Source organism: Eurytemora carolleeae, unplaced genomic scaffold (genome assembly GCF_000591075.1).
Source record: "Eurytemora carolleeae unplaced genomic scaffold, Eaff_2.0 scaffold35, whole genome shotgun sequence".
Classification (NCBI taxonomy): Eukaryota; Metazoa; Arthropoda; class Copepoda; order Calanoida; family Temoridae; genus Eurytemora; species Eurytemora carolleeae.
In genome coordinates this window covers 159,151-303,329 of record NW_019396166.1, presented here as the reverse complement: position 1 = coordinate 303,329, position 144,179 = coordinate 159,151, and the positions used below count along the sequence as shown (strand labels likewise).

Below are 144,179 nucleotides of genomic sequence, written 5' to 3'. Positions count from 1 at the left end.
AATTTCTAATCTCTAAATCTTTGCTACCTGATGATGTAAACCTTTGTTATTTCAGACTTAAAGTATTTAATCAAACAGAATTCATAGTTTGAAATATCCAAGGTCTAGGACAGTGGGTTGCAAAGATATAGGGTTTAGAAAATCAGTTCTTTTCTTATAAAGGATATTTTTTAAGTAGTTAACTGTTTACATTTTCAGAGGGGGGGGGGCAAGGAAATGATAAAAGCGCAAAAATATTTATTTCGGAAAAAATTATTCACTTGTTATTCATTATTAAAATCTATTGTTGCATCCAGGACCTGAGCTGGAAAAAATTGATAATTGGATCGAAGAAAACAAGAAAAGGACCGGGATACAGCTTCCAGAATAGATATATTCTATTAAATCTAAATACATAGATGTATGGAATATTCTATAGAATGTAAATATACTAGAAATAAGATTTAATTTAGGAAGATGGTTTAATTGCATTAAACTGGATTTCATTTTTCTGTTTTGGTCATTTTTATAATATTGTATAAAGTTCCTCGTTAGATTTCGAAATATTTTATTAGTTTTTATAGTTTAATGTGACAAAACTACAAAATTAACTATTCTTATTTGACAAAATGTTAAAAACTACTTGTGTGCAAAAGTTTATTTTTTGATTATGAATATTCATTCATTTTGCAAATTGAAGAAAAAAAGCAAATATATTTTGTATTTCTGAAACCATCAATGTTGTCTAAAGGAAACTTAAGATTTCTTTTTTAATCATTAATTAAAAATAAATAATCCATTTCGAAACAAATTAAAACATTTTTCTGTGAAAAGAAGCATACAGCTATTCCACAATAAAGATCATTTGTTAATCTATAATTGATAGATTATTTTTGAATATATATTTTCAATAAAATTTGACAAATTATCCTTCTTGATTTTTTGCGAGATTCTTTTTCCTCAGCTCCCTGAAAAGAGATTAGATAAATACATAAATATGTAGATTGCGGGATCATTATCTAATCAACACCTTTTTCTGCATGTATAAATCACTAATTGTTCTCCGCTTTTTGAGATCAAATTTAAAACTATTGTCACTTACAGTATTAAAACATGTGATGTCATCTCGGAAAGTGTTCTTTATCATCTCAAAGATAATCTGGTGCATGATATCTTTTGTTTGTATCAATGAAGAACCTGTTTATATATATCTTCAAGTGATGTCATTTCCAAGGGAATCAAATTCCTTCAGCTGTTCCCAAGAGAACCCTGTTTTATCTTCAAAATGAACCTTTGTCATCGGGACTTTTCCAAGAGGATTCGTCCAATGAAATCTCTGTCATGACCAAGAGAATCCAGTTTAGCTTCTAGCGGATCCTAAATTTGTCATCTCCAAGAAGAACCTGTGGACAGTGGAATCTTTAAGAGGTTCCGGTGTCATCTCAACCTTGGGGCAGGTTCCTCATGGAGATGACATAGGTTCCTCTTGGAGATAACACATGTTTCTCTAGGAGATAACGCAGGTTCCTTATGGAGGTGAAGCAGGTTATAATTGGAGATAACACAAGTTTCTCTTGGAGATGACGCAGGTTCCTCTTGGAGATAACACAGGTTCCTCGGGGTGATGACACAGGTTCCTTGGGGAGATGACACTGGTTCCTCATGGAGATGATTCAGGCTCCTCATGAAGATAACACAGGTTCCTCGGGGTGATGACACAGGTTCCTCATGGAGTTGACACATGTTCCTCAGGGAGATGACACAGGTTCCTCTTGAAGATAACACAGGTTCCTCGGGGTGATGACACAGGTTCCTTGGGAAGATGACACAGGTTCCTCGGGGTGATGCCACAGGTTCCTCATGAAGATGACACAGGTTCCTCTTGCAGATTAAAAAGGTTTCTCGTGGAGGTAACACACGTTCCAAATAAATATTGACACAGGTTCCTCATGGAGATGACACAGGTTCCTCATGGAGATGACACAGGTTCCTCATGGAGATGACACAGGTTCCTCTTGCAGGCTAAAAAGGTTTCTCGTGGAGGTAACACAGGTTCCTCATAAATATTGACACAGGTTCCATGGGGTGATGACACAGGTTCCTTGGGGAGATGACACAGGTTCCTCATGGAGATGACACAGGTTCCTCATGGAGATGATACAGGTTTCTCATGGAGATGACACAGGTTCCTCATGGAGATGACAAATGTTCCATGGGGTGATGACACAGGTTCCTTGGGGAGATGACACAGGTTCCTCATGGAGATGACACAGGTTCCTCATGGAGATGATACAGGTTCCTCGGGGTGATGACACAGGTTCCTCATGGAGATGATACAGGTTCCTAATGGAGATAGCACAGACTTTTCATGGAGATGACACAGATTTCTCTTGGATGGAGATGAAACAGATTTCTCTTGGAAATCACTTAAGTTCCTTTGGAAATAAAACAGGTTTTCTCTGATTCTCTGAGAGATGGCACATGTGGTAACGATGATTTTACCTCTGATCTCAAATAGCTGAGAAAAAAGAAATTTGTTCAAAAAATATTTTCCAAATAACAATTTAAGCTAAAGTTTTTTTTTTAACTTTTACAATTTATAACAGTTTTACCCTAATGGACGCTACAATCGTTCTAAACTAAATATACAAAAATTCCGTTTAGGCAATTTATTTTGGGGGCCTTTTCTTATGAAATCCTAAATTACCTAAAGCGGCATTGGGTCCGCAAAAGTGTCATACGAGTTTGCTCTTAAACTGTAGTCCCCAACTCCTGGGGTGTTATTAGCTGAAAAATGATAATATGAAGTAGAATTATCAAAATATTTTTAATCATTTGTTTCCATTAACTGGACAAAAAGGAAGAAATAATTCGCACTAAATTAAATTGTTTAAAAATTTTTCAGGCGATATTAATTCCACATATGCAGCAAGTACAATCATTATTTTAACATTTGTTAGTATTTCAGCACTTACAACCAATTAAACAAGTAAATCAGTAAACCTTGAGAACGAATTTAAAGAATTTAAGCCGCGTTTAAAATATTAGATGCTGCTCAAACATGGTTGGTTCCACTTGAAATCAATGTTTTGAGATTTGAGCTGGCGCTCAATTGGGTTTTGGCGGTTCAGCGAAGTGGCGGTTTAAATTCTTAAAATTCAGCTTTTAGTTTGTTAGTTTTCCGTTAGTTTTCCTTTAAAACTTAAAAGCTGAGGAAGATATTGAGAGAGGAAAGAACAGGAAAAAAGATGTTGTATAATATTTATCTAAACAGGAAATCACTAACATATCGACTCTATAAAACTATGAAAATTATGAAAGTTATTCATAGTTTTTAGACCGTCTCTCGACTTTGAAGTGTCGAAACACCTTGGCCTTTGGTTTTACCTCACCAACTCACATATACTTTTTTGTGGCCCTATATATAGACATTCTAAATTTGTTTTTACTAGCTTAAATTGAAATCGAGTAATTGGCAAAATACTTGCTTGAGATCGTGCGCATCTTGGTTTGCATTAAAATGTATTCTCACCGTTTGGCGAGGGTAGTTTTCCCAGAGTTCCTTGTAAACTAAATATTTAATGGTTAGAGCATGAATTGAGTATTAAAAGTACATCCTTTATTCATATATGGCATCTTAAGCTCAAAACAAACATAAACATTCTGTATCTAAAATAAATAATTTGTTTTTATCCAATACCCATCAAAACGGCTGAACCGAAAGGGCCCAGAATTGTTTTGTGGCAATTCACACGACCTCAGTGAAGGTTTATGGATGGTAAAAAATAAAAAAATACCGGAAAAATGTTCACATTTCTTATTTTTTAAAATAAGCAAAAATAAAAGCTTGAAGTAAAACGGTTAGCAGCAATAATTGTTATTATCTATGGTTATTGGTTATTATAGATAAATGTCCGTAAATGAATAATTTGTCCAAACAAAGAAGATATTATGACAAAACAATTAATTTTATTTCACACCTTCTCTCATGTATTTTGTAGTCATCATATTTGGAATATTATCATGACAGATATTTGAAGCGATTTCTATTTCTTCTTTTTAATTAATATTATTATTATTTTTACCTAGGATCAACTGCATCATCAGTCTCTAGCAGGAAGTCTCCATCCTGCAAAATAAATTATTTTGATTTTAAAAACTTGAAATTCTCGGTTTTGGGCCTGAAAAAATATCAATCGCTCTAATTTCATTAATAGAAACTTTAATTGAAAGTATAGAATGAAAATTGAAAAAAAGTTTGTACAGTATTATACCTTTTTTGTGTGAATTATAAAAGCCAAAAAATTCCCCAAACCATTATGACAAATTCTATGTTCTCTTAGCTCATATTCTGTCCTTGCTCTTATTCTTATACTTACGGCGCCACAAAATGCATAATTGTTAATGTGGGTTATAGCTTGAAATTATTCTATTTGAAAGTTTATGAAAAGGCAGTATTGAGAAGAGTCGAGAGTCTAAGTGGAACTTAAATTCTGATTTTTGTACTTTCCCTTGAGCCAGACCTTTGTGTGAGCTAGGAAATGTTTGGTTTGGATGCAGGAGAGGATGGTTGAAAGGAGGAGGATCCAGGACACAAGGTGAAATCTCAACATTCTCTACACAACTGAGTTTATTCAATAACTCAGCACTCTGGCAAATTAACATCGTAAATATTAATTGTAACGTGATCTTCTCATTATTTTTACTGGGAACATTTTTCTCCATAACACGCTTGTCCGAGTTCTGTAATCACTGGTTTAAAAAATATGGTTTAATTTTAATTACTAAGTGTATACTTTAGGTGCATGAAAAACTCATTTTAACTTATGTTTAAATTTAATATTATTTTATAATTTTTCCTTATTTCAAAAATGATCGTCTTGGCCACATATCGTATTTAGTCTGCAGATTAAAAACTGTCAAATTTGCAACAATTTTAATCTAACACAATAGCACAAGGTATGTTTATATATTTCCTAATATGCTTTTTTGTCAAAATTATGGTTTGAATATTGTTTATCAATTGAGCGATTGTTTATGAATGCTGATAAACTGTAATACAAGGAACAATATAAGAATATTTTCTTTTTTTTCAATAACTCATTAAGAATGAATATTTATTTGGTTCTCAAACATGGTATTTCCAGGTAAATTTTTGAAATTTTATACCTTCCCTTAAATGAATTTTTAAGGGATGGAAAAAGAACTCAATTTTGTGGTTGTACACTGGTAACAAGCGGACAATATATTTTACAACAAAAAAATATAAATGTTAAGTGAGGAATGAAAAAAACCAATTTCTAATTTTGCAGCCATTCATAATACACAAATAAAAAGGAATTGATATATTTTGAAATGTAAGAACCAGTAAATCTATAATAAAGATATATCAACAGAAGTTTTTTATCAACGAAAGTTGTTATTATCATAAAGATGTTGTTTTTAATCATTAATTAGACTTATTGAATTTTAGAAGTATTTTTTTTTTCTTTTAATAAGAAAAGTAAAAGTTTTTGATACAAATTTTAATTGAATGTTTTGAAAACATTTCTATTCTTTTAGACTTTAAACATATTATTCATTGCTTAAAAACATGAAACAGAGTTGTAACATTTTATTTGTTACTTGGGTTTTCAGTTTTAAAGAGATTCTTTTTATTTCTTTATCAGATCGACTACAGTACAGTACAGTACAGTACAGTACAGTACAGTACAGTACAGTACAGTACAGTACAGTACAGTACAGTACAGTACAGTACAGTACAGAACAGAACAGAACAGTACAGTATAGTACAATACAGTACTGTACAGTACAGTACAGTACAGTACAGTACAGTACAGTACAGTACAGTACAGTACAGTACAGTACAGTACAGTACAGTACAGTACAGTACATTACAGTACAGTACAGTACAATACAGTAGAGTATAGTACAGTACAGTACAGTACAGTACAGTACAGTACAGTACAGTACAGTACAGTACAGTACAGTACAGTACAGTACGGTACAGTACAGTACGGTACAGTACAGTACGGTACAGTACAGTACGGTACAGTACAGTACGGTACAGTACAGTACGGTACAGTACAGTACAGTACAGTACAGTACAGTATAGTACAGTACAGTACACTACACTACAGTACAGTACAGTAGATAAACATCGACTAAACATTAACCTTCCTGTCTCAGGAAGAACTTGAAATTCTCTGGTGGCAAGATGTCAGTTTTAAGAACATAGACCTATCAGAAAATCAGTTGACTTATTTAAGCATCGGTCCAACAAGGATATCAGAACCATATTCTCCTAATTATATTTATCCACCACCTCTGAAACCTGATCCATTAAATTCTTCTCTTTAAAATGGTGAAATATGGGCAGTTTTTATGGCAGTTGACAAAATAATCCGGGCACGTGCACTAAATTCCACTCTACTTTTTTTCTTTACTTTGTTTTGTTCTTCAACAAAATTGGATAGTTCACTTAATGCACATAGAAACCTAATTTACGAATTTAGGGTCATAGCTTAGTCTAATTTAACAATACAAGATGTCTCCGAGATCAAAAATACCAATACGCTCGTTAAAAAATGAAACAGTTTTAAAGTAAAGTAAATATCACGCTATTATCGGTAAAAACGCTCAATTTTACAAACATCCAATGCAACAAAACTCCCACTTACAATACAATGACAATACGTTCAGGTTTTTTATGAAAAAAATTATGTTCATTTTTTTAATCGCGACTTTCTATTTACATTTCTAAAGGTATTAGTTTTCTAAAATCTCAAAAATTAAATCAAATCAATATATATATATACGTTATATTTAAAGTTTTGAAAGCTTTTAACTCCACAATTTTGAATTTAATGTTCTTTTTGAGAATTTTATGTTTTTTTTCGATTTTCGTCGGATTTTGGTCCTTTTTGTTGTATTGGGCGTGTTGTTACATTGGGTGTTTCGTTGCAATAGGCGTTTTGTTGTTGGCTATTTTGCTTTTGAGCGTTTTATTATTGGGGGTTTTGACCCCATTCTTTACTTTCAGGGAGTGTAAATTGGAAAACAAATAAAAATTCTTTCCTAATTTTCAAGAAAATTAAATGAAGGAACAAACGAACACAAAATTTTAATTATGCCTTAAGGTATATATATTTGAATAAACCTTAATTTTGATTAGATTTAAGCTTTTGTTTTGGGCGTCAGTCATTGTGAACATCTTCTTGCAAATCTGTCAGTGAAAAATAAAAACGACGTACAGGGTTACTCACAAATGAAGAGAATTTACAACCTTCTGATTTCGCATGGACGCTACGTTCTTCGTTGTGAGTCGATTTAACAATTTTCTCTTTATGGACGCAACAGATCGAAGTAAGATTAATAGCAATCACCATCGAATATTTTTAGAACTAAGCCTATACCCCTTTTCATTTTTTGAGAACACTCCCTTTAAATTATTATTTTCTAATTTAGAGTCACGTCATGATGTTTATAATGGTTTGAAATATTTAATCCATTTTTCAAAGAATAACATCTTATTAGATTACAGTAATTACAGTCTGGAAGATCACAGTTACTGAGAAATCTTCAACGGGCCTCCCAGTCTAACAAGACTACAACTCTCAGACTAACAAGACTACAACTCTCAGATTAACAAGACTACAACTCTCAGATTGACAAGACTACAACTCTCAGATTAAAAAGACTACAACTCTCAGTCTAACAAGACTACAACTCTCAGATTAACAAGACTACAACTCTCAGATTAATCTCAGACTAGCAAGACTACAACTCTCAGATTAACAAGACTACAACTCTAAGATTAACAAGACTACAACTCTCAGATTAACAAGCCTACAACTCTCAGTCTAACAAGACTACAACTCCCAGTTTAACAAGACTACAACTCTCAGATTAACAAGACTACAACTCTCAGATTAAAAAGACTACAACTCTCAGACTAGCAAGACTACAACTCTCAGTCTAACAAGACTACAACTCTAAGATTAACAAGACTACAACTCTCAGACTAACAAGACTACAACTCTCAGATTAACAAGACTACAACTCTCAGATAACAAGACTACAACTCTCAGATACTCTCAGACTAGCAAGACTACAACTCTCAGATTAACAAGACTACAACTCTAAGATTAACAAGACTACAACTCTCAGATTAACAAGCCTACAACTCTCAGATTAACAAGACTACAACTCTCAGATTAACAAGACTACAACTCTCAGATTAACAAGACTACAACTCTCAGATTAACAAGCCTACAACTCAAATACTTCTAAGACCCTCAAAACCAGAGATGGTAAAAATCATGAATATGGTGTAATGTGTAAGGGTTAAGTAAAGGAATTAAGCCTTTGCCACAAAAATGATTTTCTAATCCCTAGACCTTTGCTACCAATATGTCTTAGACTTTAGATGTTAAAACTATGAGTTCTGTTGGATCCAATAATTTAAGTTTGAAATGGTCCACTAAGATATAGGGATAAGAAAATTTGAGATCGATGTCTCGAAAAAAAAAATTATTTCTTGTCACTTTCATTCAAGCATTAACTTTTATATCCAGTATCGATTTTTTGCAGTTGTACTCATAAACAGGAAATACTGCAATCTTTTTCTTTCATGCATTTTTTAATTCATTTAGTTTCCTGGTTTTTTTTTCTGTCTGATCCTTCCATTTATATCATTTTATAGAATTTTCCAATTGGAGACCCTAGCATTGACGAAAACCAAAGATAAGAAATTTATGAACTCAAATAAACTAAGGTAGCAAACTTCAAACTGTCATAACCTGTCAGAACTCTTATTGTGCCTTTCGATTAGTTTCATGGATTTCCAAAAATAAAAAAATTCAAACCATGATGAGAGCCGTACTAACTAAAAGAGCGTTTTTCGGAACTCCCTGTGCAGCGTCTATTTAAAAGAAAAGAGCACATGGAAATCTGAACAAATTTTATTTGGACATCCTTCTAAACCTATACCTCAAAAAATTTCCATAAAACGTAATAAAATGAATCCTTTAGTGGCCTATACAGAAGAATCAGCCCAAATCGTATTTTATTTCTAACTTTTCATCGCTATAAATTTACGATTTTTGACATTGTCTTCACTAGTTTAATTTATGAAATAAATAATTAAACCTCATATTCTAATTTAGTACATTGATTTATTTACATAGAGGATGACTAGAAATTACTCTTGAATTTCCTTTAAATAGCATTATTAAATATTATGTTAAATCAAGTTCTCTTAACATGTTACAGGGTTTATATTTATTTTTAAATCGATAAAAACATTAATTCTGTAAAGATTTTACTCATCATCTCAACATATTTATTCCTGAAACATGTATAAATACTATAGTGCATACAAATACAAAATGATTAAGAAAATCTATTTTCATAGCAATTATTAAGTTTTTAAAACTGAAACCAAATTGTCGTTTACTTTGAGAATTCAAATAAGCAATCAATATCGCCGAAATGTTTTAGCCTCGGTTATTTTGCAAATCTTCACGCTTAATCCATCAATTATTCATACTCTAACAATGTTCAATAGTAACCAAGGATTTAGGTCAAATTTAAGGGACATTACTGGAACTTTTCAATAAGAGTAGTCAGGAACATTTGAGATTTCATCTTTACTTACAATTTAGTTTAGTTTAGTTTATCGTGGCCAAAAGCAAAGACCTATATTTTATCGTGAAAAATGTCGCCATTAAAATTGCATCTTTTCCTGGTACGCTTAATTTTTTATTGGAAATGTATATTCATTTATCTATCGACAATTTAGAGTGAATAATCTTTCATAAATACTATTTACACATGACAAATTCAGATTTTAGGCTTCATTAAAATTACCCGTATTTTTTTCGGAAATGGAAAATATAGGGTTTACTGAGATGAGATTTTAAAAGCTTAAACCCGACTAAAACCCAAACTCGGGCTTATATAGAACCCAAGTCAGGATTCGTTCTGATTCGACCAATGGGAGACTGTGTTGCAAGCTTTCTCTCTAGCAGACAGAATGCTGTGAGATCAGCTGTGACAAGAAGATGTAAATTTCGAAAATTCAAACTTTATGTTGATACATTATTTTCATAGTATGCTTATTTTATTTATTCAATAAAATTTGACACTACAAATAATTCCCGAGATTTTAAATGTACAAATATAAAAGATTTTACGAAATTTACGATCATGAGCTGTTGAAGACTCGAGCCTTAAAGAGAGTAAAACCCAAGAGGGTTGGTTCTTACTAAACTCAAGGCCATCCAAAACCCGGGTCTTGACTTGAGCTTTACTTAGGTCTAAGCAGATGCAAGGACCGGGTTTTACTCGGGTTTAAGCTTTTAAAATCTCATCTCAGATTTCAAAACAGGTTTCAATGAAATCTGATGAGTAACCGTGTTTGAGAAAATGGGGGTTGAAATATTGACCAAAAGGATCAGCTAAATAGTTTGTCAGGACGGAAACCTGCAAAAATAAAGAAAATAGACCAAATATTTTTTTCTTCTAAATGGAGTTGGTTATCTTACATATATTTAGTGAAATACATAATAAAATAAACTACTTAATATTTAGATTGAAAAATTAATTTTCACATAAAATTTTTTAGTGCTAAAGTACTCAGCAATTATCTTGCTCAAATCCCCAGGGTTAATCTCTAAGATGATGCACTAAGATGATACTAGGAAGGAAAAAGAAATTGTTATGTTTGAAAAATAAAATTTTGTGATTGAAACTGGAATGAAAATGAAACCAACAAGAAGTAAGTCAAGAATGTACTTGTGAAAATGGAATCTAAATCTGGGTTACGAGAGGGGAAAATGAAAATGCTAGGATAGGAAATGAGATCTACAACAAAATGTAAGAAAATCTTAAATGTGTACTTGGTTTTTGAGACGGAAAATGGGCTTTTGGGGAGGAAAATAAATTTATTTGTGAGAGAAAATAAGTTATTAATAAAATAAGATATTAATTATTGGAAAATAGAAAATGAAATCAACAATCAGAATTTAAAATATTTTGCAAGGTTTTTGGCTGAAGTTGAACTTTTCGAGTTTTTGCCTCAATAACCACCTCTTTATTTTAAGTAAGCTAATCAGTAATCTACCAGGGACGGAATTTGAAGGGGTATTTGTTTCCCAAACTAAAGATCCCGATTACTACGGTTTCTACACATTCAGAACATAAACCGTCTCCAAAAAATCGATAATAATGAAATCTCTTTATTTCCTGAAAAATTAAATTTAATTAGTATGATTACATATTGTGAAAATAATGTTTATAATGAAAAAAATTCTTAACGATCTAGCAACTTGAATGCGGGCACAAATTGGGTATAAAAAGTACTAAAATGACGTTTTTGACTTCTGCAATAAAATGGCAATTGATTATCAATGTAAATCACTATTTTTTATGAATATTATTCTTTTGTTTAACTTTTTGAAACTGTATTGCTACACGTGAAGTTGTTTATACTATCTGGGAGGCAAGGTTTGGTTTGGTGGTCTCCGAGAGAAAATTTAAGTCAAAGACGACTTTACAACGGAGTATTCATTGTTTAGGGTTAACAATGTTATTTTTCATGCTGGTCATTTCATTTTCCGTCCCAAATTTTCATTTTTGGTCCCCAAACTCTTTTTCCTTCCCATAAATCATATATTTCTTTAAATTTGAGTAGTTCTCTAATCAAATAGTGCCATTTTCCACCAGCATAAGTCTAAATTTTATTATTTGTAAGACAATTTAATTTTCTGTTCCAATAAGCCATTTACTACATTCCTATTGGGAGTGTATTTGGAATCATATTGACTCTTGTCTAAGAGCAGCACCAGAAGCTACTCATCCTAGCATAAGACCTTTAAACAACAGATTTAATGCTTCATCCAAGTGCTCAAAACACAGGGTTATTAGCAAGAGATATTCTATAATCTTTAACTCTAAAAATCTGTCAACTCGTAGCTTAATTTCATTAATAGTATATAGATTACCAACTCCCTTTAGAATAAAAAGATATTTTGGTTCTATTTTCTTTCTGTTTGCTCTGAAACGAATAAATTAGCTGTTTATTACCTTTTCGCAGGTTTACGTCCTGAAAAACTAGGATCTATTTAGCCGATATTTCAAACCCCATTTCCTAAAAAACGTCTTCTCATCAGATTTCCTTGAAACCTGCTTCAAAATTGGGGGTAATTTTCAATGACACCTAATACCTAAATTTGTCATCCGTGTGTTTGTCGTTGACGTTCCATAAATGGGATGGTCTCTTAAATATCTGAAGATTACATGCTAATCTAAAGATGTAACACTCTAAAAAGTATTTTTTAATTCCCAATCGCCATATTTCGACAGCTCTTTTGTTCGTTTTAAAAATTTTATTTGATTTTAAAAACAAAAAGCCAACACGAAAAATTGGTTAAATCATTTGGAAAAATCGTCTGGTTTAACATTTCTTTCAGAGTAAACTTTTTGAACTATAAAAGTTTAGCAAAAGTAAAGCATTACATGCAAAAAATCAGCTGCATTCATAGAGCCTAGAATAACAGAGCTCTGCTAAAATTCTCTCTGCACTATTTGCAGTGGACGCTGAGAAAGGTGTCTGCACATATGGAGGGAGGGAAGGCAAAGCGGCCCTGAACCCCAAGCTCAATTAGCTAGCCTCCTTCTTAGCTACAGTACCCAAGGCTGGGGTACTAAGAAATAGGAATAACAAAGAGCTACTATGTCTAATACTAATCCGGTGTTATATTCACTCCAATTAGCGATCGGAGCCCTTTCTGAAAAGGCCCTTTCCCTGCTCCCTGAGCAGAGCTAATGAAAGGGGACAACTCTGCATTGTGCATGCAGCGGTGAACACTAAATGGGATACTTCCTAAGGAATTCCACTGGACTGGAAAACAGTAAAGCATGTGGAAAAATGGAATGATTTTAACGAAACATTTCTAATACGCCACTCCTACAAACCCTCATCCTCATCTCCAACTCTCCTCTACGTACCATCGAACATTCTCACAAACAGCGAAATGAGAAGCGAGGACATTTCTCTGTTGGCTCGTACAACAAAATTACCTAAGTGCAGGTCACTTGATTATCCTTTGTTGAGTGGCAACCCTCCTTGTATAGGAAAGTAAAAATGTGCGGTGCAATGCAGGGAAGCTATTGCTCCCTCGCTGGAAATAGAAATTAACTTAAAATGCTAGAAGTGGTGACCTAGCCAATGCAAGTAGACAGAATATTCAGTGCTGTGGCTGCAATTATAATTAAGGAAAACAAAAAAAACGGAGAGGGGTACATCTATACAATGAAAGGGTGATCCTCCACTGTCTTCTAATGGCGCAAAAACAGCGCCATAAATGGACGGGCAAAGGGAGGCAAGAAAAAAAGAAACTGCGGACGTGCAGATGGAAAAAGGAGAAAAAAAGATTATAGATGAACATTTGAAATTATTAACTATTCCTCGTGCAATTTTATTTTACAAAAATTAAAAAAACATTGTTAAAAACATGCAAACGATAGTTTGAGCATTTTTTAGCCTCTTTTCGTTACTTTGAAAAAAACATACTATACCTGAAGCTGCACACTTGTACACCTTGTACACTGTACTTCTACCCTTTGTTTACTTTGTATGATTCATCATATACAACATTCTCTTGATTAATAATATAAGATTAGGAATAAATAAGATGAATATAAGATTATATATAAACTAGAATTAATATTAGATTAAGTATTACAGGATGAAAATCAGATTATAAAGGACGTGTTTTTTCTTACATTTTTTTTCTTTATTTCGTTAGGAGATAGATTAACCCCTAACAAAATTACTTCTTCAAAACTATACATTTGAGAAACTATTTCAAAATTAAGGATAATCCTACAAAAGACATTTTTAAAAACGCACAAACCAAGAAATCAAGTTCAGGAGAAATGTCCGGATATTTTCTGTTTGGGTGTCTGTCTATTTGTTTGGATGTCCGATCATAACTCATGTACCCCTGGACCGATTTGCCTCAAATTTTGATTAGGGAACTCGGTAGAACCAGGTTCTTAGTGTGGTTTAAAAATTTTAATTTAAGTTCGTTGACTTTTAAAGGAAAAAATTAAACTTAAAAGAATTAAGTCTTTGCCACAAACTCTGATTCTCTTATCCCTATATCTTTGCAACCCAATATTGTAGACGTTAGATATTTCAAACTGTGACTTATGTTGAATCAAGTAAACTAAAATGGTAATATTAAAGGTCTGCAATATTGGATTGCTCAGATAAAGGGATTAAAAAATCAGATTTTGTTACAAAAAATCAATTCCTTTCCGGAAGTTCCTCCTGACCTTGTTTTTTGGCTTTGAGAGGAGATTCTTTTCATATTATGTATACACAAGGATGAATATCAGATTATGTATATACTAGGATGAATATCAGATTATGTATACACTAGGATGAATATCAGATTATGTATACACAAGGATGAATATCAGATTATGTATACACTAGGATGAATATCAGATTATGTATACACTAGGATGAATATCAGATTATGTATACACTAGGATGAATATCAGAATATGTATACACTAGGATAAATAGCAAATTATGTATACACTAGGATGAATATCAAATCATGTATAAACTAGGATGAATATCAGATTATGTATACACTAGGATGAATATCAGATTATGTATACACTGGGATGAATATCAGATTATATATACACTAGGATGAATATCAGAATATGTATATACTAGGATGAATATCAGATTATATATACACTAGGATAAATATCAGATTTTGTATACACTGGGATGAATATGTATACACTAGGATGAATATCACATTATGTATACACTGGGATGAATATCAGATTATATATACACTAGGTTCAATATCACATTATGTATGCACTAGGATGAATATCAGATTATGTATACACTGGGATGAATATTAGATTATGTATACACTGGGATGAATATGAGATTATATAAACACTAGGATGAATATCACATTATGTATACACTAGGATGAATATCAGATTATGTATACACTGGGATGAATATCAGATTATGTATGCACTAGGATGAATATCAGATTATGTATACACTAGGATGAATATCAGATTATGTATACACTGGGATGAATATCAGATTATGTATACACTGGGATGAATATCAGATTATGTATACACTGGGATGAATATCAGATTATGTATATACTAGGATGAATATATTTCTAAGGTAAAACAAATCAAGAAAAAATTTATTTACCAGGAAGAATTAGGTAATCGTCTCCCTGGGTAGCATAACCTAAACATTTTATTTAATTATCATTTAATGGTTATGTTAAAAGATTTGTGATCAAGGAAATAAACGGATTAAAACCATAAAAAAATAATTCTATTTTTCGATTTGACTCTGGTGGAGTCGTTTTTATCGATCTGACAGAGGCAGATCATCTAATGATTCGATTATTTCATTTATTTTGTTAATTTTACAAATGATTAAAAAACAATATGTCAAAGATAATATCCTAAATGAAATTAGGCTCAATCGCACTGGATGTAATGGTGTTCTTTACTTAAAACAAAATAGCCATTAAATGATTCATGGTTATAAAGAAGTAAAACCGGTTTTCTAAACGAAGATTGCACCACAATAAAAATAAGGTTATGGTCAAAATAATCTTTTTAATCTTAAAGAATTAAAATTTACAGCTACTTTAAAGAATTAAAGTTGGGATAAAAAAGCGGAGAGTTTCTGTTCAATTCTCTATCAGGACATAATTTTCAATTTCTTTGACAATTTTGGATTCACAAATAAATCAGGAAAAGCTGTTCAAAAAGAGTAAAATATTCACCATTCCCTTCTGGTTCCTGTTTTAACGGTTCCTGATTTAAAGATTTCTGATTAAATGCTTTCAGCGACAATCTGAAAAATATACTATGTAACCTTGAATAGATGATGTAAATAAGATTATAACCCATTTTCAGAGCATAAAAAAAACATGTTTTTTGATACGATTTAATTAGATTTTATAGCGTCAGGTTTAGAAGAAAATAATAAACAAAAAATAGTGTTTTGAATTAAGTTTATTATACTTAGCATTGTCAGGAACCTCCAATAAAAACTCACCAGCCTAAAGTAAGACTTTTTTTTTTAAGTTTAATGAATGAGAGATTTTTTTCCCAAAAATATATCTTTGTAATCCATAGAACAAACTTTTTATATTTCAAAATACGAATTCTGTTGAAATATCAACAGGCCATCAGGTCGCAAAGATAAAACTGAGGCCTTTTCTGAAATTCTGTTATTAGTTTAGATAGTAAAAACTCTAATCCATTCTGCGCATTATTGCTAGAGGGTCGGTAGATTTTGGTTAAACATAGCTTATTTTCCGTTCGAAAATAGATCCAGTATTTAAACGTTATTTCGTAAAAACTTTCTTTTAAAGAGCACCATCGACGATTCTCTACGGTTCCCCTCAAACCTTAATCAAAGCACCGTTGAAACATGCTACACAAACAAGATATAAATCCGTATTTAATAGAAAGTGTGTCGCAAATCATAGAAAATATAATATCCAAACCAAACAATCTCTCACATTATTACTCAGATAAAAATTTAAAATCGTTTATCAAGGATATGACTCTTTACAGGAGGTACGTAAAATTACTTAGAAGAAAAATTACAAGTTTGACCATAGATAAAGACTAATCACATTACGGTTGAAGGGTTTTAAAGGAAATGGTTAGATGGTTAATTGGCATATACATAAATAATTGGCAAAATTGGACCATTGTTATCTTTTGTGGTATATAAAATTAACAGACAGATTTATTTTTTCACAATTCACAAGTATTTGGAATCCAGCAAAGTGATGAAAAATAAACTTTTTCTCTCAGGGTTGTTTGGAATATTTCGACCATTGTACATTGTACAACATAATTGACATATCTTGCTTCTGTCCAAGTTTCTTAATTTCCGACACGTAGAGCTCTGTAAATTAAGTATTAAAATGAATCAGTCAGGGTATCTCCTTATACATTATACAATTCACTGAATTGACCGTATTTTATCCAATATACTTCCTTATACATTATACAATTCACTGAATTAACCGTATTTTATCCAATATACTTCCTTATACATTATATACAATTCACTGAATTAACCGTATTATATCCAATATACTTCCTTATACATTATACAATTCACAGAATTAACCGTATTTTATCCAATATACTTCCTTATACATTATATACAATTCACTGAATTAACCGTATTATATCCAATTTTTAAAACCCTGGGGTAACCTTCAAAGGAATTGAGTTTTGCCACAAATCCTGATTTTCTAATCCCTGGATCCTAATGTTGTAGACCTTAGATATTTCAAACTATGAATTCTGTTCAAATAGACTAAGTTTGAAATATCTAAGGTTTACACCATTATAGGTTGCAAAAAGAAAGGAATTAGAAAATTTGAGTTTGTGACAAAGACTCAATTTCTTTGCCACCTTAAAAATAGCAATTGCTTAAAAATAATGTAATCTTCAGAATTGTTTTGTTTGGTAAATGAAAATAAAATAAATTTAAAGATTCGGCCTAGCTTGGCAATATCCAATATCCATCACTCACTCTGATATTAACGCTTTATCACTGGTGGAGATCAATCATTGCTTTTTTCTTTTATAAACTCTTAAAAGAACTGAACACTAGTCACAAGTTCTAATTTTCTAATCTCAATATATCTCCAGCTCGATGATTAAGTTTAAACCATAAGGTTATACAGATATGGGGATACAGTTTGGGGCGAATACTCACTTACTTTGAAAATAATTTGGCCTGCCTTCGTTTGCATGGCTTCCCAGTTTAAAGTGATGGTTTCTAAATTACCTCTGAATGAACAAGTAAAAATCTAGCATGGTAATTATGTGGAGCGGTGAGAATAACACAGAAAACTATAAGGATTGGCGGAAACATAATGACAACTAGGTCTTTAAATGTAAGGTCTAACCATCATGTAATTTGATATTCTCATAATTCTGTCCAAAATATTCAAAATTAAACTTAATATATATTGTTTCTCAGGCATAATTGATTAAACTAATGTATTTTTTTTGGTTTGGATTTCAGCTGCCGATTACTTGTAAAAGGATTGTAAAAGAGACCTTCTGATTTAATTCGATTCTCTTTAAACCTTTCAAGGACAAAGAACTAAGTGCGTATTTTAAATCTGGAGTAACACTAGCGTATACTCTGTGAACTCAACGCACTTGACGTCAATTGTATTCCCGGAAATCTGGAAGATCTCCAACGCGGATTAAAAACATTAAATGTGTAACTGTAAACTAGATTCTAAGACCTCTAGAAATTAAACATTATTATTTCTTAAATAAAACCTCGTATACCTTTGCGATGCTTTTTTTAAATGGAAGGTCCTTGAAAATACGCTTACCTTCTTCTTTAATGGGAATATAATTTCTGTTAGTTTAGAAATATACAGGGGGTAAATAAATGTAATCCAATAAAACGTGAACTGGAACTGGAAAACTAAAATGGAACATTTTTTTGAAATTTAGGCGATAGAAAGCCTAAAAGTATTGGTCATTTCATTGGAAAAATTAAACCAAGAAATTGAATCTTTGCCACAAACTCAAATTTTCTAACCCCTATATCTTTCCGACTTGACTGTGTAGACTTTTGATTTAAAATTCGGCGATGTTGATGGACCAAACCTCTGTAGAGTAAATCAAGTATAGATGCTAGTTCCACATTTTTAAAAAATATATTTCGGTCTGTTCTTGAGATGGTTTCTGTCGTGAAGATTAAAAACAAACAGAATTTATAGTTTTAACACAGTGCTGCGACAAAGATATAGAGAGAAGAAAATCAGAGTTTGTGGCAACGACTAAATTCCTTTCTCCCGGAACCCGCTGTCGGAACATAGTAAGGGGAAATTAGATTAAAGGATCAAGCACGTATTCCTCTCATTCATAAGTTGCCACAATGAATATTTCCCAGAAAAGATTACAATACATAATAACTCCATGGAATTTAATGATTTTCCAACGCATGAATCGTCACGTAGAAATGTTAAAAATGCTTATAGATCCTACCAATATAAAAAATGTTCAGATAAAACATATTTTTCACAAATCTTATTTAATTTTGAATACAGTGTTAAAACAATATACGGAATTCATTTGATAATGTAACAATTCAGATATTCTTCCTAAAGTTTCGATGGTTTTAATTTCTTTCATTGATGTACGATCAAAGAGTGGAAGTAAATCGAATAAAGTTTTGTTGTACTGTTTTCATACTCCACTGCAGGTGTACTGCACACATTTATGCTATGTAACCTTTTGGGTCTTATTTTTGTAAAAAGTTTTCTTGAAAATTATTTTATTTTCTCTAAATCAATTCTCTGACAACCTGTCAAGCTTTACCCAGTTTGTTTCAGCATAAGCTACCACGCCCCACCGGTATACACTTGAATATCCGAGCAGGGCCAACCTTTGCAGTCCTACGTTGGACTGTACCGCAAATTTACAATTACTGAAGTGGCACAGAAGTGTACGTCTATAGACCATTTACATGCATTGTACACATTGAACTCCTTTTCAGGCTCAAAGTGACTAAAAAATCATGCCGAGGGATGTGTACGATTTGTTAATATTTAGACGATTTTAATATTTGTTACAGAAATGATAACGATCATTTTTAAATCTAACGTTTGAATTCTGTTAATCAAAATTAAGGTTATATGTATTTTCATTGCAATTTCTAGACTCTGAAATTGATCAGATGTTCCGTTTTCAGTAAACAATCAGATAAATTGTCAACAAGTTCATTTCAAGCTAGTTGACCCAATGTTGACGAATTGTGAAGAATAATAAAGAATAGTAATTCTATCTGTTTAAAAATGCATAAGTACAGTGTTTATATTTGGGTTGGCTGCTAGGCTGGTTATCAACAGAAAGCAGTTCGTATATTACCTTCAGTACATTTAGTAGATAGTATACATAAACATTATATATTATACAGTATACATTATACAGGAAACAGACATACATACATTACCTTCAGTACATTTAGTAAATAATATACATAAACAATATATATTATACAGTATACAGGAAACAGACATACATACATTACCTTCAGTGCATTTAGTAAATAATATACATAAACATTATATATTATACATTATAAAGGAAACAGACATACATACATTACCTTCAGTACATTTAGTAAATAATATACATAAACAATATTTATTGTACAGTATACAGGAAACAGACATACATACATTACCTTCAGTGCATTTGGTAAATAATATACATAAACATTATATATTATACAGTAAATAGGAAACAGACAGACATACATTGCCTTCAGTACATTTAGTAAATAATATACATAAACAATATATATTATACAGCATACAAGACACAGATGTACATATATTTCCTTCAGTACATTTAGTAGATAATATACTGGTTATAATGGTCTCAACCTAATTTTAAATTTTAAAAGAATTTTTTCTTTATTTTATAAACTAAAATGTCAAAATACATTATCATTATTATAATTATTTTTTCTATACATTTTATTCAGTGATGTTTAAAACGCTTTCCCATTGAATTTCTATTCCTTGCACAACAAATCATTTAGAACCAACGAAATTGTGGAATTGGAAGACGACATTAGAGCAATAGTTTTTCTAGCAATTTATTAGATCACTTCTTGAGAAAAAATTGGTCTGTTTGTACTGCAAAATTGGTCTGTTTGTACTGCAAAATTGGTCTGTTTGTACTGCAAAATTGGTCTGTTTGTACTGCAAAATTGCTATCTCTCATTTTTAAAGCCATGTCTTCTTATTTCAGGGTTTTCTGGTTCTAACTGTACTAAACTCTGTACTTTCCTACATATATCAAGTTTAATATATCTATTTTACAGAAATAAGGGTCAGTGTGACAGTTTACACTACTACGCTACTGCAAACTCTGTACTTTCCTTTATATATCAAGTTTAATATGTCTTTTTTACAGAAATAAGGGTCAGTGTTCAAAGAATTGTCATGATAGACGTGAAACATTATGTTTAGTATAATTCTTTTTCAATAAAAATGTGAAGTTAAAAACTGAAATATATCAAGTTTAATATATCTATTTTACAGAAATAAGGGTTATGATATATGCAATACATTTCTTCATGTTTGTATGTGTAAAAATAATTTTTCATTCATTTTTAAATACAGACAAAAGAAATGAATTCTTTTTCTATGGAAAAATTATCAAAAAATCTAAATAACAATTAAATTAGTAAAGATTCCAAAATTAGAATAATTTTATAAAATTAAATTGAAATAAAAATCGTTCAGGAAAATGCCTCATATCGGGTGTGGGGCTGATGTTCTTAGGTAAAAAGCTGAGTAAAGAATGAAAAAAATTACGAAAAATAAACGAAAGTTACATAAATGTGAGTTTGATGAAGAAGCAATGAGGAAAAGCAAAAACTTAGAAATTTTTTTTATGGATTTAACTGTTATCAGTAGATTGCCATTGAACTGAACACTCTCCACAAATTCTAATATTCCCATCCCCATATCTTTTCATCCTGCTGTTGTAAGTTTGTGTCAGTATTCAGATCCTTTTTCTGGAAGGTTTGTTACCAAATTTTTCTCCTGCAAGATTAAAAACGATTTTACAATTTTTAAAAACAACCTTTTAATGTTGATTTAAAGCATAACAAGGATAAAAAGAAAAGAAGAGAAAGTAAAACAGTACTAGGAAACTAAAACTATAAATGATTTAGATGGAGAAGAGAGAAGGCTGAGGAAAGGAAAAGACTGGAAGATTTAGGAATTATACCAAGGACTGAAGAGTTCAAACCAGCAAAAAACTCTAAGGAATAAATCCAATGATTAATTGTAACTTATGTTTTGTTTTTGTTTGTAAAAACAGGATTACAGCAAGACAATATAAAAACAGGTTTACAGCAAGACAATATAAATACAGGTTTACAGAAAGACAATATAAAAACAGGTTTACAGCAAGACAAGACAATATAAAAACAGCTTTACAGCAAGACAATAGAAAGCAGGTTTACACCAAGACAATATAAAAACAGGTTTACAACAAGACAATAGAAAACAGGTTTACAGAAAGACAATATAGAAACAGGTTTAGAGCAAGACAAGATAAAAACAGGTTTACAGCAAGACAATATAAAAACAGGTTTACAGCAAGACAACATAAAAACAGGAAATGTTTTGATTTATCTTATGTGCGTGTATCTTCTGCTTTTAACATTATTTAAAATAATTTACTTCAGTTTAAAAATCATCATTGTTGACTTTAAAAGTCACCATAGTAAAATAAAGAGATCTAAAATGGATATTTCTAACATTTATTTTAAAAAAACGAAAGTTTTGAAATATTTGCATATAAGACGGAGTTAAAATTGGTTGATTTAGAAATTAACAAAGGAATTAATGATGAATATTCGATGGTACTTAATGGGAGTGTTGTAGAGCTTCATGTTGGTGGAGCAGATCAACAGGAACTGGGACAACAGGGAGTAAAACAAATTCGAAACTTTAACATCCAACCAACCAAGATATAACCCGCCTAGATTTCCATATTTCAAAATCTTGACTTTAAAAGTCACTATAGTAAAATAAAGAGATCTAAAATGGATATTTCTAACATTTATTTAAAAAAACGAAAGTTTTGAAATATTTGCATATAAGTTGGAGTTAAAATTGGTTGATTTAGAAATTAACAAAGGAATTAATGATGAATATTTGATGCCACTTCATGGGAGTGTTGTAGAGCTTCATGTTGGTGGAGCAGATCAACAGGAACTGGGACAACAGGGCTTATCAAAATCAGTTGGAAGAGATCGCGGCTTGTCATGCTGACTATGAGCGATTATGTTGTCTCTGGAATGCATGATGAACTGGGAACCCTCAGGTATAAGCACGCCTGCTGTTAGCTGGAAATCTGTTTCATCATCATGAAGGAGTCAAGAGGCTCCCTGTGTCGGAGCTGTTACTAGCTCAACTCTCCTAACCTGACTGAGGGCTGGGATGTGTAGAGGGGTGAGGAGCGAGGGGGACATGTGGGTGCTTCATAGCGGAAATGGATACACACATCTTGAGAATAGACCACGGCATCTGAGTCGATAAAATCGTCTTCCTTATATTTAGAATTTGTGTTAACAATCATGCATGCATGCATCAAATGCATATTAAGAACTAGCTTGAGAACCCAGCGTTGCCTAGGAGACTCATGTTACTCCAGCTGCGCCTTTGCGCTCTAGTTGTAAATTACGATTTTAGCTATTTTCCCTATAAGCACATTCCTGTGGGCCTTCTGACTTCCCCAATCAAAGCTTGAGGCAAATCGGTCAAGGGGTTCCTGTGTTATGATCGGACATCCAAACAAACAAACAAATAGTGGTTACAACTTTATATATGTAGATCACTGAACTTACTAACAAAAGAACTGGGACGGACCTTGAAAAATAATATTAAATATCATTGTTTATACGCAGTATCCGTTCCAAACTGCTGCCAGAGATCCTCAAGTGTTTAATTCTAAACCTAAATACAGACAGGTTAATCTATCTAAATAAAATTTGTCAAAACACAATGTTTCAGGTTGTAGGAAATCTTCATTTTATCAGAATTTTTGAAACTTTTATCAATTTCTGTTTTATTTAGTTGTCCCAAGAAATAATTGCCACGAATGAAAAAAATACTGAGAAAACAAGGTAAAATATCTTTAGCAATCTTTTTAACATATCTAAGATTTTTTTACCTCTGTAAATTGAAAAAAAAAAACTAAAACATTGATTTCTTTAAACAATCTTTGGATAGTAGTTAGTAGTTACTATTAGTACTTACCCAATTTTTTTCTCCAGAAAGACCTCCGCTCCGGCATACCCAGGTTCTGCAATGGGTTCAGTAATGGCATCATTTGCATTTGCTCCTGCATCAATAATCACTCTAGGAATCTCAAACAAACAAAACCAACCTGATCCAGCAGTATATTCTTGTGCTATATCCCCACACTCCTTCACAGGGCCATTTTATTCCTCGTCTGATATACATTCTTCTGAATCTGAATCTAGTTCAGTTGAAACTGTCAGAGAATCCGCCTCGTTTAAGAAAGATCCAGACACAGTTGAAAATGAATCCACGCTGATTTCTGATAAACTCAATATTGTGGAAACAATTCAACAATCGGCTGTTTCCTCAAATACCGGCACTGATGATGCATTAATACCACAAAACACATGTAAAAAGTTAACCAAATTGAACTCTGACAGTTTGATATCTACAATTTATGAAAGGCAAAAAGGTATTCAGCAATCATCATCGTGTTCGGCTTTAAAGATACCTTTGGCTAAACTTGACAACATCTTATCTCCAGTACTTCAAAAAAATACAAGAAAAGAACGAAAAAAGAAACTGTTACATCAATCTTCAGACGGTAAATAATAAATATATTTTATTGCATTGTAATCAAAACAAAATGCATTTCATGATTTTTTGTGGGGCGATCGTTTTGTTTATCAGAATTGATTAAAAGAAGCAAGCATTTATTTTATATTATAAATTTAATTAGTTTTATCTGGTTAATATAGTTTTTGCTTTAATTACATTTGTTCAAGTTGGTCGGAAAAGTTTCGAGTGTAAAGAATTATCAAGAAAAACCCGAACTGAAGAATCTCATAACACTTTTCTTCATGGTATGCTTTCTACTTCAATTTTTCATTTTACGGTATTTTTTGTTTTTAATGTGCATTTCCTATTTTTAAGGAAAAAAGTTCTATTATTTTATTTATAAATAAGTTCTGCTTTGTTGTAACATTAAACCTGAACAAATTAAATTACAAATTTAGAGTTTATGAGATTTAAATTAGGAATTAACTTTATTGTAGATTAATCTTTGTAGTTGTGTCAGAAAATATCTCTCTGTATTTTTAGATAATTTAGAAAAATCACAACAAGTGCAGAAAATATCTCTCTGTATTTTTAGATAATTTAGAAAAATCACAACAAGTGCAGAAAATATCTCTCTGTATTTTTAGATAATTTANGATAGATAGATAGATAGATAGATAGATAGATAGATAGATAGATAGATAGATAGATAGATAGATAGATAGATAGATAGATAGATAGATAGATAGATAGATAGATATATAGATAGATAGATAGACATATAGATAGATAGATAGATAGATAGATAGATAGATAGATAGATAGATAGATAGATAGATAATTTCTACATCTAAGAAAACATTTAATTATCTTACAGAAAGCAGTTGAAGAGATCTAATGCTATATATGAATCAAGTACAAATTCAATCAATCCTTTCAGGAAAAACAGGGTTTATAAAAAACAAACTTTAAAGAAATTAATTTCATAAATGTTACTTTGCTTGAGGCTTTAAAATAAAATATTATATTTTCTCTGTTTAAAGTTTAAAAGTTGGTAAGTCTGATGATCCATCAGATTTTAGAGCTAATCATGAGGTATTCATTCATTCTCTTCTTATTCCTATTCTATGCAATAAAATCTTGAAAATCTTTTTCTTTCAAAATGTATTTTACTACCGCAGAATGGAAGGTTGCTGAGATCTAGAAGTGTTGGTGAATCTCCGCTCCTTTCAAGGTATTTCTTTTTAAAGGGAGTGTTCGCGAAAAATGAAAGGGGGTATAGGCTTAATGCGATAAAAACGCGCTTTTGATCGCTACTAATCGCTACTAATCGCTACTAATTGTTAAAAACGACTCATACCGAAGAACGTAGTGTCCATACAAATTCAGAAAGATGCAACATTCAACTCGGATCGTAAACAAATCAATTTAATTCCAAACAAATCATTCAGATATTACAAACAGTAGTCATCGGTTATTTTTCGACGCATTCGTAAATAGTTGATATTTCATAATATTTTGTATTTTTCATGATCTGAGAGTTACTTTTGAAAACATTTATTCCTGTTTCGAGGATTTTTGATAATGAAGACGACATTTTCATATTTTCCAGGAATGTTCGAAAATCCAGCGCCAGCGAAAATTATTTTTAAAAATCTAAATCTTATTGTTTAATGTTTTGTGACATTTATCAAATATTGAATTATATTAGGTTATGTACTGAGTGTAGAATGACCGCTGGTTCTACAGTTCCAAATTTATCTAGCCGCACTGATCAGCAAACACTTTCAACACACCAACGGAATACATCGTTTAAAGGGAAATATGAAAGGTAAACACTAAACAGGAAACAAGTTTTTTTGACAATAAATGATATTATAAACACAATCTGCAGGTACTCATTTTAACATATTAAGGTGAAGAACCATATTTTTTTGGCGCTACTTGTATATTTAAAAAAACAATCTTCTTTTTCAAACCAAGCGTAAATACAGAAAGTTAAATTGTGAGTCATAAATCCATACAAATTGAATTGTAAATTGTGAGTCATAAATCCATATAATTGAATTGTAAATTTTGAGTCATAAATCCATACAAATTGAATTGTAAATTGTGAGTCATAAATCCATATAAATTGAATTGTAAATTTTGAGTCATAAATCCATACAAATTGAAATGTAAATTGTGAGTCATAAATCCATATAAATTGAATTGTAAATTGTGAGTCATAAATCCATACAAATTGAATTGTAAATTGTGAGTCAAAAATCCATACAAATTGAATTGTAAATTGTGAGTCATAAATCCATACAAAGTTGAATTGTAAATTGTGAGTCATAAATCCATACAAATTGAATTGTAAATTGTGAGTCAAATATTTTCAATCACAATCCTAACATTTCTTGCAGATCTTTCTAGGGTCTAGATATTAGATACAGTATTTGAATGGTTGTTTACTATGTATAAAGCGAAGGCACTGCATTGTAACGAATCTGGGAGGCTCACGGCAGCCAGTGGTTCCCTTCCTCGTGTCAAAGGAATAACATTAACTTTTCCAATATTTCAGCAAGGATTCATGTGAAGAAACAAATATAGACCAGCTAGCCAAGGATTTGGTTTCAAAAATTGATAAAGAATCATATTGTCAAGAAGTATCAGATTCCTTGAATGAAGAGTCTGAAGAAACTGTGAATATAATACAAGAATCTGTGAAAGTGTCCTGGTTCCAACTACAGCTGATCAGAACATCACGAGCTAAACGAACAGATTATCAACAACTTAGGAGATCTGTACACCAGGGATATACAATATACAGTACACCATTCATTTAAAGGGAGTGTTCGCGAAAAATGAAAGGGGGTATAGGTTTAATGCGATAAAAAAGCGCTTTTGATGGCGCTACTAATCTTACTTCTATTTGCTGCGTCTATAAGGAGAAAATTGTTAAAGACGTCTCATACCGAATAACTTAGCGCCCATACAAATTCAGAAAATTGCAACATATGACTTAGACCGTAAAAAAATCAATTTAATTTCAAACAAATCATTCAGATATTACAACCTATAGTCATCGATTATCTTTCGCCACATTTGTATATAGTTGATTTTTCATAATATGTTTTGATTTTATTTTTTAAAATAACATTTAGCTTCCAACTTGTTTTCGAACATTTCTGGAAAATATGAAAATGTCGTCTTCATTACCAAGAATCCTCGAAGCAGGAATAAATGTTTGTATAAGTAACTCTCAGATCATAACAATTAAAACATATTATGAAAAATCAACTATATACAAATGTGGCGAAAGATAATCGATGACCATAGGGTGTAATATCTGAATGATTTGTTTGAAATTAAATAGATTTTTTTACGGTCTAAGTCGTATGTTGCATCTTTCTGAATAAGTATGGGTGCTACGTTCTTCGGTATTAGTCGTTTTTAACAATTTTCTCCTTATAGACGCAACAGATAGAAGTAAGATTAGAAGCGATCAAAAGCGCTTTTTTATCGCATTAAGCCTATACCCCCTTTCATTTTTTGCGAACACTCCCTTTAATAAAGATCATTTACATTTTTACAAACTTTTACAATACCACAAAATATGTCCATGTCATAGATGGACATTTTATATATAACAAAATCATAGATGGACATTTTATATATAACATGTCATAGATGGACATTTTATATATAAAAAATCATAGATGGACATTTTATACATAACAAAATCATAGATGGACAAAACATTTCGTTTCAAGACTAGCAGAATACACATGAGTGTTGTGTATTGTGTATTGTGTATTGTGTATTGTCTATTATGTATTATGTATTGTATATTGTATACAGGATGATGGTGATCTCTGTTCTCTTTTATTTGAAGATCCTTCTCTCTACAGTGATTCTGATCTAAAAGATAGAATATATTTAGAACTCTTATAAAACTCTTATTTAACATAGTGTTATTTAGTTCCAATTTTACTAGCAATGCATACACAATCTAAAACTCTAGTGCTTTCAATATCTCTGTATAACGTAAATTAATTAAAATGTAAAATAAAACAATTTTAGGTAAAGTTTAGTAAAATCCCTGATGGGTATTTTTTCTTATTTTTTATATGAATATAAGGCGAAAACAAATTTCTGCTACTTTACCAGTGCAAGCCTGCAAACATAGATTATTTTTTTCTTGTTTTTTTACTCATTGTTCTAATTTTACTAATTGTGTACCTGTTATGTCAAATTAAAGTATATTTTACGTTATCTTATATGTTTTCAATCATAACTTATTAAAAAAAAACTATTGAGAAGAACAAAAAAAAATTTAAATGTATACACGCACATCCAGTGTACATTTGAACATCCGAGCTGGGCCAATCTTCGCAGTCAGCTGATTTGAACTGTCCCACCTGGGACATTTAACTTTACATACACTCACTCCATTAGCGCCTGATCCAATCAGGATTCAGTCATGTGTTTGTTGTCTATTCTGAACCTATGGAAATAGTATGGGGGTAACATATATCTTTCTATCTAGCTCATTATCCAATTAGAGTTATGAATCCTTCAATCGGCGCTATGAGTAAATGGAAATATTTACTTCTAGTAAAACTATGGTACACTAAAGCGGTATAGAAACGTATATACGTGGTATATGTTACAAAATATTGTTTTCCCTTCAAATTTGACCTTCTCTTCTGTCTATGTAGTGCACGTCAAAATAAAGTAAATTGCATGTAAGATTGACTTTATAAGCTTTAAATCATAAATCATAAAAATGTTGAGAAATACTTTTATGCAACCGGATAAATATGCATAAACTTGACCTTTTCTTCTATCTATATAGGGGAGTTTATGCAACCGGATAAATATGCATAAACTTGACCTTTTCTTCTATCTATATAGGGGAGTTTATGCAACCGGATAAATATGCATAAACTTGACCTTTTCTTCTATCTATATAGGGGAGTTTATGCAACCGGATAAATATGCATAAACTTGACCTTTTCTTCTATCTATATAGGGGAGTTTATGCAACCGGATAAATATGCATAAACTTGACCTTTTCTTCTATCTATATAGGGGAATTTGAGCCCTTGTGTCTATCTAACCAATTCAAAACGAGTAATGACCAACCAACTTTATTTATCCAACTCAAAATAGCCAACCAACTTTATTTATCTATCTAACCAATTCTAAATAACTAATCTATACTGTATCTATCTATCTAACCAAATCAATACAATAAACCAGCCGTATATATATCTATCTAGCCAATTCAAAATGACCCGCCAACTTTATCTATCTATCTATCCATCCAACTCAAAACATGGCATAACCACTTTATCTATCTATCTGACCAATTCTAAATTATCATAGACAAACCCTCTGTTTTTGTTCAAATAAATCAAAATAACCAAAGACTTTATCTGTTTGACCAATTTAAATTTTTCAGATAAATCTGCCCACATCTTAAACTATAAAACTGAATTGTAAAATATTTTAATTTTCAAAGTTTGCTTTATCCTATGAGTAAAACAGGTTATTGAAGTTTTAGTAAAGCTTTAAAAATAATTCAATACAAGCTACATTTTGTATGACCTAATAAAATAAAATTCCCTAGTTTTTGCAGGGTAACTAATAATTTACTTAATTTGACAAATGCGCCTTTCGAAGATATCACATATGATGCCAAATGAGTTTTCTGTTAGATTAAAGATTAGTTTTCTGTTGGAAATCCTGATTTTTCTGTTCATTTCGCTTTCCTGTTCATAGGAACCCCTGAATTTTATGTTCATTTCGCTTTCCTGTTCATAGGAACCCCTGAATTTTCTGTTCATTTCGCTTTCCTGTTCATAGGAACCCCTGAATTTTATGACAGGGGTTTACTCGGGGTTAAGATAATAACATGATCTTTTATAATCCACATGTAGGTAAAGAAATGCATGTTTGTAAACATAATACATATATTAATTTAAAAGTTTATATAAAAGCTGACATTACAATTGTATTTTATGAAGGCATGAGGTGGAATGTCTCAAATTCAACTTAATTCATCAAATGCCTTTTGCAAGTCTAAATTTGACAATGAAAAATTATCGATTGTCTATACCACTATAGTTTCAGTGGAAGTAAATGTTTCCATTTACTTCTAAAGCGCCGATATAAGGATTCATCTCTAATTGGATGATGATCTAGATAGAAAGATAAACGTTACCGCCATGCAATTTCTATTGGTTCAGAATAGACACCAAACACATGGCTGAACCCTGATTGGATCAGGCGCTAATGGACTTGGCATACTAGAGTGATACCTTGACCAAAATGTTGGATAAAACAATAATCTTATATACATATTATTTCAGCTTTTAAACTTCACATTTTATTAAAAAAGAATTATTTTACCGTGTTCAACAAAGTAAAAAGTTGCTCAAGTCTCTCTTAAATGTACAGAGTATTTGCCACGAACTCTGATTTTCTTTTCCCTCGCGCACCTCTGCCCCTTTAGTAAAAGTAAATTCAACATAAATGAAGCATAAAGTCTAACCTCGTCAATCTTGTTGCACCGGCTAGTCCTGCTTTATTAACCCAATGTTTGTGCGGTACAGTACAAACTAGGACCGGAAAAGTTGACCCAGCTAGGAAATTCAAATGTACTACGGCTGCCTGTGCCCTATATCTTTACAACTCAATGTTGTAAACCGTAGATATTCCATTTCACTTTTCACTAAATATTTCACTAAATAATCGAATATAGTTTATATAGTTTATATTTTATAATATTTTTTAATTAATTTATTTTGAATTTGATTATTTCTCTTGTTGCTTGCGCAACTATCTAAGAATGCCGCGCACCATTCACATTTTTCGAAATCCGTTAAAACGTTTTCTAAAAAAATAAAATATTATAAAATATAAACTATATACATATGTGGCGAAAGATAATCGAGGACTATAGGTTGTAATATCTGAATGATTTGTTTGAAATTAAATTGATTTTTTACGGTCTAAGTCGTATGTTGCAATTTTCAGTATTTAAATTTAAGTCCAGGATCAAAGTTTTTAAAAATTTGATTTTTTACTCAACTTTTAAATTATAATTTGAAACTAGCACATTTTTAAGTCTTGGAGTTTTGAAGCCTCGGGAGCACGCAATATCAATATTTTATCTTGAAGTATCGATGTGAATCGATTAAATGTACAAAAAACTTTGAATATAAAAATCATCTTGTCATAAATATTTAGGTCAACATTTATTTTTTCTGTTAAATATGTATTTGCAAACATTAAGCATACGTTTGCAAGTTTAAATGAATTACTTTTTATCATCAATAAAATCTTTCCTAGATTAAAAAGTGTAAATAAAGATGGGGGGAGGGGGGTGTCGAAGTAGATCCTTGCAATAAAAAATGTCCTTCGTTTGACCTAATACTAACATTGATCTTTTATATTTGCATTCAGGCAAAACTTCCTAATGCCACTTTTTGTGCAAAAATAGACAAAACACATGAGGACAGAAGTACTGTTGAAAAAGTCAAGTAAACATGTTTGTAAAAAGCACGAATATGAAAAGTATTGGAAAGGGAAAGCGTCGAAACATGGCTAAGTCAGTTAGTTTAGATTCATACGTTCAGATAGCTATAGCCTCGCACAATACATACATTTTCTAGAGTTTATTCTCTTTAACAGTTTCTAGAATATAACCTAGCTATTCAATTCTAGAGTATATTCTAGTTTATGAATACTGTATCCCATATTTTATATTTAAGGCATTTTATCCTTATTTTTACAGTGTATCCTGTATCCTGTGACAGGTTTTAAGAGTATATTAACAATGTTTTTGTAATTTTCTTCCTCGTGTACAACAATAAATTCTAAGTAAAATTTTTTCCTGTGCTTACGCTTTCCACTGTACGGTTTCTAGATCAGGTTCTTGAGTTATTATTTGCTCACTTTACACTTTACAGTTTCTAAATCAGGTTCTAGAGTTATTATTAGCTCACTTTACACTGTACAGTTTCTAGATCAGGTTCTTGAGTTATTATTAGCTCACTTTACACTTTACAGTTTCTAGATCAGGTTCTAGAGTTATTATTAGCTCACTTTACACTTTACAGTTTGTAGATCAGGTTCTATAGTTATTATTAGCTCACTTTACACTTTATAGTTTCTATATCAGGTTCTAGAGTTATTATTAGCTCACTTTACACTTTACAGTTTCTAGATCAGGTTCTAGAGTTATTATTAGCTCACTTTACACTTCACAGTTTCTAGATCAGGTTCTAGAGTTATTATTGGTTCACTTTACACTTTACAGTTTCTAGATTAGGTTCTAGAGTTATTATTAGCTTACTTTACACTGTACAGTTTCTAGATTAGGTTCTAGAGTTATTTTTAGCTTACTTTACACTATACAGTTTCTAGATCAGGATCTAGAGTTATGATGAGCTTAAAATCTAAAGCGATGTTTGACTAATCTTTTTTAATGTTTACTTTTAATGAAAAATTAAACTGAAGACACAATATTTGCTTGTGTATGTTCATTTGAACCTAGTAATTGGCAAGATTTGTAAAGATAGTTAGAAATGATAAAGCCATAAGCGTTCAGACAACTCTTTTGATACATATTTGTCATTAAATAAATATTTATCGTAAATCTGCAGATTAAGCCATTTCATATTCATCACGTTTAGTGCGACATATTCAAAAATGCTGAGAGGTCTTCAGATGTTAAACTTTTTTCATCTTCGGAATAATTTTTGCAGTTTAAGTATCACTCAGTCAATATTTACTGACATAGTTTGTAAACAAAATTTAAATACACTTCCACCCTCGCCGTGCAATGGATAATTTATTAACATTCTAAATTCCTGAAAGGATTAAACGCTACCCGGAGTTAACTAAAAACGTCAGAATAAATCTGTTGAGTGGAATGTCCTGAGCAGAGAAGGGGCAGGGTAAATTCATAGATAAATAAATAAACATAGATACCTTATGTACGCAAAATCACCAAGAATTGACAATCCGCGAACTCATAATTCTAGGGGTCAAAGTGTACTTCAATGAAACTCGGGGTGGTTTCTATATTTGTATGGACCAGGTGGAGAATGATAACAAAGTTTCAAAAATTCTGACATGTAGAAAATTGAAATATTGAGACTTTTCTGGAAAATTTTCAATAATATTTTGTCGGATTCTTATTTACAGAGAAAATAATTTCTCAGAATAGTCCTGTTCAGAATAGTCCTGTTCAGAATAGTCCTGTTCAGAATAGTCCTGTTCAGAATAGTCCTGTTCAGAATAGTCCTGTTCAGAATATAAGAACTTCCAATTTTAAGATTATATTTTCTGATCCTAGCAAAAGATTACTAAAAAACAATTTTTTGACGAGAAGATGCAATGTCAAGAGTTCATTATGATTCAAATTGCAAATTATTCCTCCTTGCTTCAGGAAGGATTTATCCCAACAGCATTTTCATGGAATTCCTCTCATGCTATCACTGCAGTCTGCAAGGAACTTGAAGCTAAATAAGAACTTTAATTATAAGAATTTATTTTGTCGGGAAAAAGATTGTTTTTTCCCTTTAGGAAAAGGTGAAAAATGTAAAATGTTTCTTGCCTTGAATAAAAAAGTTCCCACTGCATATAATCCTTGCCAGGCTGTTAAATCTAAGATTAAAGTTAAGAATTTAGTTATCTGAACCTTAATAATGAATCCTAATAGATACAAATAATCTTCTATATAATGATATAAATAATACTTTATGATATGAAAATATTTACTATCGGCATGTTTTAGTAACGCCGAAGAATATTTACTTGGGTTAGTTTTGTATAAAAGTCAGGTGGATTTAACGGTTCTGTCAATATTCCATAAAGCTATGACTTTCGATCACAATTTCTCCTATTAAACATAATTTTTCTGCCTTCTTTCTTAAATATTTTTTTGCCGGCATATACATTTTGAATAAAAAGTATGAAACAAACAAATCCGTTAGTTTAAAGGTTGTTAAAATATAAACCAAAACCCGTATGATTTCAAATAGGAGAAAAGAATGCCGCTAACTCTGGTTAGTCCGGGGGCAAGTGTAGGTATAGAGCTAAAGCTCTCCTAACCGAAAATTAATGGTCAATCTCACAAATATATATTACAAAAAAGGGGGGGGGGAGATTTAGAATAATGAGTTATCCTGATTTTTAGAATAATGGATAATCCTAATTTTTAGAATAATGGATAATCCTGATTTTTAGAATAATGGGTAATCCTGATTTTTAGAATAATGAGTTATCCTGAATTTTAGAATAATGGGTAATCCTGATTTTTAGAATATTGGATAATCCTAATTTTTAGAATATTGGATAATCCTGATTTTTAGAATAATGGATAATCCTGATTTTTAGAATAATGAGTAATCCTGATTTTTAAAATATTGGATAATCCTGATTTTTAGAATATTGGATAATCCTGATTTTTAGAATAATGGGTAATCCTGATTTTTAGAATAATGGGTAATCCTGATTTTTAGAATAATGGGTAATCCTGATTTTTAGAAGAATGGGTAATCCTGATTTGTTTTCAAGGATATTTTAATCAAATGCTTATTTTCCCCTTTAAGGTTATATTTCTTACTTTTAACTTCATTTTTGGGTCGGCTCTGTATAAAGAAATTGAGAATTTGCCACTATTCATGATTTTCTAATCCCTACATCTTTGTAACCTAATGTAGACCTGAGATATTTCAATCTTAAATTCTGTCTGATCAAATATATTTAGTTAAATAATATATCAATGGTCCTTAATATCAGGTTACAAAAATAAAGGGATTAAAAAATTTTAGGTTCTGACAAAGACTCAATTTTTTTGTTGAATTCTGTTTTTATGGGCTAATTATTTTCATAAACGGAAATAACTTTATTGTTTATGTTTAAACTTGGCCAGGCCAGGTGTGTGTTGCAAGAGTGAAGCGGTGCAATATATGAGCTAAGAAATATTTGCTAGTATTTTTGTCCTTCTCTCAGCCAGCTTTGTTATCAGCCGAGAGAAAATTAGAGAAAATAATCTTTTAAATTTAGTTTTTTTATGGATTTTAAATAACCTACTGATTATGGAATTCTGCAGATATTTAGGTTTTTTAAAACTGTTCCCGCATATTTCATTGCTATTTATTTATTTTTACCATTACTGAGATTTAGGTATAATAGAATAAAACCCGTTGAAAAGTTGTCAAGAAGACATTTTATAAATTCTTTTGATTTCTCTGAAGTTCTGGGTTAAACGAATGGATCATACATTTTAATAACAGATATCTACTGCGAGGATACATTTTAATGCCGGATGTCTACTGCGAGGATACATTTTAATACCAGATATCTACTGCGAGGATACATTTTAATGCCGGATGTCTACTGCGAGGATACATTTTAATACCAGATATCTACTGCGAGGATACATTTTAATGCCGGATGTCTACTACGAGGATACTTTTTAATTCCGGATATCTACTACGAGGATACATTTTAATGCCGGATGTCTACTACGAGGATACATTTTAATGCCGGATATCTACTACGAGGATACATTTTAATACCAGATATCTACTGCGAGGATACATTTTAATGCCGGATATCTACTGCGAGGATACATTTTAATGCCGGATATCTACTGGGAGGATACAATTTAATACCAGATATCTACTGCGAGGATACATTTTAATGCCGGATATCTACTGCAAGGATACATTTTAATGCCGGATATCCACGGCAAGGACACATTTAATGCCGGATATCTACTGCTAGGATACATTTTAATGCCGGATATCCACAGCGAGGACACATTTAATGCCGGATATCTACTGCGAGAATACATTTTTAAAGCGCTCCCTGCATTTAAATTCCAAATTTCCTAATCAACTAATTCATCTTATTCTATAGTTACAGATGGAGAATGTTTTGAAAAAGGATTTATCCATCGAAATGGAAATAGGGGAGGATAGAGTCAAGGTAAACATTTAATAAGATTAAATTTTGGGACTTTCAAGTCGCAGTAGATTAAATACAAATACATGAGTAGATAGTTGATATAATTGTGTTAGTAGGTGCTACATGACTGGATAGTGGATATAATTGTGTTATTAGGTGCTACATGACTGGATAGTGGATATAATTGTGTAATTAGGTGCTACATGACTGGATAGTGGATATAATTGTGTTACTAAGGTGCTACATGACTGGATAGTGGATATAATTGTGTTACTAAGGTGCTACATGACTGGATAGTGGATATAATTGTGTTATTAGGTGCTACATGACTGGATATCTGATCTCTGTGATCCAGAAACCAATTTTTCCTCCTCCCTTATGCAACATTTTCACATGGTAATATTTATCACACTTTTGTTAAATATTAGTATAATTAGAACAGTTTATTTAACAATGCAACCCACCAATTGTGTATATATAATAAACGTTGAACATGAGTGCTCTAATTTAGTAATTCATCTCTGCTTTTATCTTTTAATTATAATATTTTTGTTTTTAAAATATTTCTAAATAAAAACGTAGTTAACTGGGCACTGCAGCAGCCTTGAATATTTGAAGTGTGCATTATATATATATTTAAATTAAATTCAGATATTTTTCTGCTAATTTGCATAAAACTGACAGCATGGGATCTCAAATAGGAAAAACTTTAATCTAAATTTTAATTTTTAACATTTTTTTCAACTGGACACAGATGCAAATTAGACAACAAAAAAAGTTAATACTGCATTTATATACTTTCATAGTTCAAACTATATTCAAACATTAGTTATTATTTTTTGTAAATTCATAAAATATGAAAATATGATGTTGAGAGATCATAGGTGTCTATATGTAGGTTTGCCAACCTAGTACAGCTGGGGATGGCGAGACAGATAAAACTAAAGACCTGGAGAAGATGGGGTTCAACTCCGACCCTTCTCCTTTATTTACAGACTTTCAGGTAAAATAAATCTTTCATCTCATCAGAACGCTTTTTGGGTATACCCGTAGATTAAAGAAAAGGAAAAGAACGCAATACTTTGATTTGGTGAAAATTCTTTGTCACAAACTCTAATTTTCTAATTTGTTTGGAATCCAATATCGCAGACCTTAGATAATTCAAGCTATGAATTCTGTGAATCAAATTATCTAAGTTTGAAATATCAAAGGTTTGCATCATCAAGTTGCAAAGATATAGGGACTAGAATATGTAAGTTTGTTGCAACAACTTAATTCCTTTCTTTGAAGATTAGAATAAGACTCTGCCTTCAAAGTTTCGTAGGGAAGCTTTGTAATTTTAATTTTAATTTTAAACCTGATATTTTTCTTGAGTGTACATTTATAGATTTTTTGTAAAATGTAAACAAGTTTTAGTTTACACACACTTCATGAAAACTCCGGTTTATTTGAAGTCCAGGTTGTACACGGCGGCATGCAGTATATATTATTTACAGGACTGGCTGTACATATAACGGTTGTCCGAAAATACGATAAACGATGATAAAATGGGCCAAAATACGATGGAAAATATATATGATGGAATGAAAGAAACTGTTTTTGGACAACATAACTTCTGGATTCTGGAATCAATAAAAATAATTTATCACCCTCAACTAAGCTTTCACTGTAGTGATTTACATGTAGTGCTCTGATCGAAGAAATAGAAGGATTTAGTGTACAGTGTTATATATTTCTCTGATATATGTTTATTAATGTTTATAATATTTATTAATTATCAATTTACAATTTTAGATTCTTTTCAATTTGAAAATCTGATTAAATAATTATGAAATTCATAATTAAATGTCAACATTAAATAAAGTTTGATTATTATGCTTCAGTTGTAGGAATTTTTAATATTCTATTGAATTTGTGCATACTTTATATATTTGTTATTTAAAGTGAAGAAGAAAAAAACAGATTTAATATTCTTTAGTTTTCCGACGTTTAGCTTCAGATTAGAGTCTGTTGATATTTTTTATGAATTTAAGTTAAAACTTTATATTTGAATTGATGTAGGAGTCGGCTGGGGCCGTTGTTTACAAATCAGTCGAAGGATCAATGTTTGAAGGTACAAGATTGTATGCGTGAGCTATGTTCATCAGGATATACGTTCATAAATTAAATTTCATGCACTTTTGTCCTGAGAAAATGAGACTCATGGCTCAGATATTTCCCAAAGTTTGATAACATACAGGGTTACCCACAAAGGACGAGAGTGTAGAGACGACTGTACGGATTTTGTACTTCCTGTTTACTCATATTTATGTTTTCATATCCCTACTACTGTAAATCTTCTTGGCCAAATCATTAAAAAATCCATAGAAAGACTATATCTATGCAGACGATTAAATTAAATCAAAAGTAATATTCTGAGAATTCAGGTCGTCTTTACAGTCTCATCCTTTGTGGGTGACCCTGTATTTAAATTCTAAAACTTAATTTTAACTTCTTGATCAAATAGATTATTTAGCCTTCATGTCTCTAGTGTTTAGAATTCTTTTAATTTGCGTGGATAATTGTATTTACCAGATTATGATATTAAATTTCACATCTTTACAAATATGTTTTGGTTCATTAAAGAATTCTAGTTTTAATGAGAAGTAGAACATAAACTTACAGTATACATTTCAAAGGAACAGAGTTTTTATCTCTCATTTTCTATAATCCCTATATCTTTGCAACCTGATGCCGTAGATCTTGCAAAATGCAAGTTATGAATTCTGTTAGATTAAATAGTCTAAGTTTTAAATATGAAAGGTTTACTAACATCAGGTTGCAAAGATAAAGGCATGATAAAATATTCATCTTGATTGGCACACTGTATTACCTCCAGTAAAAATTAAACTTCTTTGACTGGATCTCTGATTTAAAAAGGCGGTTTAACTTCCTCGCAGGATGATTTATTTTTCTATAAGTTCACGATATACTTCATGAAATACGTTGCATAACATTATTATTGAGGGAAGGAAAAGTTCACCTTAGAGTTGAACATTTTCTTCGTTTACTAGGAATATTATGTTTACTTTTGACGGGCAAGCAGTTATCTGTATAATGTCTATTTTTTTAATTGATAAAATATTCGCTATTAGTGTAATTTGTTCATGAAATATTTAGGGCACTATACAAACGGAAGACCCAATGGTTACTTTAGAAAAATCAACTCTGATGGAGATATTGATTTATTTGCTTGTTTTGTCCAGGGTAGTCTGCATGGAAACTGTTGGAAAGGTATGCTAATGCCAATTTCAGGATTGTTATGCAAAAAAGTTCTTATTTAATTGAAATTATGTCAGTTAACTTATATTGTTTCTTCCCTAAACAGAAATTGATAAAAAAAAACAGTAGTTTTTAAAATCTATAAATAAAGTTGAAACAGAAATATCAGATTCAGAACAAATAACAAAAAGGTTTATACCATACTCCTTAAAGTTTACTATACAGGAACTGAGTTCTTGCCAAAAATTCTGTATTTCTAATCACTATCTAATCTTTACACCCCAATTTCGTAGACCTTTGATATTTCAAACTTTTAATTCTGATAGATTCAATAATCTAAGTTTGAAATATATAAAAAGATTTACACCATCGGGTTACAAAGATATGTAGGTACGAAAATTTTATTTGGAAGCAAATACTGAGTTTCTTTGAAAAAGTTTACTGACGTTTACTGTGATCTTATTACCCTACTTTGTACAGGATTAACAGGAGGTGGGTTTCTAGTGTCTAATTCTACTGAATTTAGTGGATCTACAACTATGTACCTTTACCCTGACTGCAGGTATTTAGTGGATCTACAACTATGTACCTTTACCCTGACTGCAGGTATTTAGTGGATCTACAACTATGTACCTTTACCCTGACTGCAGGTATTTAGTGGATCTACAACTATGTACCTCTACCCTGACTGCAGGTATTTAGTGGATCTACAACTATGTACCTTTACCTTGACTGTAGGTATTTAGTGGATCTACAACTATGTACCTTTACCCTGACTGCAGGTATTTAAAACAGTTTATAAAATATATAAGACTCTGTGTAATCTGTTCCGATAAGAACGAGGGGGTGAGTGCAATGCGGTGTCGTATCGTTTGCACTAACCGGACTAACGTACATTCGCACTAACGTTCATTCGGACTAACGTTTAGTGCGACTGAACAAATAATTGTTCGATCAAACTAAAAACCACGTGGAAGGTTTTTTGAGCTCGTGGAGAACTATTTTTTTAAATTCTAGCGGAATTCGGTTCATTTAATTAATTAGTTCCATTAAACATATTGTAGTGGGAATGAACAAAAAATGTTCGATTGAACTAAAGCTAAAAGTTACGGTTAAATCGATGTTAGTACTAATGAACATATATTTAGTGCAAATGAACGAGGGAGTGAGTGAAATGCGACCATAAACCCCTAACATTGTATTCTAAACATCAGATATTTTTATTCCGAATAAAATAGGGTTCAGAAGGCCAATCCTGAAAAAGCTGATGCTTTATATGCTGAGAAACGGAATTTTATAACATTTATTCACATTCTAATAAAATACAAGTTGATAATTGAACTAGAAAAAAAAGGATATTAAGAAATGTCAATAAACGAAATAACAATTTGTTATTTAATATGTCAATAGAATCAATCACTATTTGTATAGTAATCATAATTAAGATAATTATATCAACTTTAAACCTAATTGTTGAGTTTATACTAGATAATAAAGGAGTCTGGCTAGAACTGAAATCTCAAATACTTAAAGAAATACTATATGCAGATGAAAATAATTTCTACATAAGCATAATATGTCATGTACCATGTTTTACAAATACAAATAAATTGTTATCCCTAAATTAGGCAGGTATATTAGTCTATACACAGTAACTAGGATTGCAATACAGGGTGCTTCAAAAGTACTAAGAATTCTACTGCATATGCACAGTCCAAACAATTAATTTTGTGAAAATTCTGAACAAATCATAGCAACCTGCCTTTCAATGCTACATGAAAATTCTGATCGTCTAAAAACATGATTTTCCAAGATTTTCCAAAAACATTTCTAAATTCATGATTTATAAACAGGATTTAATGAAGTTCATGGTTAAAGAATCATTTCTGTTTTGCTTTTAAACTAAATAGCATTGAGCAATATCTTATTTCAAATGCTTTCACAATGCTCATATATGTACAAGAGGGAGATGGTTCATTTGAGGTACTGTACTGTCCCGTTTCAGCCGTCTATAGTCTAATCACGTACAGTACATATATGTACAAGAGGGAGATGGTTCATTTGAGGTACTGTACTGTCCCGTTTCAGCCGTCTATAGTCTAATCACGTACAGTACAACTTGCCCGCTCTGTTTCCATAATGTCAGTCTAATACTTCAAATGAATCGTACACCCCCGACTAACCAGAGTTAGAGGCATTCGGTTTCTTCAATTTGAAATCTTACTCGTTTTGGTTTATATTTTGACAATCTTTAAAGTTACGGATTTGTTTTTTTAAAATACTTTTTATTCAAAACATATAAGCCGGCAAAAAATTATTTAAGAAAGAAGGCTGACAAATTATGTTTAATAGGTTTAATTGTGATCGAAAGTCATAGCTTTCTGGAATATTGACAGAACATGCATTAAATTCACGTGCGTAGTTTATACAATGTAAAGGGTTGCCAAAAGAGAAACATGTAGTTACATATGAAAATTTTGACTCGATCATTTAAAATCGTATTTCTGTTTTAGAACTGTTTTATATGGAAACTTCTATAAGGGACAGATGGTACAGGGTCGGCTTTGTAACATAATAGGTGCAGCAGGACATTGCTCTTCTTCATGTGGAATGTTAAAACCAGTTCTAACCCCACCTAGCGGCCAGGTATAAAATACATGTCTAATAGCTATCTTGAATTCTACATATTATATTCATCATGAAGGTGAAATGTTATCTAAGTACAGTAATTTTGATCTAGGTGTATGAATATTATGATATAGGTCATATACATCCCACTCAAGGTTAAGTTGTGAACAGCTCTTGCATTCCAGGTGTACAGCTGTTGCATTCCAGGTGTACAGCTCTTGCATTCCAGGTGTACAGCTATAGCATTACAGGTGTACAGCTGTTGCATTCCAGGTGCTCAGCTCTTGCATTCCAGGTGTACAGCTGTTGCATTCCAGGTGTACAGCTCTTGCATTCTGGGTGTACAGCTATTGCATTCCAGGTGTACAGCTCTTGCATTCCAGGTGTACAGCTGTTGTATTTCAGGTGTACAGCTGTTTTATTTTAAGCACTGCACAACTATAATTCCAGTTTAAATATTCCTGATGTACAGCTTAAAATATTCCAGGTGTACAGCTATATATATGCTATATTTAAGATTTTCCAAGGAAGTTTACAGATCCCGTATTCCAGGTGTACAGCTATTTTATTCCAGGTGTACAGCATTTTCATACTCAATGTGTACAACTATGGTTTACCAGGTGTACACAGCTATAACGGTATTCTAGGTGTATATTTATGGTATTTTAGGTGTACATCTATGGTATTCTAGGTATACAGTTATGGTATTCTAGCTGTACAGCTATAATTTTCTAGGTGTAAAACTACGGTATTTAGGTGTACAGCCATGGTATTCTAGGTGTACAGCTATGTTATTTAAGATTACAGCAATGGTATTTGAGATGTACAGCTATGGTATTCTAAGTGTACAGCTATGGTATTCTAGGTGTAGACCTACAGTATTCTATGTGAACAGCTATGGTATTCTAGGTGTAAAACTATGGTATTCTAGGTGTACAGCTATGGTATTCTATGTGTACAGCTATGTTATTCTAGGTGTAAAACTATGGTATTCTAGGTGTACAGCTATGGTATTCTATGTGTACAGCTATGGTATTCTATGTGTACAGCTATAGTATTCTAGGTGTACAGCTATCGTATTCTAGGTGTAAAGCTATGGTATTCTAGGTGTACAGCTATGGTATTCCATGTGCACAGCTATGGTATTCTAGGTGTACAGCGCTATGGTATTCTAGGTGTACAGCTATGACCCCTCCACAAGTATTAGAATATGCAGTGAACCACTCCTTCCAGATCCATACGAGGTAGGTTTATAAAACTTAAGCCAATAAAAAATGATGCTATTGGTTCCTGTAAAGCAAAGGCATACTTTTTTGTTAAAAAAACGCACATCTTTTGACATCAAAAATACAATGCTAGTTATAGTACTTTTTGGGACAAAATTTGACCATTTGTGATGTTTAAAAAAATTCATGTACAATGCACAATATATACGGTACATACACTGTAAAGGCGGAGTTTGTTAAAGTTGGAGAAAGTACAGTACCTGGAGCTGGAGAAGGACTTTTTGCTAGAACAGATATCGAGGTAGTCAATCTTTATAATTTACGAGACATTTTTTTATCGAATAGAATTCAGAAATCAAAAAACTAACGACCTCAAGTTTACCCACAAAGAATAAGACTGTAAATACGACCTAAAACGCTTTAAACACGGACAATTCCAACATTGGATGAAGTCTTCTGCATTAAATATAGTATTTAATGGTCTTTATATTGATTGGGCAAAGAAAGAAACAAGTTTTATAGTTTCAGGGAATAATAAATATAAGGCAAGGAACTATATACAGGAACGCCCAACTCAGATATACGCATATTAAGTATTGTACACTGTGGGAGGAATGTAAAAATCCCATTGCCCCACACAGAAGTTGAAGGGAAAGGACTAAAGCTCTGATGTGATATTACAGTCCAACAAAAACAAGTTTATATCAAGTTAGAGCGAATACATACGATGCGGTACACAGATTTGACGCATGAGATATGGCGGTTCCTGGTCTATATATTTTTTGATATAAGGTAGCAGACGGTAAACATTTCTCACAATCTCTGAAGTCTCATTCTTTGTGGGTAACTTTGTACATGCAATATTTAATACTATTCCATAAGTTTGAGAATTATTATCCTAGGTTGGAACAGTAATTAGTTTCTATAATGGAATAAGAATTCCACCTCTGGAGGGAATTGATTCTCATGATTTACGGGATTACAGGTCATTATAAAACAGATTTTTGTTTTTGTTATTTACTTTTGGACACTTCTTGTTTAGCAATATTTGATTATGATGTGTGATGATATGGCCTAAGGTGGGGAGGAAGGCCAGCCACAACAATTTCTCGTCCAAGCCACATTCTTCTCATTTTCTCGTCCGAGCATCCTCGAATTTCGATTATTATGTGTTTTAAAGTTTCTAATTCTTTAAGATAAAACTATGTTTTTAATCTGGCCACGTTAGGGCATAAACATATTAAGAGACTTAAGTACTGCAATGATTACATTTTTAAAGCCATGAGAATGACGTAAATTCAGGTAAAACTTAAATCAGTAATTCAGGTAAAACTTAAATCTCTTCTGCCTCCGTAATGGCAAAATAAAATAATAAGGAAAATATTTTGCTCACCTCTCCCTAATATTTTCCTCATGAAACCAAACGGACAAATTCAATGTTTTTCACTAGAATTGACAAAAAAGATTAAATTTCTATAAATTATTATTTGCGGCATTCTACACAATGATTATCTGAAAATACGCGTAAAAAAGGTAAACATTTTTTAGGTCATTGTACTCGATAATTTGAACTCAATTTAAACTTTTTTTCGATTAACAAAAATTCAATCTTTCATTAATGCCCTAACATGGCCGGCCCAATTATCAAAAAATAGTATTATCTTGGAGGATTAGACATTTTTTTGTGGTGGCTCGGACGAAAAACAAAGAGAACTTGGCTAGGACTAGAAATTGATGTGGCTGGCCTTCCTCCCCTCGCCTAAGTTTACAGACATAATCATTGGATTAATTATAAAATTTAGAATAAGTCTTGATGATGATCTTGAACTTGACATACCCCTGGATATGATCTCAACATCTGAATACTGTGCAACATTATCCCATAAAGTAATCTCAACATTCTTAATATTTTGACAGAATTTTGTAACAAAATGTAATATTTTGTATCTAATACTTTTGTCGGATAGCTGCAAGATTCTCAATAATGAACAGATAGACAACGGGATAACCCTCAAATCAAAACCGATAATGCAGAGAAACTCTTTATTTCCTAAAAAATGAAATGGATAATAACATATAAATTATTACAATGATTTATGAATTTTTATAATGGAAAGATTCTTACGATCTATTTAAGGATCTGTAGGTTAAAACCGTCGGGGAGTCCTAAGACGTTTTTTTTATATATTAAAACTTCTGAAAAGAATGACAATTAATTATTAACGAAAGTCACTAATTCTTTATATGAAAATATTCTTTGCTTATCTTTTGAAATGGGTTTAGACTCCGTTACCGGAGAACAAAGAAAACGGGGCTAAAATTGTTTGGTTTGGTGACTCCGAGAGGGGATTTTAGGTTAAAGACGACATTACATGGATGGACGGAGAGATCTTATAGTTAATGGTTGACAAATACATATAATATAAACTATTTAATCACAAATCTGACTAATAATGATAATAATAATAATGATAATGATAATAATAATAATCATATAATTGCTTAATGATAATAATAACATTTAATATAAATTATAATAATACTTTAGAAAAGAGCAAACATTTGTAATAATAATAATAATATTAATAATAATAATAATAATAATAAAAATAACAATAAATGATGTCAACAAACTCTGTATTTCTAGGTATAGTCTGTCTGTATCTCCAAACTGGTATAAGGTGGCGTGGGCTAAACATCAAAAAGTAAAATAATCAAGTTTTAATACATGTTTTTATTACGGATATCTGCTTATCATTAGTAATAAAGGAAAAGGAAGGAATTGATTCTTTGCCACAAATTCTTATTTTCTAATCCCTGTATCCTTTCCAACCGAACGCCTTGATCCTATATATTTTAAACTATGAAATCTGTTAAATAAAATAACCTAAATTTGAAATATCAAAGGTTTAGATCATTGCAGGTTGCAAAGCTATAGGGATTGTGTCAAAGACTCCAACCAAAAGAGATTTAAAACTTATAAAAATATTTTTTCATCGATAAGAATTTTGAAGCCTTGAATACAAAAACTATTCCATCGGGATGTTTTATCTTTTTAAGGTCGTAAGACGTCTTCCTAACTGGAAATCTGCAGTTAACTTTGGACTGGTTTCAACTCATCCTCCTCATACGTCTTCAGGAAAAAGGAACGTTTTTTAATCTTCTAAAATTGTTGAAAATTAATTATATTTTAAACAAACCATTATCTGTTTTAATTCTTTTAAAACAACAAGGTACATTTATGAAAAATGTTAAAGAATCAAAAAATTATAATAAACGATTTTTTTGCAGAAGCAGAGAGGATGCCTTTTATGGATAAATAGAGATATAATGAAAGTTTTAAAAGTTTTTTTTTTAAAGGAATTGAGTATTTGTCACAAACTCTGATTTTCTAATCCCTGTCTTTGCAACCCAATTTCGTTGGCCTTAGATATTTTAAACTATCAATTCTGTTAGATAAAACAATCTTATGTTAAAATATTTAATGGTTAAACCATCAAGTTGCACAAATATAGGGGTTAGAATCTTTGAGTTTGTGACATCAAAGACTTAATTTCTTTCTTGAATACTTATGGTTACCAACATTTTACTTTTGTATCTTCGTAAATAAAATTTTACATCTTCAACATGAATAAAATTAAAAACGAAAATAAGTTGAAAAATAAAAAGTTTTGTTTTATATAAAAAAAAGTGTAAAGCCAAAAAAAATATAATCTGTTGGTTTCAATAAACAAATAAGTATAACATACACAAACCCGAAACTGAAGAAAGCATATTGGAAATAATCATCTTTTTAATTTATATCTGACAAAGGAATTGAGTCTTTGTCACAAACTCAAATTATCTAATCCCTATAATCTATTGAATTTGATGTTGTAGACTTTTGATATTTCAAACTAAGATAACTTGATGCAACAGAATTCATAGTTTGAAATACCTAAGGTCTACGACATTGGGTTGCAGAGATATAGGAATTAGAAAATCCGAGTTTGTGAAATCTGTTCGATCGATTAATCTAAGTTTAAAATATCAAAGCTTTACAACATCAGGTTAAAAAGATATAGGGATTAGAAATTTTGAGTTTGTGGCAAAAACTAATTTCTTTGCGAGTATTTGTTTAAATGGCATGTCCTCGCTGCATTTTTGTAATACATGCATATGAAAATGTATCTATATTTTGATATTTCTGTAAATACAAAAACATACATATACATATACATACAATAATGAATGTTTATATGTTTTCATTCATATTTCCAAATCATTAGGTGTAGGCAAATGCACACGACCCTTAAAATTTCTTAATAAATACTATTTACTGAGTGTACTGCAGTTACTGCAAAGTTAAGTCAGCGTGTCTAAGAAAGTAACCATAGTAGAAAAAAGTATATAATATACGAAGTAAACCTCCTCCTAATTAGCACGAAAAACACTAATGCGTGTTTAATTTACTTCTTAGTTCTTCAGAATAGCGTACGTGAAAAATGTGTTAGCTGTGACAGGGGCGGATACAGGATTTAGGTGAGGGGGGGGGGCAAGATTTTTTAGGAACAAAAAAAATGAATAATTAGCAACAAAAAATCGCGCTGCAGGCGAAAATTTTTTTACTTAAAAGACTCAAAAAGAGTCAAAATTAATGACTAAAGACTAAAAAAACTAGATTTTTAAATTTTAGGAACAAAATTAAAGGATTAGAACAGGAATTTAGGAACAATTAAAAGATTGTTCAGGAATTAGGAACAAAATTAAAGGATTAGGACAGGGATTTAGGAACAATGAAAAGATTTTTCAGGAATTAGGAACAAAAATAAAGGATTAGGACAGGGATTTAGGAACAATAAACAGATTGTTCAGGAATTAGCTAGGAACAAAAATAAAGGATTAGGACAGGGATTTAAGGTGGGTCGGACACAGGAACAGGAACAATAATAGGAACATTAGCAATTTAAGAACAAAAAGAAATTACTAGTTATACTTAAATGCATGAAAATTAGGAACAATATTACAATTTTGATAAATGAGTATTGATTAAGGAACATTACTAGATATGAACAATATTTTAACTTAAGTCTAGTTTCTTACAAATTTCTAATTCTAAATTTATCGTTAACAATAACATTTACTTGTTGTCGTTGATTTTTAAATTAAACTGAAGAAAAGAAAGTCAAGATGTGCAGTGTGCCGTTTATTAACACCAATAAAACAAAACACAATGTCGTCGTATACTTACAGAGTTGGTTATATTTATTTTTAACAAGCTAGAAAAATATTTTTTTCGTCCTTCTGATGATTCAATATTTTTCAATAAATATTAATTATTATATTTCCATTAAATAAAAAATAACCAAATGGCTTAAAATTGAAAAACACATGTGATTTATCAAATTGGGAACCTTTTTTGCCTCGAAATCTCAAGGGGGGGCTACGCCCCTCCCTGAATCTGTCAGGGGGGGCGAATGTCCCCCCGCCCCCCCTTGTATCCGCCCCTGGGGTGTGAGTCATGTTATGTAAGACGTATAACTCCCTCTAGCGATCCATTCTGCATTTTCTCATTCCGCCTTTCTAATTTTAACAACAGGGGCCTTCATACACTCAAATATATTACTGTAACATAAATTTTAAAATTTTTATTTAATTTTACCGTCAAAATTTAGAAAATATTTTTTTTTTGGTTTAATATGATATATTTATCCTTGAAATGGGCTGGACTGGTTCCGGAGGTAGAAGAACCGGTTTTTTGGCTCTGCAGAGGAAGCAGTGTGTGTCTGTCTCTTCAGTCTATACTCAACACTGCGGTTTCTAGTAAACCTACCTAGCTAGTAATATTTTAAAGGAGTTACATGTTTGACAATTCATTATCAATATGATACAGTGAGAGTTAATACTAGAAATGCCGGGCTTAACAGACGAATTAGAAAGGAAAACTTCCAATATTTCAAATGGAAGTAAGCAACCAGATAACCGGAAATCAAAGGTAGGTTGCTGGTTGTTATAATTGTAAACAATTGCCGGTACCGGTTTTATAAACAGAAACAAAACATAGTTTTTAACCACAATGTATGTTATATTCTACATATACATATCTGTATTATCTTTCAATGGACCTATTAGCTGCTACCTAAACGGTTGAAAACGAACGGGTTCAATTTTTTTTTTGTGGGGGCGTCTTACAATAAGTGTCATGAAAGATTTATTGCAAATTTTGTGTAAATATATACTAATACTAGTAAAATCAGGAAGAGATAAGATTCTTCTTTTCGATGTTAACTTCAGGAATACCGGAATACTCAAAAATATAATTTTAATAACTGACAAAATTTGTTTATCTATGAAATAAGCAATTCAATATATCTACATTACACAGTATTGAATATAGTGTCATAATTTATCTTTCTAATTGTAACATATGATGTGTAAACCGGAATAAATGTTTAGTTAGATTTTTAATAAGTAATGCAGATTTTTTATAGAAGAAACATGTTTTTTAATTCAGGGGCGGATAATCATTTAACAAGGTCAAATCGACTTATAAGATATAAAAAATGTCATTCCTGTTCACAGGAGGGGGGGGGCGGCAGGATGACGTAGCCCCCCCCCATTAAGATTTCAGAAAAGCTTCTTAATAGCACTTAAGGGAAACAAAACCTAGAACCAAACAGAAAAAATAACTGTTAAAAAAATTTTTCACCTGCGCTGCGTCTTCTGGTTCCGAAATCTGGATATTTTGGTTCCAAAATAAATCTAGCACCCCCCCTCACTTAAATCCTGTATCCGCCCCTGTTTTTGATAAAAAATAAATGTTTACCTTAAATGTGGGAGGGTCACTGGTCAACTGATTAGATTTAAAGTAGTAGTAAAGGATTATGAATTCGTATGATATGATGCTTTAGTACATTAACTCGAAGTTTAAGTAGTATGGGTCAAAATTACCTAGATGTAAGGGGTTCTTGTTTATAACTATTAGGAATTCAGAATCAGGTCAAAATTAAAATTGTAAAACTTCTTCGACAGTCCATCAAATAAGAAAATCGTAATACATTGTTTTTCAATCATTAAAGGTGGCAATATTGATTTGAATTATCTTTCCTTCGTTAATCTTTTTTAAAGTACTGTTTTACATGACGAGAATTGTATTCGGCAATTCATTGATGCGTAGGATTTACTGTTCAGACTAGACTATACGGGTATTCTAGTCTCAACACCTTCCGGTGAGATATACCTTAACTAAATGGGATGAATATGCAACTAAAATAAGTAAAAAGTTTTTAATAATTACTTAGAGATATGTTTTTTTGCTACAATTCTGATTCATCATGAGAAACAAGTAAATTGAGTTTCTAAGAAAGTTTTGAGCTCTATAGAGCTTTCATGTCAGCTTCCAGTACTAGTACATACCAAATAATGAAAGGAAATGAGTCTTTGCCACAAACTCTCACTTTCTTATCCCTATATCTTGAAACCAAATGGCGTAGACTTTATATATTTCAAACTATGAATTATGTTAGATCAAATAATCTAAGTTTGAAATATCTAAGGTCTACGCATGAATTGGTTTGCAAAGGTATAGAGATTATAAAATCAGAGTCAGTGGCAAGGACTCGATATTTTTAGTTCATAAGGTGTGAGTTATACAGAAAGATGTTCAAGTGAAGAAATTAGATTGATTTTCTTTTGTGTGAAGTTGTATTTTAACAGTTTTTATAGATTTACAGCCCAATATACTTTATCAGGATGCATTGTTTCACTTTTTCATAAATAGATCAAACAAAACAGAAGATAAGCAGCAGGACGCTTTCTGTCCTTCAAGAATATAGATAGACAGATAAACATGTAGTTAGTTGGAAATATTAATATTTTGGCCAACACGGACATGTGAATTTAAACACAAAATATTGTATATGTAACCAACTAAATAAATACAGTGCCTGCTGCCTAGTTTTGTTTTATTATCTTGATATCAGATTGCAGGAGTATCATAACAATATATTTATCTGTTAAAAACCAAATATTAGATTTGATTAAATGAAATTTTAAAAAAATTGGAAATGAAAAATATAAATATAGATTTTTAGCTGACTTTGCTAATTTTAAAATTTGGTGATAGTGATGGACCAAACCTCTAGAGTAAATAACGTAGATGTTAGATTCACATTTTTTTCTTTTTTTTCTGATCTGTTGAGAGGGATGGTAAATATCTCCCTAACTACTTTTCTACCGCAAACTAAGAGGTTGATAAATCCTTCAAATATGAAACAATTTTTTTTAGCTTTCCGTGAAAATCTTTAAAAATAGTTCATTATGAAAAGGAATTTTGAGCTAATGGAATCCTATTTAAACAATAATATTTGGTAATATTTAGCGCCGGTTCTTAGGTCAGTTCGTTTGTCTTCAGATTTACTTACTTTCTCATTTTCATAATCATCTTTGACTTAATAATCTTGGTTGCTTTTAAAGTATCGTCCCTATGATCAATTATCAGTTAGGAAAACATAGATATCACCATCATCGATTCTTTTAACATTTTATGTTGTGGCATACTTTGCTCCATAAAGGACTGGGGGTGTCTCAGTTACAATGATGAAGGTAGGCGGGGTTGGGGCGGATACTACATATACATTTATACATAGTTGCGTCAATGACGAGCAGGTTTACATTTAATTGTTTGTAGAGTTTTTAGAAATCATCTTAAAAAAAACTCTTAAAAATCTGCTCTCATCGTTTTCCTTGAAACCATTTCAGCTGTTTTATAAAGTCTTTTTAAATGATTTCCTATTCAAATAATTACTTTTTTTAGGAGAAAATCAATCATTTTTACAGGATTTTAAAAAGATTAAAAAAGTATAAGAAAAATCATGAACAAGTTTTGTCGTCTTAACGTTCATTTTCTTCCTAAAACAGCTGGAGGGGAGAGGGCTGGAGGCCGGGGGGTGGGGGGGGGTCTCAAACACATACATAGGCTGTACACTAATATGAACAAATAAATGATCGTTTAACAAGTACAAAAAAACCTGTCAGGCTAAAAATTTTCTAGCCTTTAAAACTTTTTAAAGACGTGAAACTATCTATGTACAGTAGGAAAGACGTGAAACTATCTATGTACAGTAGGAAAGACGTGAAACTATCTATGTACAGTAGGAATGACGTGAAACTATCTATGTACAGTAGGAATGACGTGAAACTATCTATGTACAGTAGGAATGAAGTGAAACTATCTGTGTACAGTAGGAATGACGTGAAATTATTTATGTACAGTAGGAAAGACGTGAAACAATCTATGTACAGTAGGAATAACGTGAAACTATCTATGTACAGTAGGAATGAAGTGAAACTATCTATGTACAGTAGGAATGACGTGAAATTAAATTAAGACAAAACATTTGTAAAACCACAGAATCATTTCCTCACCTTTCCCAGCTTGAAGTGCTATTCCAGGCCTCAAGCACTGTGTCTGTTTAAACTTCAGAAATGATGTTTTTCTAAAAAAACGTCAAGAAATCCAGTTTTCTATTTCTCACTCTGTAGATAAACTTTGGGATAGATAATATTAAGCTGGGATTATTTCGTCAAGATTCATGTCTCTTATATAATTGGAATTAGAATATTTTTCATTCTCTTTAAAATATCGGAATAAAGGTGAAATGCCTTCAGACCGTTTTCGAATTCCCGCGTTTTCTTATTCCGTTATAATTTTTAATAATTAAATAATATTGCATTAATTTTCTATTTGTAACAAGTATCTTAGCTAAAAATTTTGATTAAAGAGGAGTTAAGCTTAATTTCAAGTTATATAACCTCCATGCAAAGATGTCAATGTCAGGTTTACAAGGGTGCAATTGTAACCTTTATATGATCAATAATGTGGAAGATATTGTAGTTTTTCTAGGCTTACCAAGTGTTAAAGTTCTGATAATTCTAATATGTTTTCCTGCAGTAGAAATTTTTTAAGGGTACCTTTGTAAATCGGGCATTGCCATCTTTGCATGGAGGGTCACTTAAACATTACACTCACAGCCTCTTTAAAGTGAAGCGGCGATGAATCCTTTTTTTTTCTATTTGAAACGTTATTTTCCACAGATAAAGGCTCATAGTCCGAATTAATTGACCCGGTTTTATTTATTTATTCATATAATAATAACTAATCATAAATAATCGTAAATTACGCAAATATCTAATTTAAGTTATGCACGTGAAATGCTGTATAGATGTATAATGTAATGTATAGTTCTAATAGTTTATTCACTTAATCGAAATCCATATTTTTATCAATATATACATGTTAAATTACTGTATGTGCATTTTGAGCCAAATATAGATTTGAATAATAATTTTTTTCCTTCTCTTTGGTCTATCTTCCATGGATCCATATTCTATTTTTCCTTCTCTTTGGTCTATCTTCCCTGAGCTGGAAACTTTAGAATGTGATATCCTTAATCCTGATCTGTTAATTAATCTGGAGATTAAATTCATGAGGAGAACAAGCAATATTTAATCTGGAGATTAAGAAAAAGAGTGGATCAAGCATTAATCCTGATATCCAATATTCTAAAGTTCCCAGCTATGGATCCATATTCTATTTTTCTTATTATCTGGCCATATTTACCCATTTAACCAGATTTTACCTCCTCTACCCCCGGTTTTTGGCCAGAGGCTTAGCGAGAGTTTCACAACTCCCCCCCCCCTCACACCTATGCACCCCCTCTCACCCCTAGGCACACCCATCTCACCCCTTGGCACCCCCTCTCACCCCTAGGCATGAATGATTGATTATTATGAAATGACTTTCTTTGTTTCCCGACAGCTAATAGATAATTCAAGACTGAATAGTTGAACATACATGCATTTATTTATCAAGTAAATGACTGTCATGTGATTTAATGTGCGTTGGTCGGATTTTGCTTCAAAATATAGAAAATTGAAAAATATGTAATTTTTAGCAATTTTGATAAAGCGACTGTACATGCAATTTCAAGAGACCCATTATTTTAAGGCATTTCCGATTCACAACGGTACAATATTTAACTGTGTTTGATCAAGGATGACTGATCGAGATATCCTCATTTACATAGCTGAACATTTTTTCTTAATTGTGGTTTCTCTTTAAAAATTACTTGCGGGGATATGCCGCAGAGACATTGAAAGAAATGGTCAAATCCGCCAGGTTTTATGAGAGAAATACAACGTTTTCTTCTTCATTTTTACTCAGATAGTGATTTAAGGGAACCGCGGCGAGTCGGACATTTCATGCACTCTATAAATGATTTATGTCTGCAGTCCCATTAAGTTATCGGATTGGTTAAAAAACTAGAATGTTTATCAATTAATCCTAAAAAATCTATATTCCTCTGTATAAAGATTCAGAAAAAAACAAGTATTCGACATCTGTCAATCTTCATTGAAATTCATATCATATTCAAACTCAACTAACAAATATATAATTCCAAATAAGGGAAGGGAATTTAAAAAAGACACCAAACAATCTACATTCTTCACTAGTGTACTTTATTTGTTGATGTAAATAAAAGAAGTGCCCCGTTTAGCCGTAGTTTTACTAAATGCAAGGATGTAAGGCAAGGAAAGTCATAACAGAAGTGTACACATCTTTAGTACTGCAGTGTACTGTCTCTGGACGCTAATGTAAACACAAGACGGATGTCGAAGCCTGACATGGGATCCAGCATTCACATAAAAAATCAATGAAATATTCTGGTCATAGGAAACTATTACGTGAATTATCAAAATTATCAAAATTTAATGCTTTTAACCTCCTCGGATACTAAACGAACACTGATGCATCTATTATTGTTTACAAATTCCGCCCAGAGAGAACTGGTTTCAATGTGTACACAGAGTATACACAACCGCAATTGACTTTCCTTGCCTTACATTCTTGACAAAATGTAAAGGTTTGGAGTGCTCTCTACATGTAAGAGGACATTTTATGGAAACACGTGTTTAATGTATGGTATGTACTCCCTTTGATATAAGTTATGTATATGTCAAAAGTTCTTCTTTCAACTTTCTCCCTCCAGATCAATGATATCGATGAGGAGGAGAGTAGAGAGAGGAAGAAGATCAATAGAGAGACCGGGATACAGACAGGAGTTAGGAACAAACCCAGAGTTCGAACCTTGTCAGACGAATCAATACAGTTTCTATATATGTATAAATTATAATATATATTGTAGACCCAAACTTAAATCAACAGAGCTTATTAACTATTAATATCGATTTTTCAAAGGTTTAAGTGGTTTAAAGAAATTGTTAAAAGGATTTAGTATGAATAAAAGTAAAAACAAATATTTCCTTTGGTTTCTATAATTTAGAATCAAGCTGATGACTCAATTTAAATTTTTAGTCAATTCTTCAGTCGAATATTTCTAGTATATCAACTCAATTTTTCTGTGTTTCTCTTCTCATGATAAATTCTTAATTTTTACCCCACTTCATCCTTCCCATCTCTCCCTGCTAACCCTGATACATCCTTCCCAGCTCTTCCTTCTCAACACGAAACATCCTTCCCATCTCTCCCTGCTCACCCTGATACATCCTTCCCAGCTCTTCCTTTTCAACACAAAACATCCTTCCCATCTCTTACTGCTTACACTGATACATCCTTCCCCTCTCTCTTTGCTCATCCTGATACATCCTTCCTCTCTCATCCTGCTCATGCTGATACATCCTTCAGCTCTCATCCTGCTCATCCTGCTCATCCTGATACATCCTTCTCCTCTCATCCTACTCATCCTAATACATCCTCCACCTCTCATCCTTCTCATCCTGATACATCCTTCACCTCTCATCCTGCTCATCCTGGTACATCCTTTCCCTCTCATCCTGCTCATCCTGATACATCCTTCACCTCTCATCCTGCTCATCCTGATACATCCTTCACCTCTCATCCAGCTAATCCTCATACATCCTTTACCTCTCATCCTGCTCATCCTGATACATCCTTCACCTCTCATCCAGCTAATCCTCATACATCCTTAACCTCTCATCCTGCTAATCCTGATACAGCCTTCACCTCTCATCCAGCTCATCCTAAAACCTCTCACCCTTCTATGGGACAATTCTCCTCTCTTGTATAATCCTAGTATACTGGGACATCCTGTTCTTTATATTACCCTAGGTTTGTATTTTATAATATTCTGTCTCTTCGTTATTCTTCTTATACCATATAAAATCCCTTTCCTTGCAGTCTACACTATATATAGCATACCTGAGAACCCTCCACCCTTTGTATTTTTCTGGTGTAATAGATTACACAGACCCCTGTATTCTATGTATTCCCCCTGTTACATCTGTTTGGGTGTCCACTGTCCAGTTGGGTTTAGTCTCTTCACATACATTCAAATAGTTTAGAAAGCTGAGATTATACACGTTTGCACAAAATTAATAAGAAAACATAAGTAAATCATGTACAGTGAATTATGTTTTTGTTACAATTTGCAATGATTGTACAATTAAATGTACAATGTACATGCAGTTAAAGAAACGGAACAAACTATATCGAATTATATCTTAAATTTTGCTGGAATTTCACACTGCAATTTTAAATTAATCTCTGGGTTTCTTGGGATTGTTATTGAGTTCTTATATATTTTCATCTAGGCTTATTGGTACACCCGGCCCTTACAATTCTGTGCCCAAATAGGGAAAAGTTAACCATTGCCATGTGTGCTTTCTACATTATATATTTTAATACTTATTTATCAAGGTTTCTTTCGAGGCATACATATTAATTTTAGCATTATTTAGCGAAATTAGATGAATAAAAACAGATCATTTAATTCGATTTGATTAGCTAAACTGACGATTAAATCTATAAACTATAAATAATTAAGATAAAATGATGGATTCGACATTTTATAAATTCAATATTGAATAGATATACATGTGAAACAAAGATGTTGGACAGTGAATTGTATATAGAGTAACTGGTGACGGATTTATAATGTTGGTGAAATTTTAAAATGGCATATCCTGAAAAAGAAAAGACCTAGAAGATCTGAAAATGAAGAAAAGTGCTATGAAAGCAAGAAGGGAGGAGGATTTCTCAGTAAGTTAAGAACTTGATTGATATCACTTATTTATTTAAATATTTCATTTCTTTCAATTTTTTTTGAAAGTCCCTCAAACAAGCCCTATACAATAATTACACATTTAACACTTTAGGTACCACTCTAATTTGTATCTTCAACACTTAATTATAATTATGTGAACGTATTTTTGAGGTAGTTTCTTAAAGGTGATAATGTATAATTCTATGCATTTAATTTAGATTTATCAAATAATGCTATTTTACATTCAAACTATAGACCTCAAGATCTCTATCTCAATGAATATGATTTTCAAAAACTCAAGCATGCTTTATTGTTGCCCCCTAAAGAAAATTTTAAATTAAAGGAAAATCAAAAAATTATTAAATTAACCTCTTTTTCGAAAAAGCGTTCTATTCATTACACCCTCCAAGCATTATCAAAATCCAAAAATTTAACTAATTTAACTAGTTCAATCCTACACCAAGAATTTTTACTACAACCAAAACATTGAAAATGATTTTTTACATAGCACTTTTTTGTGTGACATTTTTGAATGCTTGATTACCCTCTAAATATGTGACTTCAGAAGAATAAAATGATTGAACAAGCCTAGAATGTTTAGCTGAACTAGTTATACCAAAACAAATATTTAAACTCCAGTCCAATATACATTATACCATAAACAAATATACTTTATTAGCCAACATTTAGTAACCTATTTTTTTTACCATGAACTAGCTAATAATCAATTTTTTATCAACATTATACAGTAATAACCAGAAAACTCTGAAATAGGAAGACGACTACTTTTAAACTTAAGTTAGGACTTAAGCTAGTTCAATGAACATTATTGACATAGCAATTGTATAGTTTAAGTAAACAATTTTCACTTAAATTGTGCTTTGCCAATTACTAGTAAAAATATTTACTTTGTAACAACATCAAAACGAAGTATTGCTATAATGTCGTCTTTCTATTCCATTGTTTTCTGGTTATCACTATAGTATTAGAATCTTCACGTTAAAAATATTTTTGAATTCACTGTAGATACCCCCATCAATTTACCAAACCCCCCCCCCCCATTCGAACGCAGATGTTTTTTTGTTGAATAAAATCATTTAGGGAAATTCAATTTTGGGAGAAAAAGGTCCATTCCATTATTTTTTTAAACACAGTTTGTAAAAACTAGCGTAGGATAAACTGATTCTGATATATATACTCTACCATCATCCCATATACTTGATTCATTTATCTAGACTAAACTGAAACTCTGAATTAAATGCACAATTGCTGAATTGAATTTGTGCCTCACAGCCCCCACACAACATGTGCGAATTCATGAGTTGGCCAAAGAAAAATAAACATGTTAAATTTCAGAGATGTAAAATATTGCAGCAATCGTAAACCCTATATTTTATTGCTGCTCCAGTTTACTTATGTTGCTGTTATTTGTTTTCTCTCTTATTCCCAGATCAAAGGAATTCATTCTTTGCCACAAACTCTGATTTTCTAATCTTTATATCTTTGCAACCCAATGTCGTAGACCTTAGATATTTCAAACTATGAATTTTGTTAGATAAAATAATCTTAGTTTAAAAAATCAAAGGTTTTCACCATTAGGCTGCAAAGATGGGATTAGAACATTTCATTTTGTGGCAAAGACTCAATTCCTTAGAGCAATGCTTAGGATCCATATAATTTTGATGCGGATCCGGATACGGATCCTGGATCCGCACTGGAAAAAATGGATCCGGATCCAGGTTATTTCCATAAAATTTACGGAATTTTGTTAACAAAGCTGACTTTTCAAATTTTTTGTAATATTTTTTTCTCGCTTTTTCCCCTTAAACTTACTTGTTCCTTCAGAAATCAGGAAGTTTATATAATCTGTCTTTTCAATAGTTCAGATTTGGGGTTTGAGAGTAATTTGATATTTGTTCCTTTGATCCTAAGTACTGCTTTTGAGGCAGTTTAACAGAAAATACTTTTATACGAGCTTATTGTTATAAGATACCAATAAGCATGTTTAAGTTGAATAAAAAACATTTTTTTTGGAAATAGGGATGCTTTGAAATTTGATTTGACTTGATTTTTTTTTTAAAACTAAAGTGTTATTCTTCTTCTTCAGAAAAAGTATTGAACATTTTAAAGTTTTACTACTTTTCATGTTAAAGAGATAGATGTACATTTTAAAAACATTTTCTAGTAATTTTGTGATCTGAAATACATTTTTCCGCGTCATGTTTGATTTTTTAACGTCTTTTTTATTTATTATTAATTTACCATTTCAAATAAAAATATCAATCTTCAATAAATATTTTAATTTCAGGTTAGTGAACAACATCATGTATTTGATTGTCTACATTCCACACTGTCCCCCTCTCCCAATTTCCCACGCTTCTTCAATCATAAAGTCATGAATTCTTCAAACTAAAAGTTTGATTTTCAATAAAAGACAAAAATCTGACCGGACGGGCCTAGAGAGTCACTAGAAGTCATGACTCATGATGGTGTAAAAATGTTATTTTTTTTTTTAAATGTATTTTAAAAAGGCAAAGGGTTGTACGACGTTAAGCTAAAAAAATTTATATAGGTTCCAAAAAGTTTTGTAATATAAATGTAAATTGTATAAACTCCAAAATATTTGATTAAATATATATTTTGTATCAAGTAATACATCTGGTTCTTCTTGTGTGATCAATATATTGGTTATTTAAGTATTTAGTACAATTGGCCTGTTTATTGTACAGAAGTGGTTACTAACATTATTGATGAAAGAAAATAAAATAAAATAAAATAGAAAGATGCAACAATCAACTCGGATTGTAAACAAATCAATTTAATTCCAAACAAATCATTCAGATATTAAAAACAATAGTCATCGATTATTTTTCGAAGCATTATAGTTAATATTTCATAATATTTGTGATTTTTTTTTTTTTTTAAATAATTTTCGTTGGCGCTGGACTTTCGAACATTCCTGGAAAATATGAAAATGTCGTCTTCATTATCAAAAATCTCGAAACAGGAATAAATGTTTTCAAAAGTAACTCTCAGATCATGAAAAATACAAAATCGAAAATGTGTAACACATCCGCCTCCCGCCTTTTCAGGCTAAAAAATGCTTTAAAAGTCAGAAGAGAAGACATTTTTCCTGGTTGTGCACCGCATTGTGTCCGGCATTTGCTTTCAAACATTTTCTGAAGAATAATCATTAAAATTTATATTTTTTTTTTCTTTCATGATTGAATAGTGTCGGCCTACCTATTGTGAAGTTAGGAGACTTTCCACTAGATAAATTAATAAAACATAAAATAGAAACTTTCATGCTACTGCTTTCTACAGTTGATATCCATAGGACCAATAGGAACCATCCACAACTAACCACATCTTTTATTCACAAATTCATTAAAATAACTTTAAAAGTTAAGGGGTTATTTAGTGGAACAATTAAAAAATATATAAGACATTTTGAATAGAAAACCTGTACTTGTATTTATATTTGGGGACGGTTCACGACTTAGATTGCCTGACTCTAATTCCCCGTTGCTTGTGCTCAGTTTCTTTTAACTTTCAGACTTATAAACTTGACGTAGAAACTAGAAACTCAGTTTTTTCTCTTTCTTTCAATGAATTTGATAGTCAATGGGTCGATTTCCTTTCCACGGGTCATTTGTTTTGTATTAATTGGTCCTGCTTTCATTCCATTGGTTCTGTTTCTATTCATTGGTCCTGTTTCCATTCTTTGGTTCTGTTTCTATTCTTTGGTTCTGTTTCCATTCTTTGGTTCTGTTTCCATTCTTTGGTCCTGTTTCCATTATTGGTCCTGTTTACATTCATTATTCCTGTTTCCATTCTTTGGTCCTGTTTCCATTTATTGGTCCTGTTTCCATTCATTGGTCCTGTTTTCATTTATTATTCCTGTCTCCTTTCATTTGTCCTATTTCCATTTTTTGGTCCTGATTCCATTCATTGGTCCTGTTTCCTTTGCATTGGAGCTGTGTCCTTTCCATTGGTTTGCTTCCTATTGATTAACCGTTTCCTGGTGTCCTTTTTTTGTATTGTTTCCTTCAGTCGTGGATCCATTCCATTTGTTTTTTTCTTTTTCATTGGTTCTTTAGGCCTTTTGTTCTTTTTTCTTTCTCTTGTTGTTCTTTTTCATTTGTTTCCTGATGTTGCAGTCTTGTGTCCTATCCATTTGTTACTGATCTTTACTTGGGTCCTGTAACCATTCCATTGGCCATTGATTATGCAATATTAAGTATATTTTCTCTGTTGGGGATTGAATTTTTTTTGATCAATATTCTTTTTAAGAAAACAATGTAAATGCAACTAAAAATTAATTAGAAATGCCTGAGAACCCCTCTGCCCACCCTACTCTACCTCCTGCCCAGGAGGGGAGGGTGGGAAGGGTTAACGTTGTTGATGCCAGACAGTCTAATATATATATTAATCCACGGTTCATAAAGGTAATTAAAGCAGTTGTTATTGGTTTAAAAATGAAATTATACTTACTTTCTGTGAAATATTCAGTCAGCACATTGCAGGCACAAAGATTTTCAACTAAAAACTTGTCTTTTGAGGAAGGGGAGGGCCATGCATGCCCTTCCCCCCCCCCCTCCCCGGTTAGGCTTTTAAAGGGACTGTAGGCTTAATTTCAAGAACCTTTAACGAACCTATAGATGTTTTAAACCATTATCTGATCATCGAAGACATAATAATATATAGCGTACAGTATGACTCGTATGACTTGAAATATTTTTAAAGAATCCTGTAAATCCTGCGTCCAATGCGGTTTTCAAAATTTTTAATTAAAATATTTATTTTCTGCAACTTCTAGAACGTACAAAGTGAAAACTAGAATTTTCAAAAAAAACAGCTCGCAAACAAAGTTATAAACAATTACATGCGTTTCTGTATAAATATCGATACATCCGTCCTCCTTGATTAGTCACAGGTTTAAAGGATACTGTAGTGAATCGAACACGCCACTTTAAAGGGAGTGTTCACGAAAAATGAAAGGGGGTATAGGTTTACGGCGAAAAATAAGCGCTTTTGATCGCTACTAATATTACTTCTATCTGTTGCGTATATAAGGAGAAAATTGTTAAAAACGACTAATACCGAAGAACGTAGTGTCCATACAAATTCAGAAAGATGCAACAATCAACTCGGATTGTAAACAAATCAATTTAGTTCCAAACAAATCATTCAGATATTAAAAACAATAGTCATCGATTATTTTTCGAAGCATTATAGTTAATATTTCATAATATTTGTGATTTTTTTTTTTTTTTAAATAATTTTCGTTGGCGCTGGATTTTCGAAAAATGTCGTCTTCATTATCAAAAAAATGTTTTCAAAAGTAACTCTCAGATCATGAAAAATACAAAATAAAATGAAATATCAACTATTTACGAATGCGTCGAAAAATGATCGATGACTATTGTTAGTAATATCTGAATGATTTGTTTGGAATTAAATTAATCAAAAGCGCTTTTTATCGCATTAAGCCTATACCCCCTTTCATTTGTCGCGAACACTCCCTTTAAGATCAAATTTAAATTTGTACAGATAATTTAGCCAGTTTCGCGGTTTTTGCGAATAAGAACTCTAATTTCAATATATTGTATATGTTAAAAATATCAGGTGTATAGTAGAGGGAACTCTAGATGGTTTAGAACCCGGAGAACATGGTCTAGCTGTCCACGAGGCTGGAGATGTTAGTAGAGGATGTCATAGTCTCGGAGATCATTATAATCCAAGGTTGGAAATTATCTTTTAAATCATGATTATAGATGATAGCAGAGCAGATAACTAAGTTTTAACCACAAANAGAAGGATGATTGTGGGGGGGCGAATTTTTAATATTCTCTGAATTTTAAGAACTGATTTATCAACTAATTCAATTATACCATTCTTTAAAAAAAAGGTCAATAGAATAGTTATTTTTTTACACTACGTAATCTTTGTAATGTTAAAGTGAAAAGAAAAATTTTAGCACTCTAATGGAATGAGTAATTTTATATTTGTGTAAATTATTTATTTCAAATAATAAATTGTTAGCGATCATGGCCGAGTACTTTAACTTCAAAGCTAAATTTTAAATTTCACAGCCTTTCATGACATGAAGTGAAAAGAAAAATTTCAACACCTGAATGGAATGAATAACTATATTTGTGTAAATTATTCTTTTCAAATAATGAATTCTTAGCGATCATGGCCGGGTACTTTAACTTAAAAACTAAATTTTAAATTTCGCAGCCTTTTATGACATTCCTTTCATCTCCTTTCTAACTATTTATTCATAATAATTTGTTTTCAAACTTCATTAATTATAAGTTTACAAATTTTAAATCAAGATTTAAATACTTTTATGAAAATGAAAAATAAGAAAAATTATTTAATGTGAGTTATGTGACGTGTAACAGCGAAAGTACATATATTCAGCTTGGCGTAAATGTGTCGAAATACTTAGTTTAGAGTTATATTTGTTTAAAGAAAGCTCAGGATCAAGAAGTTGCATGGATGCACTGCTCCCCCCTCCTCTCCATATCGAGGTCTGCATCCTGCTTTCGGCAAAGAACCACCCAACTAAACTCCGTTTTAACTAGACTGCGTTTGTCAAACAAATATCTGTTTATTTTGTCCTGAAGATTGCTAAAAAAAAATCATTTTTTTGTATACACTAAAAAATTCAAAAATTGTGTAAGGGATTTAATCAAGATATTTATCTATCTATCTTATATTTGCTATATCTATAGCATCTGTCTAACTGCTATCTATCTATCTATTTAACCCAAAATATAATTCTAGACATGAAAGCTGAGACTAGGCCTATAGACCAGGGTTAAAGAGAGTAAGAGAAGGAAGGAGGGGGGCTTGCAAATATTTTAAAGATATAAATAAAAATATTTTCCACTTAGAAATATAGAAATGGAATAAAAGCTTTAAGACTCGTCTCAACCCCCCCACCTTAGTTTGTTTACATCCCCTCTGTTGTGCCCAGACTTGAGCTTGTTATTCCCTGCAGTTGACCGACATAGCTCCGATAAAACGAACAAAAACGAAACGAACAACGCAACAAATTTTGAATAAAAGTTTGATCTTGCAAAACTATTCTGACACTTTTTACAATGCAAAGAAGTGCTCATTTGAATACTGAATTTTAAATACTAGTCGGAAAAGTTAAATTTCTCAAATCCGAAAATAAAAAGATGTGTGAGGATGAAACCAGAGGCTCGTGTTGTGAAATCATGCAAAACGCAGGGGACGTTTTTAATAGTTTGGGGCGAATAATAACGGTGAGTATAACGTACTGCTTGCACGGGAGGAAAATAAACAAAAAAACAGCGTCAAGGTTTCCACATCAAATGCTTTGAATAAGTCTAAGATTGTTTTTACATTTTTACATCTGCTTAACAATAAACTTAACTAGAAATACAGTTTAAAATTAAAATTATTTTAAATGGTTCTTGCCGGCCGTTTTGAAGCCTTGAATTAAATATTTTTGAAGATAACGGAACAAAACGTATCTTTCGATGCTTTTATGATCCTGATTTTTAAATTGAGATTTAAAAAATTTTAGATTCTTATGTATATCTCATTGCTAGCTATATTCCTAGTCATAGCTTTCCCAATTTTTCCCACTCTTACATGTTATGTTCAAATTTAATAAGTTATCGAGCGCGAGAATTCAATTATTACTTTTTTTTCAACTCGCACTTTAATAATTGTAATTATTCGTTCAATATTAGATACATTAGACTTAGATTACTTTCCCTGTAGAACCTGAAAAAAACAGAACGTGAAGGTTTAAACGTAGTGCAACTTAAAATAAATAACAAAACTCTAGATACGCAATTTATCATTACTGTGAGAAAAATTATGTACTAAACGTTTGATGCCTTTGCCAATGCCATACAGATAAGAAATTTTTGAGTGAAATCAAGTAGTTGCATGGATTCATTTATCATTTCCAATTCCATCCTGCATTCATGCTTTATCATTTTCAATTCCATCCTGCAGCCATGCTTTATCATTTCCTATTTCATCCTGCAGCCATTCTTTATCATTTCATATTCCATCCTACAGCCATGCTTTATCATTTTCAATTCCATCCTGCAGTCATGCTTTATCATTTCCTATTCCATCCTGCAGCCATTCTTTATCATTTCATATTTGGATAATTTAGAAACGTTTTTTTTCAATAATTTAACACGTTTTTTTTGATCTGATAACTGTAACCTTTGATATTTCAAACGTTAACTATTAGATCTAGCAGTATTTATAGTTTGAAATATCAAAGGTATACACTATCAGGTTACAAAGATAAAATGAAAAAAATAGAATTGAAAGCAAGTCTCCAGCTTTTCAAGGATAGATAAACAAATTAAAAAATGAATTAAAAATCAAGAATGAAAAGAAACGATAGTAAAATGATTTTTGGATAAGAGTATTTGTGTGGATGAGTAAATGTATGGATAGAAAAGATAGAAGAATGATTGTGTGGATGAGTAAATGTATGGATAGAAAAGATAGAAGAATGATTGTGTGGATGAGTAAATGAATGGATAGAAAAGATGGAATAATGATTGAGTGGATGAGTAAATGTATGGATAGAAAAGATGGAAGAATGATTGTGTGGATGAGTAAATGTATGGATAGAAAAGATGGGTTGTGTGGATGAGTAAATGTATGGATAGAAAATATGGAAGAATGATTGTGTGGATGAGTAAATGTATGGATAGAAAAGATGGAAGAATGATTGTGTGGATGAGTAAATGTATGGATAGAAAAGATGGGATAATGGTTGTGTGGATGAGTAAATGTATGGATAGAAAATATGGAAGAATGATTGTGTGGATGAGTAAATGAATGGATAGAAAAGATAGAAGGATGATTGTGTGGATGATTGTGTGGATGAGAGGATGGGTGGAGCATGAATTAATGAATTGATGAATAGATGGATGGCTGGATGGATTAGAGGCTGTTGGATTGGTGGCTGGAGGCTCTAAAACCTCTAGTCGGACACACCCCGGCCTCCGTCCTACCCTATCCTCTACACTCCTCTATTCATTTATACAATCTATATAATCAGCTAATTAGTCCCAACTAGTTTAATCAGTGTCGTTAGTGTAATAATCTTGTTTACAAAACAAACAGTGCAGTGTACTCTATATAAATAATCCAGTGTGATTCAATATCTTCCGGGCCCAACCCTGCTCAGTTTACAGCCAACCAGAGATTTAGTCCAGTTTTACCAGTCCCAACCATTGTTCAATCATCCTATCTTTTATAGACTTATCCTGGCTTATTCTTATTCATTCATCCTACAGTTCTTATCCAATCCATCCTATATTTTTTTTCATCCAATGAATCATTTTTCATCAAATACAAATTTGTTGTAAACAGCCCATCATTATTTCTGCTGTCCAACTCCTTTTTATTCGATATTTAACCATTCTTTCCAACTTTCATATTAATTCTGGCCAATCCATTTATAACAAATCTTCTATTAAGTTCTCAGCTAGACATTTTAAAAAAGAATTACATTTTTGTAACAAATGATATAATTTTCCGTTAAGAACTCGTATTAGTGCTAATAGTAATATTATATACATAATATATAAGAATCAATGATACTGATCCCTCTTAATCATTCGGTTTAATAAATAGAAATAAAATGAAATAATAACAACATTTAAACAATGGTGACAGAAACCGCCCCTGTCGTGAAAGTAAGTTTTCATCCCAACAACAAGAAGTGGTATTTCTAAAAATGTCCATAAGATTAAGATTACTTAAAAAATCAATGATAGTTAGGAAAGCTAAACACACAATCCCCCCGGGTCCCGGCCCACCCCTCAAACTGAAGCTATTAACAATAAATTCATCTAATTTTTCTTTTCCCCCCGTCCATACTTTTTAACCCGCCTCGCAATATATCTCTATATAGTAAAGCTCTTAACTCATATATATATATAAGTTAGCTATGTTGGCCAAACGGCTGGGGGTAACAGAGACAAAAATAATTCGATTTTTTCCTAAAATCAGTTTTTTTTATTTTCTCGTTCAACGCCGTTCACTTTAGCAAGTATACTTTATGGATATGTNTGCATAGGACTGAAAATTAGATTAAGGTTTTTCGGAAATATTCTACGTTAAATTAAGAAATGACCATTTTCAAACCAAACAAATGTTTGAAAAACTCTTAACTATATAAAGAATTCTAATTTGAAGACTATAAACAACAGTTTCGATGTCTCATCTAAAGAATTTCGTTTCTTTCTAGACAAAAAAACTCCCAATTATTTCTAACATGAAACCTTTTTTTTAGTCCGACGACAGCGCTTCGTTTCTGCGAGCAGCGCGAGGTGGAAATACTGAAAAGGTTTCTGAATATCTCAAGAACGGAACAGACATCAACACCTGTAACGCGGTAAGAAAATCATTGATTAATAAAATATTCGTTAGATCAAATCAAGGTTGTAATGCAAGGAAAGTTAATTGCAGTTGCGTATACTCTGTGTACATATTGAAACCAGTTCTCTGTGGGCGGAATTTGAAAACAAGAATAGAAGCATCAGTGTCCTATTAGTATCCGAGGAAGTTCAAAGCATTACATTTTGATAATTCACATAATAGTTTCCTATGACTAAAATATTTCATTGATTTTTTATGTGAAAGATGGATCCCATGTCAGGCTTCGACACCCGTCTTGTGTTTACATTACCCGCCTATAGACAGTACACTGCAGTACAAAAGATGCGTACACCTCTGAAATAACTTTCCTTACATTATAACCTTGGATCAAATAATCAAATAACAATCAGTCTAATAAATTTGATTTAAATTATTGAAGCTTTTCAATCGATAAAGCCTGAAACCTATTAATCTAACCTCGAATTGATCAACTCTTTGAAAACTTTTCCCGAAGTTTGATATAATGACAAGATAACTTTTGTTACAACTTATTTGATAACGTTTTTTTTCATTAATTTGTTATTATTACAGAATGGGTTGAACGCACTTCATCTCTCCTCTAAAGAGGGTCACGTGCATATAGTTCAAGATTTGCTCGCAAGGGGAGCAAAAATCGATGCTTCCACAAAAAAGGTAAATGCTTTTCTTATTAGAAGGGTTTTAAAAATGTGTAAAATGTTGGTTAACAATTTTTTTCTTTCAGGGAAATACTGCACTTCATATTGCAAGCTTGGCTGGTCAAGAAGAGGTAATTTTACGTTTTTCCATTTTTAAAATATTTTTTTTTATATTGGTCGTTTGAAAGTCCTTTCTTTTAGAAGATACAACTTTTACTGAATTTGAAATAGACATTTAACGTTAAAACATTTGTCATTGTTCTATTTTATAAATATAAAAAGTTTTAGATGGCAGCATTTTAAAATGAACTAAAGGAACTGAGTCCTAGACACAAGCCTTTTATTTTCTAATCCCTATATTTCTGCAACCTAATGGTGTGAATCTTTGATATTTCATTCTTGCATAATACATATTTTAAAATATCTAAGGTCTACGACATAGGGTTGCACATATCAGAGTTAGTGGTAAAACTCAATTCCTTTAATATTTATAGTAGAACTCTTTTCTTTTGCAGTACAAATGGGTTCATAGTATCCTTTAGTTGAAACTATTTAAACTAAAATTACCGGCTTCAATACAAAGAAGGCCTATGTTGGTTGTTGAAGATAGCATGCAATATCGGATACTATCAGGGGATATCATAATCCAATATCTTTACTTTAAATTAATAATTCAGTCTTACAGAAACTAGGACAACAGAATATCAAATATTTTATCCACAATAAATTTATAGTATTAAAACAAATAAACTTGTCAAACTTTGTTGATAAGAATTGAGTTTTTTTGCCACAAACTCAAGTTTTCTAAAACCTTTATCTGAGCAACTTGATTGTATAAAGTATAAACCCTTGATATTTCAAACTTATATTATTTTATTTAACAGAATTCTTAGTTTGCAATATCAAACGTCACGACATTGGGTTGGAAAGATCTAGGGATTAGAAAATCAGAGTTTGTGGCAAAGACTCAATTCCTTTATACGCATTATTGAATCCCAGTGGTGTACGGAATAGTTCTTCATATTACACTGTACAGCGCTTTTGCCTAGGTTGTGAAGATTCTAGTTGCTCATTCTGCCAGTGTGAATGTGCAGTCCCAGAATGGATTCACCCCGCTTTACATGGCCGCCCAGGAGAACCATGACGGGGTTGTCAGGTGAGAGTTGGCAATGTAGCTATGTTATAGTTTTTAAAAAAACACAAATATCCTATGCGTGCATATTTGAGTTTATATTATCAAAGACAGAAATTCTATGTTTATGTTTATTTGTTGTACTTAAATATTTTAGACTAGTACACACAATACATATAGATATTACTACCTTTGATTTTGTTGAATGCAAAATATTTTAATGTAAAAGGCTCAAATAAATATTAAAACTTATTATATTGAAAGCAGGAACGTAATTATACAGAGGCTGAGAACTGGGGAATATATATTTTCCAAATAAAGTCAAAGGATCGGAATAAAAATGAGGGATATAATTTTAGATTAAAGAGAAATGAGTCTCAACTTTTCATTAATAGATCTCTTGTGAGGAACTATAATTAAACGGATAAAACTTTTTTCAAAAAAAATAAAGTTTTAATTTTTTATTTTATTTTAAGGTTTCTTCTTGCGAGTGGGGCGAGCCAGTCCCTTGCTACTGAAGATGGGTTCACTCCATTGGCTGTTGCCCTTCAGCAAGGACATGATAAGGTGAACAAATAAAACATAAACTAAGTAAACATTCAGCAATTATTCTAGCAAACTGTTTATCTTTCTTCCTTTCTGTTGTTTGTTCTGTCACTCTTTTCGATAAAAATAGATAAAGGAAAATGAAAATATTCTTAGCGTAGCATTTTATTTAAAAAACTGACTTGTTATTATTTTGTTGGTTATTTACTTATAATATTTGTAGGTTGTCGCAGTTTTATTAGAGAACGATACTCGTGGCAAGGTTCGCCTACCTGCGCTCCATATTGCCGCGAAAAAAGACGACACTAAAGCTGCTGCGCTTCTGCTACAGAACGATCACAACCCTGATGTCACGAGCAAGAGTGGGTTTACACCACTCCATATTGCTTCCCACTACGGAAATGAAAACATTGCTGCTGTTTTGCTCCAAAGAGGAGCAGATGTTAACTATTCAGCAAAGGTAAAGCAAACTCTTCAACTTAATAAAAAGTCCTTATCAGTCTAAGTCGATAAGTAAAAAAAGAATTGCATATTGCATCAATAAAAGTTTAATGGAGTACTGTATCTTTAGATAGTTTGTTTTAAATCAATCACTGAGATATAGTTATTGATAGAAGGAAATTATCCGCTTTAGTGCATTCAACAATAAAACTAAAGGTTTATTGAAAAATCTATGAGCGCCTAATTCAATATTTCATTTCATAGGTTTAAGTTGTTATAAACTAATTGTTTATTTCTTTTTTATGGGTTTTGATGCTAATGAAACCATTATGGAACTATGACGGTCTATCAACAAAATTTATCTCTTTTGCAAAAACTTTTTTAAAAAAGATTTAAGGAAATAACTTTATTTCAGCACAACATCACTCCTCTCCACGTGGCTGCTAAATGGGGTAAATCCAACATGGTTTCCCTTCTGCTGGATAAAGGAGCAAACCTGGAGTCAAGAACAAGAGATGGTCTTACACCCCTTCATTGTGCTGCCAGGTAAGGTCGACTATGAAAACAAAATGAAACTATAATTACGGTTTCTAAACACAATATTGAATAACCTTGAAAAAATATATTTTTTAAATAAGAAATAACAGCATAGTACACTGAATAATGCACATATATTTACTAATCTCGTCTCAATCGTTTATTTATACTTATCCAGTATTTATTCCTTTCCAAACTATTCTTGTGCATCCATTACATTTCTGAGTTAACCCAACTTCATCATTCATCCATTTATTTTGATTCATAATTAAAATTTAAGACGAAGAATAGTTATTTTTAATGACAGGATTCTAAGCAATGCTTAAAGTTTTGATAAAATGTGAACAATTTGCCCAATATATGTTGTATATTATAGTATATACACTACAGGATAGGTTTCGATATGAATTCCACATATTATTACGATAACTAGGTATATGTAAGATACCAATTTACTTGATTTTAGTTGAGACTTAAGCTTAAAGGTTTTTACCATAGTATTTTTGTATTAAAAGTTAAAAAAAGAATATTTGTTAAAGATCTGGTCACGAGAATGTTGTTGATATGATGGTACAGCAAGGTGCTCCTATCTCAGCAAAAACAAAGAATGGTCTTGCACCTCTGCACATGTCGTCACAGGTAGTGTTTTTTTAAAAACAAATATTTCAATACATCCTCCAATCCCTTTATTAGTTAATTAATAAAATTGTTGACAAAAACTCTTATTTAGATTTTTAGTCGCCCAGCCTAAACAAAAATTATTGCTTCTAGTTTTCAAAAAAATTAAATATTTTGGTGAATTATCTGATTTTAAAATGATTGAACTAATTGAACTAGTTCAATGAAAATAAATGTAATTATTTATGTATTTATGTATGTGTGTTCAGGGTGATCATGTAGATGCTGCCCGAATCCTCCTTCATCACAAGGCCCCGGTGGATGAGGTTAGTACAGTTCCGGATCTTCCCCTCCCTCCATAACAACATTTTTCTCCTATTCGATTTCTCCCTCTTAAAATCTTTATTCAATTCACCCACTCCCAATCCTGCCAAAATACCACTTTTCTACTCCTAATTCCTCAACTTACCCTCTTTAAAATTCCTCACTTCCTCCCTCCTCATCCCAGCATAGAAATCATAGAAATAAGACCGGACCGACTTTAAAGGATTGGAATGCATTTGCCCTTGGTAGGACGTTACCAACACACTTTTTATCTGTGATATTTGAAACTTAGATTTTTTAATTCAACAGATTTCATAGTTTTAAATATCAAAGGTCTACGACAGCGGGTTGCAAAGATATATTGAATAGAAAATCAGAGTTTGTGACAAAAACTCAATTCCTTTCCTGGTATCATTCCTTCCTCATCAAAATAAGAAAACTCTACATTGACTGAATTCTAGGTTACGGTAGACTACTTGACTGCCCTTCACGTGGCGGCGCATTGCGGTCATGTGCGCGTGGCTAAGCTCCTCCTTGACCGGAAAGCGGATCCAAACAGCAGAGCGCTCAATGGTTTCACTCCACTCCATATTGCCTGCAAAAAGAACAGGATCAAGGTAAAAGAAAAAAGATGTTGTTAAACTTCTAATAAATTAATCTCAAAGTATTGATTTAAATCAAACAAATCAAAAGAAGATTTTAGATATTTATATAAGTACTAAGTATGTATTATTTATTTGCTCTTAGTGGTATTGTACGCTACTTATTGTTGTGGACTGTATCCTTGCTAAAGAACAGAGCAATGATTTATAATTGTTTTGCCCCAGGTTGTGGAGCTATTGCTGAAGTACGGAGCAAGTATTGAGGCAACAACTGAATCCGGCTTAACTCCTCTCCATGTTGCATCCTTTATGGGATGTATGAACATCGTTATATACCTCATACAGCACCAGGTAAAAAAATAATCACCTGTATACATCACAGCCGTTTAATATTCGCGAGTTTTTCCTTAACTGAGAATAGAAGTGTTATATGCATGACATGATTAATCAGGAGATTTTTAGCATAACGTTTTTTAATAGATTCCTCCAAAAATATTCATAAATTGGTATGGGCCATTCGTTTGACACATCACATTGAAACCTAGGGTAAACCATTTACATCTGACGAATATTTTGTTTCTAGGCTAGCCCTGACGAGGCAACTGTGCGCGGAGAGACACCTTTACATTTAGCAGCGCGCGCCAACCAGACGGATATCATCAGGATTCTCCTCAGGAATGGAGCTAAAGTTGACGCTACTGCCCGGGTAGGTTAAGATGTGTAGATTAAAATGTTCAAAAGAATTAGGAGTTAGTACTTTATAAATGTAATCTGTAATTTGCATAGTAAGAGGTAATTAGAAAAACTAGAAACAGTTTTATCCATCTTTAAAACATTGATGTTATGTCACAACATATCTCCCTGAATCAGATAATAGCGATGAAAACTTGTTAAACAAACTAATAATTTAATTGGTCAGAGTTTAAATTTAAATATATTTACTGGGGAAATTATCAAATAGAACCCGTACAAGTACTCTAATTCTATAGTTTAACACCGGATATACCCTGGACAGTTTTAGTTCTTTCTAATTTTCCAGGCACTAATTTATTTTCTTCATCTCTTCAGAGCCAGGTTGAAGATATATTACAACAGCAATTTTAATCAAGTAAATTAAATTTGATCACCATATTATGATATTTCTCATAATCTAGTCCGTGATTGTAAGTGACACTTCATGTAAAGAGGGGGGTGCTCGATTTACAACTGTACCCTTTAAAACTTTTGTCTGTTCATCGAGTACAGAGATCGCTGTGTTTAGATTTATCGAAAACCGCTTGGATTCCTGTAAAATCTGGCATAGCTTTTCTGTGAATATTTCATTCATTTATATTGATTCAGGAGCAACAGACCCCGCTTCACATTGCCTCCAGACTCGGGAACGTGGATATTGTTGTTCTTCTGCTTCAGAGTGGAGCTAAGGTTGGTATTTGATAACATGTGTAAAGTGGAGCTTAGGTTAGTATCTGATATAATATGTAAAGTACTATAGTGGAGCTAATGTTGGTGTCTGATATAATATGTAAAGTACTATAGTGGAGCTAAGGTTGGTATCTGATATAATATGTAAAGTACTAGAGTGGAGCTAAGGTTGGTATCTGATATAATATGTAAAGTACTAGAGTGGAGCTAAGGTTGGTATCTGATATAATATGTAAAGTACTAGAGTGGAGCTAAGGTTGGTATCTGATATAATATGTAAAGTACTAGAGTGGAGCTAAGNTCCGCCCATAAAACATGGTGGGGATTGTTAACGAGGATATTATGGGGAAAAATAAAAATATGATCCTACAATGTAGTTATTTTTTTTCTTTAAAATGTTCAAAGCATTACCATGAATGAAAAATCTTGATTAATTGTCAAAACTCTAGGTTGCATCTATCTTGTTGGAACATGGTGCCTCAATGTCCTCAACTACTAAAAAAGGATTCACTCCACTACATTTAGCGGCGAAATATGGAAATATTAAAGTTGCAAAGTTGCTGCTTGGAAAGGTAAGACAAAAAATTTGTTAGATGAGGACTTTTCCAAAAATTAGGAAATGAGTATTTTGTCTTTTATACTTCCTGGACTAAAGTTATAAAATTAAAACACTTTTTGATTAAGTATTCTCAAAAAAAGTTTTAAATTGGAAGTTGGAACACTTTATTCATGGATATATAGTAAATATTTCCATTTGTGTAATCTAGGAGACCGAGGTAGATGCCGAGGGGAAGAATGGTGTGACCCCCCTCCACGTGGCAGTCCACTACGACAACACAGCCCTCGCCCTGCTTCTCCTGGAGCGGGGTGCATCTCCTCATGCTGCTGCTAAGAACGGTTACACACCTCTTCATATATCCGCTAAGAAGAACCAGCTGGATATTGCCAGGTAAAAGACCCAAAATTATAATTATTTTCTATTTTTGTTAAAATCAAAGAAACTTCAAATTAAATATAAATAAATTTAATTCGGTTCTGACACTTTTTATTAGTTACTGTAGACTGAGGTGAGTAAATGTTTTAACATTTGTTTATATTTAAGAACCTTGCTCGAATATGGTGGAAAGGTGAACTCAGAGTCAAAGGCCGGGTTTACGCCTCTTCATTTGGCAGCTCAAGAAGGACATATTGAAATGGCGGAGCTGCTGGTCAAGGCGGAGGCGGAGGTTAACAACAAGGCAAAGAATGGATTGACTCCTCTCCATCTGTGTGCCCAGGAGGATAGGACAGAGGTTGCTAGGTTACTGGTAAGCCAGCCTCGTTTGTGTCAATTAATGTCGGGAGTAATTCATAGTTTGAACAGATACGTTAATTCATAGTTTGAACAGATACGTTAATTCATAGTTTGAACAGATACGTTAATTCATAGTTTGAACAGATAAAACCTATCGTTGTTATGTTTCAAAACATTATATTTTAACTTCTTATTATTCTTTCCTATACTCATTGATTTTTAACAGTTTTGCTTGGTTTTCCCTTGTAGCACACAAGGCTATGAAATTACTTAACAAATTAATTATTTTGTACAATCTCTATATTGTCTAAATTATCTGATCATAGCGTGGGATTCTAAACGAGCAAATTATTACTGATCATAAGGTTTTTAGAATAAGTAACGCTTGCCAAAACATATAAAAACATTTGGAAACATTTCCATCTGATCTGGGATAAAACTTGGAGGCCCTGAATCTAATAATCATCAAGTCATGAAAGGAATTGAGTCTTTACCACAAACTTAGGTTTTCTTATCCCAATATCTTTGCAATCTGATGATGTAAATTTTCGACATTTCAAACTTAGACTTTTTTATATAACAGTATTTACAGTTTGAAATATCGAAGGTCTACGAAGTCGGGTTTAAAAGAAGTAGGGATTAAACATTTGAGTTGTTGGCAAGAACTCATTAGCTGTGAATAGCGTTTGTTTCACATATTTAGTGTGGGAATTGTGTTTTATGTGTTTATTAATTATAAGGACTGGATAAAATGAAAATACAGCATAGAAATAATAAGTCAGTTATGCTGGCAGGATTTAATTAATGTTCCAGCAATCATTGCATGATTAAAATCGGCGTAAATCTTTTTGTTTGTTTTCACTTTTCACAAATAACATCACTGGACAGTGAGCAGTGCACACTTTTAAACTACAAATATTTTGAAAGATAAATATTCAAGAAGTTGTCAGTACTTCTCGGCAATAAGTTTGTTCTCTAGCTGAGAACAGTAGTTATTTTATGAATTTCTCCACAAAATTGGTAAACAAAAAGCGCACTCGCCACAAACTCTAATTTTCTAATCCCTATATCTTAAATATTTCAAATATATTAAGATGTATACATTATACTTCCAGCCACCTACCTCCCTTCCCTTGCCCCCTCGACATCTCTTTTGTGTTTTCTGAAGGATTAGGAAAGTTGCGGACATTTTCCGCAAGATGGATTCTACATCTTTTATTTTGTTCTTCATCGACCACTCCACCTTCCCACCCTCCAAAAACCTCCTTTCCACCCTCCACCCTACAGCAATGTTTTAATCTGGATATAGTCGCAACATTTAAATACATTCCATGAAGCTATCAAGTGGGGAAATTAGTGCCCACTTCTAACAATGAGTGTTAGAAATGGTCCAAGTGTTAGTTTTGGAACTAATGTCCCCTAAAGTTGCGGTTCACATTTATTTTTAGAATTTAAATACCAGAATGTATACACTACACGACATTACGTCACCAGTTTCAGCATACTACGAAAAACACTAAAAATCGATTTTTGCAAATTTAATAAAAATATTTTCCACCATTCCAACTAACATGCAATGCCGACAACGAACTGATCTTATTTTTTTTTTTTACAAGATCTATGTAAATATCGTAGAAATATAAATTCAATTAACATTATATGCTTGGAAAAATTGATACTTTGGGAAAGAATATCTGTACATAACAAATGACATTTTTGCAACATTATATTAAAACGCTTGCCAGAACTGACTAGAATGGATTTGGCATTGATGAGAATTGAATTATCTGTGTTCTAGGTTGACTCTGGAGCTGAATGTGACAATGAGACCAGAGCAGGATACACTCCTCTTCATGTTGCTGCTCACTTCGGGCAGATCAACATGGTCCGGTACCTTCTCAGCCAGGGAGTTCGTGTAGATGTTCAAAATGAACTTGGATACACACCTCTTCATCAGGTATACTTTTCATCTAGTTTCATTGAATATGATTCATTAGTACAAACTAGATATTTGAAATTTAATTATGATTATTAACGTACAAGGTAACTCAAAACTAAGTGATTTTTTTCTGTTCAGAAACGTTATTCTATAAAGATTTTGATGTTGATAAAAATACATTTTATTTGGAAAATTTATTTATTTTGTTTATTTATCGTTTAGAGTTTAATGCATATATGTCATCTGACTGCTGAACTAATAAATCTAAACTTTAGAGCAATATTTCTCGTTCAAATTTTAAATAAAACAGATTCAAAAATTATATTATGATATCATCTGTTTATTGCAATTTTAACTTAAAAATATCGGGGATTTTGCCGTTTAAAAAAAGTTAAGCCAGGATCCAAAGTAAAGCAATCATGGGAATAACAGAGGTAAATGATGAAAAAGAGATATTTTTTCACAGGAAGTTTCAAAATTCGAATATTTTTCTATCACTTGCACTTTGTACAATTTAAGATTGTTTTAATCCAAAAATTTCCCCCAGGCTTTTGAATGGATAGTTTGAGTATCTGAATAAGTTCGTGCTAATCTAATATTTCTGATGTTTAGGCCGCCCAACAAGGACACAGTCAGATTGTGAACCTACTTCTGGAATCCAACGCTTCACCGAACCAGATTTCAAACGTAAGACTTAGATTAAAATATCGTTTATCATGTTCGTTCGATTTAAAATGATAATCATATTCCTGTAATATAGGTCTTTGTTATGTAAATGTCAAGTTTTTAAGCGCTACTTAATATAACAAAACTTGAAAAGTGAGGATTTTATTTGGAAAGGAATTGAGTTTTAGCCACAAATTCTGATTTTCAAATCGCTTTATCTTTGCAACCTGACGGTGTTGAACTTAAATAATTAATAGTTTGAAATATCTAAGGTCTCTGACATTAAAATACAAAGATATAGGGATAAGAAAATCAGAGTTTGTGACAAAAACTCAACTCCTTAAATGAGGTATTTTTACGCATCTTCATTCTTATACGTGTACATATGTCGTCTCGATATGTGTTATTACTGAAGAACCAAACGGGAGAGAATATGTTTTATTACTGAAGAACCAAACGGGAGAGAATATGTTTTATTACTGAAGAACCAAACGGGAGAGAATATGTTTTATTACTGAAGAACCAAACAGGAGAGAATATGTTTTATTACTGAAGAACCAAACAGGAGAGCATATGTTTTATTACTGAAGAACCAAACGGGAGAGAATATGTTTTATTACTGAAGAACCAAACGAGAGAGAATATGTTTTATTACTGAAGAACCAAACGGGAGAGCATATGTTTTATTACTGAAGAACCAAACGGGAGAGAATATGTTTTATTACTGAAGAACCAAACGGGAGAGAATATGTTTTATTACTGAAGAACCAAACGGGAGAGAATATGTTTTATTACTGAAGAACCAAACGGGAGAGCATAATTTGTAAACAATGTTATGTTACTGATAATAATTTTTTCAACAGAATCCGACTACATTCATAAGAACATAAGAAAATAAATCAATCGGAAAAAGAAAAGAGGTATATGTACGTATAAGTATATATGTACATATCCGACGTATAAGTATATATGTACATATCCAAGTAAGTTTATGTTCAAAACAAAATATATTTTGATTGTTTAAATTTTCACAAAATGCGCAGCTTCTCAAAGATAACTTTTACATAAAAAGCGCGCTGGTTCGACTAAGAATTTATTTGAATTAGATATTCGTTTAGAATGGTCAGACTGCACTGAGTATTGCCCAGAAGCTGGGATATATCTCAGTAGTGGAGACTTTAAAGGTTGTCACAGATGAGGTAGGAATACCTACCTTCTTAACTATCTACTTACATCTACCTACCCACCTACATACCTTCTTAACTACCTACTTACATCTACCTACCCACCTACCTACCTTCCTAACTACCTACTTACATTTACCTACCCACCTATTTAACCACATATCTACCTTCCTAACTACCTATACTTACATCTACCTACCCACCTATTTAACCACATATCTACCTTTCTAACTACCTACTTACATCTACCTACCCACCTATTCAACCACCTTTCTACCTTCCTAACTACCTACTTACATTTACCTACCCACCTACCTGCCTATTAAACTACATAACTAATTACCTACCCACCTACCTGCCTATTAGACTACATAACTAATTACCTAACTACATACCTGCCTATTAAACTACATAACTAATTACCTAACTACATACCTGCCTATTAAACTACATAACTAATTACCTAACTACCAATCTACCCTATTTATCTAACCACCCAACTATCTACCTATCTACCATACAAGCTACTGATCTGTGTTGTCTAGGTTGTAACAACAACTACAACAACAACTGTAGAAGAGAAGTATAGAGTCCTGGCTCCTGAGTCTATGCAGGAAACATTCATGTCGGATTCTGAGGATGAAGGCGGTAAGTAAATCAGTTAACTAGAAATACAGTAAATAAGTCATCCAGTAAATTAGTAATCCAGTAAATTAGTAAATGCAGTAATTCAAGAATTTAGTTATGAATCCAGTAAACCAATAAACCAGTAAGAGAGTAAATAAGGAAACACAATCGAAAACTAAATCGAACCAAGAAAACCACGGAATAAATGAGATACAGTGTTAACAAAATCTCAAAACAAAGCAGTGTAGCCTAAGTTGTTACTACTGACGTTACTTTTATTTGATAAGAACTTACAAAGTGTGCAGAAACAGAGAAAATATATTTAACTTTGTAAAATTTCTGGATAGTTTTACCTCTAAAGGAAAACCTAAAAAAGGGGAAAATGTATTTTTAATAAAGTGTTATATGTAAGTACATATTGTGCACTATGCAGGGTATATGGGTGAAGAATGTCTGAATGACAGAAAGATATATCTACCCCATTTTGAGCAGAGTATAGTGGAACCTAGTAAGATATCAATAATGGCTGCTCACGCTTTGTCAAACCCTTATTTTTGTAAAGAAGTTTAGTAAACTACTTTATAGCGAATTTGGGTTTCACTTAAGCTTGCTTTTATTCTACACTTGGCAGGCAGGCATTCACCGCGTAAATAAAGAGAGCTTTTGTATATATTTCTTGCTGATTTTTTTTCTTCAAAACTTAAAAGTTTTGCTGAAGTTCCGAGGAAAAAAATATTCCAGTTATAAAGAAAAGGAATTATAATCCTTTCTCAATTCTTCATGCTTATTATCCTTAAAAGTTAAAATTTAGAATTTATTTTCAAAATTTAAATCCTCCAACCCTAATTATTGCACTGCAAATAAACCATTTTTTAAAGTTTTATATAAATCAATATGTTTAATAAGACAAATGATTAAACACCATTGTCTAGTCCACGCTTTTGCTTCTTACCTTACTGATGCAGCTGATTAATAGTATATTACTGTACGTGTCTTACCACAGCGTTATAAATTTCTATACTCTATTTACAATTAACATTGAATTTTTTTACACATTCTCAAATTTTCTAATCCCTATATTTGTACTACCTGGTGGTGCAACCGTTGATATTTAAGATTTAGATTATCTCATCTAACTTAAAAGTTTGAAATATCTAAGGTCTACGTCATTGGGCTGCAAAGTTATAATAATTATTAAACCAGAGTTTGTGATAAAGATTCAATTCTGTTATAGTGCCGCTTCTTTAAAAAGATAGTTTGGGTACTTAATTTTCCATTGAAGCTTAAAGGCAGAAATTGTATCATAAAAATTGAATTTCGCTTTCGAGTAAAATCAGGGTCGCAAATTATCCTTCTTAGAAACAGGAGTTAAATGACACCTTTGCACAGAATCTGTAAAAATTTAATTATTACAAAACTGAATGCCTGAAAGTTTGGTTGATACACTATGGCAAAGAATTTATAGAGCAAAATGAATTAAGCTGTTCGTTTTTGGAATGAATCAAATAAAAAATATTAAAGACCAAACCTAGATACAAATTGTTGACAGCATTCTTTGAAAACTTGAGTTTGGATTTTAGAAGAAATTAAATACATAAATATTAGATCTGTTGGTTTAGCTTAAATCAACTTAGTCAGACGCCCTGAATTTCTTGTTCTCAAATATATGTATGTATGTATATTATATATATATATATATCAGGAATATCAGGAAAAAGATCTGAAAACTCCCCCATTTTGGGGAACCCAGACCGCCATCGGGTGATATTCCTGAAATAGTAAAATATAAATAGTACAATATAAATAGTCAGGAATATCAGGAAAAAGATCTGAAAACTCCCCCATTTTGGGGAACCCAGACCGCCATCGGGTGGACACCCGGCCCCCCAGGCCATCCGGAGATGAGGTATTACCCGGGGGCAGGCAGAACCGAAGTCCAGAAGTATATATATATATATATAATACTAATAAATCTGGAAAGTTAGCATTGTAAACCCTAGAATATTGTGTGGTATAGAACTAGAAATTGAACAGGTTTACATTCACAAAATATTATTTCAAACACATTAAATATTTACTTTTAAAAATAGTAAAATATAAAACGGAAGTATGTGACATGTCTGCCAGTGCTAAATCTAGTTAAAAAAAATACAAATCGAATGGGGAAAGCTAAAGAAATTAGGGAATTTGAGGAAAATCATTGACATTTATGTTAACTATATTTATTTATTTTTAACTGAATAGAAAAAAGTTTTTGTAAATATTAAAATTGTTAAACCGATCCCTTTGAAACGCGTACTAGATTTTCTTGCATAAAATAGTTATGATTCAGAAGAATCTCTGCATAATCAAAATTAGAGATTTAAAATATCCAATCAATACAGTAATTTGTTGGTTTTGTACCAGCCCATCATCTCCGAATGAATACGCTAAACTTCAGATTTATCAGTGAGCACTCAGTGCACTTTGTCGTGATGCTCGTTAACTTTTATATTGTTGGTTATACAATACATGATGGGATTTTGTCAAGGTTAAAATAAATTTTATTTATAATTTACATTAAGCTGAGCCCCCGCCACTACCCTCCGGCCATGTTGTATTGAATATATGATGAATGAATGTAGGTATAATATTTGTCCTTGTTCCAACACCACTCATGTAAATCTGTGCCTCCGTATTCAATATATTCAAATACCCTTAAACATCCTTCTTCACCCCGCCCCAAGGCGAGCTAGAATTCGTGATAACGATGCAAGCATTAAGGATTAAATAGATTAGTTTAAAAAAGTGCTTTCTACAGATTTAGACAATTTTTTTTGACCTTTTATTTTTTAATTCGACAATAGCGAATGCAATAAGAATTGTAAAATGATATATGCCTAATATTCCTCTGAAGGCGGTGGTGGGTTTGATTAATGTTAACAATAACTTGGAGTGCTGGATTTAAATAATTCTATAATTCGTTTGATTTATTGCAAGAAATTTCTTACAACCCCAAAGGATACATTTATCTTCACTCTTTCAACCAATAAATGTTTTTTTTCTTTTTTTTCTGGGGGGGGGATAGAATTAACAAATATCAACTTGTGTTAAAATTAAGGAAATGAAAAAAGTTTTGAAAAAAATCGCAAGATATGGATTAGAAAACTAGAGTTTAAGGTTGCAAATTGTGCTATACTGTCATAAAAAATCTTTACAGAAATATCTGAATATGAATTCAGTTAGCATGATAGTCCAAGTTTAAAATCTCAAAGGTTTTCGTTATCAGGTTGCAAAGATATAGGTTAGAAAAAGTTTATGACGAAACACCAGATAAAGATCATATTTACGCCAAAGCAACCTGAAGAAAATTTAGTTTTTAAATTGAACTTTGCTTTGCTCACGTGGTCTCAGTTTATTTTTGATAAATGTTTAGGATATTTTGCCCACATGTGTTTACATTTATTTATAAAATCTAATACTAAAATGGCAGCTTGTTGAGAACCTTGAATTAGTTTAAACACCCATTTAAATTGTGCAATCTGCATAGTCTTAAGTTTGTATACATTTTCTAAATTTTAACAGATTTAAATTCTGGAAAAGTTTCGAAAAGTGAAAAATTCTTTTCTCTTTAAGACATTTAAAAGGGCGGGGTTTTGTTCAAAACGCCGGTATTTACTCGGAACACGTACGTCGTTTTGGAAATTGTAAGATTCTGTAATGAAGATCGAATTTTGATGGAGACAAATATTTGAAATTTTGATCATTCATAAACCTTCCCTGGGGTCCCTAGATGTCCCACAAAAAATTTGGGCCCGATCGGATTCGGTTCAGCCGTTTTGACGTTTATTGGATACAAACAAACAAACAGACAAACAAACAGACAAGCCAAATTTATATATAGATATAAAATGTATGTTTACAACCCTATATATAATTATACAATATACATAATTTAAAGAACCCACTTGTGAAATATACTTTTATGACTTAAACTAAAGAATAATATTGTGAAAACTGGAAGTACAGGTGGAAATTATCTTATTGTTTTTTTACATTTAGTACCAATAATTATCAATCTTTTCCTATTTGCACCCCCTCCCCCTCCCGCATCCCTGCCCTTCTCTGCTATGCAATGTGTATATGCCTGACACACCGGCTACTCAGGGGCAGGGCACAGTTCAGTTTACGTTTGCAAGCCAGTCTAGGCATACAGGCAGGCAAGCAGAAAACTTGTTTTTTACTTGTGCAATATTTTACACATAGTAGAAGATGTGATCCCAAGTACTTGATAGACATTAGACAATTTCACAAATTCTTAATCTTATAAAACCAATAAATCTTTGCATGCACTTGCCACATCCTTACGAATTGACAATTCGTTTGACATTGACAATACGATAATGTTCAAATAAACAATCTGCTGAAACAAATTATTTTCCAATTAGGCAATAATGCATAGTCGTAGAGACTATGCATTATTTTAAATTACGATAAAGGACAATTTTTTTAAAAGAGAATTTTCAAGGGTTTAATAGTTATTTAACTGAGATATTTTTGAGTAAATTTTTAGTAAAAAAACAATTTATCAATGTCCCCATCTGCACAGTGCACCAGTCAATCTAGTTTTTCATCAAATTAAAGAATTTCAGAAAAAATATTTACATATGATAGTGACATGTGATCTTCAATTGAAATAATTCAAAATGATTTTAAAGTGAAAATATCAGAATCTGTTTCATAGGATTTAGTTTTAAGGTATTTTTTTAAGTCGAAAAAATAGCAAAATAGAAAAAAAATTAAATCAATTTTAACTTGATTTGAAGCATGCATCGGCATAAGGAGGTTTTAATTTCAAGGTCTAATGTTTTTAAATATTGCTTGAACTCTAAATTCGAATACATTGAAAATTATAAAAGTGTTGAATTTGATATCTGTTTATCAAGTAGATATATAATAATATATAATCATATTCAATCATATTCAATATTCTTTATTCTATTGTATTATCTATATTATATGTATATAATATTTAATATCTATAAATCTATTTGTTATATAAAAAATATAATGTGTTTGTTCACGATGACTCGAATTTATTGTTCATAACAGACTTCTTTCCTGTTTATTCATTTCATTCATAATATTCACACTTTTTAAATCTGAATTATAATTATTTTTATTTTAAAAATCATTTTAAAGCATCGGGGCGTTTAAACGACATTGAGATATAGACAACTCTGAACCTTAGTCATCCCATTTTTGGACAGCCTCGACTTAGTGTTGCAACGCCTTGGTATTTGGTTTTACCTCACCAACTCACTTTTACTTTTTGTAGCCCTAGATATATAAAAATAAAACGCGCTTGTTTCTAGTTTTAAAGGAATAATTGGTAAATACTGCTTGATTTTTGTGTCAGAGCAGAGCATGCACATCTTTATTTGCAGTGACGATGAATTTGCAATTTTCATAGGTGCAATAAGGCTAGGTTTAAAGCGTTCTCTCTCTATATATATATATATATTTATGTATTTAATTCATGAATACAAACTGGGCTTGGCGCTTACTCAATCATGGGTTAGAAGGTTCGGAAAGGTTTAAGGGGCTTATACTGATATATCAACTGAGAGTTCAGTCTAGTAAACAGTGTTAAACACGAAACCTTCTTAGAATTTTCTTCTTTATTGACTGACCTTGTAGATTTATTGATCAGAATTCTACTGTTTTCATCAAATTTTTTCTTTTTTCTTTATTATATTTAATTAATCAGTACTATTACAAGAGCTTGAACAAAAGATTTGTTATATCGATTCCTATTTACAATACATGTAAATATCAAAGATTTTCCTGTTTTTTAGAAAATATATCTTAATTATTCTTTGTTAGAAACCTGGTCAGAATATTAATGAATGTGGGGTTTACGAACAGTGGAAACTTTGTTTTATGAGCAAGTCAAAAATGTTACATATACTAAGAAAAATATCGAACAATCGTTGTAAGATTTAAGAGTCTTATCTTAATTGCTTAGGTTATACAGCTTAAAATCCAGGGATGCAGATTTGAAACTTGAATTAGAATGGGAAAAATGTCATTTTCCTCAAAATCACGTTTTCCAATTGACATATTTTGATTTAAACTTCAAGTTGAATTCAATTTGATTTTGACTATTACAAATCTGCAATTGACCTAAAATTAAGAGAAAAACGATGGTTAGAACTTCAGTAGAAATTATCTGCTGAATCAGGATTTCAAGCAAGTTTGGGGATTAATAGGAGTCCGATATATTTCAGGAGGTTGATAAATACCACTGTACCAGGGGATTAATAGGAGTCCGATATATTTCAGGAGGTTGATAAATACCACTGTACCAGGGGATTAATAGGAGTCCGATATATTTCAGGAGGTTGATAAATACCACTGTACCAGGGGATTAATAGGAATCCGATATATTTCAGGAGGTTGATAAATACCACTGTACCAGGGGATTAATAGGAGTCCGATATATTTCAGGAGGTTGATAAATACCACTGTACCAATCCTATTTAGATATGTATTTCATGAGAGACATGGAATATTTTCAAACAAATCTCTGTTTTGAGAACGCCCTGTATGTTTTATGACCTACTAAACCGAACTAATTATCTTCATCCTGTCACAGTATTTCATCGGAAACTTTTTTACATGCACACATGTCGGGTGGAATATTGTTCGATCTTTGTAAAATACATAAAAACATTTATATTATTTACCTTTACCTAGTTAGATATTCTTTAAACTTTGGTTTTGACATTTTCAAAGTTTAAAAACATTTAAACATGGCATTTTATGACATGGTATCAAAAGACTAGTCACGACTACTTTATATACCTATCAGCTATCTGACTTAGTAGGGTATAAATAGATAGATCCATGTTCAGTATTTATATATAAAAAAGCATTTGCTATTAATCAGACTAATAAGTCCTTATTTTAATTTTTTTGCACATATTTATTTATCTAAATAACTGGTATTTATCCAGGACTAAAGAAATCTAGTATTTATCTGAGTAAACCGATCTGTATTGTAGGAGAGGAGAACCCCCAGGACCACACCTACAAGTATCTGACCAGCGAGGAGATGAAGGGGCTGGGGGATGATTCAATGCAGATCGATGTTACCAACGACGAGAAGGAGAAGAAGGAGTCAATGAACAGGTAAGCTACAAAAGAGGAAACAGAAATTGAGAGAGAAAATAAATAGGTGCTAGAGAAAGCAAATAATTAAAAAAGGAAGAGAGAAAGTAAAAAATAGAAGAACATCTGGATTTAATGAAGAAAACATTTTGAGAAAATTAGTTGTCTAAGTATACTCTGAGAATTTTAAGCTGTTTGAGTAGCTGTGTTTAATTTCAGGGTTGCGGAACTAAGTATAGAAAAGAAAATCTTGGAGTTGGAGAAGAGTCGAGATTATAATCTTGAAGCTGAAATCTTAATCAACAATGATCAGACGGATAATATTGAGATACCAACCAAACCTCCTGTCAGTGCAGGGTAAGCTTTTACAGATTTTACAGACCATAACCCCCCCCCCCCCCCCCCCCCCCCCTCCTTCTCTCTGTTTGTACGCAGTGCATTCTCCATTCTTTTGTACGTACTTCACATTCTATTGTTGGTTGCTAAAGAATGTAAACTTGATAAAGGATCACTAAGTAAACAATAAATTTTAAATTTTGATAAATTAAAAAAGTTGAACACCTTTTTTTAATCAGTTTATTTGATTTCTTCTTCCAACAAAATACCAGGGAAGAGCTTGACATTTTGCATTGCATTGAACTGATTAATGGTCACAGGTCTGATGATTAAATATATTCAAAGGCATGGAAGCAGAAAGAAATTGGGTTAAAAATAAAATTTGATATCATTATTAATCCACATGTTTCATTACATGGCTGACATGGTGCCTAGAAAACTAGTTCTGTGCTTGTTATTTAGTATATAAATATTCTAAGACAAAACTAAATGTTCATTGTTCTATGTCTAGATTAGGTTATGTGTATTGCCATTTTTTCACAAACACTTAACGTCAATCAAATTAATGAATTTGTGAGTAAAAAAATGTAAGCAGTTTGTGCTTGCATTTTATTAAAAATCATTTGCAAAAATCTTATCTTTTAAACATAATGAAATCTAAAAATCAATAACGGTTTCTCTAGTCTGCATGCCCTTTGGAATTTGTTGTATTTTTAATGGGAGAATTAAGTTATTGCTTGCCCGGCTTTGAAACTACTTTTACGAAATGACATCATGATTCTTGGAGTATGTATAATAAATATAAAAACATGGATTTAAGATCGTTAATGGGATCAAAAATGGTTAGGTCCCAAGGGCATTGTGTAACATGGGACTGCTGAATGAATTGAACATAGTTTAATGCCCCTTGTCCTAGTGCCAGCAAGATATGAAAAAGTTTTAAAAAATATCTGAATTATGGACAAAAACGAAATTGAATGCAACTTAAAGAAAATGAACGTATCTTGCCTTATATTTGGTTTATGTGGGACAATCCACTAAGAAATAAATAAGACAGGGTTTAAATACAAGGCTCAGCAATATAGATTAAACTGACTTAGCAAAGTTAAAATATACAACTTTTGACCTGTGGATTGTAATGTATTATGGAATGGTACTATGTGACTGTAAAATGTATGAATGAGGAATCGAATGATTTGCTAGTCTGCATCTCTAGCTTAACAATATGTCTTCAAACACTTCAGTTTATACTAATAGTTGGTTGCTGAAGGGGGCTTGGTATTTATACAGAGGTTTGGTCCTGAACATTGGTAAACAATGAATAAAGCAGGAGGATATTTGCAAATAATGTGTTTTTTTAGTAAAAATCTGTTCCGCTTTGAAATATTTATGCAAACTTCGCTTATTCGTGATTTATCCAAAACTTACAGCAATTTTTCTTTTTTCTTTTTTTTCTACTGGTATATTTCTATAATCGACCGGTCTGTAAGTAAACCCCATAAATATTTAGGGTTAAGGGCGCGCATTCATTTGCTAGTGTTGCAACCAGTGTAGGGAACCAAAGTACTACCTCCTCTATGTGGCGTGAAAGGTTTGGTTCGACTCCGTTGATTGCCTTGATTTCCTCGATTTCGTGTTCACTGATCAATCACCCCTTCCCCCATTTGTGGACTTTCCACCTTTCTATACTAACATGTTTGATTACTAACACATTCAATTTTTTACAGGAAACTCACTTGGAAATCGTAAGTACACTAATTTGTGCATGTCTGATATCATTATTTTTGTATTTAGATACTTATTTATACCTTAAATGATATGTTTTTATTAATGGGTAACTTTTTTAAGGGACACTGCCATGGAAAATGGTGAACTAATATTTAAACCTGAGTTTGCTCTGAACTCTTAAGTTAGATTTTCATTAAGATTTAGATTCAACAATGATTAGTTATTATGCTGCTTTAAAGTTTGGGATTAGTTAATGCATTAATATGCCAAACCTGTTTCCAGAAATGTTGGGCTTGTTTAAAATTCAATGAGTAAAAAAGTTAATGGCTTGAATACAACGCAACTTTTGCTATTTCTGTTCTGAAAAATGATCTCATACTGAAATAACAAAATCGTTTTATGATTGTTTTATTTGCCGTGTTGTAGTAGAGTTGTTATACTAGATTTAAATACAAAATACAAAGTATTTTTTTATTTATGAAACGACTTTTTTTTTGGGTACGTTATAAATACTATAACTTTCCTTGTTTCGTTATTTAAAGGTTTAAGGTTTAAGGACATCTATATTGTAGTTTACCCCTTAGATACGTGTTTGTAGTTCAGAAATAAACCTACAGTATTGAATTATTTTGCCAAATAAAAATTTTATGAACTAAAAAGTTTTGTAAAATGTCCTCAAATATTTTCATATTTGATAAAAGAATACTCTTGGTTTATCATCCTAAAATCTCAATCCATCATATTTTATCTACAATAGTATCTTTTCCAGGTTCCTGGTTAGCTTCATGGTCGATGCACGTGGAGGAGCAATGCGCGGTTGCCGTCACTCCGGTGTGCGCGTTATAATACCTCCAAGGAAGGCGCCGATGCCTATGAGGGTAACATGCAGGTAAATGAAGAAGATTTTTATAAACTGAACCTTGTTAGACTTATCATTATCAAATCTTATAATATTTTTTGAGCTGAAAAATTTTAGAAAAAGATATCCTTAATCCCGATTACTTAATCTGAGTATCCAATGGACACACTTTTGATTTTCTTCTTAAACCGTTCTTTCTTGTATATTAGATTCATTAGATTCCGCCAATATTTTTCATTTTAGTTTTGTCTAATGTCTATCGTCTAAAGTCATACTGACTTTTCATTTACTTACTAAATAGCTAGCTTGTTAACAAGCTCCTGAAGTTAATAGTGTAGTGTGCAATTCAGAGGCCAATAGTAAAAAAGTTATGCATTCATGCATCTGAGGTTATATTTAGTGAATAGCGAGAAGTAGATGAACCAGTTACGGATAGTTGAGCTAACCATACATTGTATATTAAAACTGTAGAAGGTGTTTAGGGATCTTTTAAATGTTTTTATGTCAAGGTAGACACTCGAGCTACGCTTCATAAATATTGACAGGGATCAATAGATAATAATCTAAATTGAAAAATTGGATAGGATGAAAAGGGGAAATATGTATAGTAATCATGTGTAGAAAAAATAATATGGATTGTAGTAGGTTAGAGTGAATTTCTATATAAATTTTCTGGTGATCTGGTTTTCCTATGGAGTCACAAATTACGTTGTACAGAAAGAGATGTGAGTTAAAGGATTGTTCATATATTTTAAAGTTAATATAGAACACACTGTGTTGATAGTTGGTAAATATTTGAGGCGAATTATATAATTATATAATATAGGTACTTGAAGAAGGATAAGCTAGTCCATCCTCCTCCTCTAAACGAAGGAGAAGCTCTAGCCAGCAGAATACTGGAGCTAGGACCAGCAAAAGCAAACTTCCTTGGACCAGTCATAATAGAGGTTAGCGATCTTCTATTCTTATTAAACCAATTTTCCAAATTTTTGCAAGAATGTGACGTTTTGATAAAACCGAAGCTTTGATATTTATCCTTATTTTGATATATTTTCATTAATTTGATCTAATTAATGAATCTTGTGTTCAGGTTCCCCACTTTGCCTCCCTGCGAGGGCGGGAGCGTGAGATAATTATTCTAAGAAGTGATGATGGAGAGAAATGGCGTGAACACTCTCTTGAAGCTACAGAAGAGGCTGTACAGGAGGTTCTTCAGGAAAGCTTCGATGGAGAAGGTAAATTTAATTTATCCTGAAATCAAAGTTTCTTAACGTTTACAAAACGGCTCCGTCCTCCTGTAGTTCTTAGGCCCCACTTTTTCTTAATTGCCTTGACAATTTCTATAAATAAAAGAACTGTTAATGGGTTAATTCATTCATCAATAAACAGCACACGATTATGTCCTATTTAGATGCTGGTCCTCTAGAAGATCTGAACACTAACAGAATCACTAGGATCCTTACCACCGACTTCCCCCAGTACTTCGCCATCATTACCAGGATCCGGCAGGAGCTCCACTATATTGGTCCTGAGGGAGGACTCGTCAACAGCTCAGTTGTTCCTCAGGTATTACATATATTACTAGAGTGAGTACCAAGCTTTACCTGAAAATCTAAACTTTCTCTTAAAAGTCAACAAACTCAATTTAGAAACCATCCCCATCCAAATTTTTTTTATGCAAATCGGTCAAGTCATGACTGGTAATACAAGTTTATATATTTAAATAACCTTTAATCTATAAAGCTATTTTGGTCAAACAATTCGTCGTTTTTCGTCTTGAATCTTAATCTTTAAGTAAGAAAAGCAATAGGTACGAATAGTGATTTGTTGATGGGGGTCACAACAAATTTTTTATTTAAGTTTTCCTCAAAAGATTTTTGTAGAAATGTTATCTGATTCATTGTCCTGATATGTTCAGACTGTAATGAGTAGGGTTTTGGTGCCAACTTTTCCCCTCTCCTTCCACAATATCATTTTCCCAAACAAGATCATTCAATCTTCTATCATCCTTTCAGAGATTGAAAATGTTAATTATCTAATTGGTCCTGTTTTTAATCCAGGTGCAAGCACTGTTCCCACAGGCAGCTTTAACTAAGAAGATTAAAGTTGGACTTCAGGTAAACATGTTCCGGCCAAGGAAATCAGCTGCTGCTACCGGTATCTTTAAGAAGATCACAGTTAACCATGTTCCCAAGAAGAAACGATTCTGTCTTATTTGGTAAAAAAAATTCTACTCTGGAGCCATCCTAAAGGGTGGTTTTTAGACTTTTGAGCCAACGTTAATTGTTTTCAAGTCTAGTCTCCTAAAATCCCTAACCTCTGGCGTTTGGTTTTTAGTCCAGTATCAAGATATCACCCTGTAGGCTGTAGGGTGACAACCCAGCTATGTTAGAAATTTAAGTTTGTTGTTTGGTGGTGTTTAGATTAACTGGAGTACATATATATATAGTCTAGACGTAGACCAAATATCTAGATTAAGGATAGAAAGGGTATATCCAATTCGTATGATTTAGAGGGAAAAGTTTCTGGAAGCTCTAAACTTTTGTTAAGAATCTAAACAAATAGGGTTTTTTAAAAGTCAATTTTAAAGTGTCTAAATTTTAAACAACCCCTCTATGTGAGGATAAGGCTTCTCTTGAAGGAACAAGAATAATGAGAATACTTCTTGCTATTGCCAAAAATATAGAATCTTTTCTTCTCGGATGATATTCATTTATCATTCGTTGTTTTATCGTATTTGTAAAGTTTCTTCCAAAACATATTTTTCTGCTTATCATGGGAAAAAGATTAATATAAAAATTTAAGTGATCTGCTTTTTTGAAAAGAAAAGTTAGAAAAGAAGTTAAGAAAGAAGGTTAGAAGTTAGGAAGGAAGGTTAGAAGTTAAGAAGGAAGTTTAGAAGTTAGGAAAGAAGGTTAGAAGTTAGGAAATAAGGTTAGAAGTAGGAAAGAAGGTTAGAAGTTAAGAAAGAAGGTGAACGTTAGGAAAGAAATTTTAAGTTAAGAAAGAAGGTTCGACTAATGGAAATAAAATTTTAGATTTATAAAAGAAGATTATATGTTAGGAAAAGAAAAAAGGAAGCGTTTAGAAATACCGGTTAGAGTTTAGGAATACAGGTTAGAGTTTAGGAATACAGGTTAGAGTTTAGGAATACAGGTTAGAGTTTAGGAATACAGGTTAGAGTTTAAAATACAGGTTAGTGTTAAGGAAGAAGGTTCGTAAAGTAGTTTAAAGGTAAGAAAAAAGATTAGGAAAAAGAAAGAAAGTGTATAGGGGATCAGAAGGATAAAAGATAGGAATCTCAGCATAAGAATTGCAAAATGAAATAACTGTAAAATAAATATCGTATTGGAAGAAGCTCAGTAATTTGTAAAATTCTATATTTGATAAAATTGAACTCTCCAGTATTAAAATAATTATGCTCAAAGAAACTTAGAAATCTCAGAACAATCAGGGTTTTTTTAATACAGGTTGGACCAAACCCAATATTATTTTCAAATTGGAATATTCAAATAAATCATAATTCCATGCTGTGACAATGGAAAATTTTTATCAAACCATATCTAGACTGGTGATCTGAATGTAGCATTTGTTTATATAAATTTTACACTGTAAAGGGTGTCCCAAATAGGCTCCGGTACTGTTTCATCAATTACATCAATGTACTACCAAAACGTTTGCAAACATTTATCTGGAATCCAGTTTTTTTGGGACACTCTATCTTGCTTATAGTCTCCTAGTTTCCATTGTGTATCTGAAATTATGTAATTACCGTTAATTCGCACTAACATAAATCTACGAAACCGCTTTTTTATTAATTTAAAATATTTAACCGCGCAAACTTCAGGGAAGTCGCTCAAAAACAATCTTGCCATATTTCAGCTCTAATTAAATCATTTACTATTCAGGGAAATTGATATTGTAAAGTAAATTTTTAGCTAGATTCGTTGTATAGGGGTCGGCATTGTATAATGTCTATTGTTCATTGTATAATAATATCCTGTAGAACCCTAAGTCAATGTTGTATTAAAAAAATTGCCCAAAAATAAAAAAATTATTTTGAAAAGTTTCACTTTATTGTGCAAAGGTCGAGGTTGATTCTTCAGAAAACAACACAATAATTTTATTGTTTTTGGGCAAATAAAATATTTAAAAGAATAATTTCTGAACTCTGTCAAATTCGACCTTTGCTCTATTTTTATTTTCATTTATTTAATTTTGATGAGCTCAGAAATTATTTTATTTGTTTTTTTTTGTATCAACATTTTTATCACAACTTGAACAACTTCCTTAATTAACTTAAAAAATGTTAATACAGTTTTTATTTTTATTTTGTTGTTATTTTTTGTTACAGTTTTGTTTTGTGTTCAGGCGCAACCTATTCCTCCTGAGTTGGCCGCTAAGCTTCTCGGCAACAGAGTAGCAGTATCTCCTATTGTTACCGTTGAACCTAGAAGGTATATTGAGTTGGAAACAATTGCACTTCTAATAGGAGAAGGGAGGGGGGGGGGTTAACTGACCCGCTTAAGCTATTTTTTTATTTATTCAGTTTATACGAAAGTGCTTATCGTTACTCATGTAGGTGATATGATATTATTCTTGAAATAATAAGTATTAAGTAAATGAATGGAGTACAAACAATTTGGCGCGAAATTACTGTACTAAGGATTATAAAATGTTAAATGTTTGTTCCGTCGCTCATAATTTTAGAAGTTCGCTAAAGTTTTTGCACAAATGAATTTCACTTTTTTATCTTTATTTAACGCATTTTGAATTTCATAGATTTTATTTACTGTTTAAGAATTTATTTATTAGTTAAGAATTAATAATATTTTGAATTGTATGAGGTAGATTTAAAAGTCAAAAGACCAAAAATAAAAAGGTTTATTTTCAAGTGTCCTTAGAAACCTTTCTCCAAGCTGAGAAAGTGCGGAGATATATTTTCTCGGTCGCTAATAAACAAACAAAGACAGTGGTCGGCAATTTTATAAATACAATGAAGACGACTTTTTATTTAAGTTTTGATTATCACGTTCTTTTTTCATGTTTATGTGTACTCATGCTGTCTAAAAGCTTGATAAAACTCAAAATTGAAATATAAAGTCGTCTTTATTGTATTGATATATGCGACGACGATGTAACAGCGGCGGATATAACCCCTGGGTATTTTCAAAATAAAGATAAAGGGTCGTTATAAATTATTACAAACTTTCTATATACATTTAAAATTTGTCATTTTTTTCACCAACAACTTGTTGACAAAAGCACAGGGTTATATTTTTCTTGTTACTTTTAGCTAATTATTTAGTAAAATAAGTTAGTTTGATGTTTTTTTCCGTTCCTTTGGGTTTGGAATAATTCTGTAATCTGTAAATTTGATTTTTTCTTCAAATTCCTGTTTTAGAGAGAAACCATGAAATGTCTTCTTCCAGTATTTCATGCTGTTATTTACCAACTTTAAATGTCGTCGTCCAAGAATGGTCTTTCATAAAATCAATTCCTTTCGGAAGAAACTCTCTCTCTCTCTCTCTCTCTTGGTTTAAAAGAGAATGCTGATAGGAGGGGGAGGGGGGGGGGGGGGAAGCCAAATATTAATGGAAAATAAACCTGGAACCAAATTACATGCTGAAATACAATACATAAATCTATAAAATATCTTGTTGGCCCCCTTTTATTATTATATATTTATTAATATTATCAATACATGTGTAATGGTTTATTTATAATGGCAAGATCTTTTTTAAATTCTTCAACACAGCAAGTATAAAAAGTACATATTAAAAATAATGATATTTTAGAAGATTAAGATTAAGATTTTGGTTGCATAAAAATGGTTGATCTTTAATCATTTACAATTTAAATTTTAACAAAAGGTTTTCAATTTTGGATTCTGATTTTAAAGCTAATGTGAGCAATAGAAATAAAAAAAAATTATATCCTTTTATTGTTTTATCCTGTACCTACTTATTGATAGGCGGAAGTTCCATAAACCTATTACCCTGACTATCCCTGTCCCTGTTGCTGCTGGTAAAGGAATGATAAACCAGTACTCCGGTGATACTCCGACACTTCGTCTTCTATGTTCAATTACAGGTAAGATGCTGGTCAGCATGTGCGCGCGTACTTGTCACCACTCCGCGCACTAATTAAACAAATTCATAAAAAAAAACCAATTCGTTCTCCTGGGAAAATTGTGAATTGAAATATGACCTGTGCACTTGAAAACTGTGTTCCCAACCCTAGAGCATGCATTACAATGTTGGGTAGCTATGCTTCTCAGACATATTTACTTAACTGATACTCATGATTATTTATGTCTGAGGATCAAAGAAACTGTACATTAGACATGTACTGTGTATACTGTATTGTATCTTATTAGTTTTCTATTAGTATCTAGATGAAAGCTAGGGGTTTAGATCAGTTAATAATGACTAATTTTTAAACATATTACTAGTATATATATAACCCCTAATAGATCAGTTCACTTGCTTTCAATCTTCACTATATATTTGTTAAAATTGTTCAGAGAGTGTTAAAAAATAGTACTTAATTTTCACTTAGATTACAGGGTCTCAAAAAAGCTTCTGACTTAATTTGATAATGGCAATTTATCCAAGCATTTTTTGAACACCCTGTTTACCTTTCTGCTTGAGGATAAAGTATTAACGTTTGCTTGCAATAGGTGTGTTCAGGAAACGGTCCTTAAAAGGTAAAATCTGGGCATTTTTTACTTCCATTTTGGACGCCACACCTTTGGGATAGTTTTCAACCATTTTAGCTTCACTAGCTGTGGCGCCCTTATAACATACTTGCCTTTTTACCTAAATTCTTTTTAAACAAATGCAAGTTTGATAAAGATTGTCCCCAGAATTTGCATTTTTGGGACAGTCAAGCCAATAAAAGGCAATTTAAAAAATTCAATGAGTTGTCTGAAAAAAAATATTTTATTTGAATTTTGTAGATTTCATATTTATTTTCTATGTTGGTCTTACAAATATATTGGTTTTTTAATGTAAACTGCAATGTCCTGATAAATAAAAATTAAACAAACCTTTTCTTTGTAAGACAACTTAGCTGGCACATAAACATAAAACTGAGATTATATATGTTTAGTGAGCTCCACCAATAACTACAAATATTCAACTAGTGAGTCTTATCAATCAACTTTTATACCTTCAAACATGTTTTTATGCGACAAAAAGAAACACACTGCAAAACTGCATGTCGACCCCCCATTTTCTTAAAAGCACAAGTTTATAATTAGCCTGAGAAATATAATAGTTCTTTAAGACTGGTCTGCTGAATGATTTTATTTTCTAACTTAAAGGGAGTGTTCGCGAAAAATGAAAGGGGGTATAGGCTTAATGCGATAAAAAAGCGCTTTTGATCGCTACTAATCTTACTTCTATCTGTTGCGTCTATATGGAGAAAATTGTTAAAAACGACTCACACCGAAGAACGTAGTGTTCATACAAATTCAGAAAGATGCAACATTCAACTCGGATCGTAAAAAAATCTATTTAATTCCCAACAAATTATCCAGATATTACAAACAATAGTCATCGATTATTTTTCGACGCATTCGTAAATAGTTGATATTTCATAACATTTTGTATTTTTCATGATTTGAGAGTTACATTTTTTCCTGTTTCGAGGATTTTTGATAATGAAGACGACATTTTCATATTTTCCAGGAATGTTCGAAAATCCAGCGCCAGCGAAAATTAATCTAAAAAAAACAAAATCAAAAATATTATGAAATATTAACTATATATGAATGCGTCGAAAAATAACCGATTACTATTGTTTGTAATATCTGAATGATTTGTTTGGAATTAAATTGATTTGTTTACGATCCGAGTTGAATGTTGCATCTTTCCGAATTTGTATGGGCGCTGCGTTCTTCCGTGTGAGTCGTTTCTAACAATTTTCTCCTTATAGACGCAACAGATAGAAGTAAGATTAGTATCGATCAAAAGCGCTTTTTTATCGCATTAAGCCTATACCCCCTTTCATTTTTCGCGAACACTCCCTTTAACATATTTGCATGTACAGTGTACGTACTGTTTCTATCTGTACAGCAGAAAATGAAACACACTTGGCATGTAAAATGTATACATGTTATACATGTACATCATTTTTTAAGCTGTTGAGTACTACTGGACATGCAAACTGCATGTAGAACTGAGATCTAGTAGCAGGACAACCTGGACTTCAGTAAACAGCATCAGTTTAATTCTCCCTTAACAGCAATATTGATTGATTTTTTTTGNCTTAGAACTTTCAAAAAAATTCTCTTTAAATTAAATATTTCTCTTTTTATCAACTGGCTTACAACTCAGGATAGTCAGCAAATATTTAAGTTGTTGGTAAAACATAATTTAAAAATATCAATATTGATAATAATTAAAATTTCATCACTAACTCCATCTCCATAAAAATTAAGAAACTTTAATTTCATTTGATACAAATTTAGAAATTTCATTAAATATTAGCTGTAGTGAGATGATAAAACCAAATTATATGTACTTATACTTCTACCTTAGTGATTTTATTCTTGTAAAACCTATCTTAATAAAATTATCCCTAATTTATATATCCCTCTAGCCCTCAGAAAAATTTGGAAATAAAATGGCATCAACTTTTATGTGGTTTGGACTAACATTAACACAAAATTGAAAACCCAATCATTTCTTTCAAAACAAGATATTATATCTTTCTTAACCATATCTCATCAACTTTATTTTCCTTCTTTTCCCAGTCTTATTCATATTATTCCTCAATACAATTTAATAAAATCAGCTGTTCTTTTTATAAGTTTTAATCTATTTAATACTTTAATCCACAATGGTTTTGTTTTATCATAACCCAATACAATATTTAAAATATTTAAATACAATTTTTAAAATTTATTGCAAGCTACCAAATATTTGTTTTTATCCTCTTTTTGCATTGTAACCTCATTTTTCCTTTAATCCTTTAATACAGGATACGTTATATCCTTCTTAATTTCCTATACCCTATACTTGATCATCATACAATTCAAAACTTAGACATTTAGCAATACTATATACAAGAAACATATCCTTCACAATGAGGGTGTATATTTTCCAATGATGATTTGTCAATAATTCTTAGTAAATGTAAAATTTTACATATAATGCCAATTTTTATCAAATCCTTCATTTAAACCATTCAGCAGATTTGGTAGAAACTAGAAAAACTTATTGGAAAATTTATATCTGAAAAATTGTAATATCGGCTAATGAATTAAGATTACCATTTCTTTTTACTTTTCTGTATTCATTTTGTAGTAAATTAGACAGTTTTAGTTTACATTACATACACTGAAAAATGCTATCAATCTGGGGTGTCTTAAAATTAACATTATTAAGACACCTTACCTCAGGCAACTCATTTAAAATGCCCATTTTTTACATTTTAATGTTTCTGCTAAGTGCTTGACCATGAACAGTTTATCCTGACTTGTTTGTCAGACACTATACAGTCGTTAATAATATCCTGCAAATCCTGGGGTCATGCTGTATGGTTTTAAGGCTACCCTAGTAATTATTAAATAGGCTGCTTCTTTGAAACAGATCATAAAAATGCATGATAATTATGCACCAGGTTAACCTTGTATTTTTTGTTCATTTTAATATAAATAACTGAATTCTTACTTTTTACTTCAAGACGCTCTTGCGATTTTGCAGATTCTGAGCATATGTTTTTGTTGGGGGGTTGTTAACCAAGATATTTGATTTTTTGGTGAGACTTCTGCCTTTCTTATTTTTTTTCTAAAGCTATTTCACTTTTTGCACAATTTCTTCATCTGCTCCGTATTGTGAGGTATAAAGGGGTAAAACTTGAACTTGTCTCAAGTTCTGCCCCCTGCCGCTTACTGTACAGAATGAAATCAAATCTAGCTGGGTGTTGACTGTAGCTATGCATTGATGTTCATGTTTTATTATTGATTGATTAATTGATTGGTTGACGTGATTGATTGATTAATCAGGTGGAACAACACGAGCTCAGTGGGAGGATGTCACTGGTTCTACTCCTCTTAACTTCCTTAATGATTGTGTCAGCTTTACAACGACGGTAATTTTTTAATAGCTTATCCTTCTTTGCCTTTGAACAATTCTTATTTTGATTTGATTTAATTTTATATTGACTTTGATTTTTTTTTTTTAAAGAATAAAATTATTTGAATGTTTTTTTATGTCGTATGTGTATTTAAGGTGTCTGCCCGGTTCTGGTTAATGGACTGCAGAAATGTTCCTGAAGCTACAAAGATGGCCACCACATTGTACAAAGAAGCTATTCACGTTCCCTTTATGGCTAAATATGTTGTGTTCGCTAAACGCCATGAGCAGCTTGAGGCTCGGATGCGGGTTTTCTGTATGACGGATGACAGGGAGGAGAAAACCTTAGAACATCAAGAGCATTTTCACGAAGTTGCTAAATCCAGAGATGTTGAGGTAAAAAGACTTTTTTCCTCTGAGTTGACTTCATTATTTTATTGGTTAACAAAATAAACCTGCAGACATATTTCATCAAACTTAGGCTTTATGGAGGAATTATATACATTTGTAATGTATTTATATTTACAAAACTGTTGTCACAGTGATCAACCAGCATCTTGTTTAGGTTCTTGAAGGAAAGACTCACTACCTTGAGTTTGCTGGTAATCTGACACCTGTCACTAAATCTGGAGATCAGTTGACCAACAAGTTCCTCGCTTTCAGGGAGAACAGACTTCCCTTCACAGTTAGAGTTAAAGATCCAAACAATGATCCGCTAGGTCAGTTACAACAGTTAAAAGCAATTTTGTTAAGCATTTTTTGCCGTAAAAGAAAAGTGCGACTTGAGCTTTCTAAAATTTGTATTTATACATTTTGTATTTAATCCCTGATTATCATAATTTTCTTTAAAAAAAGGATGGACAGTTGTTTTATAACAACAAACTCTTCAATTCAATTAAATATAAATTGTCTTTTAAGGATTACTAATATTATTATAAAATACAGCTTCTTATTATATGTAAATGTTAAATACTAAATGCTCCGGAGTGGGTACAAAAAGGTCGAGTATTGTTTATTTGCAAATACAAATATGATTATTATGTAATGCAAAATTAATGTCTAATGCAAACTCATTTCAGTTCGTTGTTAAAGTGTATATTTCATATTAATTGTTCAGGACGTATCAGCTTCTTCCGTGAGGCGAGGACAGGGAAAGGAGAGGTTCAACCTAATCCTATCTGTAACCTTAATATCAGCCTACCTGGAGATATTAGTCCTGATCATTCTTACACAGACAAGGATATCATGGCTATACAGGTACACAAGCCCACTTATTTACACCTGTCAATATTACTCATATCTTTAACCTTGAAATTATCATCCTCCTAAACTATTAAATTATCCTCAATCCTCATCCTTAGCTGTCAAATATTGTCATTATCTGTTTTCATCATCCTAAGCTTTCAAGTATTCTCATTTATTCTCACCCTAAGCCGTCATTTACTTTCATCTGAAATTCTCATTCTTGCCATTACATATTTTCATCTAATCATCTTTAGTTGTGATTCATTCATTCAATCATGTGTTATCTTTCATCCTTTAATTTTCCCCTAAAAATTGGATAGATCGTTCACGAAAAGTATAAAGTGCCATCAACGATTGACTGTTTGCAACAATAATAATGATTAAAAAAGGTGTCTTGACTTTTTTCATTATTTAAATATACTTCATCAAAGAGAAATAAAAATATTTGATGACTGTGTAGGAAAAGTACAGTTTCCTTCGGGATTCTGGGTACGGAAAGTTGAATACTATTCAGAAAGCGGATCTCAGGATATCAGATATATCCAATCATCTTGGTAAAGATTGGGTTAAGGTTAGTTATTTATATTTTCACCCCCCTCCTCTTTTGCTTGAAAAACTATACGTACAATCAATTTCTACGTCTTTAGTTAAGAAATAAAATTCTCTTTAAAAATATTTTGAAAAAATATTAATGGTAAACCAATTATTTAGGTTGCCCGAGAACTAGACATAGAAGATCAGGATATCAACCTTATCATCACAGAGTATCCTGACAACTTAGGACAGCAGGCTATGGTTATGCTTAGGTAGGGGCTCAGAAACGTGTAGGAAGTAAAAATATTTACTTCTGCTTTTGTTCCCTTGTCTTCTAATCCAGTAGAAGCCATATTTGTTTATCAGCTTTATTCTATACAGATTAAACATTCATGTTCATTCTTTAAAATTAAAACAAATATGTATATTTCCAGTTTGTTTTATCATTATCATTATCATTATCATTATCATTATCATTATCATTATCATTATCATTATCATTTTCAATATCGATATTCGAAGATGCTTAAAATAATTTAAATGTTAGGCTATGGTTAAACACTGCCGGTCACAAAGCAACCGGAAACGCGCTGAAGAGTGCGCTTGCATCCTGTGGTCGACAGGACATTATTGACGAGTGCACGATCTCCTTGTCTGAAGTTACAGATCAGGACGAGATGAATATTGCTGAGCATGAGCTTCTCCAGGACGGGTTTGATACCTTCAAGGCCGGACTTAACGGGTTCGGTGGGAAAAACTCCACCCTGAAGCGGGACTACAGTATGGATGTGAGCTATGATGAAAATGAAATTCATCAGGTTAGCGTTCAAATTAGTTGAATAAATTAAAATTAACCATACTTTTTTTGCAATGTGAACTGTGCAGAGTATTAAATTCAATTCACATAATATCTTCTATATATATAAAGTTGTTTGTTTGTCCGATCATAACTTGGGAACCCATAGAACGATTTGCCTCAAATTTTGATTGGGGAACTTGGGAGATCCACGGTAATGTTATTAGCTTGTTTTTGAGATTCTAAGTTGAGTGGGTCGAAAAAAATAGCTAAAATCGTAATTTATGACAAAGTGCGGGTAAACTAGTATACTTAAAAGTTGATAAAATCGTTTCTCTTCCTGGAATGTGATGTCGCTTGTATAGTTTAAACTTTAAAGAACACTTTGAATAAATAGTCTTAAAGTACGTATATAATTCTAAATAAAAAAATAGATTTTGATTTTGTCTTGTTCCTAGGATCGAAAGCACATGTCAGAGATCTCCGAGGAAAGGACGGAAAGCTCCGACGAGACTGAGATCAAATACAGAGCAGAAGAGAAGGTTTTTACCGAGTCCTCATTCTCGCAGCAGTCATCCACATCCCAGGATTCGTCCTTACAAAAGTCATCGCTAATCCAGGACTCTTTCGATGAGGTTAAAATGACCCATGAAGAGTCCTTCTCTGAGACTAGAAAAGAGTCAAAAATGGAGATAATTGAATCTATGGTAGAAGGAAAAATGGAAAAGATGAGTTTGGATGAAGTGACTTCAAAGGTTAGGTTTTTTGCTGATATTTCATTTCTGATTACAATTTTAAAGAACATTTAAAGGCACTGAGTCAAATTTTTTACTAACGATATATTTGTTTAGCAAACCGTCAAGAGTTCAACAGAACAGAATGTTCAAGAGATGAAAATTCAAGAATCTTCAGTGCAGCAGTCCTTGGTGCAGGAATCCATGGAATCTTCAGTGAAGCATCAATCCTCGGTGCAGGAATCCATGATGCAGCAGTCGACCAAGCAGTCCATCATTCAAGAGTCTTCGGTACAAGAATCTACGATTCAAGAGTCTTCGGTCCAAGAATCTATGATTCAAGAATCTTCTGCCCAAGAATCTATGATTCACGAGTCTTCTGCCCAAGAATCTATGATTCAAGAGTCTTCGGTCCAAGAATCTATTATTCAAGAATCTTCATTCCAAGAATCCATGATTCAGGAATCATCAATCCAGGAGTCGGTTGTCCAGGAATCCATGGTTCAGGAATCATCGGTTCAGGAGTCATTTGTCCAAGAAACAAAAATTCAGAAATCTTCAATTCAGGAAGAACAAACAGAAGAATCAATAGCATCAAATGCTCAAAAACAAGAATCAAGGATTGGAACGTCTACCAGAGTTCATGAGTCCGAAGTAACAGAACTAGTAACAGAAAACTCTGCCGTCAAAGAAGTCGTTCAAGAGTCAAAGAAGGAGGAAATGATAGAAGAAATAAAGTTTAACGAGGAAACAAAGAACGGAGTAACGACGAGTTCTGAGGAAAAGAACTTGACAATTGAAACCACAGACTCAACTCTGGGAGCTAATAATGCATTCACAGGTAAATGTACAAAAACGGATATATTTAGTTCCCAAATATTGCATTCACAGGTAAATGTATAATCAAAATGTACGAAAACGGATATATTTAGTTCCCAAATGTACGAAAACGGATATATTTAGTTCCCAAATGTACAAAAACGGATATATTTAGTTCCCAAATGCTTAAGAATTTAGATTTTAAACATGTAACATATTGTGAATTTGTATTTCTAGTTCTAATACAATTGAATGATGTTTTATATTGTCCGCTTGAACTTAGGATTTAATTGTAGGCACCAAAACTTCACTGGATGAAGCAGGTGTAACTGTGGTTAATGAGGCAGACAAGGAGGACAAGGAGGACAAGGGGGACAAGGGGGAGAATGAAAAGGAGAAGAAGGGTATTAAAGGTAAGCTGTCCTCTTATTTAGCTAATAGTAGGAGATGTGGCAACATTTAATGCTTTCTTCCGTCTTCATAATTAAGAAGTATTAGTTGCTCAATCTTAGTTCGTATAATTTTCCATTCAACTACAGACGGATTCTAAGAGATTATCTGGTTTATCGGTTTTACAAACAGAGTTAAATTTTTTAAGTACAAAACTAGTTGACTTTATTTAATTTTGAACTATAATTTTACCTTAGTATATTTTAAATTTTATTTTGTACTGTAATTGTACCTAAATTATATTTTAAATTTAATTTGTTCCTAGTAGAAGTCTAAGTAATAAGTATACCACAAATACTTTGATAGTAACCCCGAATATTCAACTAATATTATAATGATTTACATAAATATGAAATTAAATAAAGCTTATGACCTAAAAAGAAGCCATATATGAATTCTTGTATGGTTTCATCCTAACCTCAGTTCTATCCTCGATCTATACCCTGTCCTTGGCTCAGTATCCTCCTGACCTTACCTCCTTAGGTTCCGTTGTATTATACGTACACTTATATTTACAAAAAGACATTGGAAGAGCAATCTTTTATGGTTTGCAGTGCTTTTTTATTTTTCTCAAATTATAATACACATTTACTGAACAGAAAAAAGCTTTCCTATATTTCTATTTTTATTGTGCACAATACATGACATGTGTATGTACACTGTACAGCACCTATAATTATGCTACATATTTTACCTAAATAAAATTAGGGGTATAGAATAACTTATAGTTGGATGAAATTTTATACGACGTAAGACATTAAAAGGAAACCCTCACTTTTTTTAGAAAACCTGGCATGAAAATTTAAATTTGTTGAAAATATTCTTATTTCAATGTTTTGTAATCTTCTTATGCAATGCCTATCTCATGGGTTTCTTTTCATAAAACATTTTGGCTATAATGCAAATTGCAAACAGATTTTTGAAAATTGTAAGCTTCAAGCCAAAATGTTTTTATCAACATCTCCCTAGACTGTCCCTGAATCCTTAAGTTCATTCTATAGTTTGATTATTCTATAACACCCAGTAAAGTAAAATATCAGAGTTATTTGAGCTTTTCAGTTTTTTCTTCTTTATTATTGCCAATAGTGTCAAATTAGCGTAATTTCTGTTAAAGTTTTAGAGATTTTGAATCTTATCAATCATCTGGAATTTTAAATATTCTGAAATATCATTTATAATTATTTAAAACTGGAAATTTTGTTTTTATTTTGTCACAAACTCCAATTTTCCAATCCCTATATCTTTGCAATCTGATGATTTTAAATTTTGATTATTTGAGCTAAAAGAATTCATGGTTGGAAATATCAAAGGTCTACATTGGGTTGCAAAATCATAGGTATTAGAAAATTAGAGTTTGTGGCAAAAAAACTTTAAAATAAAGTTGAAAAAATATATACAAAAATAATGATTTTATTCAGCATATTATTTGTTTTTTAAAAATCACTTTAAGTTCTATTTATCTTCAAGAAGAATTTTCTTGATTTTAAAGTTATTGACATGTATTGGCAATAAAATACAAGGTAAACAGAGCAAAGTTTCATTTATATTTCCTTGTTCAGCTGCTGGAGCTAGCAGTAGCCCCTCTCTTCATCCCCTTCCTTGTCCTAACCTTACCAGTCCTAATGTTTCCACAATTTTAAACTATGTCACTATTGAGACAGATTTAAAACAGGGTGTTGAAATCTCACTTGATCCAAAAGAAAGCTTTGGAATCACAGTTCATGACCTTGATCATACAAGTGAAGAAAAACAGACAACTGATATATCAAGAAAAATAAAGGAAAGTAAGTTAACTTTAGAGAAAAAGATTCAAAAGCTTGCACATGAAATTGCTGGAACACCAGAGAGCCCTTTAACTGAAAGTGGGCTTTTCACAGACACAGGAATAAGCAGTTTGGACTTAACTGGAGACAAATTGAGAACAAGAAAGCTACTTCTTGATCTACGTGAGCCTACTACTGACACTGATATGGATTATTCAGAATTAAGTCCAAGTTCTATTGGACATGACCTGCCCCCTTTCAGTCCCGAACAGAGTGAGGGTATAGATTCCACTCATAACTTGGCAGCTGCGCAAGAATCCAATACTAGTAGAAGTACCCAGTATGGTGCACATTGTGATGCTCAGCTAAGTCCAATACTATTTTTAGATAACAAAGCTACAAGTCCTATGGGGGTAAGAGGAACAGCAGAGTTGCTTAGAACAACTAAGGATGCAAGCTCAAGTCCACCCCAGCACACTATGCATTCTGCAAGCACATCCCCTCCACAAAAAGGAGATCTTGATCCCAGCAGAACAAGTACTCAAGTCACAACTCCTAATGAACCAACTAACAGAGAAATAGGCTATCAAAGCTCCTTAGACTTTGAACTGGAACTAAATTGCCCTATGGCTGAGGAAGCAGGCCTCAAAAAGAACATAACTTTAGAGAGAGTGCAGACTAAAAACTCTGTAGAAGGCAGGAGAAGTGTTGAAGATCTTGCTAAATGTTTTGAAGATATGGCTACTGAAGGGATATCTAAACGACCTCAGAGTTTACATTCAGAAAAAGGATTACCAGAAGATGAAGGACTAAATCTGGAGACACCTGGTAGAGAAGCATACCGAGAGGAGCAAGTGGTGGAGATTGAAGTAGAACAGAAGGAGTTACAAATAATGGATAAAACTTACAAAGAAGACAGTCTACTAAATACAGAGGTCTGGCCATCTAAGGGTAATTTAATTTTTGTTCTGGTCAAAGCTCAAAATCTCCAGAAGAAGGACATTTTTAGCAAATCTGATCCCTATGCAACAATTAGTTTCCAAGGTAACCATCAGAGCACTGAAACCATAAAAAATAACAACAATCCGGAATGGAATCACCAAATTGAGTTAAATATCACTGATTATCAAAATTTAGAAATAGGCATTGAAATATTCAACAAGAAAAAAATTGGAAAGGATGACTCTTTGGGATATGTAACTCTAAATTCCCAGGAGTTATCAAATTTGAACTCATGGGTTGACCTTAAAGGATGCAAAAAAGGACAAGTATTTGTTTTTTCGGAATTTATTCCAGAAGAAACATTGCAATCCCTGGAAAAGAGAGATATAGATCTTTTAAAGTTAACAACCAAAACTGAAAAAAAATTAAATGATCAAAATACAAATGACAGAACAAATCTAGATTCTGAGACTCAGAAACTTGAACATGCAAAGCTTATGGTAAAAGCTCAGGAGATTGAAGAAGCTCCTAAGCTTAAACTATGTAAGCAGCATGAAGAAGATCATATGCATGAAGCTCAAGAGTTTGAAGGTCAGAAGATTAAGGAGGACAGTCAGAAAATGGAAGTCCTGAAGCTTGAAGAAATTAATGAAGTAACAGAAGGCATCCTACAGCTTACAGTTCATTGTGGAAAAAGTCTGACCAATAAAGATGTTTTTGGTAAGTCTGATCCATATGTAATAGTAGAATATGACAATAAGAAACACAGATCAGAAACAGTAAAAAATAATCTTAATCCCAAATTTGAATTTGTGGTGAGCCTGAGTGTCAACAAAGATTCATCTGATGAAATTTACATAAACTTGTTTGATGAAGATATTGGTAAAGATGATGTCTTAGGTTTTGCAGTTTTAACAGTAGGAGATCTGATCAGGCAGAATGCGGACAACAGAGTAGTTAAACTTATGAATGTCAAAAGTGGTGAAATTCATTTTTCCTCTTCCTTTTATCCAAAAGAAACTATTAAAGAATCCAACAAACTTGAAGTAGCTGAGAGCTTTGAAGAAATCAAGAATCCTGAAGAAGCTCAGCTGCTCCTTGAAAAAATAAAGCTTAAAGAAACTCAAAAGTTTAGACAAGTCCATAATCTTGAAGAAGAAAAAGAATCAAAACAAGTTCAGAACCTGATGGAAAATAACAAAATGGATGAAGCCCTAAATCTTGAAAAAGTAAAAAAGATCAATGAAAGTCATTTGCCTGAAGAGAGCAAAAAGAACAAAGTTCAGAAGCTTGAGGAAGCACAGGAAGAAAGTCAAAAGATAGAAGAAGTGCAGAAGCTGGAGAAAAAAATTAAATTAGAAGAAGCTCAGAAACTTGAAAAAAGTTTAAAGATTGATGAAGTGATGAAGCTTGAAGAAAGTAAGAAGAAGGAAGACACTAAAAGTATAAAGATCGAAGAAGCTCAGAAGCTGGAAGAAAGAAATAAGGTAAAAGAAGTGCAGGAGCTTGAAGAAAGTAAGATGAGTGAAGTCACTCAATGTATAAAGATTGAAGTAGCACAGAAGTTGGAAGAAAGAAATGAGGCAGAAAAAGTGCAGAAGCTGGGAGAAATAAAGAAGAAAGAAGACACCCAACCTGTAAAGATTGAAGTAGCACAGAATTTGGAAGAAAGAAATGAGGTAAAAGAGGTGCAGCAGCTTGCAGAAAGTAAGAAAAGAGAAGACGAGCAAGATATGCAGATAGAATTAGAACAAAAGCTGGAAAAAAGAAATAAGTTTGAAGAAGTGCAGAAGCTTGAAGAAAGTAAGAAGCTTGAAGGCACACAAAATATAAAGATTGAAGAAAGTAAGATGCTTGAAGACACACAAAGTATAAAGATTGAAGAAGCAAAGAAGCTTGAAGACACACAAAATATAAAGATTGAAGAATCAAAGAAGCTTGAAGACACACAAAGTATAAAGATTGAAGAAGCAAAGAAGCTTGAAGACACACAACATATAAAGATTGAAGAAGCGCAGAATTTGGAGAAAAGAAAGTCTGAAGAAGTGCTGAAGCTTGAAGAAAGAATTAAGTTAGAAGATGAACAGAGTGATGAAGAAAGACATAAGTTGGAAGAAGTGCAGCAGCTTGAAGAAAATAAGAAAAGAGAAGACAAACAAGATATGAAGATAGAAGTAGAACAAAAGCTGGAAAAAAGAAATAAGTTAAAAGAAGTGGAGAAGCTTGAAGACGTACAAAATATAAAGATTGAAGAAATTAAGAAGCTTGAAGACACACAAAGTATAAAGATTGAAGAAAGTAAGAAGCTTGAAGACATACAAAGTATAAAGATTGAAGAAAGTAAGAAGCTTGAAGACACACAAAGTATAAAGATCGAAGAAAGTAAGAAGCTTGAAGACGTACAAAGTATAAAGATTGAAGAAAGTAAGAAGCTTGAAGACACACAAAGTATAAAGATTGAAGAAAGTAAGAAGCTTGAAGACATACAAAGTATAAAGATTGAAGAAGCACAGAATCTGGAAAAAAGAAATAAGTCAGAAGAAGTGCTGAAGCTTGAAGAAAGAATTAAGTTAGAAGATGAACAGAGTGATGACAAAAGATATAAGTTGGAAGAAATGCAGAAACTTGAGAACACTCAGAAGCTTGTGGAAAGCATAACTATAGAAGAAGACAGTATGAAGAAAGTAGAAGTTGGCATTTTGAAACTCATCATTCACTGTGGAAAAAATCTGGCCAATAAAGATGTCTTTGGTAAATCTGATCCTTATGTTGTAGTTGAATATGACAGTCATAAATACAGATCAACAACTGTTAAAAATAATCTTAATCCAAAATTTGAATTTGCAGTAGACCTAATTGTTGACAAAGACTCATCTGATGAAATTTTTATAAATTTGTTTGATGAAGATTTTGGTAAAGATGATGCTTTAGGTTTTGCAGTTTTAAATGTAGGAGATCTGATCAGGCAGAATGCAGACATCAAAGTAGTTGAACTAATGCATGTTAAAAGTGGTGAACTATATATATCTTCTATTTTTCATGAGAAAGAAATTGACTTTAAAAAAGATGAATCAAAGGAAGCCTGGAAACCTCAAAGACAAAAAGCTGATAATGAAGCATTAATGCCCACAGATATAACTAAGCCAGGAGATGGTACAAAACTGGAGAATGACCCAAAGCTAGAAATAGTCAAAATGCTAACAGAAGATAAGTTGTTGGAAGAAGCTAAAAGTTTGGATCAAGCCAAAAAGTTGCTAGATGATGTTGGAAAACCTGAAAATACATCTATGTTAAGTCAAAGTATATTAAATTTCCATAGTTCAGAGAAGCAGGACGTTTCCATCAAGTTCTCTAAGGAATATCAGAATGAAGACAGCCGTTTTGAATCATTTTTATCTAATAAGACTAAGGTAATTATTAGAGAGGATATGCACCAGAAAACTGTTGTTTCCCAAGATTTGATTTTGAGGACGGATGAACAAGATGAATTAATTGAAACCAAGTTTGATGACCTTGAACTTGACAGAGAACTCAATGTCATTTTTGACAACAATGTAGAAGTCATCTCTTTTGAAGTTGAGAAAGACTTGTGTTCCCAATTGTCTAAGGGTAAAATTGTTCAAGAAATTAGCAAAGAGTTTGAACACCCTTCACCAGTTCTAACCAAAGAGGTGAAAAATGTTGAAAAAGATGTGGGTAGTTATACTACCACTGAGGACCAGTGTAGTCCAGATCTTTCTCCAATCTTTTTGAAAGAGGATTTCGACAATTCTAATTCGGATATTGAACTAAAGATTAAAGAGGTATCGTCCAAACAAGAAAATGAAAAGTCTACTGACCATGCAGAGATGTGGAAAACCATTAAATTTGAAGAGCATGAAGCCCTTGATTCCATGGATGTCTTAGCAGTTCAGAAGATGGAAAAGGAGTTTGAAGAGAATCTCAATATTAATATGAAGGATAATGCAAAGAAGGATGATAATAAGAGTGATGTTTTAGGATCAGTTGCTAAACCTGTATCAGGAAGATGTCAGTTAACAATTCATTCTTGTACAGATTTAGTAAACAAAGATACCTTGGGTAAATCTGATCCATATGTTGTGTTGGAATATGGAGATAAAAAATATCGATCCGAAACAGAAAGAAATAATCTTAACCCCAATTGGGATTTTTACACAGAGTTTCATTTTGATACAAATAAATCTGATGAAATATTTATCAATGTATTTGATGAGGACATTATTAGAGATGATGCAATGGGATTTATTGCCTTAAATATCCTTGAGTTGGTTGACTCAAATCCAGTTGAAAGGAAAAGGGAAAATCTATTGTGTGGAAAGGGTGGAATTACATTTTCTTCAATAATAACTCAAGAAGGGGAAAGTGGTAACACTGCTAAAGAATTAGCTTCACTTGGAGAATACTTCTTTCTTGAACAACAACAAGAAGTAAAGGAGTTCAAAGAAATTCAAAAGGATAAAAAGCAAGAAGAAGTCCAGAGGCATGATGAGACTCCAAGCCTTGAAGAAATTAGGAAACTTGAAGAAAGTGAAGATATTAAAGAGCTCAAGGAATGTAAAAAAACAGAAGTTCAGAGGGTTGCAGAAGTAAATGAGCTCATAAAATGTTCCAAGTTGGAACAAAGTAATAAAGAAAAACTTCAGATGCCCAAAAAAACACTGACGCTTGCAGAGGCTAAAAAGCTTGAACAAGATAAGAAGATAAAAAAAGGTCAGATGCATGATGAAGGAAAAGAGGTTGAAGAAGCAAATATAAAGGAAGAAGATTGGGTCTTTAAAAAAGCTCAGATGCTGGAAGAAAATAAAAAGCTTGAACAATCCCAAGAAGTTAAGCAAGGTGGAACCTTACAGCTTATTGTTCACTGTGGAAAAAATCTGGCCAATAAAGATGTCTTTGGTAAATCTGATCCCTATGTTGTAGTTGAATATGACAGACATAAATTCAGATCTAAAACTGTTAAAAACCATCTTAATCCAAAATTTGAATTTGCAGTAGACCTGCAAGTTGACAAAAACTCATCTGATGAAATTTACATAAACTTGTTTGATGAAGATATTGGTAAAGATGATGCCTTAGGTTTTGCAGTTCTAAATGTGGAAGAACTGATCAGGCAGAATGCAGACACTAAAGTAGTTGAACTGTTGAATGTGAAAAGTGGTGAACTTTATATATCCTCTGTTTTCCATCAAAAAGAAATCGACTCTGAAAAAGAAGAACCTAAGAGTTACCAGGAAGCTCTAAAAGAACCTCAGAAGCCAAAGGCTTATAAAGAAGCAAATGAGCTTTTAGAACCAAAAACAGTGGGAGAAGCTCAAAGTCTTAAAGAAATTCAGAAGCCTGAGATAGCTGAGAAGCTCAAAGACACCAAGAAGCTTGACGAAAGAATCATGATGGAAGAATTTCAGAACATTGAAGAAGTAAGACAATTTGAGAAAAGTAAGAAGCTTAAAGAAGTATGGGAGCTTGAAATAGATCAACAACTTCAGGAGGCACATAAGCTTCATGAAAGTAAGGAGATAGAGAATAAATTGAAGTTTGAAGAAAATTTTGAATTTGACAAAGCTCAGAACCTCCAAAACACTCAGGTGCTATTGGAAAGGAAGAAACAGACAGAGAAAGAGCATGTACGTAATATTAAACAGGATGGAGTATTGCAGCTCAATATTCACAATGGAAAAAATCTAGCCAACAAAGATTCTTTTGATAAATCTGATCCATATGTTGTGGTTGAATATGGCAGCAAGAAATATAGATCAAAAACAGTTAAAAACAATCTAAATCCCATTTTTGAATTTGTGGTAAGCTTTATAATTGACAAAAACTCTTCTGATGAAATTTACATAAACGTGTTTGATGAAGATATTGGTAAAGATGATGCTTTGGGTTTTGCAGTACTAAATGTAGGAGATCTAATAAGGCAAAATGTAGACATTACTGTAGCTGAACTCATGAACGTTAAAAGTGGTGAACTTTATATTTCCTCTTCCTTTTCTCCAAATGAAACCATATCTGTGCAAGAGCTGACAGTAGTAAATACTTCTGAAGAGACAAGTTTTAGAAAAATTCAAGAAACAGATGAACTTGTAACAATAAGAGATATTGTAAAAGATCAGGCATATATAGAGGCTGAGAAACAAAAGCCTGTTGACATTGAATCTAAATCAAGTTCTATTGACAATAAGAAGAGGGATACCATATCTTTGCATATTCATCGCGTTAAGAAATTGTTGCTGGAGAATCCAGTTCCCCTGAATATTTTTGTAACTGTAAGTCTGGATTCAGAAGTCAAAAAGTCATTCAAATCAATATATAATGAAACCATAGTATTTGATTTCAAGTGTCATTTTGGTGTTGATGGAGGATCTGGTGAAACATTAACTATCAAGATTTTTGCAGATAACAGGGATGAAGATTCACAGTGCCTCGGAAAATGTATTCTAAGCATTGATGAAGTGAAAGATAAATGTATTTTAGAAACTTGGATGCCTTTGTCTAATACAAAGTCTGGCGACATTCAGCTATCTGTGCAGTATAAAACTATCATTAATGAACCAGTTGTAAAAACAGTTTTATCTAGACAAACTTTCATTTCAAAACAGGAAGCTGAAATGCCAGTAGAAGAAGAAAAAGTTATCATGCAAATGACCAATCTTGGAGTTGAAGATATATCCATTATTGAAAAATTGGATGCCAATGAAGAGAGGATACTGTTAGAAAATGTTTCCAAGTTGCAAAACAATATGTCCTTTAAAATTGAGGAATTGGTGGGCACTATAAGGAATGCTGACAAAACTCTCCTTACTACGGATAATATAAACTATTTTTCCTCAAAGACAAATTTAGATAACTGTGGGAATATAACAGAATTTACTTCTTCTCATTCCATTACAACTGAATCTTACTCTTTCTCTCAAAGTCATGTTGATAACCAAGGAAATATAGTTCAGGCAAGAGATGTTATTTTTCAACATAAATTTTCTCCAGAAAATGAAACTTCTCCAACTTTTGATGATGTTATTTATAATGAATATCCTCATTTATTTAAGCCAACTTTAAACCAAAGTTTAGAAAAAACAGAAATAGTCAACAAATATTGGCATACCTCACAGCAACCTTTTGAGAATATTTCAAGCTTCCGGGCCCATTTTGTCCAATCATTTTGTGATGAAAACAATTTTGCTGAAAAAAACAAAACAAAAGATCAAATTTCAGTAGATAATTCAAAAGTAGAAGATTACTTTAATGCAAACTCTGAAGTTGTTGACAAATTTGTCTTAGGAAATCAGGATCAAGACATTTTTAAGTTATCACAACAGCATTTTCCTACATTTGGTTTAGGAAAATTTGAAGATGATTTAGAAAGTGGATTAGGAATGCTGTCTCCTGACACCACAACTCTAAGAACACTTGACACAAATGAAGGAGGGCTTCAAAGTTTAGATTTTGTTGGAGATTTGGAAGTTCTGGAAAAGGATGCGCCTTGTTCTGCAGAATCTTACACATCTCAGCTTGATTGTTTCATTTATGGTTCTGAGAAAGAAATTGCTGAAATTTATTCTGAAAACTTGATTGATGATGGTGAAATATTTCCAGAATCAAAGGCAGTAAGTTCATCAGAATACCAGAGTTCATTATTAATCAATTCTGTTGCAGAATGGATGAAACCTCTAATATCTTGTAACTGTTTGCAAAGTAAGAATTTCTGGATTAGTGGAGAGGTAGTAAGAGAGCCATCCCAATCTTTAAACAACCCTGATTTTTCAAGCACTGATGCTTCTCCTTCTAGTGAAATGTCTTCAAGATTGGGCTGTTCTCCTAGATCACCTTTGTCAATTGTTAAGTCTCTGTCTCCTACTGATTCTGTACAATCTCTTCCCTCCAGCCCAAGAAAAACTGTTAGATCAGTTTCTGTCAAGAAGCTTACTTCTGAAAGCTTTTCATCTGAGAATGACATATCCAGAAGTTTGGAAATTGTGTATGTGGAACCAGAGTTTGACCCAAAAGAGACCTTTACTGCACAATACAGAACACATTCTCCTTTAAACACTGACAATTCAAAGTTTGAGAAGAGAAAACCTTCATTTACACAGTTGAAGAGACCTACTTCCTATGATCTAAGATCTGACTCACCAGACAAGGGAAACTTATCAGAATCCGATATTCCTTCTAGTGCAAGTCCAGATATTTTTGAGATTTCTAAAGCAACAAGTGCAGAATTCACACCTTATGTCTCTGACATTGAACCTGTTTTGAATAAAAAACTAACTTCTCCTACTAAAATAATTGCACCTTACACTTCCTCACCTCCTGTTCAACATGTTGTTTCTAATGAAACAATTTCTCCCATTTTGGAAATCCTTTCCCAAACCCCTCTGAGGAGCCCTGAGAAAAAGTTTGAGTATGTGCAAGGTAACCCACCGTTGGCACTTGCTCATAGACGGGTAGTCCCCAATGCATGTGCTTAAAAGCTTGAATTTCACAGATATACACAATTATCTACTAATTCTGCACATTGCCTTTTTGCTTTTTTGTCTCAATTTTTACTTTTTAGCATGAATAAGCCAGATCTTTGCCCAATTTAATGTCACTTCAAAGGTTGTGTTGGTGAAATTAAAACTAATTGTTTTCTCTTACAATATCTAATTCTAGTTTTGGCTAACATTTTTATATTTACATGATACTACATCCTAACAATTTATTTATAAAATTAATCAACTAATTCATGCTCAAAAAATGTAATGAGGTGTGTATAATACAATGATTTAAAGGTCATGCTATTAGTTTGAATTTTGATATGGCATATTGTCCACCTAAGAAAAACTCTATTGAGGACTGTAGTGATGATGATTTAGGTGTTTTAATCAACACAAGCGTAGAAAAAAATTCTACCAACCCATCAAAAAAGAGAAACAGAAAGGCTCAGTTTAGAGGTTTCTATCAATCTCAAAAAACCCTTGTTATAGATTCTACTGGTAGCTCTTTTGATAAAATGGAAGAAGTACCTCCAAAGGATATTGATGACACTGATGCATTTGATCAAATAGAAGAAGGTAGCTGCTCTGATAATTCTGAATTGAAGCCTAGGGATCAAAATATTCCAAAAATCATTGAAGATTTGGTCCCAAAACTTGATTCTGAAGTGTCCTTTGCTGAAGAAGGGATAACTGAGTATTCCCAAATTAGCTTCAACAAAGATGATATCAATCAGCTTATGCAAGATTTGGCAAACTCAGGAGAAAGTAAAATGATACCCTCAAACTCATTGGTAAATATTACCCAGAATGCCAAAACTGAAATGCTCTTGGGTGTAGAGAATGACACTAGCGATGAGGATATATCTGATCTAGGATCTGACTATCAAACATCAGCACCTGAAAAACGCAAATTAAGAATTTCCCTTCGAAATTTGAGTGATTCAGAAGATGATAGGTCTAACTCAACCCAAGATTCCCTATTGACCCCCAACAAAAGTGCTCCATTAGATGATGAAGAAATACATACAGATGAGTCGGATATTGAAGTCACTGACATGGATTATTATAAGATACGGCATCAAAATGAGAATAAATTTCCTGCAACTGAGTTTTCTTTGTCTTGGTCTCCTACTAAATTTGTTCCTAATAATTTGATGACCAATCCACAGATTGAGAGAAATGTCCGACTGTTTCAGAATTTTCCACAATATCCATCTATTGATATCCCCCAAGGCTACTCTTATGATGGAGAGCTGGCTGATGATGTTCAGATCCCATGCAAGGAAGATGATTTTATGTCTATTGAGGAGTTTATTGAAGCTCACAAGACAAACTTTGATCTTGATGGTATAAAAGGGGAATCCAAGGTAACCATCAACCTTAATCCTGAAGTTGAAGAATTTTGTGATGAAGAGGAAAATACAGAATCAATGCGAGAAAGTCTAGGAAGCAGTTCTGGATCTAGAGGAGACATTGACTACGATTACTCTGAAGAAACAGATGTATCAGAAGTCGACACATCATTTGCTGAGAATCACAGAAATATGGAGGCAGGAGAAATTATTTTAATGGAACATGATGACTTAGAAGGAACTATTGCAGTTTTTGCTCCAAAAAAGGGATCTTCAGCTGCATCTGAATCTTTAAACAAGACATCATTCAAACCTGAGCTGGCAGATTTAAATGATGATTTAGAGTTTGAGGAAGTTGAATCTGAGCAGTTGGAAATAAATACTTCAGATAATGATCTAATTTTGGGTGAAACAGATGAAGAAGACTTTTCTGGAGCCGGCACCTTGGAAATGGATACTTCTAGGCCAGATGGAGCTACTCACCAGAGTCTGCCTCTTCCAGCTGCAACCAGGAGATTACTTCAGATTTCAGAATCCATTGAGGGAGACACTTTGATCTGTGAATCTGAACTGAAAGATGATCCAGCGCCAATGAATGAGGAAGTTCCTACTGATGATGAGATTATTGATGGTATGCAAGATTGTGCAATAGATAAAGCTGAAGCTCAGTTTCCTTCATTTGCTTCTCCAGTAACAGAGAGTTCTAAAGTTCACAAGAAAGAAAAGAACAAGATAAGAAAAAAAGCCATGAAGAAAAAGGTGTCTACTCCTGTTGTTGAAGAAATTTAGATTTATAATACATATTTTTAGGTTTGTTAATTTTCTCACAGTAAAAATAAAACATGTATTTTGTAGATATATAAGTATCAGAATATATAAATGCCATGGATCCAAGTAGAACTATTGTTTATATGTATTTCTGTAGCTTAGACATTACCCTGTACATTTTTTTGCTTCGTTGAGTGTTGATTTTGCCGAAAGAAGAATATCACTGTCACATGTTTAGTAGTTAATAGTTATGTTCTTCTTATTTTTAGGAAACCATAGTTAAACAATTTATTAATTTACTTTCAGTTCTATTTGAAGTAGATGATTTTTATACTTAATAATATAAAGTATTTATTTTTACAGCTGTGAAAAGCGCACTTAAACACTAAAACATTAATTCATTCAATTAAGAAAACTAAAACTATTATCTTAGATTTTTGATGTTTTTCTTACATATTTTTTTGTTTAGGATTAAAGGAAACATTGGAAGAAAGCTTTGAGATAATCGAACCAAGTTCTCGATCAGGTAACCATGCATACATAATTATTTATTGAATTGTGTTCACTGAGATATAAATATAATTGAGATAAGATTTAGTAATAAATTTACTTTTCAAAAAATATTTTTTCCATAAAAATCTTTTCCAAACCCCTTAATCCCCCAAACCTCTTGCAGCTTTTTACAAAAGTGTTTTTTTGATGAATTTTAGGGTTTAGGGTGTCCAGAAAAGGGATGATGGTTTTTGTTCAGTGTAGTACATTTAAAATCCTTAAGTTTGGGCCCAAGGATATAACCTTTAAACAGGTTTTTATCTGTAATTTTTTTCTGTTATGAGGAGGGTTAACATTTAAAAATGATGGATGTTCTTAATCATATGTAGCCAATGACCGATCATGTCAAACAAAACATTTGTTCAAAAAGTTGCAACATTTATTAAAATCAGTCATGCTCATGGTTTTTTTACCAGTTTACCATGGAACAAAAGAAGCTTAGTTTTATCCGAGTTTTTTCCGCAAAGATTTTAAATTAATGGTTTTGATGGATGTTCTTTCTTTACATTGATACATTCTAATGATAAATTTGCTATCACAAGACGGTCAAATCATAATCTGAATTTCCCAGCTCCTAGCAGGATCACAAAACTTATCTCTACCTTAGTTCATCCGGCTCATCCTGAATTATTTCTAATATTTTGAACACTATTTATTCAAAATGTTTATTTTCAATTTTTATTCCTAAGAATTTAAGAATCTTAGTGATCATAAGTCATGCAGTTGTACCCTCAGAGCAAGATTTTTAGAAGATTTGTTTCCTTAATTTGCCATTTTCTTCATCTTTTTTGGTCCCCTAGACATTTTTTAAAATTTCATCTATATATAAATTTGGCTTGTCTGTCTGTTTGTTTGTCTGTTTGTTTGTTTGTTTGTATCCAAGAAACGTCAAAACGGCTGAACCGATCGGGCCCAAATTTTTTGTGGGACATCTAGGGACCCCAGGGAAGGTTTATGAAAAATCAAAATTTCAAATATTTGTCTCTATCAAAATTCGATCGTCATTAAATTTTTAAAAATTTTGAAAATCCGCGAAATTTTTTGTAAAAATCCGCGAATTATTTTTGTTTTGTTTTACGATGTACACAAAGAGAACATGTTCACAACTAATTTAGAAGATGGGCGCGAAGCGCCATCTAAGGCTAGAAAGAAGGGCGCGAAGCGCCTTGAATTTCTAGTATCCTAAAAAATGTGTTTAATTTATGAAGTTTTCAAGTATTATCGTTTATTGTTTATAAAAAACTTTTTTTTACCTGTGCATATGGAAATTGTAATTTTAACACTTTAACCACATTTTCTATTTAAAATATCCCTTAACTGGCTCGTGAGGGCAAATTCAAGATTAGTATTTTTCGAGAAATGTTTCAATCTCTTCCCTGTTCTATATACATAATATATTGTGGATTTTTAGACTAATTTCCTTCCGTTATTCTGGGCTTAGAACCAACATCTAGAAAGACAGATTATTAGTTGGATAATACTTATAAACATTTTTTGTCATTCAGTACATAAAATTGAGAGCAACCATTCATCTGATGTTTTGACACTCCTTATAACAGAAACAAGGAATATCCCCTACCATACTTATACCTATATATAAGGACCCAGATGTGAGGCTTTAAATATGCATAAACATGCTTTAAAACTTCTAATCACTCTTTTATTCAGGACACCCATAAGGTTAAATTTGCAATAAATTCCATTTTAATTTTATGTCACGGAAAAAAGATTTCAAGCGATAAAATAGTTTAGTCTTCACTAGTGCAGTAAACAATATGCGTGAAAATTCAATCTATTTTTAAGAGGATTATTTCTTAATATACTTATACTTAGTGAACCAGGATTAGTTTTGAAAGCATGCTTAATATGAACATGATATAGCGCATTGGAGTGAACAGTATATTAATATACATGTCTGAATTTTTGAAAATCGATAATGGACCGAGGGCTGAGCTATATTACAAACTGTACACCTAAATGCGCTAAAAAGATCCTATGAAATTACGAATTTGTAAGGCTGACTGATAGAGACAGTATGAAACCATTGCATTTACCCTCCAAAATACATCCTTACTGCATTTTTCTTAAATCTTTTCATATTTTTTGTGCTAATTTGTCCTTACGAAAAAAAAACATGGTACTCAATGTTGGGGTAACATTAAATTTTACTGATGAGAAGGGGGGGGAGGTCTTGTAATATACATAAATAGAAAAGTTCAAGAAACTCATCCAATTTATTTCATGCTGTACAGAGGATTCTGGTAAATATATAATCCCTGGATCAAATTCATCCTTTAATCCACTTTTTGTTGCCTCTCAACCTTCAATCCCTTCTACAACAACACCCTCCCAATACACAGCTACCCTTGTATGTAATCCAGTAGATTCTAAGCAGAATATTCAAGTTGCACCTGAGAATTCTACCAAGAAGATACTTACTACCGAAGAACACATTAACTTACCTGAACCTATTTTTGGTTTACAGAATCCGACTGGAGATAGTATTAAAGATGTATGTGAAGATATTTCAAAAGATCAAACTTCTGCCGATGTGAAGTTAAGAAATCGTGAAGGAATAATAGATCACAAATTTGAACGTTTGTCAGCTGAAATCTCTTCAGAAGAATTTGCTGCTGCTGAATATAATCTTGTCTCTCTCCAGCTCTCTCAAGAGGATCAAGAGGAAGCAGTAGAGCACTTTGATAAACTCATACAAGACAACTTCTTGGAGGATAAATCTGAGGATTGGTCAAGCAATGAATCATTTCATATTGGTGACATTGAACCTGCTGTGTCCAACTGTTCTCCAGGTTATCCTGGAGCGATGGTTCATACATATAATTCTGACCAAGGTGAATCCATGCACAGTACTTTTAGTAAATTCACTTTTAACATAGAATGCACTGTAAGGATGTATTTTGAAGATGTAAAAGTAGATGACATAGACATAGACGGACTGTAGGGGTTAATCGATAATAAAATGTACCTATTGTATTTGTATGTATTTTTAAATTGTTTTGGATGTTGTTGAGCACTTTTGGACATTGAATTTTAGGTTCAAATAAATTTGTTCTTAGTAAAAGGTTCAGATTCAGATGATCTTGATGTGGAGTTTGAACAAGTTAACTCTGTCTGTGAGGAAACAAGTGTTGCACAAAAAACAGAAAATTTTGTTGAACAGTTAGTGTCAAAAAATGTTGAAAACTCTGAAGAAATAACATTTCAATGCTTATCTGAAGATTTATCTCAACAATATTCAGCAAGCAAAGTTATTGGAATCATGAAAGCAACTGCAGAGGTTATCCAATCTGAACATAAAAGTGCTGATACCAGGGAAACTGGATTAAAAAGAGAATTAAGTGGTTTATCTGAGAACTCTTTCCAAGGATTGACTCGTGAACCTAGCTTTGTTTATGACACTACAGTTGAGGCATTTAGTGCCCATGGAGCTTCTGTTGATGATCTTCTGAATGCTGAGGATGAGAATGATGTAAATACAGAGGAACCTGAAGGGATCTCAATCATTGGTAAACTAGTAATTGGTCTGTCAGGAGGAAATGATGATTTTCAGGAACCTGGTCAATTGACTCAAGTTTCCATTGCAGATATTTCTTCAAGTCCAGGCGAACCTATGCTTTCCGTAGAGGGAACAGAGATGGAAGGCGCCGGTGTTGCGATACCTGGTGACAGGAAACAAGTATCACTGTACCAGGAAACTATTTCTACAACTCCGGAAGCTGAAGATTATTTTATGAAAAGAGAACAGTCTTTCATTGGTAAGATAGTTCGTGGTGAGGTTAGTAGTTTGGCTGTGGATGTTTCTGACTCCTTTAACCCCAGTAATTCTGGAAAACTATGTGTTAAACCTATTTCAAGAAGTTCTTACTCAGAGATAGAAATTTCAAACCTTGATTTTAAAAGTGATTTAATTGTAAAACCTGTGGATGAGAAGCTGAAAACAATTTCTTCTTATGAAACAATCTATGACCATGTAGCATTGGAAGAAATTGCTGCAAATAGACAAATTTCCATAGAAGAGTTGCTTGGTAACCTTGGGGATAGATTTGAAGGAACCAGATTGCTTCCAGAGCAAGCCTTTAGCTCAGAAGAGCTTTATCAAGGTCAGGCAGATGCTTCATCTGATGTTGGTGTAAACCGGAACCGATGGTCTGCCCCACCAGGATCCCTTGATCCTCCAGATTTAGAGGATCAGTTCACAATTCAGTTTGACTTAGTTGAAGAGCAGGGGCAGGAACATTGGCAGGAGCTTGACATCATTCTGGGTTCAGGAGGTTAGGAGAGTGTTACCCTACTTCTCCTTTTAGAAGATACTAACAATAGATTGCTATCTGTTTTGAACTGATTTGATTGTTCATAATCATACCTAATACGCATTGTTTGTTGTGCTAACATGAATTGTTTGAAAATATGAAAATATGAATGTTTGACAGACAAGACATTAAGAGTTTTTTTTTAATTTTTACAACTAATTTATAACTATAGCTTGGAGAAAAAAGTTGAATTTTTTTCTCCAAGTTTTTATGTAGTACTTTTTCACTTAGATCATTTAAATAGGAATAAATACTCTGTTAATATTTATTTTTTTATATCTTTCATGTCAAAAGAATTTGTGTAAGCAAAGTATTTATTCCGTAAAGTGACTGTTGTTGTGATTTCAAATGTTTTTTTCATTTAAGAGTGGTATATCTGTGCAAAATATCAGTGCAAACATGTGAAAGAAATTGTTTTTCTAGTTTTTTTATGACAGTTTTCTCCATTTTTCTGTGACAGAAATGTGCATGTCACTTTACAGAGAAACCATAATTGAAAATTATAAATTTTGAAGATTATGAATATTTCATGCATTCTTGATAAGACAAAGCTTTTAAGGGTGCTGTTGTGACACAGAAATGTCATTCAAAAAATGGAAATTCACTTGAGATTACATCAACAGTCCCTTTAATGTTGTCAGTGCACTAACTTCTGTGTTTCGTGTGTTAGGTGTGGAGCTGAAACATGAACCCAGCTCAGAATATTCAGAAGAATCTGAACCTGAATCCCCCAAATCGACATCTCCTAAAGCATCTTCTGGGTCTAAATCCTCCTCACAACAGTCAGGTGCATCTAGATCTTCTAGTGCTGCCTCCTCTCACGGAAGCTCCAAGGAGGATCTTAGCAACTTGAAGGAGACAGAACAGGAACTTCTTGATGAAATAATAGTCAAAGATGTTCCTGATGTCTCTACAGATCCTGTTCTCCAGTTTGAAGACAATAGAACTTCCATTGAGTCTATTCAAGAGGACGCAGAGGACCAACACTCTGAATGTAAGGATTTAATTAATGATATGGTCACTTCTTATACTAACCCAACATTGAATTTCCTTTCCCCCAATTCCTTTTCTAATCCTAATGAAATGCCATCTAAAGAGGAACAAAGCTCTAGTACAGGTTTAGCTGCTCCAGATTCAAAGGATTCTCTTGAAGTGCATCTTTACTCTGTCAGCGATGATATTTCAGAAACAGCATCTGTCAAGGATGAGACAGAGAAAGCAAGAAATTACTCAACGCCATCAGAGGATGAATCTGCTGTAAGTATTGAACAATCAGCTTTAATCAATGTGAATGAAGCTGATCAAGACATAGTGTTTGAAGAAAAAAAAATAGTTGAAGCCAGAAAAGAAACTGAAGATGAAGATGAAAGATCATCAGGAGAAGAACATTTTGAATTCATTCAAAATGAAGAGTTAAAAGATGAGATTCAAAATATCGGTGAGATTACTGACGTTGGATCATCAAAGTATGATGAAATACACAATGTTGAAGAAGTTGAGGAAGAAGTATACAGTGAAGTGAAAGCTAAGCAGATTGTTGAATCAGTTCAAAAAGAGGCTTTAACAGAGGCAGAAATAAAATCAAGAAAAATATCAGAAGTGATCGAAGCTTTTGAAAAGATAGAAACTGATGAAAAATCTGATAAAAGTATTGAACATGGGTTGAAATCTGCTATTTCAAAACTAGAAGAACATATTACTCAAGAGGATGAATGTGTTGCAGTATCTGCTTATAAGACTACTAGAAGTATGAGCTCAAGCTCAGAGGAAGCCTCCAAGCTGTTTGCACAGGAATCTACTGACTCTAATTCTGCTTCTGGGTTAGAAGGACAGAACTTTACTGATCTTTCTATGTTAGAAAAAGGAAATAATTATGAACACTCATCTTTGAAACAAACCATGAAGAAATTAGAAGCACATATTTCATCGGAGGATGAATGCATTGCAGTAACTGCATACAGAACTACAAGTAGCATGAGTTCCACCTCTGAGGAAGCCGGTATAGCTCCTGCTCATGGCTCTATTGACTTAATTAGGTCTGATGCAGAGCTCGGAATTGTCACCCAAGATTCCACAGATACCTCTGAGTCTTCTAAGCAGGAGATAACTGAGGACACTGTAAAAATCCAAGAAGAAGTAGAACAGATAGGATCTATTGAGAATGATACTTCAGAAGCATTTAAACATAGTTCAACTGACTCTTCTGACACTGAAGAAAAAGATGAAGTCCATAAAGGTGCTGAGAGCTCCTCTGATTATGATACCTCTTCTGCTAAGCCTAGAGCTAAGCGTCCTGATTCATTTGTATCAGATACATCATCAGACTATGATTCCATGTCAAACCCTGGATCTAGGCGTCCACAATCTTTCTTAGTGGAGGATGATTTTGATATCATTACAGAAGAAGACATATGCCATTTAAAGAGTAAGCAAGATGACTTAAAGGAACTCAGTGAAGATGAAGATTCTCTGGACAAAAACCATCCAGACAAATCATTTGATAATGTGCATGATTCTTCCTCTGAGTCTGAAGGACCAGATGAGAAGAAACAGGAAAAGATCATCAAAGAAGAAACTTTATTAAGTATGGACCAAGATGGCATTTCTTCCATTCCTCGTCCCACATCCTCCTCTCCATTGCCTTCCTCCATGACCAACACTTTAGACCTGCATGCAAATCAGTCTACAGTGAGTGTAGATTTAGCTGTATCATCTGTCATTCATTCAAACACTCTGGAGGAAATTGACCCCTTAGTGGTTGATGGAAGTCGTGCCCCATCTAATTCTTCCCCTTTGGCGGATGGGTTCTTGCCTTCTTTGACCCCTTCCCCCCTTACTAGGAGCTCCGACTTCAACACTGAGGAAATAAATTCTTCTCAAGGTATCAGAAAATCTGCTTTTTAATGATCTGACTTCAAAATTGGACCATTACACTATTTCAGATTAGTAGAGTTATTTTTTGCATTTATGAAGTTTTTTGGGGAAATGATTTCTGTGGGCATATATCCTTTTTGTGTTTTATTGGTCCATTTTGAATTCTTAACATCATCAGCAGCTGAAATGCCTGTTTTGAGAATATGCTTATTATTTTTTTTGCATGTAAGGTCATTTTTATATTTTATTTTTGGCAAATTTGTTTTGCTGTCAATTGTATAATTTAATCAAATCTATTTTTGAGATCGAGTTAGGGACCTGAGTGCAGCACTTTTGTAAAATTTATTTAATTTGTAAAGCTTGATCTTGCAAAATATGTTTTTTTTCACAATTAAGTGATAAGGGGAAATTTAAGAGATTAAATTATTGCTTGTAAGTCGGGGCCCCAACAAAAGGGGTTTCTTTGCATGCTAGATATTGTATGTTTCCTATGTGATTTTTCTTTCTTTCTTTAAGACTTAAGTAGTTAGTTTCATTGCCAACCAATGGTTTAATAATGCATTCTTAAATGTGTAAACTGTAGCCTTAGCTTTGAATGTTGTATACTCTACTGTACAGTATATGCTTAGTCAAATATTAATACTAAATAAACCAGAAGCTTGTAAATTGGTTCAACATATAAAATATATTTACTTGGTATTGATTACTATGCTGGTAAGATGCATGAATAATATAGACCACTCTCCATCTTTACTAACCATACTAACAATCTTTTTTCTTTTTAATGCTAACGCTAGACCTGAGGAATGAAGAAGATAAGACAACATCTTCCTTTTCTAAAAGCGTCAAATTGTCCTTTCCTTCCCAAACAGATTCCCCCATTAAATCAACGCATATAGAATCCTCCCAGCCTACTCAATCTAGTTCCTTTGATCTTAAAAGTAACACAATTCAATCTAGCAGGTTTACTTCTCAAAGTCAGGATCTACAAGCTGTGCTTGAGGGTATATCTAAAAGTACAGTTTCTACCCGGCTCTCAGAGTTACATAAAGAAGAACACAGCGTTTTTATTAGTGTCACTGAACCTGCTACAGAAGATTTTGTAATGGTTAGACGAGAAAGTAGCAAATCCACAGATTCAGAGCCTTCCTTTAGATGCAGACATTTGGGATCAAGTTCATCAGAGAAAAGCATGGAAGAAAAGATGAGGCATGACACATCATTTAGAAGTTCATATGAAGGATCAGAAATAGCTTCTCCAAATAACACTGATCAGTTTGATGCCTACACCACTCAGACCATGGAAGAAGATGACCCTATGAATACAAATGAATATAAACCTATCCCAAAGCACAAACAGCTACAGAAGATAAACTCAACTGACCTTCTACACAGAAATATAAAGGAAACTATTGTACAGCAGGTTATGTGTGAGGATGATGATAGTGTTATGTCTGAGTCCACCATTACAACCTTGAAAAGTGATAATGATGACTTCACAGCAATCATTGAAAGCAGAAATATGGAATTAGAGTTTTCAGTTGATAAACCTATTCAGAAACTTAGTGACATTGGCAGTCACAAAGAAGAGCATGCATTTAAGACAGCAGAAGAAATCTTTGTGGAAGAACCAGATTGGGAGCTTGTTGAGACCCAAAAAGAAAATGAAAGAATTTTAGGGGAAGAAGAAACAGTTTTTAAGAGATCTATGACTCCAGAGCAAGCGCTAGAAATTGCTTCTGAGATAGTTCAGAATGTTCAAGTAGAGGCTGTGAAACGATATGAGGCAATGAAAAAAAGCAACAGCTTGCCTAAACCAACCCCAGACTCTAAATACACTCCAGAGACAAAGGAGAAGGTTCAAGTTTATCTAAAGGAGTTAGAGGAAAGTGAGCAGTATGACCATGTTGCTGCTGAACTCATTACACATGTTGTTTCAAAAAAAGAGGAACAGTACATGAAGATGAACAACCAAATCAGCGTTGACATTACAGATGAAGAGCCCAGAAGTGATGCTATGATGTCTGAACTGAGAAATGAACTAGGGAGAAGCTCTGTAACTGATGAAGACCTTGTGACTGATTTAACAACTGAACTTTTAGAGGAAAATACAATTGAGGAGATGAAGAAGCATCTTGAATCTACCCTCCATTCCCATGAATTTCAATTGGAGTCTAGTTTTAAATTCCAGACTTCTTTCAGAACACACTTTGTAGATGATGTTTATGGAACTTCAGATGAAAATGATGGTAAAACATACACTGAAAAGGAATTTCTCTGTACAGAAAATGATGATATTTATAACTTTGAAGAGCATAAAAATTTGTCTAGCTCCCAACAAGCTGATTCTTTCATTTCTGAAGACATTTGGGAACAGGAATCAAAAAGTGTCACTAAACAAGATTTCATCAAACTTAGAGAAAAAAAATCAAATACTGAATCAGATTCCTCTGGATCTAAGCAGAGTTTCAGAAAGTCTGGAACAGACCATGAAGGTTACAGTTCTTCTGGCGAAACCTACTCAGCTGATCGTAACAATTCTAGTCTAAGCAGACCATGCTCCAGTGATGTTGAAGCAATTATGTCAGCTGTATCTGAAAAATCTTCAACAACTGGAAACACTGAATATGTCACTGCTCATGATCATTCTTCTGCAGATACATCATTTTTTACAGCAGCTTCAACTTTGAGTTCTAGAGGATCTGTAATTTCATCTGAGAGCTCAGGACATCTTGGTAGTAGGGAAGTTTCTGAATGTTCAGAAACATTAATTGAATCCAGTTTAGATTTAGATTCCCATCATGATGGAGCAGATACTCCAAACACTTTTAACCAATTACAGTATGCATTGGAAGAGAGCTCTTTTTGTCCTTTGGAATCAGAAGATAGCACTCCATCTACTGAGAAATCTCATGGATCAGCAATGCAAGTAGGAAAAAGTCAAGAAAATAAGATATTGACTTCTGATGACATTGATGGATGTTGTTTTAGCCAATCTCTTCAGGATGAGGAAAATGAAAAAGAATATTTGATTCAGGATGGAAAGAACAGATTTGGTTCCATGTTTTCAGAATCCAGAGAGACACTTAGTTCAAGTGTTTTAACATTGTCTAGTGTGTCTGAAATCACTGTAGTTGGAAATGAAGCTTCTTACAACAAGATGATTTCTTCTCAGTATAGTCACAGTTCTGTTGAAAAGCAAAGTGATTCCCTCTCTGTATCTCAGCTGTTAATGACAGAAAGTAGCTCATCATCCTCAAGTGCTGCAATATATACAACATCAAAAGCTGAAAGCAGTGAAGTTCCTTCTTCATTTGAAGATCTGGCAAAAGATAACTCAACTGAACAGGACCAGGTTTTTTTCATGCCACGGGTGCGAAGCTTTGAGGGAGCGCATTCCGTGCAGATATCTATCCCTCAAGAACAATCCTTAGATTTAGGATCGGAATTTGACTCAAGACCAAATTCAGAGCTTAAAGATGTTGAATCAAGACCATTGTCAGCACAAAAATTAAGTAGATCAAACTCTCAAGAAGATCAGAAGACTGGGTTTTCAAGGAGAGCCTTCTCAATTGATGAAACTGTTTCAGATGGACTTAAGGTATTTGAGCCTTACTGCAGACCAAAGTCTCCAATGCCATTAAATGAGAGTAATCGAAGTAGTCTTGATTCTGAAAGTATGCAGTTAAGAGTTGGTGTTTCATCTTCAGTTCGATGTCCTTCACCCTTTAATCAAAAATATCAGTCTGAAGAATCCATTGAAACAGAACTAGCATTTTCCAAACATTTTACACAAGTTTTAGATGACAGTGAATATGAAACTAGTGAGATTATTAAAACAAACCAAAATGAAAATGTACACCTTACAACTGGTCAGTTAATGGACCTAACTCCTGAGTCCTGTAATACTTCAGAATCCTTGGAAACCTCTCAAGGAAATGATTACTACTTAGAACATGATGGAAAAGAGTTTAAAGCTAGGTCTCCTAAACTTCCATTTGATTTGGAAGATGATCTGCTGGTAGGTTCACCTCCAATGGTAAGCAGACCTCTTGGAGTAAAATACTGGCCCCCAGTAGATAATCTTGACCAAGAGCTTGATGCTTGTGGTCCTTTGGAAAAGAGAAGAATTGTAAGATCTGAATCTGATGATAACAGTGAGAGTAGACTGGAATTAGATAATGAAATGATTGAAAAAGAAGTTGAGCAAGGTAAGCGTTGGCTTGAAAACCAGTTTGAAGAAACACCAGATGAATTTGGAAATTTTAGTTATGGTCAGCCTTTAGATCAGATACTGGAAGAAGAAGAAGATCGATACTCCTACACTACAGAAGATATGAAAGAGCTTCAAAAATTTAAAGAATCTTTAACTTCAACTCCTGACTTTGATTCAATTATAAATAAACGCCATCAAGTATCAAAATCAGGAGATGATGATCTTTCAATGGGAAGTTTAACAGAATTTGAAAGGTTAGAGAGAGAAGTTGCTTTGGGCTCTGGCAGTGGAAGTAGAGGTTCTCTAGGTTCCAATGATTCCCTGGAAGTTTATAGTAACGGAAGTGGCACTGGAACAGGAGCTGGAAAGCCAACTCATTTATCAGTAAAAACAGTCTCTAAATCTGGTCTAGGAGACAATATTTCTGTCAGTTCATTAAATTCTCTGAAGTCTTTTGAAATGATTGAAAGTGCTTGTGCAGAGGCGGCACTGATAGAAGCCAAGGCTAAACATCAAGAAGAGGTACTCTCTGAAATAGAGGAAGGACATGAAAGTCAAGTTTCAGAGTCAGAATCATGTGAAACAATTTCTGAGTGTGGACAGAAATCTGATGATGAATATGAAGATAGGTTGTTCGAAATTGACAGCATCATTAAGCAAGCACAAGCTAATGTGGAAAAGTTTGAAACAGACAAAAAGCAAGTAGGAGAAATATTACTGGCGGATATAATAGGTAAGCCAGAATCTAGGACAGCAAGCATATCTAGCACAGACAGTTTAGATGAATCGGTACCAGAAATTCAAAAGGAGTCACCCTTCAGACGACAGTCTAGTATTCCAACTAGAATTACTTCAGCATACGGTTCTAGAACTACTAGTGTGACTAGTCTTCAGTCTGTAACAAGTGCAAGCACCCTTACACAGTATGACCCAGACTCGGTTCAAGACAGAGATTTTGATGACGAGGAGCTTGACATAATGGGCAAATCTATGCACATTTCAATAGATAGCTTAAGGGCTAAATCTCCTGAAAATACTATGATAACATCCACTGACTCTCTTGACCCAAACACTCCTAGAGACAAGATGACCTTCTCCACAGATTCTATTGAAAATGCTAAAAGTTCAGACCACATGACAGTATCGTTGGATAGTTTGGATGGGGCCGGAAAGGAAGATAGAAGCAAGGACTACACATTTGAAACCCAAGGAGCAACATCAATGTTATTCACTAGTACAGATTCAATTGAGTCATGTAGTACAAATACAAGAGCAACTGCAAGCATGCTGTCATCCATGACATCTCAAGGATCTGAAACCCTTGTAGCTGATGATGAATTTGAGCATGATGATGAGGATTCAAGATCTGCAAGGAGATTTCTACTAAACCAGGGAAACTTGCTTTTTGAAGATTCAGATGACAGTACTACGTGTTCCCATTCAAGTCCCCAGCTTCCTGCTAGGCTTTTTAACAAAGATTCTAGCGAATGCCGGTTAGAGAAAATATCCACCAAGCCAGAACATGCAAATGTTGTGTCATCTGAAGAGGTTGTTGAAACAGAGGAGATTGATGAAAAAGGTAACCTTATTATAAAAAAGGTCATACAAAAAAGATTTTATTCTGAACAGACTCGACGTACTGAGAACAAGAGAGAAGGTTATGTTAGTGATGTCTCATCGGAGAAAAAGGATGATTCTTGTGAAGAAACCATGGAAGAAATAGATGAGTTTGGAAATAGAAAGGTTTATGTCGTGAAGAGATCAATAGAGTTTAACAAGAGTAAAACCATGGATGCTGTTGATGAAAGAGAACTTTTTGACCTATCATCGGCCGAGCCACTGTCAAAGAATCCAAAGTCCAAGAATTAACCTTATTTCACCAGACCCCATTTTTTATTTCCTCCAAGTCCATTTTTCTCCCATTTTCATATTCGACAATTTGACGCTTTATCTTCTCTCTAACTAACTGATCCAGGTAGCTTTCAGAATAACACATCACTGCTGTTGTAAAGTTATCCTCAACCCTAATTTTTAGCTTTTTCTTGGTTTGATGTATTTTTATTTGTTTATTTATTTAGCATGGTTCTTTAGTTCTTTTTTTTCTTAGGAATTTCTGATTTTGACTACGTTTCCCCTAGTGTTACCTTTAAAGGTTATATTTTTATGTTTTTATTTTATTTTAACGGTTCTTGTAGCCTAGAGTACCTTACCCATTTTCTTTTAACTATGTACTCAATTCTTGTTCAAGTTGTTAAATATTTTTAGTTTTTGCATGGTTATCATGCCATTGATTAAATTTTAAATAAAATTCTTCTTTATTCATATGCACTCTGACCTGCATGAAGGAGAGAGCTCTCCAAAGATGGTAGAGCCGGGCCCCCTAAAGATTTAAAAATGGAAGTTTTTAAGCATAATCGTAAAAAGTTACATGATTTTTTTAATGCATTTTGCCCCCCCCCCCCTCTTTCCGAATTTGCGCCACTGTTTTAAGTAATTTCCATCTTCATCGGAGAAAAAAGCCATTTATTTTTATCCATTTTTTATAAAAGAAAGAGAATGGTACCATGAGCATCGTCATTTTATTCCTTTATCCTGGATTTATGATTTCAAGACTTATCTAATCAATTTTATATCTGGAACATATTGTTATTTTATGGTTGCATTGTAATTAATCTAGTAGTGTAGAGATTATATTTAAGCTTACGCAGCAGTGCAGTGATCCTCTACCTTTTACCATCTATATAGCTTATTAATTCAATCAAAAGATGAAGTTTAGGTTTAAGGTTATAATTCTGAAATTTATTTGAGTAATCAAGTAAATATTCAGGCAATTTTTGAAGTACATAGTAATTCTGTATTTGTACCAGGGAAATATTCACGGTTATTACCTAAGTTTGAGGTATTTTGTGTTGTACCGTACGGTATTACAACATGAACAGCTAAGGCTACAAGGAACCTTTTTTTTCTTTTTCAACCTTTTTTCTTGTGTTCTCACGTTCAGTCAAATTTAACATTTTTTTTAAAATCTTTAAGATCTTGAGAGCACACATTATTCTGTTGCACCCTTTCTAGATCTTACTCACAAACTTTTTATAGAGACTGACGGTATAAAGCCTGGGTTCTGGATACTTGCTGCTTGCATTCTTCTCTTTGCTATCACTAAAAAATACCTGATGCATGATCAGTCTTTTACTGATCAGCATTAATCCAAATCTTTGTTTATGTTAAAACTTTTCGATCTCAATTAGATTTCCCTTATTAACCAAAATTTGCATTTATCCAATCCAAGTTGTCAAGTTTTTTTTTGGTATTCAATTTTTTTTAACATGCACTATGATTTAGTTCTCAGACAATTTTTTTCTCAATGTTTTCTTGTTTGGTTTCACATTTTCTGTTACACAATCTACTAGCACACCTACCCCCCCCCCCCCCCCCCCCCTCCCATTGCATGCTAGAAGATCCTGGTTCAAAGCCCCCGTAGGACGGTGAGCCCTTAAGTATCTTTATTAGTTAGATTTTTAGTTTTGCAATCATTTTTTTATATTTAGATATTGTTAATTAACTCATTAACTAAATTTTTATTTAAAAATCTTGATTGCTATATTGATAAAAAAAAATTTATTGAAATTTAGAAAAATGTCCTGAAAATCTTTTAGAATTCTTCTTAAAATGCGAATAAGCATTTTTTTATTTTTTTTATTTGTTAGAATAAATTTTTACTCTTGCTTTTTTAGAACAACCGCGAGAAGAGTCGAAATAATGTGGCCTAACCTACAAATTGTACAAATCGTACACATCAGAGTTTGTACTACAGTACAACGGATATATACAATACAACACCTACATCATTTACACAACGTGAAAATGTGAATATTTACAAATCGCGTAAAAGAATAATTTATGCTAAAGCTTTTAAATGTGTTAAAACTTTTTTTCTTTGATCTAAGCAGATTAAGATTATCTCAAGCAACCATGTTTCCTGTTTCTAGTTTACAGGAGGGGATGGGAGTATAGATTTATATATATATTAGTGTAAACAAACTTTATTCTATATTTGTTACATCTCTCCCATGCCTAAACCTGAACCTAAACCTATGTATATATGTTAATATATAAATATATATAAACATAGGTTTTCTTGACTGTACATACTTCTCATTCGTACTACACACCGCTTACTAATGTTATAATGTTAACTAGTCAAACCCTTTCAACTTGACTTGACAGTGAAGCTGGCTAAAATATCTAATATTTTACATCAAATATTTAAACCACTTTTAAACCCCCTGTGCAGCTTTAATGGTTGTAAACTTGAGAACAAATATTTACTTTTTCTCTCAAATTGTTTATATGCATTGCAGTACAGTGTACACCACTCTATAGTCTAAACTAAATTGTGTACATGAGAAATCCTTTGCTGCTGTACAGTATATTAATGTACTTTGTGTTAATGCTATTTAAAATTAGAAGTTTAATCATTTTTTTATGATCAGTCGGGCCTTACTGATCTTAAAAAGATAATTACAGTTGAAATAAATACATATATCAACTTAGTTATTGATCATTGGAATAAAAGCTTCAAAACTTAATGGGGTAAAAACGGTTTTGAATTAAGATTAAGAAATGTACGGATATTAGCTGCACACACCAAGCTAAAATAATTTTTTACTTGTTGGCGAAATTGTCTCTGTCAGAGGAATGGAGTCTTTGTCCAAATCTCAAATTTTCGAATCGCAACATCTAAGAGAAATCATAATTTTAAATTTCTAAGGTCTACGACATTGGGTTGCAAATTTAGAGTTAGCTTTTTTCCGGAAGAATTAATATGTCCAACCTTAAGAACGTCTAATTGTCTGGAAGTGTAAACTAAATCAAAATTATTTTATTCTGAAAAGAATTTCTACCTTTTTCAACGTTCGCCAATTTCAGGACTTCCTCCAGTCTCTTCTTCTGATGTAAATTTATTCTTGGTTTACAATATGATTTTTCAAATAGCTTTTGTAATTTGTGTTCCCTAAATTAGGGAGTGACCGGCTAGACATTGTAGTTGAGCTGAGAGTGCAGTATTGTAGAGACATTTTTTAGGATTCATTTGAGACCTACAACTAACGTTTATATGGTGGATAATTATTCAGCAAGAGCAATAATTCGATCTTTAAAATCCTCCCTGATTTTCCATTCTAGAGGCTTCATTTGAAAACTACTTAATAACTACAAAGGATAAAGTAACAGAAATTATACCCTCCCTTCCCCCCCCCCCCCCCACTTATTTCTACAATAATTTTTTATATTTTTTACGTGTTTTGATTTTTTCCAGCTATTTTTACATGAAATAATCGTTAACGTCATAAATAATATTGAGATCGTTAACTAACGGTATATTTTAAAAACAAGAGAAAATACTAACGAAACGAACGTTCCGTTCTTAGCTAAATAATGAAATTAAGTTTGCTGCCCCCACTAAGATAAAACAGTAGCTTTGCTAACGATTATGAATTTCAATTATAAATCTCAATCTCATCTACTAAAGAAAAAACGAACTTAAGAAATAAAACAATGGAATACCAATGTATTCTATATATATAATTCAGAACAATTTAAACTGGACTTTGTTCAGGGTTAAGAAAAAGGCCATAACCCATAATTGACATTTTAGTATTCCTGCAAATCTAATTCATGAGTCGTAAATTTTATTGAAATAGATTTCTATTCTATAAAATCTGTTCATACTCTATGTACATATAATTGAAAAGTATCTTAATATTAGATTTTAATCAATACCGTGAATCCGAACTATCACATACAGCGACTTAAACGTAGAGGAAATGAATATAAAAATAATATACCGTCTTCCATTGTGAAGGTTTATGTCATAAATTTCATAATTTTATACACTGCGTTGAATGAATTAAATTTTTAATGAAAATAATGCAAAACTAGAGTAAAGTGCAACCCAGAAAAGCTTCTATATAAGTTCTAAATATTTTTGTTCAAAATAAAATTGATATTCTGTTCTACAGTATTCCCGTCCTATATCCTGATATTCTGTTCTACAGTATTCCCGTCCTATATCCTGATATTCCGTTCTACAGTATTCCCGTCCTATTCTGATATTCTGTTCTACAGTATTTTTAAAGGGTTTAGTCGCGAAAGAGTAAAGCTAAGTAAAATATTTACTCTATAGATAGTCATTTTTAATTATTTTTCCTGTTGTAATATTTTTGACATCGGAGCAATGAGAAATTATTTTCGATGATTTTCGTTTTCTAGTTGAGTTTAAACTATACCGATGGAATTTTATAAAATGTTATAACACAATTTCTGGTTATTTCTAGATATAGCAAGTTTTTGAGAAGGCAAAAATTAAAACATAATTTATGTTAATTTAAATTGAAAAAATTATATTAGAAATAACCTAAATTTTTATTTCGAAAATTCAGAAACTTTATAGCACAGTATTTAACGTTATATGAAGATAATCTAACATTTTAGAACGATGATTTCCATATAGATATGTTATAATGAATTTAATCATAAACTGAGCCTGAATGATAAAGTGCACAATAGTTTCAAAAGATTACCGTCCATACAATACTAACTTTTTTTTTCGCAGTGCTATAGTTTTGGAACAGAAATTTTCTCCTTATTGAGAATGTCTACACTATAACAGTGTATAGGCTGTTTAACTGTTATCGTTATTTCAAGTTACCATTTATTTAAATTAGGAAAATCATAGAACAGGCGCGTAATGGAGGTTTAGCCTGAGGGGGATGCACGCGCGCGCAGAAATTTTTTTTTGTGCACCCCCTTAAGGTTCAATTGCACCCCCCTCCCCAAAAAAAACCCGGTATTAAGAAAAAATTAAGTTTAAAATCTATATTAATCTACCTGAATGCTGACTATTAGTCATCTGACCATAATTAACAATCATTTTAAATAAAACCCCGCGAAAAAAATATTGTAAATAAGATTTATGTACAAGAAAGAATTTGAGTATTAATCATAAAATGAACATATTGTGAGATTGTCGATTGATGAGAAAACTAAAAAAATCTGAAAATAGAGGGGTGCATGTCTAGGGGGGCACAGGGGTACCGCCCCCCCCTCCACTACGCGCCTGCGGCATATAAAAGATTATGAATCGATCAATTATTCTTGTTTGTTTTCTCCACTGAAAATGTTTTACCTTTTTGCAATGATATGCTAATCGTTTCCTAGAAATATACGGAGCGTCCCATATCATGTTAGATTATCTTCAATCTTTAACACCAAAATAAACCCTTAATACTCGAAAAACTTATCCTTTTCCGCAAGAAAATTCTTATATAAGCCTTATGTTATTTTTCAAAATGATTCATTCTAATGAAATTTTCTAATTAGTCCCGAAAATCGTAATTTAGACCCGTTCTCGGTCTAATATGATGTGGGACACCCTGTACCTAAATAATGATATGATAAAATAATTTAATGTAAAATACGTCTATGCCATGAATAATAATTATCTGCATTAAACCAGAAATATCCTGTTCCTTTCTATCTTTATATGAAAGTCTGCGCATTTAAAGAACAAAGCGTGCGCCCTACCATCTAGTGAATCCTGTTCAATATAAAACCAGGATTAGTATCTCAAGCTTTATCATTACTTCATTAATCTTCTACGACTAAATATGAAGGTAATTTACTATAGTTAATGGACTTTATTAATTAGAAAACGGTTATCGGCATTTTTTTAAACAAAATCATTATTATTGGTTTCCCGTTTATTGTCCAGCGCCTAAAAGGACTGTTAACTTCCCAAAGCGGTAACTTCCCAAGTGTATTTTCCCAAGTGACAACTTTCAAAATGTGCAAAATCCTAAATGGCAACTTCCTATGTCTCCTAGCCGCAGCGCTCGGCCATCCAGCCTGTTCTAATCGCAGGGCTCGGACCCTTAGCTCATCTAAGCCGCAGCGCTCGACCCCCACTGCAGCTTCAGAAGGTCTCACCTGACCTTTGGGAAGTTGACACTTGTGGAATTGTCGCCATTGTGAAAATACCTAAAATACCTAATATATATAATGCATTAAATCATGTTTTGAATACTTTTTTCTTATAATATTTATATATATATATATATATGTAAGGAACTTTTGAAAGCATTTTTCATACAATTGTATTTTTTAGGTGATCTTCTGCATCTTTATGCTTCTTGTTTTACTATCATTAGTAAATTCTAAACGTACACATCGTGTACGGTTTCCCTTCAAGTCTGGACCTAAACTTCGCCCCAAGCGCGACACAAGATTCAATATGGAGTCCAGGCTTATACAAGCAGCTGACCAGGAGATACAACCTCACCTGGAAGCACTGCAACTTTTGTAAAATGGTTTTTTAATAATCAAATTTATATTAACTATCTAATTTTTTTGGTCGATTGTGAGGTATAATTGCGCAAGATTTTGCACGCTTACACTAAACCTTCAACCTTTCAACAATGAATACCAGTTTATAATAATATAATAACCTTTAATTCAACTTTGTTTTATATAATTCGAAATAAATCAGTTAAATCAATTGTATTCACCTTTATCTATTGTTGTGTACAGGCACACAAATATTACTAAAATGGTTAAATGTTTTATATATACATACTAATTATAAGGGTTTACGTATAATTACTAGGTTATTAAGTACACGCACTTAATTACAGTCTACATTCATTACCTTGGATAATGTTTAGGAAAAACTTTCAATCAATATTTTTCTTAATATATTTCTAAGTTACACTGCAAACATGAAATGTTATCAATTCTTTTTTGTCTTCTTCTTAGTATATCCATGGTGGTCGAAGAAATACGGAAACCCTGAATATAACGGATGCCTGATCTTAGGTGTTCTTCTGCTCCTGAGCAGGGTAGAGTACTGATCAGGTTCTATCTCCAGGTGGTTGGAGAGGAGAAGATCATTGTTAGGGAAAATGTGTTTTCCTTGTCTTGGATAGGATACACATAGACCAACCAGTCCTAGTAGGACCAGGAGTACCTGGAGAATAAAATAAATATTAAAATTTCATCGATTGTAAATTCAAGGACATTAAAGATTCTATACAATCGTCTCTGAAGTCTCATCCCGTGAGAGTAACACTACCATATTTGAATATTTGCTATGTTGTAATGTTTTAACTCCTGTATTAAAATGTGTTAAGCAAAATCAATGCAGATAATTAAACTGCAGTTAATCTCTATGTGTTTAAGTAGATTTGGGATTTAATTCTTAAGGAAAGATGAAATAAAGAACAAGGTTAAAAGAATTAAGGACGCTTTTTATTTACGTAAAATGTCTTATTCAATGCTACACAAGGAGGGTTTTTTTTAGCAGTTGTTTTAGTAATCTAGACATCGTATTTTCCTGAATTTTCGACCGAATTTTTTTTCTCGCTTTTTCGTCACACGTATCAGGTTTATAAAAATGAACTTATTCGTATTATGTTTGGTAACATTAATGGTTTTTATTGATTTTTTGAATTTTATATAAGTTCATTGAATTTATGACATGAAAAATGCATTTTAAAGTAACTTGAAGCTGGAATTAAACCTAGGCTTATGTTGAACTGTAAAATGATGTCGACTGAGATAGTGAGAATGTTTTTCAAAGTTTTAAAACTAATTTTTCGTTGCTAAATCAACGAAAACCTTCAGAACTAGTATAGCTAAAAAAGTGGCAGAATTAGAGCTACGTGCATCAAAACTAAACCATTTTTCCGAAAATATTTTTCTTTTCTTACTAGTTGCGATGCGATGAAGAAGAGAAGGGGTTAAGGAATATGAGAGAGAAGAGAAGGTTTTGAAGGGATTGTATGAAAAAGAGAAGGATTTTAAAGGAATAGTATGGAAAAAGAAGGGTTGCAAGAAAAATGATGGAGAAGAACAGATTTCAAAAGAATAGGACGGAAATAAGAAGGTTTTAAAGGAATAGGAGGGAAAAAAGAAGGTTTTAAAAGAATAGGATGGAGAAGAGAATGTTTTTAAAGAATAGGATGGACAATAGAAAGTTTTAAACAAATAGAATGGAAAAAGAAATGAATAGAATGAAGAAGAGAAGGTTTTAAAATGAAGAAAAGAGAAGGTTTAATAGGATAGGATAAAGAAAAGAAGGGTTTAAAAAGAAAGATGGAGAAGTGACGGTTTAGGATTCAAAAGAGGTTTTAAAGGAATAGGATGGAGAAGAAATTTTGTTTATAGAAAAAGGATGAAGAAGAGAAGGGTGTGTAGAAAGAGGATGGGCAAGATAAAGTCATAAGAAATAGATTGGATAAGAGAATGTTTTAAATGGATAGGATGACAAAGAAAATGTTTTAAAGATAAGAAAAGAGAAGGATTTAACAGTATAGAATGGAGGGGAAAAGGAGACGAGAAGATTTTAGAAGAACGGGATGGAAAAGAGAAGGCTTTAAGGGACGAGGATGGAAAGAAAAGGTTTAAAAAGGAATAGAATTAAGAAGAGAAGGTTTTAAAGAGAATGGAGAATGGATGAATAAGAAGAGATTAATAAAAATGAAGAATGGAGAAGGGGAGGTATTAAAGGAACAGGATAGAGTAAAGAAGGCTTAAAACGAATAGGATTGAATTGATAAGGTTTTAAAGGAATAGGATGGAGAAGAGAAGGTTTTGAAGGTACAGGATGGAGAAGAAAAGGTTTTAAACGAATAGGATGGAAAAGAGAAGGTTTGAAAGGTAGATGATGGAGAAGAGAATGTCTTAATGAGCTAGGATGGAGAAGAGAAGGGTTTAAAGGACTAGGATGGAGAAGAGAAGGGGTTAAAGGAATAGGATGGAGAAGAGAAGGGTTTAAAGATATAGGATGGAGAAGAGAAGGTTTGAAAGAAATAGGATGGAGAAGGAATTGGATGTTTTAATTTAATTTATAATGAAAAATGAGCTGAGAAAATAATTCACTGACCTTTAGAAAAAATATACTTATAACAAATCCAGCTTTTACTGCATTTGTTTAAAATCGGGAACACTTTGAAGACGACCCTCAACGACTCAATTAAACAATTCAACTCACCACAGAATTCATTGTATATCTCTGGTTGAAGGAGAAATGAAATGAAAAGAATGAAAACTTGTTTTATATATGCATGAGCGCACAACACTAGATACTTGAGAGAACTACACATGCGCGCAGAATAAGGTTGAAAATTAAACTAGTTTTCACTGCAATTCCAACCTCTAATCTAATAGGTTAATAATTAATAATGCAGGGGGATTCAGGCTGTTTAATAGATAGAATCTGTCAACTTTACAATTACTTACAGACAGAATCTGTCAACTTTAACCTAATTAACAGGCAGAATCTGTCAACTTTAATCTTATTAACAGGCAACATATTTTATCTTTAAACTGAAGTTAAGAATATGTAACTTTTACTTTATTAACAGACAGAATCTGTTATCTTTAACATTATTAACAGACAGAATCTGTTATCTTTAACATTATTAACAGACAGAATTTGTTACTTTTAACCTTATTAACAGACAGAATCTGTAATCTTTAACCTTATCAACAGGCAGAATCTGATAGCTTTAACATTATTAACAGACAGAATCTGTTATCTTTAACATTATTAACAGACAGAATTTGTTACTTTTAACCTTATTAACAGACAGAATCTGTAATCTTTAACCTTATCAACAGGCAGAATCTGATAGCTTTAACCTTATTAACGGACAGAATCTGTAATCTTTAACATTATTAACAGACAGAATCTGTTATCTTTAACATTATTAACAGACAGAATCTGTTATCTTTAACATTATTAACAGACAGAATCTGTTACCTTTAACCTTATTAACGGACAGAATCTGTTATCTTTAACCTTATTAACGGACAGAATCTGTTATCTTTAACCTTATTAATGGACAGAATCTGTTATCTTTAACCTTAACAGACAGAATTTGTTACTTTTAACCTTATTAACAGACAGAATCTGTAATCTTTAACCTTATCAACAGGCAGAATCTGATAGCTTTAACCTTATCAACGGACAGAATCTGTAATCTTTAACATTATTAACAGACAGAATCTGTTAACCTTATTAAAGGACAGAATCTGTTACCTTTAACCATTTTAACGGGAAGAATCTGTTAACTTTAACCTTAAACACGGAAAGAATCTGTTATCTTTAAACTGATGTTAAGAATCTGTAACTTTCATGCAATGTTCAGAATGAGATCTCCAAGCGTTTCAAAATTAAAAGTAATTTTTGCTAGAAAGTTCATTGTTTCAAGCTCAAGCAAAAAAGGATTTCGCTATTAGCTATTACTATCATGTTTAAGGTAATTTCTAAAGGATTTCAAGCTCAAGCAAAAAAGGATTTCGCTATTAGCTATTAGTTGTTTAAGGTAATTTCTAAAGGATTTCAAGCTCAAGCAAAAAAGGATTTCGCTATTAGCTATTAGTTGTTTAAGGTAATTTCTAAAGGATTTCAAGCTCAAGCAAAAAAGGTTTTCGCTATTAGCTATTAGTTGTTTAAGGTAATTTCTAAAGGATTTTTATTTTAAACTTGATGCTTAACTTTATATTACCTTGCATAAAGATGCAGATATCAAGAATTAAAAAATGATGGGCCATTTTATTTCGTCCAATAATGGAAATATCTAAGAGAAAACAAACAAAAACAATTTAAACTCGTTATTTAAGAGATAAGTGTAGGTGGTAAAGGAACTGAATTCTTGCCTCTAAATCTGATTTTCTCATCCACACAAGGTTATAATGCAAGGAAAGTTAATTGCGGTCGTGTATACTCTGCGTACATATTGAAACCAGTTCTCTTTGGGCGGAATTTGTAAACAAGAATAGATGCATCAGTGTTCGTTTAGTATCCGAGGAGGTTAAAAGCATTAAATTTGCTAATTTTGATAATTCACATAATAGTTTCCTACGACCAGAATATTTCATTGATTTTTTTATGTGAAAAATGGATCCCATGTCAGGCGGTAACATCCGTCTTGTGTTTACATTACCGCCCAGAGACAGTACACCGCAGTACAAAAGATGTGTACACTTCTGAAATAAATTTCTTTGCATTACATCTTTGCATCCACATATCTTTGCAGCCTGGGACCGGATTCAATTATTAACGAGAAGTAGTTGAACCGCGTACCGCAGGTTCAACCAGTTCTTTTTTTGCGCTGGGTCAGGCTGAATGGTAGTGGTACATTTTATCAACGTAGTTAAACTGTTTCATATATTCATTAAACCTGATCCATTAGCGTATACATAGATCGTATAGTTCATTGACATTTAAAACTAAATTTTAAGTAATCAAATTGTTTGAAACATAAAAGATTTAGAAAAGACAATTATTTAGTTGCTTAATAAACTTTTTCTCTTTACAACCTTTAAAAAACATCTGCTTAAACTCAAATCATTAAAACAAAATACCTGTTTATTAATCTAAATATATCTCATTAACAAATTGAGTATATCATTAATCAGCGAAAACTGGATTAGTTTTAGATTTTAGATATTTCCTTCGTTCCACAACAATATTAGAATATTTTTTATAGTTCATCTAAATTTTCTAGCCTTTAAATCATATAAAATTATTCTATATGAAATGTAATCAGTGAAACTTTATAGGAAATGTAACTTTATAGAAAACTGGCTGAAATGCCTGGCGTTGTCCTTAAAATTTTTAAACACTCATGGAATTTTTTTTCTAAAATGGGTTCCCTAAAAAAATTCAGTCGATTTGGTCCAGCCGTTTTGCCAATTGTAGCTGACATATACAAGGTGTTCCAGAAAAAAATGCTGTAGGTGTATTGGGTGCTGAGTAGGGTTTCCAATCGGAATTCCGTTGCGCGGAATTGCGCGCAATGGTTGCTTTCGCTTGCGCCATTTTATTGCGCGCAATTGCGCCATAATTGCGAACAAGAAAGTAATTAAATATTTGCATCATTGCGCGGAATTGCGCGCAACAGAATTGCTTTTTCATCTAAAAATTAATAATTTTAACTGTGACTTACAAATTTATGCAGCAGATACACGAATGGAAATAACTGGAAATAATCGAGGCCCGAGTTTCACTTGTTTCAACAGCTTTAAAATTTTAAAGTTTCTAAAAAAAGTCCCCTGGCTCTGGCTAAGTTACTCAT

At 32.4% G+C, this 144,179-nt stretch overlaps 7 protein-coding genes and 1 long non-coding RNA gene across 31 annotated transcripts in view; all 8 read left to right on the top strand.

The window, feature by feature from the left end:
* The window catches only part of LOC111696974 (sulfotransferase 1C3), a 7,233-nt gene extending 6,786 nt beyond the window's left edge, over positions 1-447 (top strand). The window contains exon 14 of the mRNA XM_023466818.1: positions 297-447. Within this exon, the coding sequence (XP_023322586.1) occupies positions 297-370 (74 nt within the window). The 3' untranslated portion in view covers positions 371-447. The remainder of the gene's footprint in view (positions 1-296) is intronic.
* Positions 448-20,026: 19,579 nt separating this feature from the next.
* Positions 20,027-25,050, top strand: LOC111696966 (uncharacterized). Of its 2 annotated transcripts, XM_023466790.1 has the most exons (8): positions 20,027-21,089; positions 21,372-21,410; positions 21,806-21,899; positions 23,549-23,611; positions 23,718-23,767; positions 23,918-24,489; positions 24,671-24,748; positions 24,987-25,050. In XM_023466790.1, coding segments are annotated over exons 1-8 (954 nt in total). In that variant the 5' UTR covers positions 20,027-21,087; the 3' UTR covers positions 25,043-25,050. The 2 variants fall into 2 exon arrangements, with proteins under 2 accessions (XP_023322558.1, XP_023322559.1); XM_023466791.1 differs by lacking the exon at positions 20,027-21,089 and having other exon boundaries at positions 21,142-21,410.
* A 440-nt stretch (positions 25,051-25,490) lies between these two features.
* On the top strand, positions 25,491-28,683 carry LOC111696992 (uncharacterized). Its single transcript, XM_023466842.1, has 5 exons — positions 25,491-25,538; positions 25,625-25,677; positions 26,155-26,274; positions 27,010-27,241; positions 28,290-28,683. The coding sequence occupies exons 3-5, from the start codon at positions 26,174-26,176 to the stop codon at positions 28,380-28,382; spliced, it is 426 nt and encodes a 141-aa protein (XP_023322610.1). The 5' UTR covers positions 25,491-25,538; positions 25,625-25,677; positions 26,155-26,173; the 3' UTR covers positions 28,383-28,683.
* Positions 28,684-36,359: 7,676 nt separating this feature from the next.
* LOC111696982 (histone-lysine N-methyltransferase SETD7) lies at positions 36,360-45,704 on the top strand. The gene is made up of 12 exons (XM_023466829.1): positions 36,360-36,440; positions 36,738-36,815; positions 37,318-37,422; positions 38,481-38,532; positions 39,579-39,692; positions 40,161-40,242; positions 42,194-42,326; positions 43,484-43,552; positions 43,761-43,835; positions 44,437-44,519; positions 45,337-45,421; positions 45,681-45,704. Exons 1-12 carry the CDS (start codon positions 36,378-36,380, stop codon positions 45,702-45,704), a joined length of 963 nt encoding a protein of 320 aa, XP_023322597.1. The 5' UTR covers positions 36,360-36,377.
* A 10,267-nt stretch (positions 45,705-55,971) lies between these two features.
* On the top strand, positions 55,972-56,948 carry LOC111696981 (sporozoite surface protein 2; the record flags this gene model as incomplete). The annotated part of the gene is made up of 1 exon (XM_023466828.1): positions 55,972-56,948. A coding segment is annotated over one exon (651 nt), but the record flags the coding sequence as incomplete, so codon positions are not given.
* Positions 56,949-67,233: 10,285 nt separating this feature from the next.
* Positions 67,234-74,312, top strand: LOC111696980 (ankyrin-3). Its single transcript, XM_023466827.1, has 14 exons — positions 67,234-67,316; positions 67,916-68,017; positions 68,593-68,694; positions 68,765-68,809; positions 69,728-69,834; positions 70,287-70,377; positions 70,580-70,816; positions 71,213-71,343; positions 71,874-71,973; positions 72,222-72,278; positions 72,738-72,893; positions 73,104-73,229; positions 73,462-73,584; positions 74,220-74,312. Exons 1-14 carry the CDS (start codon positions 67,287-67,289, stop codon positions 74,310-74,312), a joined length of 1,500 nt encoding a protein of 499 aa, XP_023322595.1. The 5' UTR covers positions 67,234-67,286.
* A 441-nt stretch (positions 74,313-74,753) lies between these two features.
* Positions 74,754-134,594, top strand: LOC111696970 (uncharacterized). 23 transcript variants are annotated; one of them, XM_023466803.1, is made up of 37 exons: positions 74,754-74,872; positions 75,068-75,249; positions 75,403-75,607; positions 77,393-77,551; positions 78,146-78,220; positions 79,318-79,398; positions 79,929-80,031; positions 80,444-80,518; positions 87,057-87,183; positions 87,382-87,519; positions 89,009-89,089; positions 89,996-90,115; positions 90,912-91,032; positions 91,176-91,320; positions 91,497-91,651; positions 92,146-92,202; positions 94,457-94,542; positions 96,060-96,178; positions 96,768-96,794; positions 97,199-97,231; positions 100,101-100,186; positions 100,327-100,566; positions 100,736-100,889; positions 101,288-101,427; positions 101,876-101,986; positions 102,127-102,221; positions 102,497-102,767; positions 103,204-103,500; positions 103,597-104,320; positions 104,595-104,711; positions 106,308-109,741; positions 109,910-115,883; positions 118,538-118,594; positions 121,698-122,912; positions 123,622-125,832; positions 126,623-132,016; positions 133,776-134,594. In XM_023466803.1, the coding sequence occupies exons 1-36, from the start codon at positions 74,783-74,785 to the stop codon at positions 131,908-131,910; spliced, it is 22,593 nt and encodes a 7,530-aa protein (XP_023322571.1). In that variant the 5' UTR covers positions 74,754-74,782; the 3' UTR covers positions 131,911-132,016; positions 133,776-134,594. The 23 variants fall into 23 exon arrangements, with proteins under 23 accessions (XP_023322571.1, XP_023322569.1, XP_023322579.1 ...); XM_023466801.1 differs by having other exon boundaries at positions 106,308-109,825; XM_023466811.1 differs by lacking the exon at positions 126,623-132,016 and adding exons at positions 132,149-132,193; positions 133,138-133,526 and having other exon boundaries at positions 106,308-115,883.
* A 3,018-nt stretch (positions 134,595-137,612) lies between these two features.
* LOC111697001 (uncharacterized) lies at positions 137,613-138,600 on the top strand. Its single transcript, XR_002764201.1, has 2 exons — positions 137,613-137,714; positions 138,206-138,600. It is a non-coding gene; the product is annotated as an uncharacterized LOC111697001 (long non-coding RNA).
* Positions 138,601-144,179: the final 5,579 nt, after the last annotated feature.

Bases quoted from the DNA above. Each gene is read 5' to 3' on its own strand.
- LOC111696966 (XM_023466790.1), top strand. The intron at 23,612-23,717 runs GTTAATCTATCT...TGTTTTATTTAG, and splicing joins CTAAACCTAAATACAGACAG to TTGTCCCAAGAAATAATTGC. The intron at 24,490-24,670 runs GTAAATAATAAA...CATTTGTTCAAG, and splicing joins GTTACATCAATCTTCAGACG to TTGGTCGGAAAAGTTTCGAG.
- LOC111696992 (XM_023466842.1), top strand. From the start codon at position 26,174: ATGACCGCTGGTTCTACAGTTCCAAATTTATCTAGCCGCACTGATCAG. The intron at 26,275-27,009 runs GTAAACACTAAA...CCAATATTTCAG, and splicing joins TTTAAAGGGAAATATGAAAG to CAAGGATTCATGTGAAGAAA. The intron at 27,242-28,289 runs GGATATACAATA...TATTGTATACAG, and splicing joins TTAGGAGATCTGTACACCAG to GATGATGGTGATCTCTGTTC.
- LOC111696982 (XM_023466829.1), top strand. From the start codon at position 36,378: ATGGAGAATGTTTTGAAAAAGGATTTATCCATCGAAATGGAAATAGGG. The intron at 43,553-43,760 runs GTAGGTTTATAA...TACACTGTAAAG, and splicing joins TCCTTCCAGATCCATACGAG to GCGGAGTTTGTTAAAGTTGG. The intron at 45,422-45,680 runs GTAATCTCAACA...AAGGATCTGTAG, and splicing joins GTGCAACATTATCCCATAAA to GTTAAAACCGTCGGGGAGTC.
- LOC111696980 (XM_023466827.1), top strand. From the start codon at position 67,287: ATGGTGACAGAAACCGCCCCTGTCGTGAAA. The intron at 72,894-73,103 runs GTAAAAGAAAAA...GTTTTGCCCCAG, and splicing joins GCAAAAAGAACAGGATCAAG to GTTGTGGAGCTATTGCTGAA. The intron at 73,585-74,219 runs GTAGGTTAAGAT...ATATTGATTCAG, and splicing joins AAGTTGACGCTACTGCCCGG to GAGCAACAGACCCCGCTTCA.
- LOC111696970 (XM_023466795.1), top strand. From the start codon at position 74,783: ATGTCCTCAACTACTAAAAAAGGATTCACTCCACTACATTTAGCGGCG. The intron at 78,221-79,317 runs GTAAGACTTAGA...ATATTCGTTTAG, and splicing joins CACCGAACCAGATTTCAAAC to AATGGTCAGACTGCACTGAG. The intron at 87,520-89,008 runs GTAAGCTTTTAC...ATAAATATTTAG, and splicing joins AAACCTCCTGTCAGTGCAGG to GGTTAAGGGCGCGCATTCAT.